General features: G+C 44.6%; 5 protein-coding genes across 5 annotated transcripts in view; 3 read left to right on the forward strand and 2 right to left on the reverse strand.

Annotated features, from left to right (window-relative positions):
* Window positions 1-21,056: 21,056 nt before the first annotated feature.
* On the forward strand, window positions 21,057-65,897 carry LOC146682323 (uncharacterized). The gene is made up of 13 exons (XM_085446919.1): window positions 21,057-21,061; window positions 31,676-32,451; window positions 34,024-34,629; window positions 35,599-36,144; window positions 36,940-37,752; window positions 38,842-39,928; window positions 40,124-41,905; window positions 42,020-42,957; window positions 43,213-44,071; window positions 47,141-47,829; window positions 55,678-55,747; window positions 57,332-57,466; window positions 65,783-65,897. The coding sequence occupies exons 1-13, from the start codon at window positions 21,057-21,059 to the stop codon at window positions 65,895-65,897; spliced, it is 8,421 nt and encodes a 2,806-aa protein (XP_085303045.1).
* Window positions 65,898-75,070: 9,173 nt separating this feature from the next.
* Window positions 75,071-77,547, reverse strand: LOC146682324 (uncharacterized). The gene is made up of 2 exons (XM_085446155.1): window positions 77,435-77,547; window positions 75,071-77,340 (listed from the first exon to the last, which is right to left on the reverse strand). Exons 1-2 carry the CDS (start codon window positions 77,545-77,547, stop codon window positions 75,312-75,314), a joined length of 2,142 nt encoding a protein of 713 aa, XP_085302281.1. The 3' UTR covers window positions 75,071-75,311.
* Window positions 77,548-83,226: 5,679 nt separating this feature from the next.
* LOC146682325 (uncharacterized) lies at window positions 83,227-87,635 on the forward strand. Its single transcript, XM_085445930.1, has 6 exons — window positions 83,227-83,339; window positions 83,434-83,516; window positions 83,958-84,801; window positions 84,949-85,072; window positions 85,316-85,947; window positions 86,497-87,635. Exons 1-6 carry the CDS (start codon window positions 83,227-83,229, stop codon window positions 87,392-87,394), a joined length of 2,694 nt encoding a protein of 897 aa, XP_085302056.1. The 3' UTR covers window positions 87,395-87,635.
* Window positions 87,636-99,895: 12,260 nt separating this feature from the next.
* LOC146682326 (uncharacterized) lies at window positions 99,896-122,055 on the reverse strand. Its single transcript, XM_085446920.1, has 3 exons — window positions 121,940-122,055; window positions 101,506-102,452; window positions 99,896-99,900 (listed from the first exon to the last, which is right to left on the reverse strand). Exons 1-3 carry the CDS (start codon window positions 122,053-122,055, stop codon window positions 99,896-99,898), a joined length of 1,068 nt encoding a protein of 355 aa, XP_085303046.1.
* A 19,315-nt stretch (window positions 122,056-141,370) lies between these two features.
* LOC146682327 (uncharacterized) overlaps window positions 141,371-144,179 on the forward strand; it is a 3,748-nt gene continuing 939 nt past the window's right edge. The window contains exons 1-5 of the mRNA XM_085446921.1: window positions 141,371-141,432; window positions 143,180-143,262; window positions 143,360-143,471; window positions 143,787-143,875; window positions 143,988-144,160. Of these exons, the coding sequence (XP_085303047.1) occupies window positions 141,371-141,432; window positions 143,180-143,262; window positions 143,360-143,471; window positions 143,787-143,875; window positions 143,988-144,160 (519 nt within the window). The remainder of the gene's footprint in view (window positions 141,433-143,179; window positions 143,263-143,359; window positions 143,472-143,786; window positions 143,876-143,987; window positions 144,161-144,179) is intronic.

Consider the following 144,179-nt stretch of genomic DNA (forward strand, 5'->3'; position numbering starts at 1 on the left):
AGCCAGCAGCGGGTGAGAGCGAGCAACCCTCTGAGGAGATAACAGTCTCGTCTGCTTCACAGCGTCTTTGAACGCTTCACGGCGGTGTTTGTTTCTTGCGTGTCGGTCTGTGTCACTCCCGGTGTGGCCCCGCTGTAACTCATTATAAAAAACCTTGACAGACACTCACATCTTTGCTCTTTGGTGCTTGCCACCTCTCCTCCATCCGTCCTTAAAGCCAAACCTCTGCTCCTGCTGGTGACAGCAAACATTAAAAGCAGCCAGTTTGATGATTTTCAGCCTTCCTTTTAAGTCGACAGAAGCACAAGCTGAAGAAAAGAAAACAGGCCTGAAGCTGTTGGCATGGCCACCGATGGGCAGAGCAAATGGAGGAGGCGGCAGGAAAGACCGTGTGAGAAACATCTTTTAAAAGCTGCAGGGCTAGCTCCTTTTTTCCTAACAAAGGGAAGGAGAAAGAAGGATAAGGAAAAATGGCTGTGCTGCGGAGGATAGAGACAGGTTTATCAAAGAACATAAAAGATGGTAAAAAAAAGTTGACTGAGTGGGAAGCAGGAACGACCTTTTCTGCTTTTCTAGGTGGAAACAAGCGGCAGCTTTCAAAGCTTGTAGGGTAAATAAGGAGGTCAGTTTGTGTGAATGAATGAAGCAACAGCTGACAGAGGAGGCGGTGCAGCCCTGCAGTCTGACACTAAACAGCCTCTCAGCAGGTCAGTGATGGCCAGTGATGGCTGATGTTGATCACTTCCTGTAGCTTTGTCTCGTGTCTTTGTCACGTGGATAACTGCGACCATCCTCTTACCAAGGACCTTCTATCCTGCCTTGATAGCTTCAGCCTTAAACAATACATAAACTTCCCTACCCACATTAAGGGCCACACTTTGGACCTAGTCTGCTGTTCTGGACTTGCCCCCTCCATCTGTACAGCTGACGAACTGCTAATTTCGGACCATCTACTTCTCTCCTTTAATGTTCACATGACCCTCTCTGTAATTAACAATCCCCGTATTATCTCTTTCCGGAATATCAAGAATATAAATCTTGATATCCTTTCCTCTGCTTTTTCTAGCTGCTTGTCTTCTAACAACTTAGCTATTCAAGAGGACCTGGTACTTTTTTATAATCATAGCCTTAGTAGTATTTTAAATTCCCTGGCTCCACAAAAAACCAGAACTGTACTTTTTTCTCGCTCTGCACCCTGGTACACCCCTGAACTCCGGCTACTGAAAGCTAAAGGCCGACAGCTTGAACGTCTCTATAAGAAAACTGGCCTTACTATTCATAAGGATATGTTTAATAACCACGTTCTGTTTTACCAGGAATGTATTAGTCAAACCAAATCTGCTTATTACTCTGCTATTGTCTGCTCAAGTGAGAACTCTACCAAGACCCTTTTCTCACTATTCAACTCTTTTAACAGGCCACCTGATTCTCTCCCTGCTCATCTCTATTCATCTAACTTCTGTGATGCTCTAATGCTATTCTTTATTGATAAAATTCACAAAATACACTTAGACCTGGACCCTAATGCTCAATGTAGCTTCTCTGTCCTAACTTCTCCCCCTTCTCACTTCCTCTCTGTTTTTCAACTTCCATCCTAAGCTGATATTGCTGATCTCATCCATAAATCAAAGCCTTCTACCTGCCAGCTCGATCCTATCCCCACTGTCCTTGTCAAAGCCTGTTTACCCTCTCTCCTTCCCCTCATATCTGCTATTATTCACTCTTCACTCACCACTGGAACTGTTCCTGCTTCCTTCAAAGTTGCTGCTATTACCCCAATTCTGAAAAAAACTGGTCTAGATCCCAACAACTTTAATAATTTTCGTCCTATCTCCAATCTACCATTTCTCTCAAAAATCCTTGAAAAAATAGTTGCTTCACAAGTCCATCTTCACCTAACTGATAATAACCTTTACGAACAGTTCCAGTCTGGCTTTCGTCCTCTACATAGCACTGAAACTGCTCTTATAAAAATAACAAACGACCTTCTTATAGCAGCTGATTCTGGTCTCCTCTCCATCCTTATCCTTCTTGATCTGAGTGCAGCTTTTGACACCATCTCTCATCCCATTCTCCTTAGCAGATTAGCTTCTATTGGTCTCTCTCACACTCCACTAGCCTGGTTTAAATCATACCTATCTGACCGCACTCAGTTCATTCAATTAAAATCCTTCACTTCTCAGCTTTCTCCTTTATCCACTGGGGTGCCCCAGGGATCTGTCCTCGGGCCCCTTCTTTTCATCATCTACCTTCTTCCACTCGGACACATTTTTCGTAAATATAATATTCAGTTCCACTGCTACGCCGATGACACCCAGCTCTATCTCTCTACCAAACCTGACTCTACTCTTCCTCCACCCTCCCTCATCCTCTGTCTAGCTCAACTTAATTTTTGGTTCTCCTCCAACTTTCTTAAACTCAACAGCAATAAATCGGAACTTCTTCTGGTTGGCACTAAACGACTGCTATCCAGAATTAACAATTTCTCTCTCACCATCAATAACTCGCTGGTCCCTATCTCTCCCTCTGTGAAAAGCTTGGGTGTCATTCTCGATAGCACATTATCCTTTAACTCGCATATCAATAATATTACACGTGCAGCATATTTCCAACTCCGTAACATTAATCGCCTCCGCCCCTTCCTCACACCTCACGCCACTGCCATTCTCATCCATAATCTTGTTATCTCTAGAATTGACTACTGCAACTCATTATTATTTGGCCTTACACAAAAATCTATCAACAAGCTCCAACGTGTCCAGAACTCTGCTGCCCGTATTATTACTAGGACTTCTTCTACCCACCACATCTCCCCAATCCTGAAGCAACTTCACTGGCTCCCGGTCAAATTTCGCATCCATTTTAAAATAATTCTGTATACATTCAAGGCTATTCACTCTCTCTCTCCACCGTACCTCTCTGACTTATTACAGATGAAGCTCCCATCCTGCTGCCTCAGATCTTCATCTTCTCTTTCTCTCTCTGTTCCCTCTGCTCGTCTGATCACAATGGGAGGGAGGGCCTTTAGTTGCTCTGCCCCTCGACTTTGGAATTCCCTACCCCCGGACCTCAGAAATATTAGTTCATTCTCTCTTTTTAAGTCCACCCTCAAAACTCATCTGTTTAAAATTGCCTATTCTTAAATTTCTGTATGTTTTAACTTTTATCTTCTATTTTTATCATTGTGTATATTTCCAGTTTTTATCTGTTGTACAGTGTCCTTGGGTGCTTTGAAAGGCGCTATTTAAATAAAATGTATTATTATTATTATTATTTACTGCACTGTTTCCAGGTAATGTATCTGCTGTGTGTTAACTGCGCACTCCTCCTCTCCTTTGTAACGATAGCAAGAAATTACACATGAATGTGAAACACCTTGGGCTAAAATTAAGAACTCCTGCAGTTTTTCAATAGAGTTCAAAAATGTGACGTCATGTCTGGGGCTAGCGCGCGGGCTATTTCAAGACAACAGTCACAGAGACAGTGTATGGAAGGTTACTTTTAAAATGTATTCCACTACAGATTACATGTCCCAAAATGTATTTTGTAACGTATCCTGATTACTTTGGATTACTTAATATATGATCATGCTTTTTACAGCTACATGAATGTGATTTATTACTATTACTGAAGGCTACTCTCCACACCAACACCAGCTAGATTCAAATCATAATATAAATGAGTAACAGTAGGTGGACATTAGGTAAGGCTGCACTTTTTGCAGCGATCTCGTATAGAAAACTTTTCAGCGCGTATATAAAACAGGTCAGCGGCTCCGAACCGTAGTAAAGGGACCTCTGGCTAATACGTCGGGTTCGTGTCGGCTCGTAGCTGAAAACTAGCTTTACTTTGTTGTCTGGGTCACTTTGCTAGCAGAGACAGAGAGAGGCGTTGAAAGGCTGCTCCAACAGAACTTATTGTTTCAGAGGAAAACATGAACTCAGCGTACAGTTGAGTCTTAACAGCTTACTCACAGCTGGGCTCGTCAGGCTCTCTTCTTGGCTGCAGTGGTTATTATTATATTTACATGCTTCCAGCTCCCGTTTCTGCTCAGTGACAGCTCCTACTTTTCCTTTTTCTCCCTCACTCACAGACACATCACGGGTCCATCCTCCCTGCAGCTCGGACTACACTGCCCATCAGGCTTTAGGGCAATGCCTGTAACACTCTGCCTGTTGCCTTCATATTAAATCATTTTTAGTGAATAATTTTTAAAAATATTTCTTCATGTCATTATGCGGGCCACCAGTAGAGGTGACATGGGCCGCGAAATTGAGACACAGACATTAGAGCCTCTGAATGTGTGTTTTGTTTGGGTTTCCACTGGGTGGCTGGTGACTTTTTTTGTTCAGAGAAATTTTCCTGAAGTGAATTCTGTGCACAGAACACACTTTTGTGCGTTAAAACAAACTCGTCAGCCAGGAGTGCCTCTTTTTAGAGACCAGGCTCTTTCAGCTCTGAACCGGCTCTTTAGGTTGTTTTGTTGCTTTAATTAATTTATTATTAACAATAATATAAAATTATGCACAAAAGGAATTACTAATGTAAAAAAAAAAAAGTGGATTTATTTATATATGTTTATATATAAATATATGCGGTGGCCCCTAGAGACAAAACACTCAAAAAACACATTTCTAGCGTTAACTGAACTTCCAAAGCAGAGCTACTAGATCACTTAAATTACACAATTGAAAGCATGTGTGTATTGTTTGTGTATTTATACACAGGCACTCATATATATTCAAATAATTTAAAAAAAATGTTCATTTACCTGTTACTACCACACACCAAATCCAGTCGTTGGTACTTCCTGGCTCAACGCTGCCCCCTAGCATCCTGGAGCGCTTCTGTTGTGTTTTGTACGTGTTTTGAAGTTTGTATGTGTTTTGTCTGTAGGGGCCACCGTAAATATACTTTTATTTATTTACGCCACATAAAATGTAATAAATAAATCATATAATACAAAAACCAACTATTCACATTTCAGCTTTTAACTATTTAAATTTACAGCTTTTTCCTTTTAAACAAATTTAAAGTGAAACAACACAAAACACTGCAAACACAACACAATTAAATATAAATCAGTCAGTGCGCCCCAGGGTGGCTGTGGCTACAATGTAGCTGCCATCACCAGTGTGTGAATGTCTGTGTGAATGGGTGGATGACTGGATATGTAAAGCGCTTTGGGGTCCTTAGGGACTAGTAAAGCGCTATATAAATACAGGCCATTTACCATTTACCATATAAATTAAAATATGAAAACAAAAAGAAGACGCATATTCTCTGTCATATGGACCTGCATGAATAAACTTTCTGAATCCTTTATCATCAGCAACTGAAAATTAGTGACGTGTGGATCGATCCTGAAATATCGATTCCTCCGATACCAATCATTTATGTTCTAGAATCGATTCTCACATTAAATATCGATATTTTAGTAATTTAGAGTAAATTTGTAGCTTATCATTAACAGGAACACAGTGGAAAGAAACTATAACATTCGGATTGTCTACATTCAAAGGAACTACTTCCTCTTCCGCCTTTCATAGTCATGGGCGAAATACGGCTGTATAAATGTCTCGCAGCCCCTGGCGTGCGCACTCACAACAATGGCTGAGCGTAATTGTGCGGATGTATTTTACCTCCACAAACAGCTGAGACATGGTTTGCGATACATGTGGCAAAAAAGTGCTCCAAGAGTGAGGTGGGAGGCCATACTAGGGAGACATTCAAAAGGGCTGTTGGGGGGTTAAATACATTTTACAGGCTTTATTTATCGGACAAAATACGTTAAATGTCATCGTTATTATTGGCCGGCCTGGAAACAGCGGGGGTGTCCAAATTCAGAGGCTGCTTCCACCTGAGGACCTGCCTTCGCGGTCTAAAGAAAGCCGGGTAGTACGTCACGAGCTCCCTCGGTGGAGTGAAACTCGGCCATCTGCTCCTTGCTATCTAAAATATAACCGGGCGCTGGCATAAACTCTCGACCGTCTCACACTTCTGTTTAGTTTTCTGTTTGACGTTTATTCAGCTGTGTGAAAACCCCGCAGGAACCCACCCGAGGGATCAATACAGATTAAATTTTTAATTTGAATCTCAGCCAAACCGATTTACTCACGAACAAATAAAACACCGAAAAAGCCAAACAATAACATTTTTAATTATCAAAGTGACTTATATATCATGTTTAACCCAAGTAGCGAAAGACCGCGGGGGTTTGAAGACGATGTGTTAGCTCAGATATTTGAAGTTCACACAGCTACATTCTCACCTGAAGATATGTTAAAGGTTTTTTTGCGACCCAGAAAGAGAAATAAGAGTGATATTAAAACTAAGTAGCTGCCGCCATTGTTGGAAACTGGAATTGGCTGTGTAAGTGTGCACTCCTGCTCATGTTAAAAAAAAAGTGTTCAAACCCCTAGACCCTGTTACAAGCACACTGAACAAAATATGCAGGGCTGTACCCTAACTTTGTTGGTTTATAGCTCCGGTGCTACAAAGGTTACTCGTTTTGTAGCGCAGACCAAAAAGTAGTAGCACAAGCATGAATTGTGATATTTTTTCACATTATCTAACATTATCTCTTTTAAATATCTAGGATTGTCTTATATACTTTTTTGTTGCTGTTTCTGAGCAGTAATGAAAAAATAAAAGTGCCTTAGCATAGTAAATCAGCCATGGAAAGTCCTTTTCCCACCTGCTCTTGTGTGACGCCTGATTACTGACTGATGCCTGATTGCTCTTCATGCATATGGTACAAACAAACGGCACATATTCCTTTTGGAGTGAAGGTCCTCCGACAAGACGCCCAGCCTAGTGTTTCTGGGTGGAACGCCCCACTGTCAAGTTTCAAAAGAAACACGCCAGTGGAAAGCAACGGAGATGCTGAAGGCCAGACAGTCCAGATCCCCAAGGATCCACAGAAGGGACCAGTGCCATCCAACTACTAGCTGATAACATCGAAGCTCCTGTCAAGCATCATAGTGGCTACGAGTTGTGTAAAGTGCTTTGAGTGCTCAGAAAGAGCAGAAAAGCCTATTTACCATAACAGGACACGTAGAGCCTTTGAAAAGGACAAAGAAGAATGAGGGGCGAACAACATTAGAGGCGAACTTCAAGGCAATTGGACAAGTCACCATCATCACCATGTTTTAACGTGGGAGTTTGTTGATCAGGTCCAGTAAAGGTTTTAATGTTGATCACAGGAACAGTCCTGTTACTTTGGATTGTAGAAACACGTTTTCTTTTACTTTGCCTCACCATGATAGTATACACAAAAACACGCACACACACACACTTTTTTTTCTCTCTCTCTTAAAATATTGTACAAGCAAGTAGCATCTACTGGGGTCAGTACAATTACACTGTAGTTCGACAAGTGAAAACTGGTGGCTGCTACCAACAATAAGTCCCCACACATTCTAAAATATTCAACTTTCTGTGTAATGCTGCCATCTGCTGTATTACATCAAGCTACAGCTGGCCAACATTTGACTTAATGTAACTCATCAAATTGTATTTTGTGGCTCTCAGAGATCAGGAGACTTCAGGTACCAGAGTCAGTAATGAGAGCTGCAGCCAAACAATTTCAACCCAAGATGGCGCCGGTGTCTATGGCTGGCCGTCTTTACTCTCGCCTGCATCTGCCCCTTTGCTCGTTACCCTCTCTACCCCGGCTTCTGGATTTTGGCATAGTACTCTTTATTTTCTTCATATTATGCTCATCAGATGGCTGTGCATTGTTAACATATGACCGGCAAACACTCCTAGACCTCCGTTTCTCCTATTAACAACGCTTCGATCGACACTGGACTTTGGGAGATGCCGCCCCATTACGACCAGACTCCCCCACTAGCTTTCCCTGCCTTACCCCCTTTCAGAAACGATACAGGAGACGCGATAAAAGGAGTGGCTTCCGTGTGCGTATGAAAGCTTACCTTGAAGCATGGGCTACGGTTTATGCATATGCCTATGGGGACTTGCTACGCTCTTTCCATCCAGTCTCCAGTGATCGCCCCGTCACTAAACTGCTTGGCCACCAGTGGATTTGCTCCGTCTCACAGTAAGCTTACTCAGCCCTTCCAGCGGCATGCCTCCCTGCTCCGACCTGGATCGCCTCGTACAGACGTAGTGTCAACCACAGCAACCTCAGTGCCCTGCGACATGCTACTCATGCGGATGCTGCGCCCTGGACACGGATGGCTCTTCAACGTCAGGTCGCTGGTAAATAAGACCTTTGTGTTAAATGACTTTTTCTCCGCCATGAGCCTTGATGCTCTCTTTTTGACAGAGACCTGGATTCGCCCTGGTGAGTCGCTTCCTTTTTCTGAGCTTCTCCCCCCGGACTGTGTCTTTTTTAGCTCTCCAAGGCTTACAGGTAGAGGCGGTGGCTTAGCCTCGGTCTCTAAATGTAAATACCAAGTCCAACAGCTACCCTCTCCTTCCTACCTCAGCTACGAGGCTCAACTTCTGGAGATGACCGCCTCGTGAACGTCTCTGTTTGTTGTGGTTTACCGGCCACCTAAATATAAAAGGGGTTAGGGTTAGGTTAACCCCCTATATAAAAACCCTAACCCTAAAGACTTTTATTCACGAATTTGCTGACCTTCTTGGTTCAGTTATTTTTAAATATGACTTTGTGCTTATTGTTGGTGATTTTAACATTCATATCTATTCATACCGGTGTCACTCCATACTCTCAAGCGACTTATTGACCAATCAAAGACCACCTCTCCTGCTTATGATATCCTTCCATCTCATATAGTCAAGGATTGTTTCAGTGTAACTGGACCCAGCATCCTATCTCTAATGAATATATCCCTACTTGCAGGCTCTGTTCCTTTAGCCTTCAAACACGCTTGTTGTCCAGCCCGTTCTTAAAAAAGGAACCTTGACCTTCATAACAATCTTGGGAACTACAGGCCGATCTCTAAGCTTCCATTCCTGTCCAAAATACTGGAGAGGATTGTTCTTTCACAACTCCCGCCGTATTTGGATGCGAATGCCATTTATGATAAATTTCAGTCTGCTTACAAACCCTGTTATAGTACTGAAATGGCCTTGAGTACTGACCTTACTTTGAGTTTCATTTTGTAAAAAGTGACAAAAAAATTAGCGTCCGCTGTTCACTGCGTGGGAAGAAAACTTCTTTTTACAGCGAAAAAAACCCTAAACCTCCGCGCAAGCACCAAGTGCGCTGCCACGGGAATGTGACATTCACAGAGAAACTCGCGGATTCTTCCACTGACCGCTGCGGCACACCTGCACCAGGGTAAACCTCCGCCTACCCCGCTCCTGCTTTACAGGTGAAAATAGAGCAACAGAACCGCTGAGTCTTTGACTTTATTTATTTTCTGCTGTGTTTTACTTGCATCTATTTGAAAGACTGAGTGTAAACACAAAAAATATTTTATTTTATGTGCTGGAATGCGCAGAAAATAGGTTTAAATGTTAAACATATTTCTTCCAGTCAGAGAATGTCTTGATGCATAAAATTAAAAGATTAAAACTAATAAAATAATTTTTAAAAAGAGACTTTTTCATTTGATTACATTTTATATGATGGATTATGTAGAAAACGTAGAATTGGGCTGAAAGATCTATCGCTTTATCACCTGTTCAGGTTGTAAATCATAGTTTTAAAAACTAACTACATAACTAAGTAACTAATTACTAATTACTAGGACTGAGTGCATAAAATGTGCAATTTTACTCATGGCCAGCAGAGGGCGGCTTCTGACTGCAAGTCTGATTGTATAGTATGTATTTATCAGATCAATTGATGGACTATGCATCTCTTTTAAATCTTGGGAATTAGACAAATTATCCACTCTAATGGACTGTTTTAAGGGATGACAAATAATTTTCTGCAGCTGAACCCAGACAAGACTGAGTGCTTAATTCTTGCTCCAGAGAGTATCAAGCCCCAAATTAGAATAGAATAGAATAGAATTCAACTTTATTGTCATTGCACATGCACAGGTACAGGGCAACGAAATGCAGTTTGCATCCATCCAGAAGTGCTTTAGTGATATAGATATATTACAATATATATTAGCAATAATATAGATATGTGAGTATATTACAGAAATGGGTCTATTATGGTATGTTATAATGTACACGGTATGAAGTATGTTGTGAATATTCTATAACTATAAGTATGTACAGGCTGTAGTGAGTACAAGCTATGTACAGGATATGAACAGGATATAAATATGAAAAACTATACAGAATATGAAATAAATAACTTTACAGAATCTGGGATATACAGCTATACAGAAATGGGAACTATGCAAGTTGTAAACAGTTGTAGGATTAAAGATTATCGAATGTACAGAATGATTGTTTACACAGAGCTATACAGTAGTGCAGTTAAGATAAGTGAGGGTGTAGATAGTTTCTACAGAGGCTATATAAAGTGCTAGTGGTTGTGAGTGGTGGTTCAGTCCATGTTATTATTGTGTTTGAGGGTACAGTTGTCCATTGTGGGTGTGTGTATGTTCAGTCCGTGAGTTTAACGTGGGTCAGATGTCAGGAGGCAGAGTTCAGGAGTCTGACAGCTGTGGGGAAGAAGCTGTTCCGGTACCTGGTGGTCTTAGTCCGGAGGCTCCTGTGGCGCCTCCCAGAGGGCAGGAGGGTGAAGAGTCCATGTGATGGGTGACTGGGGTCTTTGATGATTTTCCCAGCCCTTTTCAGACACCGCTTCCTGTAGATGTCTTTTATGGCAGGAAGTGGTGCTCCGGCGATGCGCTGGGCAGTTTTCACGACCCTCTGCAACGCCTTCCGGTCCGAGGCAGAGCAGTTCCCGTACCAGACTGTTATACAGTTGGTCAGGATGCTCTCGATGGTGCAGCGATAGAAGTTCACCAGGATGTCTGAGGACAGGTGGTTCTTCCTCAGAGTCCTCAAGAAGAAGAGGCGCCGGTGAGCCTTCTTGACCAGCTTGGAGCAGTTGGTCGTCCAGGTGAGATCCTCGGAGATGTGGACTCCCAGGAACTTGAAGCTGCTCACACGCTCCACAGCCGTCCCCTTAATGTGGATGGGTGGATGTGGGTCAGCATTCCTCCTGTAGTCCACGATGAGCTCCTTGGTCTTCTCGGTGTTAAGCAGCAGGTTGTTTGTGTCGCACCACTCAGCCAGACGATCCACCTCCTCCCTGTAGGCGGCCTCATCGTTGTCACTGATGAGGCCAATCACCGTGGTGTCATCTGCAAACTTAATGATGGTGTTGGAACCATCAGCAGGTCTGCAGTCGTGGGTGAAGAGGGAGTAGAGGAAAGGGCTCATCACACAGCCTTGTGGTACACCGGTGTTCATTGTGATGGTAGATGAGCAGCGGTTATCCAGCCGGACATGTTGGGGGCGGTTGGTCAGGAAGTCCAGTAACCATTTGCAGATGAGGGAACTGATACCCAGGTCTGTCAGTTTCCTGATGAGTTGTGAGGGGTGGATTGTATTGAATGCTGAACTGAAGTCTATAAACAGCATTCTGGCGTAGGTGTTGTTGTTGTCCAGGTGTGAGAGGACAGAGTGCAGTGCGATGGAGACTGCATCCTCTGTGCTCCTGTTCCGGCGGTATGCGAATTGGTGGGGGTCCAGGGTGGGGGGGAGACAGGATTTGAAGTGTGCTAGGACCAGTCGCTCTAAGCACTTAGTGATGATGGGGGTGAGTGCTACTGGGCGGTAATCATTGAGGCAAGATGGGTTGGAGTTTTTGGGTATCGGGACGATGGAGGTGGATTTGAAGCAGGCCGGTACCACAGCGTGGGCCAAGGACAGATTGAATATGTCTGTGAGCACAAATTAGTCAACATTTGGGTCTTTTGTCATCCTCGATAAAAGCCACTGCTCAGAATCTTGAGATGAGATCTCTGTCTTTTGATGCTCACATTAAATCTGTGACCTGCTTCGCTTTTTTCATCTAAGAAATATTGCCAAACTCAGGACTATTGTCTTCTGTGGGAATAAAGGAAAATATATCATTGCTAAACATGGCTTCCATCATGAGCATTTTATTAAAACCTCTATTACAAGTGTGGCTGTAGCGATTTGATATACACATTGGAATTTGTGCCTATAAAAGAGTTGATGCTCAGTCAATTTAAGGTCGTAAGCTTCATCTAGCGTGATGGTCCCGACGATACATGGTGTAAGTGACTTTGAGTAATAGAAAGTTAATGCATACATGCTTACAAATACAAATATTATAAAAGATAGTCCAGAAATGGAGTTTTGCCCTATGCATTTGTGCCTGCCTAGCAACCAGTGATGAAAGAGGAGTTAAGAAAATTGTAAGTCAACAGGAAACATCTGGAAGGCGAGAAGGTTGAAACAGACTGCCATATATGGTAAAATGTTTCGATAAAGGGGAAGGCGCTGGAGTGACGGCAGCCTTTCCAAGTAGCTCTGCAACACCGCACCTTTTTCTTAACTTTAACTTTTTTAGACTAGGCTTTTCAAACTTTATTTCACCTTCCTCTACTTATACCTCTTAGATATAGCGATATAAGATGGATAATGCACTTTTTAAAACTTCTGGAACCAGCTCCTTCATCTATTCGAGAGCGGAGCTGCTGGCACTAAGAACAAAGGGACAGACCGGCATGCGACACAACATCCCGGCCGAGCTAAAGAGGAGCTACAGAGGCTGCAAAGCTGGAGCGAGGAGAGCGGATCACCGGAGGCGATTCAAACCATCAATCCCGACAGTGATCATGGGCAACGTGAACTCGTTACAGAATAAGATTGATGAACTGTGCGCTCTGAACAACCACAGACTATACCGTGAGTGCAGCTTGTTTATCTTCACGGAGACGTGGCTAACCGAGCTAACGCCGCAGGCTAACGTAGACCTATGCGGTTTCACATCCGTGAGAGCCGATAGGGACACGCAGGCCAGCGGAAAAAGCAGAGGTGGGGGACTCATTGTCTACGTTAACAACAGATACTGTAACCCTGGACACGTCTCCGTTAAAGTTTCGGTATGCCGTCCGGACCTGGAGCTGCTAGCTGTTAGCTTGCGGCCATATTATCTACCTCGGGAGTTCAGTCATGTGATCTGTGTGTGTGTTTACATCCCTCCGAGGGCCGACACAACAGCTGCCTGTGAGAAAATACACACAGTCACAGCAAGACTTCAGACACAAAACCCCGAGGCTTTCATTATTATATCTGGAGACTTTAACCATGCCACACTGGACTCTACTCTGGCTGCTTTTCACCAGTTTGTGAATTGTCCCACAAGGAGCAACAGGACAATTGACCTACTGTATGCTAATGTGAGAGATGCATACAGAGCCACCCCCCTCCCCCCACTAGGGAAGTCAGACCACAACCTGGTTTACCTACAGCCACAATACACACCCCTCGTCCAAAGGCAGCCTGTCACAACGCGCTCCATCCGGAGATGGACCCCAGAAAAGGAGGATGCTCTGAGAGACTGCTATGACACCACAGACTGGGATGTGCTCCTGAGCCCACATGGTGAGGACATAGAGGGGGCGACACACTGTCTTACAGACTACCTCAACTTTTGTGTGGACACGGTCGCCCCTGCTAAGACGGTACGGTGTTATCCTAATAACAAACCGTGGGTAACACAGGAAGTCAAAGCTGTCCTCAACATGAAGAAGAAGGCTTTCAGGAGCAAAGTGAAGGAGGAGATGAAAGCAGCACCGCGGGAGGTGAAACGCTGCCTGAGGGAAGCAAAGGACACCCACAGGAGGAAGGTGGAGCAGAAGTTGGAGAGGAACAATATGAGGGAGGTCTGGAATGGTGTGAAAACCATCACAGGCCACAACACCAAGAAAAGCACAGTGGGGGGGACTGTGGAGAAGGCAAACGAACTCAACAACTTCTTCAACAGGTTTGACCAGCCCACAACCCCCCCACCCTCACCTTCACTACAGAGTCCTCTCCCCACTCTCCTGCCTCCCTCGCTTCCCCCCCTTCCTGACACCATGACACCCCCCTCCTCCAATCCCTCTCTCAGCAGCAAGACATCTCCCCCCCTCCCCTCCTCCCAAACATCTCCCAGTGTCACAGTGGATCAGGTCAGGAGGCAACTGAGGAAGCTTCGCCCCAGAAAGGCAGCAGGCCCAGACAAGGTGTGTCCTAGGATGCTTAAGGCGTGTGCTGCTGAACTTGGGGAGCCGCTACAACGAGTCTTCAACCTCAGTCTGCGACTGGGGAGAGTGCCCACCCTATGGAAGACATCCTGCATCGTCCTGGTCCCCAAAAAGAACCGGCCCAATGAGCTGAATGACTTCCGACCGGTGGCACTGACGTCACATCTTATGAAGACTCTAGAGCGGCTCTTCCTCAACCTCCTCCGACCACAGGTACAACATGCCCAGGACCCACTACAGTTTGCATACAAGGCGGGTGTCGGAGTGGAGGATGCCATCCTGTACCTCCTACACAGAGCCCACTCACACCTGGATGGGGGAAAAGGCACGGTCAGGATCCTGTTTCTTGACTTTTCCAGTGCCTTTAATACCATCCGGCCCTGTATGCTTCAGGAAAACTGAACAGGATGGAGGTGGACCCCTGCCTGGTGGCTTGGCTCTCCGACTACCTCACCGACAGACCACAGTACGTCAGGCTGAAGGACATCACGTCTGACACAGTGGTCAGCAGCACAGGAGCACCACAGGGAACTGTGCTGTCCCCTCTTCTCTTCACCCTGTACACCTCTGACTTCTGCTACAACTCTGAATTATGCCATATTCAGAAGTTTGCAGATGCAACGGCCATCATGGGGTGTATCTGGGATGATCAGGAAGAGGAGTACAGAAGTCTGGTGAGGAACTTTGTCGCATGGAGTCACACAAACCACCTGCAACTCAACACCTCAAAGACTAAGGAACTGGTTGTGGACTTTGGGAGGTCTAGAGCAGGTCCACTGCCGGTTCAGATAGAGGGGGAGGAGGTGGAGGTGGTCAACAAGTACAAGTACCTCGGGCTGTGGGTGGACAATAAACTGGACTCATGCAACACAGAGCACCTGTATAAAAAAGCCCAAAGCGGACTGTACTTCCTCAGGAGGCTGAGGTCTTTTAACATCTGCAGGAAGCTCCTGAGGATGTTTTACCAGTCGGTGGTTGCTGGAGTACTTTTCTATGCTGTGGTGTGCTGGGGGAGCAGCACAGCAAAGAAGGACTCATGCAGGCTGGAGAAACTGATCAGGAAGGCTAGCTCTGTGGTCGGCATGAAGCTGGACACTCTGGTGACAGTGGCAGAGAAAAGGACATTAAAGAAACTGATGGACATTATGGACAATGCCAGGCATCCTCTGCACACGGCCATTAACAACCAGAAGAGTCTGTTCAGTGACAGGTTGCTTCTCCCCAAGACAAGAACTAACAGACTTAAAAACTCCTTTGTCCCACACGCCATCAGACTGTTTAACTCCTCTCTGGAGGGGAGAGGGAGGGGAAACAGGAGGACAAAGGAGGGGGGAACAACTAAGCTGTAGTGCCTCTGCACCTCACTGTGCAATACCTTTTGTGCAATACTTTTGTAAATAGTCAACAGTGCAATAGACTCAATACTTGAAATGTGCAATTCACTTGTATTTTTATTTTTTTATTCCTATTTATTCTATTTATCCCCTTTGTATATTTTATTTATATTTGTCTCTGCATTTATATATGTGTGTGTGTGTGTGTGTATATATATATATATATATATATATATATATATATATATATATATATAACAATTCTGTAACTGTAACTTCTGTCGGTGCTGTGCTTTTTGGAAACCGAATTTCCCAGAGGACCCACCCGAGGGATTAATAAAGTTTTATCTTATCTTATCTTGTTTAACTGTTTTTAGCTTTTCAGTTGATCATTTACTGTAACTGATGCATATCATACTCTGTGCTGACGCATGAAGGGGTTGAACCCTGACATATTAAAACCATTTTGAATTGAGCTTTTGGGCAGGGATCTATGCTGATTGTGTTACAGTATACATGTCCCCACACGTGTGTTCAATAAAATCATCGTTTTTATTGAACTGAACTCTTCTGGGCCAGTGTTGGTTTGTTCTTATACTCAATATTTGGAAATCGGGACACTCCAAAGCTGAACTGGATATGCTTGTCCATGCCTTCATCTCCTCCCGGTTAGACTATTGTAATGCACTCTTTTCCTGTCTGTCTAAGGCAGGGGTGGGCAATCTCAGTCCACGAGGGCCGGTGTCCCTGCAGGTTTTAGATCTCACCTTGGGTCAACACACCTGAATCACATGATTAGTTCGTTACCAGGCCTCTGGAGAACTTCAGGACATGTTGAGGAGCTAATTTAGCCATTTAAATCAGCTGTGTTGGTTCGAGGACACATCTAAAACCTGCAGGGACACCGGCCCTCGTGGACTGAGATTGCCCACCCCTGGTCTAAGGCTTCCATAAATCACCTCAAATGCTGCAGCAAGGCTTTTTACCCACACAAATAAATTTCTCTCATTTCACTCCCATGTTAAAATCCCTGCACTGGCTTCGAGTCCTCACTTTTACATTTATGTCTTAACAAGGTGAGGCCCCGACCTATATCACCGAGCTTCTCCAACCCTAGATCCACTGATAGTGGTCTCCTGACTATTCCATGACCCGTCTGAAAACAAAGGGGGATCGCACTTTTCAAACCCTAGGTCCAATACTGTGGAACAGTTTACCTCCCCTGCTACGCACCATTGACTCGGTGACTTCTTTTAAAAAACAGCTTGTTTGTGTATATGGGGGTGGGAATGCAAGTTTGTGTCCGCGTGCACCTGTTCATCTGTGTCTATATGTCAGCTTGGGTCTTAGACTCCACCTCTCTGGGAACATCTCAGGCTCTCCGAGGTACGGAGGCCTATCTCCCCTCACCACACTCCCTGCTGGTGGCCGATGCCCTCAGACGTTTGTGTGTTGGCGGTTGTTGGTGTCTGGGGCTGGGCGCTCAAGTATGTACTGACTCACTCCTGGTGGCCGATTGGCGGGGCCTGGCACCTGTGGCCTGGCTGGGCCCCTTCCAGGGGGTGGGGTGCCCTCAGGCCCAGAGGCCTCCTTGGGTCCTCGTATTCTGGAGCCTATGGATGTCTGAAGCCTGTATCTCCTCCATACCTGCTTCATGCCCTGGGGTGGGGGACGGGGCTATGGCTCCCCACACTCCCTAGCAGATCGTTACATGGAGAAACCTTCTGAATACAAGCGTGCTGATCCACACAGGTGTGAACACAGGTGTACATACAGGTGCTCATCGACGCAAACTACACCTTTCTTGGCTGCTACCTCAAAGCAAATTGTGCGCTGTCGATCTTGTGTGCTGCACAATAACATGTAATATTTAGTATCTACTGTTATCTACTGCTAGCTAGTTAATTGTGATGGTGCTGTTTTTTTATTATGTTGCTCTTTTTTGTTTGTTTTCTCTTCTGGTTTTTTTTCTCCACACAGGTGACCCAGGCGTTTTGTTTGTTGTTCTTTTTTTCTTCCCCCCTTTCTCACCATCTCTTCTCCCCTCTGGTTTCAGCTTTTATGCTCCTTATATCTGGAACAAACTCCCAGAAAGCCTCAGATCAGCTGAAACACTCAGTTTATTTAGATCCAGGTTGAAGACTCACCTGTTCTCAGCTGCATTTGAATAAAGCACCAAATCCACACTTTTAAGCTTAAATTTCAAAACTTACATTTAACTACTGATCTTATCTATTGTTATGATTTTATCTGTTTTGATTTTATATACTGTTTTGTAGGGATGGGTACCGGTGTCCGGTGCCATGATGGCACCGGTTCTGACATAAACGGTAGTAACCAGACCGAAAAGCAGCGCACATTTCGGTGCTTTATTTCGGCGCTTTTTTTCCTGAGCTGTGATACACTTCTAGCCAATCATTTTACGTTTCCAAGGCTAGTAGGCGGGGCCAGGTACGTACGTTCTGTTAGAGCAGAGCTACAGATTAAAAATGCCCAAGGCGAAGCGGTCAAAAGTCTGGCTGTACTTCACAGCAAAATATGCAAACTCAGCAGCAACAAGTGCTTTAAGCTGATACTGTGATACTGTCAAAGGAGGTAACACCAAGAATCCGATGAAACACCTGGCGACGCATAGCGGTTTTTTTAAAAGCCGAGAAATGCGCCGTATTTGACAGCTTGCTGCGAGACCTCACACCGTGCACGTCGGGTGGGTTGCCAGTTATCGGACCCGGAGCAACATCCCCCAAAAACCTGAAGAGGAGAGTCCTGGCCCCTAGCCCTGCCAGTGTAGCAGAAATGATGAGGATGATGATGCAGCAGCAGCCGTTCTTCTCTGCGTGAGTAGCTTCATGTTGTTCGTGTGTAATTTACGTTGAGTAGGCTAACCACGTTATTACATTAATGCATGTAAGGTGAACTAGCAAACATCATCATAGCTACATGCGGCTGTCTTCTTGTTTGATGGCAGATACTCCCTTCACCCTGGACAAAAAGGCTAAAATGGCCAAAGAAAAAGTGGAAAACAGTTAAACATGAGAGGTTTTTGGACAAAGTTTGTGTTTTTTCCATTGTTTAAGCACTGCTTCCAGCCAAGAGTGATACCATATATGCCACATAGCTGCAGAAAAGGCACACGTTGTTATCTTTTTACAAAAAACCAGCTGAACATGAGAGGTTTTTGGACCAATTTTGTGTTCTCCATTCTTTAAGCACCGGTTTGAGCACCGTTTAAGCACCGGCACCGTTTCAAAAGTACCAATTTGGCACCGGTATCGGATAAAACCTAAACGATACCCATCCCTACTGTTTTGTTTGTTTGTTAATTAGTTTGTTTGTTTGCTTGTTTTAATCAATTTTAAATCATGCTTTTTATTTGTTTTTGTTTCTAATGTCTCTGTAAAGCACTTTGAATCACCTTGTTGTTGAATTGTGCTATACAAATAAACTTGCCTTGCCTAAAAAGTGCTATATAAATAAATTTACTACTTACTTTTTACTGGCTCGATATTTTTAATTTATTACAGCACAAGTGTGTAAGTGTATTTTAGTCAGGTCTCACCTGTCTCTGATAACTGAGGAATGACTTCCTGCATTAAGTGTTGCAATAACCTAGAAGAAAATAAAATAAAATAAGAAGCAAACTCCCAACTCTCAAGAACACTTTTAAAAGTGACTCATTCACCGGTGTTTCTAAATTATGAAGAAGGTGTCCTTTGGCATCATTGTGTAAGCACTCCAGGTTCAGACAATAATGAGATGGGTGTCTCACTCTCAAAACATCATGTATGCTTGTAAAAGACCCCACTGTTTCACACTAAAAAGCAGTGAGTAAGCATATTCCTCTTCCAGCAGTTTTCCAGCCTGTCTCTCATGCTCACTCACACGGTCATTTTCCCTCTCTCGGTCATCAGAGCGCAGAAGAAACAAGCCACCACTCCTGGGCTCTGGGTTGAATGTAATGCTGGCATCGTGAGATTCTGCTCCTACACTGATAGTGCAGTATCACTCTGACTTGTAGTGCAGGTAGATTGCACCATTTCTACTGGATTCAAATCAAATCCATGAAAGAAAAGTGCTGAAAATGTAAAAGTTTTCAGCCTTTTTTTCTTTGCCAAGAGTCAGAAACTGCTGCTTTTCAAAGTTACCTAAATTGGTGAAAATTTCTTCAATTTCATTAAATGAAGCAGTAAGATTTAGAATGTGTGTAAAAGAAAAGACAAAAAAAAAGAAAGAAAAAAAAAAGAAACCATTGTTGTTTTGATGTTGACACTGACTGCCCAGCAAGCACCACCAACCTGTAAATGTTGATTCTTGGTCTAAATATTATCAGCCAGTTGTGAGCTTTATTTAGTCCAAAACTAATCACGGAATATTTGTTTAGTCTGTCAGATTTTATTGTCCCAAAATGGTCATTTTATTGGGCCACATAGAGTCCTAACGTAGCCATGAAGATACAATCACATCCAGCACAAGAATAAACTTAGTCACACAGAGAAAATGTAGAAGCTCAAGTTAGAAAGAAAAAAAAGGCCAGAAATATGTATGCGTATAATAGCCTATTGACTGTCAAATCTCAAGTGATGACTGTTTCAGGAGGACAATAGGAGAGAGATGCAGGTAAATAAAAGGTTAGTGCACACACCTTAAACCATGACGATAACTACCATTACTCCACCTGCACATATTTGTCCTCAGGTTCATGTTGGCTGATTATAAAAAGAGGAGATGAAGTCAGAGAACATCACTTTCTTTCACTGCAGTGGACGACTTACAAGCAAAGAAATACTATGTAAGTAACCCTAATATTAAATATATATCTGACATCTACATGTGAATTTAAGATGAATTGATAGATTTATTTCTGGAAATGATCTTTTGGCAACATATGGTGTAATTTAGGCAGCAATTTGTTGTGTTGGGTTGTGTTTATCTTAAAGTTCTGAAGGTTTTTTTATGCTTCTGTTTTTGTTTTGTTTTTTGCTATTACCCTTGATAAATAATATATGACACATTCACACACACACACAGGTAGATAGATAGATAGATAGATAGATAGATAGATAGATAGATAGATAGATTTAATGGGTGAGTGATTATATTGGAGTTGATTAACACTATAAATATCAAGTGTTTTCTTATGCTCTGATTTACAGTCAGGAACAATGAGGTCATCATAGTCAGAGCCTTTCCTTCATGATTTCTTAATTTCTTCTTGTTGCTTTTGCTTCAAACTACATGTATACAAGCACCTCGTTGAGAGATGTGGACTATCACAAAGACAGTACTATAGAAAAAAAATCTATATTTTAAATTATGTAATTGAATAGGAACTTTTTTATATTATGGGTTTTAGATCTCAAACTTCTTTTCAAGATAACTTTAGAAAGCTTAATTAAGGCAATTGTAGGAATAATGCTTTCTTTAAATCATAATAACCACAGTGAATTTTTATTTTCAGAGACAGGAGCAGAAAATCAGCATCACCATGATCGCCAAGATGTTTGTCATCGTTCTTGTTGTTGTTGGTAGGAAAAAAATTAATTTGTCAGAGAATTTCCTATTCATAAAGATGTGGTTAATGTGATGAAATATGAAAATGATGTAAGATTCTCTACACAGCCTGCTGCAACGCAGCGACAACAACCACATCTGCAGCGACAACAACCACAGCTGTTCCAACAACAACTACAGCTGTTCCAACAACAACCACAGCTACAGGGACAACAACCACAGCTGCTCCAACAACAACCACAGTTGCTCCAACAACAACCACAGTTGCAGCGACAACAACTACAACTGCTCCAACAACAACCACAGCTGCTCCAACAACAACCACAGTTGCAGCGACAACAACTACAGCTGCTCCAACAACAACCACAACTGCAGCGACAACAACTACAGCTGCTCCAACAACAACCACAGTTGCAGCGACAACAACTACAACTGCTCCAACAACAACCACAGCTGCTCCAACAACAACCACAGCTCCTCCAACAACAACCACAGCTGCTCCAACAACAACCACAGCTGCTCCAACAACAACCACAGTTGCTCCAACAACAACCACAGTTGCAGCGACAACAACTACAACTGCTCCAACAACAACCACAGCTTCTCCAACAACAACCACAGTTGCAGCGACAACAACCACAGCCTCTCCAACAACAACCACAACTGCAGCGACAACAACTACAGCTGCTCCAACAACAACCACAGTTGCAGCGACAACAACCACAGCTGCTCCAACAACAACCACAACTGCAGCGACAACAACTACAGCTGCTCCAACAACAACCACAGTTGCAGCGACAACAACTACAACTGCTCCAACAACAACCACAGCTTCTCCAACAACAACCACAGTTGCAGCGACAACAACCACAGCTGCTCCAACAATAACCACAACTGCAGCGACAACAACTACAGCTGCTCCAACAACAACCACAGTTGCAGCGACAACAACCACAGCTGCTCCAACAACAACCACAACTGCAGCGACAACAACTACAGCTGCTCCAACAACAACCACAGTTGCAGCGACAACAACCACAGCTGCTCCAACAACAACCACAACTGCAGCGACAACAACTACAGCTGCTCCAACAACAACCACAGTTGCAGCGACAACAACTACAACTGCTCCAACAACAACTACAGCTGCTCCAACAACAACCACAGCTCCTCCAACAACAACCACAGCTGCTCCAACAACAACCACAGTTGCAGCGACAACAACCACAGTTGCAGCGACAACAACCACCGTTGCTCCAACAACAACCACAGTTGCTCCAACAACAACTACAACTGCTCCAACAACAACTACAGCTGCTCCAACAACAACCACAGCTCCTCCAACAACAACCACAGTTGCAGCGACAACAACTACAACTGCTCCAACAACAACCACAGTTGCTCCAACAACAACTACAGCTGCTCCAACAACAACCACAGCTCCTCCAACAACAACCACAGCTGCCGCGACAACAACCACAGCTCCTCCAACAACAACCACAACTGCAGCGACAACAACTACAGCTGCTCCAACAACAACCACAGTTGCAGCGACAACAACCACAGCTGCTCCAACAACAACCACAACTGCAGCGACAACAACTACAGCTGCTCCAACAACAACCACAGCTGCCGCGACAACAACTACAACTGCTCCAACAACAACCACAGCTGCTCCAACAACAACAACAGTTGCAGCGACAACAACCACAGCTGCTCCAACAACAACCACAGTTGCTCCAACAACAACCACAACTGCAGCGACAACAACCACAGCTGCTCCAACAACAACCACAACTGCAGCGACAACAACTACAGCTGCTCCAACAACAACCACAGTTGCAGCGACAACAACCACAGTTGCAGCGACAACAACCACAGCTGCTCCAACAACAACCACAGTTGCAGCGACAACAACCACAGCTGCTCCAACAACAACCACAACTGCAGCGACAACAACTACAGCTGCTCCAACAACAACCACAGTTGCAGCGACAACAACTACAACTGCTCCAACAACAACTACTGCTGCTCCAACAACAACCACAGTTGCAGCGACAACAACCACAGCTGCTCCAACAACAACCACAACTGCAGTGACAACAACTACAGCTGCTCCAACAACAACCACAGTTGCAGCGACAACAACCACAACTGCAGCGACAACAACTACAGCTGCTCCAACAACAACCACAGTTGCAGCGACAACAACCACAGTTGCAGCGACAACAACCACAGCTGCTCCAACAACAACCACAGTTGCAGCGACAACAACCACAGTTGCAGCGACAACAACTGCAACTGCTCCAACAACAACCACAGTTGCTCCAACAACAACTACAACTGCTCCAACAACAACTACAGCTGCTCCAACAACAACCACAGCTGCTCCAACAACAACCACAGCTGCCGCGACAACAACTACAACTGCTCCAACAACAACCACAGCTCCTCCAACAACAACCACAGCTCCTCCAACAACAACCACAGCTGCTCCAACAACAACCACAGCTGCAGCGACAACAACCACAGTTGCAGCGACAACAACCACAGCTGCTCCAACAACAACCACAACTGCAGCGACAACAACCACAGCTGCTCCAACAACAACCACAACTGCAGCGACAACAACTACCGCTGCTCCAACAACAACCACAGCTGCTCCAACAACAACCACAACTGCAGCGACAACAACTACCACAGTTGCAGCGACAACAACCACAGCTGCTCCAACAACAACCACAGTTGCAGCGACAACAACCACAGCTGCTCCAACAACAACCACAACTGCAGCGACAACAACTACAGTTGCAGAGACAACAACCACAGCTCCTCCAACAACAACCACAGCTCCTCCAACAACAACCACAGCTCCTCCAACAACAACCACAGCTGCTCCAACAACAACCACAGTTGCAGCGACAACAACCACAGCTCCTCCAACAACAACCACAACTGCAGCGACAACAACTACAGCTGCTCCAACAACAACCACAGTTGCAGCGACAACAACCACAGCTGCTCCAACAACAACCACAACTGCAGCGACAACAACTACAACTGCTCCAACAACAACCACAGTTGCTCCAACAACAACCACATCTGCTCCAACAACAACTACAGCTGCTCCAACAACAACCACAGCTCCTCCAACAACAACCACAGCTGCCGCGACAACAACCACAGCTCCTCCAACAACAACCACAACTGCAGCGACAACAACCACAGCTGCTCCAACAACAACCACAGCTCCTCCAACAACAACCACAGCTGCCGCGACAACAACTACAACTGCTCCAACAACAACCACAGCTGCTCCAACAACAACCACAGTTGCAGCGACAACAACTACAGCTGCTCCAACAACAACCACAACTGCAGCGACAACAACTACAGCTGCTCCAACAACAACCACAGTTGCAGCGACAACAACTACAACTGCTCCAACAACAACTACAGCTGCTCCAACAACAACCACAGCTCCTCCAACAACAACCACAGCTGCCGCGACAACAACTACAACTGCTCCAACAACAACCACAGCTGCTCCAACAACAACCACAGCTGCAGCGACAACAACCACAGCTGCTCCAACAACAACCACAGCTGCTCCAACAACAACCACAGTTGCAGCGACAACAACCACAGCTGCTCCAACAACAACCACAGCTGCTCCAACAACAACCACAGCTGCTCCAACAACAACCACAACTGCAGCGACAACAACTACAGCTGCTCCAACAACAACCACAGTTGCAGCGACAACAACCACAGCTGCTCCAACAACAACCACAACTGCAGCGACAACAACTACAGCTGCTCCAACAACAACCACAGTTGCAGCGACAACAACTACAACTGCTCCAACAACAACTACAGCTGCTCCAACAACAACCACAGCTCCTCCAACAACAACCACAGCTGCCGCGACAACAACTACAACTGCTCCAACAACAACCACAGCTGCTCCAACAACAACCACAGCTGCAGCGACAACAACCACAACTGCAGCGACAACAACCACAGCTGCTCCAACAACAACCACAGTTGCAGCGACAACAACTACAACTGCTCCAACAACAACTACAGCTGCTCCAACAACAACCACAGCTCCTCCAACAACAACCACAGCTGCCGCGACAACAACTACAACTGCTCCAACAACAACCACAGCTGCTCCAACAACAACCACAGCTGCAGCGACAACAACCACAGCTGCTCCAACAACAACTACAGTTGCTCCAACAACAACCACAACTGCAGCGACAACAACCACAGCTGCTCCAACAACAACCACAGCTGCTCCAACAACAACCACAACTGCAGCGACAACAACTACAGCTGCTCCAACAACAACCACAGTTGCAGCGACAACAACCACAGCTGCTCCAACAACAACCACAGTTGCAGCGACAACAACCACAGCTGCTCCAACAACAACCACAACTGCAGCGACAACAACTACAGCTGCTCCAACAACAACCACAGTTGCAGCGACAACAACTACAACTGCTCCAACAACAACTACAGCTGCTCCAACAACAACCACAGCTCCTCCAACAACAACCACAGCTGCTCCAACAACAACCACAGTTGCTCCAACAACAACCACAGTTGCAGCGACAACAACTACAACTGCTCCAACAACAACTACAGCTGCTCCAACAACAACCACAGCTCCTCCAACAACAACCACAGCTGCCGCGACAACAACTACAACTGCTCCAACAACAACCACAGTTGCTCCAACAACAACCACAGTTGCAGCGACAACAACCACAGCTGCACCAACAACAACCACAACTGCAGCGACAACAACTACAGCTGCTCCAACAACAACCACAGTTGCAGCGACAACAACTACAGCTGCTCCAACAACAACCACAGCTCCTCCAACAACAACCACAGCTGCTCCGACAACAACCACAGTTGCAGCGACAACAACCACAGTTGCAGCGACAACAACTACAACTGCTCCAACAACAACCACAGTTGCTCCAACAACAACCACAGTTGCTCCAACAACAACTACAACTGCTCCAACAACAACCACAGCTGCTCCAACAACAACCACAGCTGCTCCAACAACAACCACAGCTCCTCCAACAACAACCACAGCTGCCCCGACAACAACTACAACTGCTCCAACAACAACTACAGCTGCTCCAACAACAACCACAGCTCCTCCAACAACAACCACAGTTGCAGCGACAACAACCACAGTTGCAGCGACAACAACCACAGTTGCAGCGACAACAACCACAACTGCTCCAACAACAACCACAGTTGCTCCAACAACAACCACAGTTGCAGCGACAACAACTACAACTGCTCCAACAACAACTACAGCTGCTCCAACAACAACCACAGCTCCTCCAACAACAACCACAGCTGCCGCGACAACAACTACAACTGCTCCAACAACAACCACAGTTGCTCCAACAACAACCACAGTTGCAGCGACAACAACAACAACTGCTCCAACAACAACTACAGCTGCTCCAACAACAACCACAGTTGCAGCGACAACAACTACAGCTGCTCCAACAACAACCACAGTTGCAGCGACAACAACTACAACTGCTCCAACAACAACTACAGCTGCTCCAACAACAACCACAGCTCCTCCAACAACAACCACAGCTGCCGCGACAACAACTACAACTGCTCCAACAACAACCACAGCTGCTCCAACAACAACCACAGCTGCAGCGACAACAACCACAGCTGCTCCAACAACAACCACAGTTGCTCCAACAACAACCACAACTGCAGCGACAACAACCACAGCTGCTCCAACAACAACCACAGTTGCAGCGACAACAACCACAGTTGCAGCGACAACAACCACAGCTGCTCCAACAACAACCACAGTTGCAGCGACAACAACCACAGCTGCTCCAACAACAACCACAACTGCAGCGACAACAACCACAGCTGCTCCAACAACAACCACAGTTGCAGCGACAACAACTACAACTGCTCCAACAACAACTACAGCTGCTCCAACAACAACCACAGCTCCTCCAACAACAACCACAGCTGCCGCGACAACAACTACAACTGCTCCAACAACAACCACAGCTGCTCCAACAACAACCACAGCTGCAGCGACAACAACCACAGCTGCTCCAACAACAACTACAGTTGCTCCAACAACAACCACAACTGCAGCGACAACAACCACAGCTGCTCCAACAACAACCACAGCTGCTCCAACAACAACCACAACTGCAGCGACAACAACTACAGCTGCTCCAACAACAACCACAGTTGCAGCGACAACAACCACAGCTGCTCCAACAACAACCACAGTTGCAGCGACAACAACCACAGCTGCTCCAACAACAACCACAACTGCAGCGACAACAACTACAGCTGCTCCAACAACAACCACAGTTGCAGCGACAACAACTACAACTGCTCCAACAACAACCACAGCTCCTCCAACAACAACCACAGCTCCTCCAACAACAACCACAGCTGCTCCAACAACAACCACAGTTGCTCCAACAACAACCACAGTTGCAGCGACAACAACTACAACTGCTCCAACAACAACTACAGCTGCTCCAACAACAACCACAGCTCCTCCAACAACAACCACAGCTGCCGCGACAACAACTACAACTGCTCCAACAACAACCACAGTTGCTCCAACAACAACCACACTTGCAGCGACAACAACCACAGCTGCACCAACAACAACCACAACTGCAGCGACAACAACTACAGCTGCTCCAACAACAACCACAGTTGCAGCGACAACAACTACAGCTGCTCCAACAACAACCACAGCTCCTCCAACAACAACCACAGCTGCTCCGACAACAACCACAGTTGCAGCGACAACAACCACAGTTGCAGCGACAACAACTACAACTGCTCCAACAACAACCACAGTTGCTCCAACAACAACCACAGTTGCTCCAACAACAACTACAACTGCTCCAACAACAACCACAGCTGCTCCAACAACAACCACAGCTCCTCCAACAACAACCACAGCTGCCCCGACAACAACTACAACTGCTCCAACAACAACTACAGCTGCTCCAACAACAACCACAGCTCCTCCAACAACAACCACAGTTGCAGCGACAACAACCACAGTTGCAGCGACAACAACCACAGTTGCAGCGACAACAACCACAACTGCTCCAACAACAACCACAGTTGCTCCAACAACAACCACAGTTGCAGCGACAACAACTACAACTGCTCCAACAACAACTACAGCTGCTCCAACAACAACCACAGCTCCTCCAACAACAACCACAGCTGCCGCGACAACAACTACAACTGCTCCAACAACAACCACAGTTGCTCCAACAACAACCACAGTTGCAGCGACAACAACAACAACTGCTCCAACAACAACTACAGCTGCTCCAACAACAACCACAGCTCCTCCAACAACAACCACAGCTGCTCCAACAACAACTACAGCTGCTCCAACAACAACCACAGTTGCAGCGACAACAACTACAGCTGCTCCAACAACAACCACAGTTCCAGCGACAACAACCACAGCTCCTCCAACAACAACCACAACTGCAGCGACAACAACTACCGCTCCTCCAACAACAACCACAGTTGCAGCGACAACAACCACAGCTGCTCCAACAACAACCACAACTGCAGCGACAACAACTACAGCTGCTCCAACAACAACCACAGCTCCTCCAACAACAACCACAGCTGCTCCAACAACAACCACAGCTGCTCCAACAACAACCACAGCTGCTCCAACAACAACCACAGTTGCAGCGACAACAACCACAGTTGCAGCGACAACAACCACAGTTGCAGCGACAACAACCACAGTTGCAGCGACAACAACTACAACTGCTCCAACAACAACCACAGTTGCTCCAACAACAACCACAACTGCTCCAACAACAACTACAGCTGCTCCAACAACAACCACAGCTCCTCCAACAACAACCACAGCTGCCGCGACAACAACCACAGCTGCTCCAACAACAACCACAACTGCAGCGACAACAACTACAGCTGCTCCAACAACAACCACAGTTGCAGCGACAACAACTACAACTGCTCCAACAACAACCACAGTTGCAGCGACAACAACCACAGCTGCTCCAACAACAACCACAACTGCAGCGACAACAACCACAGTTGCTCCAACAACAACCACAGTTGCAGCGACAACAACTACAACTGCTCCAACAACAACCACAACTGCAGCGACAACAACTACAGCTGCTCCAACAACAACCACAGCTGCAGCGACAACAACTACAGCTGCTCCAACAACAACCTCAGCTCCTCCAACAACAACCACAGCTCCTCCAACAACAACCACAGCTCCTCCAACAACAACCACAGCTGCTCCAACAACAACCACTGCTCCAACAACAACCACAGTTGCAGCGACAACAACTACAGCTGCTCCAACAACAACCACAGCTCCTCCAACAACAACCATAGCTGCCGCGACAACAACTACAACTGCTCCAACAACAACCACAGTTGCTCCAACAACAACCACAGTTGCAGCGACAACAACCACAGCTGCTCCAACAACAACCACAACTGCAGCGACAACAACTACAGCTGCTCCAACAACAACCACAGTTGCAGCGACAACAACCACAGCTGCTCCAACAACAACCACAACTGCAGCGACAACAACTACAGCTGCTCCAACAACAACCACAGTTGCAGCGACAACAACTACAACTGCTCCAACAACAACTACAGCTGCTCCAACAAAAACCACAGCTCCTCCAACAACAACCACAGCTGCTCCAACAACAACCACAGTTGCAGCGACAACAACCACAGTTGCAGCGACAACAACTACAACTGCTCCAACAACAACCACAGTTGCTCCAACAACAACCACAGTTGCTCCAACAACAACCACTGTTGCTCCAACAACAACTACAACTGCTCCAACAACAACTACAGCTGCTCCAACAACAACCACAGCTCCTCCAACAACAACCACAGCTGCCGCGACAACAACTACAACTGCTCCAACAACAACTACAGCTGCTCCAACAACAACCACAGCTGCTCCAACAACAACCACAGTTGCAGCGACAACAACCACAGTTGCAGCGACAACAACCACAGTTGCAGCGACAACAACTACAACTGCTCCAACAACAACCACAGTTGCTCCAACAACAACCACAGTTGCAGCGACAACAACTACAACTGCTCCAACAACAACTACAGCTGCTCCAACAACAACCACAGCTCCTCCAACAACAACCACAGCTGCCGCGACAACAACTACAACTGCTCCAACAACAACCACAGTTGCTCCAACAACAACCACAGTTGCAGCGACAACAACTACAACTGCTCCAACAACAACTACAGCTGCTCCAACAACAACCACAGCTCCTCCAACAACAACCACAGCTGCTCCAACAACAACCACAGCTGCTCCAACAACAACCACAGTTGCTCCAACAACAACCACAGCTCCTCCAACAACAACTACAGCTGCTCCAACAACAACCACAACTCCTCCAACAACAACCACAGCTGCTCCAACAACAACCACAGTTGCAGCGACAACAACTACATCTGCCCCAACAACAACCACAACTGCTGCTCCAACAACCACAACGGCAGTTCCAACAACAACAACTACAGCTGCTCCAACAACAACCACAGTTGCAGCGACAACAACCACAGTTGCAGCGACAACAACCACAGTTGCAGCGACAACAACCACAGCTGCTCCAACAACAACCACAGTTGCAGCGACAACAACCATAGCTGCTCCAACAACAACCACAACTGCAGCGACAACAACCACAGCTGCTCCAACAACAACCACAACTGCAGCGACAACAACCACAGCTGCTCCAACAACAACCACAGCTCCTCCAACAACAACCACAACTGCAGCGACAACAACTACCACAGTTGCAGCGACAACAACCACAGCTGCTCCAACAACAACCACAGTTGCAGCGACAACAACCACAGCTGCTCCAACCACAACTGCAGCGACAACAACTACAGTTGCAGAGACAATAACTACAGCTGCTCCAACAACAACCACAGCTCCTCCAACAACAACCACAGCTCCTCCAACAACAACCACAGCTGCCGCGACAACAACTACAACTGCTCCAACAACAACCACAGTTGCTCCAAAAACAACCACAGCTGCCGGGACAACAACCACAGCTCCTCCAACAACAACCACAGTTGCAGCGACAACAACTACAACTGCTCCAACAACAACCACAGTTGCTCCAACAACAACCACAACCGCTCCAACAACAACTACAGCTTCTCCAACAACAACCACAGCTCCTCCAACAACAACCACAGCTGCCGCGACAACAACCACAGCTCCTCCAACAACAACCACAACTGCAGCGACAACAACTACAGCTGCTCCAACAACAACCACAGTTGCAGCGACAACAACCACAGCTGCTCCAACAACAACCACAGCTGCCGCGACAACAACTACAACTGCTCCAACAACAACCACAGCTGCTCCAACAACAACCACAGCTGCAGCGACAACAACCACAGCTGCTCCAACAACAACCACAGTTGCTCCAACAACAACCACATTTTCTCCAACAACAACCACAACTGCTCCAACAACAACCACAACTGCAGCGACAACAACTACAGCTGCTCCAACAACAACCACAGTTGCAGCGACAACAACCACAGCTGCTCCAACAACAACCACAGTTGCAGCGACAACAACCACAGCTGCTCCAACAACAACCACAGTTGCAGCGACAACAACCACAGCTGCTCCAACAACAACCACAGCTGCAGCGACAACAACCACAGCTCCTCCAACAACAACCACAGCTGCTCCAACAACAACCACAGTTGCTCCAACAACAACCACAGTTGCAGCGACAACAACTACAACCGCTCCAACAACAACTACAGCTTCTCCAACAACAACCACAGCTCCTCCAACAACAACCACAGCTGCCGCGACAACAACCACAGCTCCTCCAACAACAACCACAACTGCAGCGACAACAACCACAGCTGCTCCAACAACAACCACAGTTGCAGCGACAACAACCACAGTTGCAGCGACAACAACCACAGCTGCTCCAACAACAACCACAACTGCAGCGACAACAACCACAGCTGCTCCAACAACAACCACAGTTGCAGCGACAACAACTACAACTGCTCCAACAACAACTACAGCTGCTCCAACAACAACCACAGCTCCTCCAACAACAACCACAGCTCCTCCGACAACAACCACAGTTGCTCCAACAACAACCACAACTGCAGCGACAACAACCACAGCTGCTCCAACAACAACCACAGCTGCTCCAACAACAACCACAGTTGCAGCGACAACAACCACAGTTGCAGCGACAACAACCACAGCTGCTCCAACAACAACCACAGTTGCAGCGACAACAACCACAGTTGCAGCGACAACAACCACAGCTGCTCCAACAACAACCACAGTTGCAGCGACAACAACCACAGCTGCTCCAACAACAACCACAACTGCAGCGACAACAACTACAGCTGCTCCAACAACAACCACAGTTGCAGCGACAACAACTACAACTGCTCCAACAACAACTACAGCTGCTCCAACAACAACCACAGCTCCTCCAACAACAACCACAGCTCCTCCAACAACAACCACAGTTGCTCCAACAACAACCACAGTTGCAGCGACAACAACTACAACTGCTCCAACAACAACTACAGCTGCTCCAACAACAACCACAGCTCCTCCAACAACAACCACAGCTGCCGCGACAACAACTACAACTGCTCCAACAACAACCACAGTTGCGACAACAACCACAGCTGCTCCAACAACAACCACAGCTGCCGGGACAACAACCACAGCTCCTCCAACAACAACCACAGTTGCAGCGACAACAACTACAACTGCTCCAACAACAACCACAGTTGCTCCAACAACAACCACAACCGCTCCAACAACAACTACAGCTTCTCCAACAACAACCACAGCTCCTCCAACAACAACCACAGCTGCCGCTACAACAACCACAGCTCCTCCAACAACAACCACAACTGCAGCGACAACAACTACAGCTGCTCCAACAACAACCACAGCTCCTCCAACAACAACCACAGCTGCCGCGACAACAACTACAACTGCTCCAACAACAACCACAGCTGCTCCAACAACAACCACAGCTGCAGCGACAACAACCACAGCTGCTCCAACAACAACCACCGTTGCTCCAACAACAACCACAGTTGCTCCAACAACAACCACAACTGCAGCGACAACAACCACAGCTGCTCCAACAACAACCACAGTTGCAGCGACAACAACCACAGTTGCAGCGACAACAACCACAGCTGCTCCAACAACAACCACAGTTGCAGCGACAACAACTACAACTGCTCCAACAACAACTACAGCTGCTCCAACAACAACCACAGCTCCTCCAACAACAACCACAGCTCCTCCAACAACAACCACAGTTGCTCCAACAACAACCACAGTTGCAGCGACAACAACTACAACTGCGACAACAACTACAACTGCTCCAACAACAACTACAGCTGCTCCAACAACAACCACAGCTCCTCCAACAACAACCACAGCTGCCGCGACAACAACTACAACTGCTCCAACAACAACCACAGTTGCTCCAACAACAACCATAGTTGCAGCGACAACAACCACAGCTGCTCCAACAACAACCACAGCTGCCGGGACAACAACCACAGCTCCTCCAACAACAACCACAGTTGCAGCGACAACAACTACAACTGCTCCAACAACAACCACAGTTGCTCCAACAACAACCACAACCGCTCCAACAACAACCACAGCTCCTCCAACAACAACCACAGCTCCTCCAACAACAACCACAGCTGCCGCGACAACAACCACAGCTCCTCCAACAACAACCACAACTGCAGCGACAACAACTACAGCTGCTCCAACAACAACCACAGTTGCAGCGACAACAACCACAGCTGCTCCAACAACAACCACAGCTGCCGCGACAACAACTACAACTGCTCCAACAACAACCACAGCTGCTCCAACAACAACCACAGCTGCAGCGACAACAACCACAGTTGCTCCAACAACAACCACATTTTCTCCAACAACAACCACAACTGCAGCGACAACAACCACAGCTGCTCCAACAACAACCACAGCTGCTCCAACAACAACCACAACTGCAGCGACAACAACCACAGCTGCTCCAACAACAACCACAGTTGCAGCGACAACAACCACAGCTGCTCCAACAACAACCACAGTTGCAGCGACAACAACCACAGGTGCTCCAACAACAACCACAGTTGCAGCGACAACAACCACAGCTGCTCCAACAACAACCACAACTGCAGCGACAACAACCACAGCTCCTCCAACAACAACCACAGCTGCTCCAACAACAACCACAGTTGCTCCAACAACAACCACAGTTGCAGCGACAACAACTACAACCGCTCCAACAACAACTACAGCTTCTCCAACAACAACCACAGCTCCTCCAACAACAACCACAGCTGCCGCGACAACAACCACAGCTCCTCCAACAACAACCACAACTGCAGCGACAACAACCACAGCTGCTCCAACAACAACCACAGTTGCAGCGACAACAACCACAGTTGCAGCGACAACAACCACAGTTGCAGCGACAACAACCACAGCTGCTCCAACAACAACCACAACTGCAGCGACAACAACTACAGCTGCTCCAACAACAACCACAGTTGCAGCGACAACAACTACAACTGCTCCAACAACAACTACAGCTGCTCCAACAACAACCACAGCTCCTCCAACAACAACCACAGCTCCTCCAACAACAACCACAGTTGCTCCAACAACAACCACAGTTGCAGCGACAACAACTACAACTGCTCCAACAACAACTACAGCTGCTCCAACAACAACCACAGCTCCTCCAACAACAACCACAGCTGCCGCGACAACAACTACAACTGCTCCAACAACAACCACAGTTGCTCCAACAACAACCACAGTTGCAGCGACAACAACCACAGCTGCTCCAACAACAACCACAGCTGCCGGGACAACAACCACAGCTCCTCCAACAACAACCACAGTTGCAGCGACAACAACTACAACTGCTCCAACAACAACCACAGTTGCTCCAACAACAACCACAACCGCTCCAACAACAACTACAGCTCCTCCAACAACAACCACAGCTCCTCCAACAACAACCACAGCTGCCGCGACAACAACCACAGCTCCTCCAACAACAACCACAACTGCAGCGACAACAACTACAGCTGCTCCAACAACAACCACAGCTCCTCCAACAACAACCACAGCTTCTCCAACAACAACCACAGTTGCAGCGACAACAACCACAGCTGCTCCAACAACAACCACAACTGCAGCGACAACAACTACAGCTGCTCCAACAACAACCACAGCTCCTCCAACAACAACCACAGCTGCCGCGACAACAACTACAACTGCTCCAAAAACAACCACAGCTGCTCCAACAACAACCACAGCTGCAGCGACAACAACCACAGCTGCTCCAACAACAACCACAGTTGCTCCAACAACAACCACAGTTGCTCCAACAACAACCACAACTGCAGCGACAACAACCACAGCTGCTCCAACAACAACCACAGTTGCAGCGACAACAACCACAACTGCTCCAACAACAACCACAGCTTCTCCAACAACAACCACAGTTGCAGCGACAACAACCACAGCTGCTCCAACAACAACCACAACTGCAGCGACAACAACTACAGCTGCTCCAACAACAACCACAGTTGCAGCGACAACAACCACAGTTGCAGCGACAACAACCACAGCTGCTCCAACAACAACCACAGTTGCAGCGACAACAACCACAGCTGCTCCAACAACAACCACAGTTGCAGCGACAACAACCACAGCTGCTCCAACAACAACCACAGTTGCAGCGACAACAACCACAGTTGCAGCGACAACAACCACAGTTGCAGCGACAACAACCACAGCTGCTCCAACAACAACCACAGTTGCAGCGACAACAACCATAGCTGCTCCAACAACAACCACAACTGCAGCGACAACAACCACAGCTGCTCCAACAACAACCACAACTGCAGCGACAACAACCACAGCTGCTCCAACAACAACCACAGCTCCTCCAACAACAACCACAACTGCAGCGACAACAACTACCACAGTTGCAGCGACAACAACCACAGCTGCTCCAACAACAACCACAGTTGCAGCGACAACAACCACAGCTGCTCCAACCACAACTGCAGCGACAACAACTACAGTTGCAGAGACAATAACTACAGCTGCTCCAACAACAACCACAGCTCCTCCAACAACAACCACAGCTCCTCCAACAACAACCACAGCTGCCGCGACAACAACTACAACTGCTCCAACAACAACCACAGTTGCTCCAAAAACAACCACAGCTGCCGGGACAACAACCACAGCTCCTCCAACAACAACCACAGTTGCAGCGACAACAACTACAACTGCTCCAACAACAACCACAGTTGCTCCAACAACAACCACAACCGCTCCAACAACAACTACAGCTTCTCCAACAACAACCACAGCTCCTCCAACAACAACCACAGCTGCCGCGACAACAACCACAGCTCCTCCAACAACAACCACAACTGCAGCGACAACAACTACAGCTGCTCCAACAACAACCACAGTTGCAGCGACAACAACCACAGCTGCTCCAACAACAACCACAGCTGCCGCGACAACAACTACAACTGCTCCAACAACAACCACAGCTGCTCCAACAACAACCACAGCTGCAGCGACAACAACCACAGCTGCTCCAACAACAACCACAGTTGCTCCAACAACAACCACATTTTCTCCAACAACAACCACAACTGCTCCAACAACAACCACAACTGCAGCGACAACAACTACAGCTGCTCCAACAACAACCACAGTTGCAGCGACAACAACCACAGCTGCTCCAACAACAACCACAGTTGCAGCGACAACAACCACAGCTGCTCCAACAACAACCACAGTTGCAGCGACAACAACCACAGCTGCTCCAACAACAACCACAGCTGCAGCGACAACAACCACAGCTCCTCCAACAACAACCACAGCTGCTCCAACAACAACCACAGTTGCTCCAACAACAACCACAGTTGCAGCGACAACAACTACAACCGCTCCAACAACAACTACAGCTTCTCCAACAACAACCACAGCTCCTCCAACAACAACCACAGCTGCCGCGACAACAACCACAGCTCCTCCAACAACAACCACAACTGCAGCGACAACAACCACAGCTGCTCCAACAACAACCACAGTTGCAGCGACAACAACCACAGTTGCAGCGACAACAACCACAGCTGCTCCAACAACAACCACAACTGCAGCGACAACAACCACAGCTGCTCCAACAACAACCACAGTTGCAGCGACAACAACTACAACTGCTCCAACAACAACTACAGCTGCTCCAACAACAACCACAGCTCCTCCAACAACAACCACAGCTCCTCCGACAACAACCACAGTTGCTCCAACAACAACCACAACTGCAGCGACAACAACCACAGCTGCTCCAACAACAACCACAGCTGCTCCAACAACAACCACAGTTGCAGCGACAACAACCACAGTTGCAGCGACAACAACCACAGCTGCTCCAACAACAACCACAGTTGCAGCGACAACAACCACAGTTGCAGCGACAACAACCACAGCTGCTCCAACAACAACCACAGTTGCAGCGACAACAACCACAGCTGCTCCAACAACAACCACAACTGCAGCGACAACAACTACAGCTGCTCCAACAACAACCACAGTTGCAGCGACAACAACTACAACTGCTCCAACAACAACTACAGCTGCTCCAACAACAACCACAGCTCCTCCAACAACAACCACAGCTCCTCCAACAACAACCACAGTTGCTCCAACAACAACCACAGTTGCAGCGACAACAACTACAACTGCTCCAACAACAACTACAGCTGCTCCAACAACAACCACAGCTCCTCCAACAACAACCACAGCTGCCGCGACAACAACTACAACTGCTCCAACAACAACCACAGTTGCGACAACAACCACAGCTGCTCCAACAACAACCACAGCTGCCGGGACAACAACCACAGCTCCTCCAACAACAACCACAGTTGCAGCGACAACAACTACAACTGCTCCAACAACAACCACAGTTGCTCCAACAACAACCACAACCGCTCCAACAACAACTACAGCTTCTCCAACAACAACCACAGCTCCTCCAACAACAACCACAGCTGCCGCTACAACAACCACAGCTCCTCCAACAACAACCACAACTGCAGCGACAACAACTACAGCTGCTCCAACAACAACCACAGCTCCTCCAACAACAACCACAGCTGCCGCGACAACAACTACAACTGCTCCAACAACAACCACAGCTGCTCCAACAACAACCACAGCTGCAGCGACAACAACCACAGCTGCTCCAACAACAACCACCGTTGCTCCAACAACAACCACAGTTGCTCCAACAACAACCACAACTGCAGCGACAACAACCACAGCTGCTCCAACAACAACCACAGTTGCAGCGACAACAACCACAGTTGCAGCGACAACAACCACAGCTGCTCCAACAACAACCACAGTTGCAGCGACAACAACTACAACTGCTCCAACAACAACTACAGCTGCTCCAACAACAACCACAGCTCCTCCAACAACAACCACAGCTCCTCCAACAACAACCACAGTTGCTCCAACAACAACCACAGTTGCAGCGACAACAACTACAACTGCGACAACAACTACAACTGCTCCAACAACAACTACAGCTGCTCCAACAACAACCACAGCTCCTCCAACAACAACCACAGCTGCCGCGACAACAACTACAACTGCTCCAACAACAACCACAGTTGCTCCAACAACAACCATAGTTGCAGCGACAACAACCACAGCTGCTCCAACAACAACCACAGCTGCCGGGACAACAACCACAGCTCCTCCAACAACAACCACAGTTGCAGCGACAACAACTACAACTGCTCCAACAACAACCACAGTTGCTCCAACAACAACCACAACCGCTCCAACAACAACTACAGCTTCTCCAACAACAACCACAGCTCCTCCAACAACAACCACAGCTGCCGCGACAACAACCACAGCTCCTCCAACAACAACCACAACTGCAGCGACAACAACTACAGCTGCTCCAACAACAACCACAGTTGCAGCGACAACAACCACAGCTGCTCCAACAACAACCACAGCTGCCGCGACAACAACTACAACTGCTCCAACAACAACCACAGCTGCTCCAACAACAACCACAGCTGCAGCGACAACAACCACAGTTGCTCCAACAACAACCACATTTTCTCCAACAACAACCACAACTGCAGCGACAACAACCACAGCTGCTCCAACAACAACCACAGCTGCTCCAACAACAACCACAACTGCAGCGACAACAACCACAGCTGCTCCAACAACAACCACAGTTGCAGCGACAACAACCACAGCTGCTCCAACAACAACCACAGTTGCAGCGACAACAACCACAGGTGCTCCAACAACAACCACAGTTGCAGCGACAACAACCACAGCTGCTCCAACAACAACCACAACTGCAGCGACAACAACCACAGCTCCTCCAACAACAACCACAGCTGCTCCAACAACAACCACAGTTGCTCCAACAACAACCACAGTTGCAGCGACAACAACTACAACCGCTCCAACAACAACTACAGCTTCTCCAACAACAACCACAGCTCCTCCAACAACAACCACAGCTGCCGCGACAACAACCACAGCTCCTCCAACAACAACCACAACTGCAGCGACAACAACCACAGCTGCTCCAACAACAACCACAGTTGCAGCGACAACAACCACAGTTGCAGCGACAACAACCACAGTTGCAGCGACAACAACCACAGCTGCTCCAACAACAACCACAACTGCAGCGACAACAACTACAGCTGCTCCAACAACAACCACAGTTGCAGCGACAACAACTACAACTGCTCCAACAACAACTACAGCTGCTCCAACAACAACCACAGCTCCTCCAACAACAACCACAGCTCCTCCAACAACAACCACAGTTGCTCCAACAACAACCACAGTTGCAGCGACAACAACTACAACTGCTCCAACAACAACTACAGCTGCTCCAACAACAACCACAGCTCCTCCAACAACAACCACAGCTGCCGCGACAACAACTACAACTGCTCCAACAACAACCACAGTTGCTCCAACAACAACCACAGTTGCAGCGACAACAACCACAGCTGCTCCAACAACAACCACAGCTGCCGGGACAACAACCACAGCTCCTCCAACAACAACCACAGTTGCAGCGACAACAACTACAACTGCTCCAACAACAACCACAGTTGCTCCAACAACAACCACAACCGCTCCAACAACAACTACAGCTCCTCCAACAACAACCACAGCTCCTCCAACAACAACCACAGCTGCCGCGACAACAACCACAGCTCCTCCAACAACAACCACAACTGCAGCGACAACAACTACAGCTGCTCCAACAACAACCACAGCTCCTCCAACAACAACCACAGCTTCTCCAACAACAACCACAGTTGCAGCGACAACAACCACAGCTGCTCCAACAACAACCACAACTGCAGCGACAACAACTACAGCTGCTCCAACAACAACCACAGCTCCTCCAACAACAACCACAGCTGCCGCGACAACAACTACAACTGCTCCAAAAACAACCACAGCTGCTCCAACAACAACCACAGCTGCAGCGACAACAACCACAGCTGCTCCAACAACAACCACAGTTGCTCCAACAACAACCACAGTTGCTCCAACAACAACCACAACTGCAGCGACAACAACCACAGCTGCTCCAACAACAACCACAGTTGCAGCGACAACAACCACAACTGCTCCAACAACAACCACAGCTTCTCCAACAACAACCACAGTTGCAGCGACAACAACCACAGCTGCTCCAACAACAACCACAACTGCAGCGACAACAACTACAGCTGCTCCAACAACAACCACAGTTGCAGCGACAACAACCACAGTTGCAGCGACAACAACCACAGCTGCTCCAACAACAACCACAGTTGCAGCGACAACAACCACAGCTGCTCCAACAACAACCACAGTTGCAGCGACAACAACCACAGCTGCTCCAACAACAACCACAGTTGCAGCGACAACAACCACAGCTGCTCCAACAACAACCACAGTTGCAGCGACAACAACCACAACTGCTCCAACAACAACTACAGCTGCTCCAACAACAACTACAGCTGCCGCGACAACAACTACAACTGCTCCAACAACAACCACAGCTGCTCCAACAACAACCACAACTGCAGCGACAACAACCACAGCTGCTCCAACAACAACCACAGCTGCTCCAACAACAACCACAACTGCAGCGACAACAACTACAGCTGCTCCAACAACAACCACAGTTGCAGCGACAACAACCACAGTTGCAGCGACAACAACCACAGCTGCTCCAACAACAACCACAGTTGCAGCGACAACAACCACAGCTCCTCCAACAACAACCACAGCTCCTCCAACAACAACCACAGCTGCTCCAACAACAACCACAGTTGCAGCGACAACAACCACAGCTCCTCCAACAACAACCACAGCTCCTCCAACAACAACCACAGCTCCTCCAACAACAACCACAGCTGCTCCAACAACAACCACAACTGCAGCGACAACAACTACAGCTGCTCCAACAACAACCACAGTTGCAGCGACAACAACCACAGTTGCAGCGACAACAACCACAGCTGCTCCAACAACAACCACAGCTGCTCCAACAACAACCACAGTTGCAGCGACAACAACCACAGCTCCTCCAACAACAACCACAGCTCCTCCAACAACAACTACAGCTGCTCCAACAACAACCACAGCTCCTCCAACAACAACCACAGCTGCCGCGACAACAACTACAACTGCTCCAACAACAACCACAGTTGCTCCAACAACAACCACAGTTGCAGCGACAACAACCACAGCTGCACCAACAACAACCACAACTGCAGCGACAACAACCACAGCTGCTCCAACAACAACCACAACTGCAGCGACAACAACCACAGCTGCTCCAACAACAACCACAGTTGCAGCGACAACAACCACAGTTGCAGCGACAACAACCACAGCTGCTCCAACAACAACCACAGTTGCAGCGACAACAACCACAGCTCCTCCAACAACAACCACAGCTCCTCCAACAACAACTACAGCTGCTCCAACAACAACCACAGCTCCTCCAACAACAACCACAGTTGCAGCGACAACAACCACAGCTCCTCCAACAACAACCACAGCTCCTCCAACAACAACTACAGCTGCTCCAACAACAACCACAGCTCCTCCAACAACAACCACAGCTGCCGCGACAACAACCACAGCTGCACCAACAACAACCACAACTGCAGCGACAACAACTACAGCTGCTCCAACAACAACCACAGTTGCAGCGACAACAGCCACAGTTGCAGCGACAACAACAACAACTGCTCCAACAACAACTACAGCTGCTCCAACAACAACCACAGCTCCTCCAACAACAACCACAGCTGCTCCAACAACAACTACAGCTGCTCCAACAACAACCACAGTTGCAGCGACAACAACCACAGTTCCAGCGACAACAACCACAGCTCCTCCAACAACAACCACAACTGCAGCGACAACAACTACAGCTGCTCCAACAACAACCACAGTTGCAGCGACAACAACCACAGCTGCTCCAACAACAACCACAACTGCAGCGACAACAACTACCGCTCCTCCAACAACAACCACAGTTGCAGCGACAACAACCACAGCTGCTCCAACAACAACCACAGCTGCAGCGACAACAACCACAGCTGCTCCAACAACAACCACAGTTGCTCCAACAACAACCACAGTTGCAGCGACAACAACCACAACTGCTCCAACAACAACCACAACTGCAGCGACAACAACCACAGCTGCTCCAACAACAACCACAGTTGCAGCGACAACAACTACAACTGCTCCAACAACAACTACAGCTGCTCCAACAACAACCACAGCTCCTCCAACAACAACCACAGCTGCTCCAACAACAACCACAGTTGCAGCGACAACAACTACAACTGCTCCAACAACAACTACAGCTGCTCCAACAACAACCACAGCTCCTCCAACAACAACCACAGCTGCCGCGACAACAACTACAACTGCTCCAACAACAACTACAACTGCTCCAACAACAACCACAGTTGCTCCAACCACAACCACAGTTGCAGCGACAACAACCACAGCTGCTCCAACAACAACCACAGCTGCCGCGACAACAACTACAACTGCTCCAACAACAACCACAGCTGCTCCAACAACAACCACAGCTGCAGCGACAACAACCACAGCTGCTCCAACAACAACCACAGTTGCTCCAACAACAACAACCACATTTTCTCCAACAACAACCACAGTTGCAGCGACAACAACCACAGCTGCTCCAACAACAACCACAGCTGCTCCAACAACAACCACAACTGCAGCGACAACAACTACAGCTGCTCCAACAACAACCACAGTTGCAGCGACAACAACCACAGTTGCAGCGACAACAACCACAACTGCAGCGACAACAACCACAGCTGCTCCAACAACCACAGCTGCTCCAACAACAACCACAACTGCAGCGACAACAACTACAGCTGCTCCAACAACAACCACAGTTGCAGCGACAACAACCACAGCTGCTCCAACAACAACCACAACTGCAGCGACAACAACTACAGCTGCTCCAACAACAACCACAGCTCCTCCAACAACAACCACAGCTGCCGCGACAAAAACTACAACTGCTCCAACAACAACCACAGCTGCTCCAACAACAACCACAGCTGCAGCGACAACAACCACAGCTGCTCCAACGACAACCACAGTTGCTCCAACAACAACCACAGTTGCAGCGACAACAACCACAACTGCTCCAACAACAACCACAACTGCAGCGACAACAACTACAGCTGCTCCAACAACAACCACAGTTGCAGCGACAACAACTACAACTGCTCCAACAACAACTACAGCTGCTCCAACAACAACCACAGCTCCTCCAACAACAACCACAGCTGCTCCGACAACAACCACAGTTGCTCCAACAACAACCACAGTTGCAGCGACAACAACTACAACTGCTCCAACAACAACTACAGCTGCTCCAACAACAACCACAGCTCCTCCAACAACAACCACAGCTGCCGCGACAACAACTACAACTGCTCCAACAACAACTACAACTGCTCCAACAACAACCACAGTTGCTCCAACCACAACCACAGTTGCAGCGACAACAACCACAGCTGCTCCAACAACAACCACAACTGCAGCGACAACAACCACAGCTGCTCCAACAACAACCACAGTTGCAGCGACAACAACCACAGCTGCTCCAACAACAACCACAACTGCAGCGACAACAACCACAGCTGCTCCAACAACAACCACAGTTGCAGCGACAACAACTACAACTGCTCCAACAACAACTACAGCTGCTCCAACAACAACCACAGCTCCTCCAACAACAACCACAGCTGCTCCAACAACAACCACAGTTGCAGCGACAACAACCACAGTTGCAGCGACAACAACTACAACTGCTCCAACAACAACCACAGTTGCTCCAACAACAACCACAGTTGCTCCGACAACAACTACAGTTGCAGCGACAACAACTACAACTGCTCCAACAACAACCACAGCTCCTCCAACAACAACCACAGCTCCTCCAACAACAACCACAGCTGCTCCAACAACAACCACAGTTGCAGCGACAACAACCACAGTTGCTCCAACAACAACCACAGTTGCTCCAACAACAACTACAACTGCTCCAACAACAACTACAGCTGCTCCAACAACAACCACAGCTCCTCCAACAACAACCACAGCTGCCGCGACAACAACTACAACTGCTCCAACAATAACTACAGCTGCTCCAACAACAACCACAGCTCCTCCAACAACAACCACAGCTGCTCCAACAACAACCACAGTTGCAGCGACAACAACAACAGTTGCAGCGACAACAACTACAACTGCTCCAACAACAACCACAGTTGCTCCAACAACAACCACAGTTGCAGCGACAACAACTACAACTGCTCCAACAACAACTACAGCTGCTCCAACAACAACCACAGCTCCTCCAACAACAACCACAGCTGCCGCGACAACAACTACAACTGCTCCAACAACAACCACAGCTGCTCCAACAACAACCACAGTTGCAGCGACAACAACTACAACTGCTCCAACAACAACCACAGCTTCTCCAACAACAACCACAGTTGCAGCGACAACAACCACAGCTGCTCCAACAACAACCACAACTGCAGCGACAACAACTACAGCTGCTCCAACAACAACCACAGTTGCAGCGACAACAACCACAGCTGCCCCAACAACAACTACAGCTGCTCCAACAACAACCACAGCTGCCGCGACAACAACTACAACTGCTCCAACAACAACCACAGCTGCTCCAACAACAACCACAACTGCTGCTCCAACAACAACCACAATTGCAGCGACAACAACTACAACTGCCCCAACAACAACCACACCTGCTCCAACAACAACTACAACTGCAGCGACAACAACTACAGCTGCTCCAACAACAACCACAGTTGCTCCAACAACAACCACAGTTGCTCCAACAACAACCACAGTTGCAGCGACAACAACTACAACTGCTCCGACAACAACCACAGTTTCTCCAACAACAACCACAGTTGCAGCGACAACAACTACAACTGCTCCGACAACAACTACAGCTGCTCCAACAACAACCACAGCTCCTCCAACAACAACCACAGTTGCAGCGACAACAACTACAACTGCTCCAACAACAACCACAGCTTCTCCAACAACAACCACAGTTGCAGCGACAACAACCACAGCTGCTCCAACAACAACCACAACTGCAGCGACAACAACTACAGCTGCTCCAACAACAACCACAGTTGCAGCGACAACAACCACAGCTGCCCCAACAACAACTACAGCTGCCCCAACAACAACAACAACTGCCGCCCCAACAACAACCACAACTGCCGTCCCAACAACAACCACAACAGCTGCCCCAACAACAACAACAACTACAGCTGCACAAACAAAAACCACAACTGCTGCTCCAACAACCACAGCTGCTCCAACAACAACTACAGCTGCTCCAACAACAACCACAGCTGCTCCAACAACTACCACAACTGCACCCACAACAACCACAGCTGCTCCAACAACAACTACAGCTGCTCCAACAACAACCACAGCTGCTCCAACAACAACCACAGTTGCAGCGACAACAACTACAACTGCTCCAACAACAACCACAGCTGCTCCAACAACAACCACAGCTCCTCCAACAACAACCACAGCTGCCGCGACAACAACTACAAATGCTCCAACAACAACCACAGCTTCTCCAACAACAACCACAACTGCTCCAACAGCAACCACAGTTGCAGCGACAACAACCACAGCTGCTCCAACAACAACCACAACTGCTGCTCCAACAACAACCACAATTGAGGCCACAACAACCACAGCTTCGCCAACAACAACCACAACTGTCTCCCCAACAACTACCACAATTGCACCCACAACAAACACAGCTGCTCCAACACCAACCACAGCTTCCCCAACAACAACCACAACTGCTGCCCAAACAACAACCACTACAGCTGCCCCAACAACAACCACCACAGCCGCCCCAACAACAACCACCACAGCCGCTCCAACAACAACCACAACTGCTGCTCCAACAACCACAACTGCTGCTCCAACAACCACAACTGCAGCTCCAACAACAACAACTACAGCTGCCCCAACAACAACCACAACTGCTGCGCCAACAACTACAACGCCAGGCCCAACAACAACCACAACAGCCGCCCCAACAACAACAACAACTGTTGCCCCAACAACAACAACTACAGCTGCCCCAACAACAACCACAACAGCCATCCCAACAACAACAACTACAGCTGCCCCAACAACAACCACAACAGCCACCCCAACAACAACAAGTACAGCTGCCCCAACAACAACCACAACTGCTGCGCCAACAACAACAACTACAGCTGTGGTGACAACAACCTCAACCACAACTACAACAGATGCCCCAACAACAACCACAGCTGCTCCAACAGCAACCTCAACTACCCCAACAACAACCACAGCCAGTACAACTACATCTATACCTACCCCTACAACAACCTCAAGTATCCCAACAACAAGTACAACCACTACAAAAACCTCAGCAACTACCCCAACAACAAGCACAACTACCCCAACAACTACAACCACTACAACGACATCAGCAACGACCCCAACAACAACCTCAACTACCCCAACAACAAGTACAACCACTACAAAAACATCAGCAACTACCCCAACAACAAGCACAACTACCCCAACAACTACAACCACTACAACGACATCAGCAACTACCCCAACAACAACCACAACCACAGCAACTACAACAACATCAACAACTACCCCTACAACAACCTCAAGTATCCCAACCACAAGTACAACTACTACAAAAACCTCAGCAACTACCCCAACAACAAGCACAACTACCCCAACAACTACAACCACTACAACGACATCAGCAACGACCCCAACAACAACCTCAACTGCCCCAACAACAAGTACAACCACTACAACAACCTCAGCAACCACCCCAACAACAACCTCAACTACCCCAACAACAAGTACAACCACCAGAACAACCTCAGCAACCACCCCAACAACAACCCCAACAACAACCAGAACTACTGCAAGAACCACTTCCTCTGCCATGGTGAACAACATCAGCTTCCTTACATTAGTTCTGGTTCTGATGTCACATGTACTCAGCTCATATTTGTAACATTTTTAAGTTCACATCCTGAAAATGAAGTAATAAACCAAAGTACATGTGAAGTTTTGAAATTATTAAGTAACCAGGTTGTAAAGCATATTTGAATTCTTATTTATTGTAGTTTTAGGGGGGGGGTTCAGATCAGACATGTTTGATGTTTTCCTCCCTGAGATGTTGTTTGTATGTGTATCATCCAAGCGTGTGATCAGGGGACTAATATTAACAATATTGTGATGTCTACAATCTCAACACTGATCTTATCATTGCACTTTTCAAAACTATCATAAATAAAGTCTCTTTGGATTGATTAATGAGTGTCCCCTGACTGTTTTATGATGAGAATGGTTTCTCTTAATAATACTTTTTCTACAAACCTGTTCACAGTCACAGCGTAAAATGTAGCAGCAGAAAAATGTCACAGAGCATGTGTGAAACAGCACTGCAACAGTCAGTGTTGTTGGCTGTTTCAGGAGGACAAAAGCAGAGAGACACTTGCATTCAAGCTGTGTCTGCACACACCTTTAACCAGGACAATATCTACCATTACTTCACCTGCACATATTTATATGAATGCTGATGTTATCTCATGTCGCTGGCTTATAAAACATCACACTTGCTTTCACTGTGATGGACAGCTTACAAGTAACAAGTCCTTCTTAGTTGAGCCCTGGCTAGATGTTGAACAGGCACTATGCAAGGATCTAGAGATTTCAGACCTACCATTTATTAGCTCAAACATCAAAAGACATGAATGCTTTAAAAGTATCAACATCAGCTTTTCTCTAACAGCATGGTGGGAGTTTCTAAAAATAACGGAGTCTTCATTAATCCCATGCAAACGTACACCTATCTGGAATAACCCTGACATATTACAAAACAATAATATGATTAATTTCCCAGAATGGAGTTGTAAAGGAATTAAATACTTAGAACATATATTAGAGGGAACAGAATTTATTCCATTTGACAGACTAGTTGAACAATATGGGATCAACAAGACAAGGTTTTTAGAATATCAACAAATTAAATCCATAGTAAAAAAGAAATTTAACCTCAGTCAAGTTGAATTACAAACACCACTAAGTGCGGCACATTTTCTTACTCTTAAATCCCCCAAATTATTATCTAAAATATACAGAACACTTTCTAAATTAGATGAATCAATATCCCTTCCTACTGCAAAGTGGGAAGCAGATTTATCAGTCAACCTAGACCAAAACTTCTGGTCTCAGATTTGCTTAAAAACTTTTAAATTAATTAAAAATCCCAGTCTGCAATTAATACAATACAAAATACTTCATAGAGTGCACTATACAGGTCATCGGATGTTTAAGATGGGCTTTACATCTTCCAACAACTGCTCACACTGTCAAGGCAATACACCAGACAATTACATCCACGCTCTTTGGTTCTGTCCACCAGTGCAAAAGTTTTGGCGCGAGATATGTGAAGACTTATCAAAATGTCTGAAATGTAACATTCCAACCTCCCCCTTAGTATGTTTGTTGGGCAGCTTAGATAATGTCACTTCAGAAAAGAATATAGCCCATATGATCTTCACTGCCCTATGCATAGCCAAGAAAACAGTCCTCATGAACTGGAAAAATAAAAATAATCTTAATTCTAACCAATATAGAAATTATCTATTAGATTACATTAGTCTTGACACAGCCTCTGCCACCACATCAGATCAATTGCTCTGGGCCCCTTTTATCAGCTCCATCACCTAGTGGGGGTGGGGGGTCATAGTTTGGTCCCGCCTTCACTGTTGTGATTGGTGAGGGGGTAGGGACAGGCTTAGGGCGTCGGGGGGTTCCCCGGAGGCATCTTCCTTGGGGGGCTCAACCCGGGGTAGCGGTCACGTCCGGTTGAGGGCTCTGTTGGCTCTCAGGTGACTGTTTCCTCGCGGCTGCGTGCAGCGGGGCTAGGGGAGGGTCTGTGCTGACGGACGTGGGTTACTGACCTGGCAACCTGGCTGCCCCTGGGTGGGTCCGGGATGGGCGTGAGGTTCTGGGGGTGCTCCGTCTCTGGGCGGGGGCCCGGGCCGGGCCTCGGGGGCTCGGGTCCTGGTTGGTGTGTTGCCGGGGTTGTGGGCGGGTGGGTGCATGGGGGCCCGGCCCTGGAGCAGGGTGCCGCCGGTGCATCGAGCCGCCTGGGGGGCTCTTCAACTGGTGGGGGGGATGGTCACATCTGGCAGGAGCTTTCTTCTCTCAGGAACTCTCTGCAGGAGGGGGAGATACAGGAGAGGTGGAGGAAGATCTCAGCCTGGGCGTTTACCGTCTTATGTAGTCTGGAAGATGTGTGGTTGGTGGGGTGGGTGCAGTTTTCTCTGTGGTGGGGTTGGGTGGACTGTCCAGGGCTCTGTGGAGCCGGGGGGCGCTACTGCACTGGGCCCCGGTCTGATGGGCCTGGGCCCCCCTTCCCTGGCGGGTGGGAGTGGTGGGAGTGGGAGTGCCTACTGGGGTCAGCGGGGGAGCTGGCCCCAGGGAGGGGTTACCTGCCCCTCCCTTCCTTCCCTCCCCATCTCCAGCTGCCTCCCTCTTCCCGCTCCTCCACAACCACCCACACATGCAGGGCCTTGGAGTGGGGGTATGTCACCAGGGTGCGGAGGAGGCTACCCCCCCCCCCCCCCGTCCCCTTCTGGCTGCCTCTGCCTCAATTTTATCCCACAACTTAGACATTCACATTATTCACACTCTCATTACACATACATATAGGATCTTGGGGGTGGGCACAATCACGGAGTCCAAATCACCATCAGGGTGTGCACCTCACCCCTGACGTCGTTGCCCACCTCTCAATTTTAAATACACTTAGTCATTGAGGGCTAGCAGGAGGGACCATGCGCTTACCTGCTGCTCCTTGGCAGGTAGCTCCATGCCCTCCTGGGTTTTAATTGCACCTTAGAACACATATGCATCAACACTACAATGAGCGGGTGGAGGGAGGTTTGGAGTCTTCTCCCACCCCCATTCTCTGCGGCCTGCTGGAGCGGGGGGGCTAGTAGGAGGAGTTGGCCGTCCGACTGCGGTCTGGGGTGTGGGGCCTCCCTGCTGCTGCGGAGTCGGGGTGGTCTGCCTCTCCCCACCGCAGGGAAAAGGGTAACACCACCTGGGTCTGGGTGCAATTCCCCCCTCCAGGGGCAAGGGTACCTAGACCCGGTTTGTAGAGTACGCTTGGGGAGTGTGATTGTGTGTACAGCGTCTCTTTATGTCTGTCTCCACGTTGGTTGAGTGTGGAGTGAGTGCACATGAGAGCATGAGGGTGGGAATGGATGTTTGTGTCTGTGTGTGCCTGTATGTCTGTGTCTATATGTCAGGTTGGGTATCAGACGCCACCTCTCTGGGGACACCTCAGGCCCCCCAAGGTTTGGAGGCCTATCTCCACCCACCACCACTTCCCCTGCCGGTGGCGGACTCCCTCAGGTGTCGGTGTGTTGGTGGTTCTTTGTGTCTGGGGGTGGGCGTCCGGGTACACACCGGCTCACTCCTTGGCGGCCGCTTGTCGGGGCCTGGGGCCTGGGGCTCGCTCGGGCCCCCTTTGGAGGTGGGGTGCCCCCGGCCTCTCGGCCTAGGGCTCGGTCACTCAGGCGCAGCTGGGGGCCGGCGGAGCTCACGGGCGCGTCACTGCAACCCCCCCTGGCTTCTGCTCCGCGGCTGCTGAGTGAGCCCTCATCTGGGACTCTCCTCAGCTCTTACTGGGACAGTGGCGCGGCTGCCCCTCTGTTGGTCTTCCATGGTCTCTTGTGTTCTGGGGGCCTCTGGATGTCTGGAGTTTTGATCTCCTCCATACCCGCTTCACACCCTGGAGGACGGGGCTGTGGCCCCCCCACACTCCCTAGCAGATCATTACATGGAGAAACCTTTGGAATGCAAGCATGCTGATCCACACAGGTATGCACACATGGGTATTCACAGACGCGGACTAAAGCTTTCTTGGCTGCTGCCTCAAAGCACACTGTGCGCTGTCTATCTTGCGTGCTGCACAATATCGTTTATTACTTAGTAAATACTGATATCTATGACTAGCTAGTTTATTGTGATGGTGCTTTGCTTTCTCTATTATTATGTTGCTCTTTGTTGTTTGCTGTCTCCTCTGTTTGTTTGTTTGTTTGTTTGTTTGTTTTTTCTCCATACAGGTGACCCAGGAGTTTTTTTTTTTTTTTTTTTTTTGTCTCTCTTCCCCCCCCTTCTCACCGTCTCTTCTCCCCTTGGGTTTTCTTTCTTTCTCTCCCCCTCTCTCTCTCATTCATTCCCCCTGTCCTATTTATTAAAAAAAAAAAAAAAAAAAAAAAAAATGACAAAGGATGAACTGAAGCTCTGCCATCACGTAATGTCGCATACTGCTGTTTCTGATGTCATTTAAAAAAAAAAAAAAGTAACAAGTTCTATTAAATTATGATGTAACTTCATATGTCTAAGACTTTAGACTGCAGTGTATATGTGGTACCAAAAGCTCAGTTGATCAAACAGTTTCTCTTCACTACAGCTTCATGCAGCTCTCAGACACAGCTGCTCCAACCGCAGCTGCTCCAACTACAGCTACTGTAACTACAACCACCTCTGCTGCAAAATGAGCTTCATCTCAGTAGCTGTGTCGCCAATGTCACATGTACCTCATTAAGATTATTAATGTTGTCCAGCTCACATCCTGTAAGTGCAGCGATTAAAAACTGAAGGACGTGAAAATGTGAAATGTTTAAATGAACTGAGTTATGTTAGTTTCAGGGACTGGGTGTGTGCAGGGAGGTGAGGACCCAAATGCAAGACTCACAACACGTGTAGATAAACTCAAAACACAGCTTTATTAACAGAAAGGCAAAGGGCGATACAAAACTACACTGGGGAGAACTAAAACTAACTCACCAGGAGGCACAGGGAAATCACAGGGAAATACGCACAAAACTGAAGGATGACGCGACACGAAACAGAGGGAGATTATCACATAAATACACAGAAGGTAATAAGGGACATGGGAATACACAGGGAGCACAGATGAGGACAATTACGCATAAAAAGACAGGGAGGACACAGAACTGAAAATACTCAGAGATATATGAACACAGGTACACAGAGGAAGATAAGGAGCAAAGACATGGGGATATCTAACAACCAAAAGCCAAACATGACAACCTCGGGACCAGGACTAAACTAACAAGGTGGACTCAAATCATAATACAAAATGACAAAACACAAGAAACTGAGACCGCTGGGTCATAAGACCCAGGATTGTGACAGTAAGTGTGTGATCCTGACTGAGAGATCGATAGACAAGTTCATTCAGGTACATTTGACCTTCATCTGCGATGTCTTCTTGAGAAGATATGAACAAAAGTTCCCTTATAAATGTTTAATGTTATTTGGTTAGGAGTGGCATTAATGTGGCAGACCCTTACTCTGAATGGAGCTAGAAAGGTAGGCAGATGGTGGAGTAGCTTCAGGGAACTGAGCCAGTATGTTCCAGGTTAGAGTGCATACATATACTGCCAGTCTGGGTGTGTCTCCCCAACCAACTAGAGGTGGATGACATAGCTTGACAGGGAGGGGTCCAGATAAGAGGCACAACCCAGACTGGTTTTTCCAAATACAGGTGCAGTGGTTTCATTCAGACCAGAAGCTGCATGTTCTTAAACTCAGGTACACATATAGCTCTTAATGCAGTCCAGTAAACCTGAAATATAAAGTCACCCCCTTTGTGGCTGATAAATCCGTTTTTCTTTCTTTGGATTCACTTCAATGATTTTTTTGTTCAGCTGTCACACAGTTATCAATCAATCAATCAATCAATCTTTATTTATAAAGCACTTTTCATACAAAAAAAAAAAGTAGCACAAAGTGCTTTACATAGTTAAAAGCAGCCCACCCCACCCTCCAACTCACTCCCCACACTCTCATTAACATAAATGATGTGAATACACACATATCCCCCCCCCCCCCCCCCCCCCCCCCCACACACACACACACACGCGCACACTTAAAGAGTAAAAATTGGGCTGGGCTCGCATGAGCCAAGTGAGGAAACACTATAACAGGGAGCCGTCTGCACCGGGAGTTATGTAACGTCTCAACATGAAGGTTAGCATAGCTGTGCTGCTCCTCACATATAACGGCCCAACTCACTTTTCTCTGCTGTTTTTTTTCCAATAAGTGTGTGGATGTATTTCTCACACCTCAGTAAACTGGGATGCATCGTACTTATTTTCACATTATTTAATGTGAATGAAAGGATTCCAGCCATTCTTAGATTCTGTTTTCCTTTCTTTTTTGTTTTCATGCAGAGGAACTCAGAGTATGACTTGGCAGATATACTGTATTGTAAATGTGATGTATTATACATACATACTTCTAGAGAGAAACTCCCAAACTAGCAGGTGTGTCATTTCCTCTATTGTGCTCTCCTTTGTTAACTGTCAGTCCCTACAATGTGAGTGGAAATGCATCAAATGTTTGCCTTTATTCAACAGTCAGCTTTGCTCTCTGGAACCAGCCTGGGTTGATTTCATTATGAAGTCATCAGATAGGATGGTTTCATAAGGAAGGATTATGTAACCATGCAGAAATCAGCCAGATTTTTAAAAAGACACTCTTTTCTGAGTAAATAGATGCATTTTAATGTGGATACAGAGAAACATGTTCAACTCAGTGTCTTGTATGCAGTGTCTTACCGCTCCTCAGTCACATGACAGCCTGTCGTTGGCTCTGATGTGCAGTACAAACACACAGGCATTGCTCTGTATCATTGTTGTGCTGGTCTTCACATTCTGTGCTCCAGACAGCTCACTGTTCTCACACAAACCTTCAATATGCAGCAGGAGAGTAATCCTTTCACTCTGACCACAGTCAAAGGACATTTTGGTTTTCCCAGCTTTAAAACGAAACCTGAGTCCTCATCCATATCAGATCATAACTCATTTGAGAGCCTGCATAAATGATATCTGTCTCATTTAATCCTGACTCTCTTTGACATGATGAGCTCTGAAACCTGACGGAAACTCTTCCAATAAGCCATTCCTCTGCAGATGATCTGTCAGCTGTTTGACAACTTCTCCTTCAAGGATTTGATTTCCGTTTCCATTTCCTTGATTTGAAAGGAAGGTTGGAGATGGCTCTTTACCTTCTGCCATCTTGAAGGCCTCTGGTACATTACTGATAAATACAGGCAGTATAACAGTGTTTCCTGAAAACCCTCTCCTGTCTGATCATTTCCTGATAACATTTACATTTATAATAATTGATTACACAGCAGTGGAGAGTAGACTTGATCACAGTAGATGTCTTTCTGAAAGCGCTGTAACTAAGTTTAAGAATATAATCCACCCACTGTTATCATCTTCAATGCCCTGTGCCAACACAGAGCAGAGCAGCTACCTGAACGCTACTCCAACAGAGGTCGATCATCTTGTTAATAATTTTACTTCTTAATCTACTCATAGTCATCTCCAACACGTTCTCACTCCCAAAGCGTAACATTTTACGCTAGCTGGCAAATCGTCTGTATATTACACTTCCAGGCACCCGACACGTCCCTATATGATGAGATCAGAAAAATGAGGAAACATGAGAACCGTTTGGAATGAATCTACACGTGTATATTTGTTTTACTTAAATCGCTTTGGAAACACTATTTAACATTATTAAAGTGCTGGTTGAGGTTAGGGATAAGGTTATGGTTAGGGCTGGAATACATGGAAGGAACAAGTATTACCGTGGGAGCGTCATTCTACTGGATTTCATGCATAACCCGGCGTGTAGCATAAGAATGCAAACGGTCACTTTTCGCTTTCCTTAGGAACGCCGCGGGACGTGACAAATCAGTATATTATGCCTCGGGAGTGCGAACGGGCTGTAATCCCACAGATGTAACATTATCTACAGCTACTTTCAGTTACATTGATATTCATTTAGAGTCTTTTTCTCCAACTGATCTTTCTGAGTTAACTTCAATAACTACTTCCTCCAAACCATCAACGTGTCTTTTAGACCCCATTCCTACAATACTGCTCAAGACTTACGCTGCTGGGGGATTGTAAGACTACGAACATGAAATTATCCCTTTTTTATTTTCATTAATTGTTTTTTTTATGTACAAACAAAGACTAATTGTCTTTTGCCATGTGACAAATATGGCACTTTACTGGAAAGCTTTCTTTTTTAAATCATAGAACCAGCCAGTCCTAAGACATTTTTTGATATCTCTATCTGAAACTACAAATCCTGGTTAATTTCACGCATTCATCCCCAACACTACAGTGTGGGTCACATAACTGCCGTATTGACTGACTGAGGTTCAGTAAGGTTCAGTCAACATAAGTTACTTTTACATGAAATGTTTTGTAGGAAGTCTTTGCTAAATATTGCGCAGAGATGTTTAAGATAAGATAACAGATAAGATAACCTTTGTTAGTCCCACGCGTGGGAAATTTGTTTGTTTGATTCATTGCGTGCAGCAGCTGCTGACATCAGTGATCAGAACCAGGAACATGTTTAACAAAAGCATGTCGATTCTTTTTTATTCTCCTGGTAAACAAGCTGACTGACAGCACAGTCTATTACAGTCTGATGATGTATTTAAGCAGCAACACACCCAATGCAGAGAAATATTCTATACTTTAGGGTGGTGACTGTCTTCATTCACTCTTTTGTTTTGATTGTTCGAGTATCTCTTTATAGCTCCAAGAAATCAAAGTTGTTTGTTATGGTGATTTTCATAATGAAAACATTTATTATGAATGTGTTGTTTATTGTGAGGGTGATTCTGTAGGACTTCAGTGCTTCGTGGTTGCCTGCTTGGTCACTCTGAAGGTCATTGTCGTCACTCTCTATGGTCTCTATTGATTCTTGGTTGGTAAATTAAACCCTTTTAGGTATATCAAATTGAGTCCATCTGAGTTACAGTTGAAGTTAAAATCCTGCCATGAACACTGAAGGAGAGCCTGTCGCCGAAGTTTAAATATATTTTTAAAAACTGTGGCTAGGCCTCCACCCTTCCCTGAAAGTCGCGGTGAGCTGAAACAGTCGAGAGGAAGGAATTCAGAGAAGGAAGAGAGCTCACCAGAGCGAATCCAGGTTTCTGTCAGGAACAGAACAGGTGCAGGGTAAGGAAAAAGGATAAAGGATAAAAATTGTATTTATCAGCGATCTTGTGTTGAGCAATGCCAACAAATGCAATTTGACAGCTTTTGTGCTGAATTTAGTGTAACGTATGTTCTGAAGAAACTTAAGCTTTAACATTTGTATTTCATTTCTCTAATAATTGTGTTACGTGTGTGTCTATTGCAACTATGTTGGTTAGACAGAAGTTCTAACATGAGTCACTGAAGAGTACCACAATTTTTCAGGATGTAAGTAATTGCAAATTGCAGTTATTGTTGTTGAGTTTATGATTAATTTGAATGCTGAAATAAGTGATAGATCAGAGACTATAAACCTGTTTCTAAATACAGGTCAGGTCTTTTAGTGAGCTTTGAGCTCCACGAGAAAAGACCAGTGATTCCAATTGATGGCGAGCCTCCCAGTGTGATTTCCAGGATCCAGATCTACACAACAAGTCAGACGGCCAATGGTTTATCTGGTTTCTGGTAGGATTCCACCAGTCACCCCGACTGGCAACAGTGAACAGACAAAAAGACTATAAAAACACTAAGTGTGAAACGTCACTGGACCTTTTTGCTGACTGACAGATCCTTACAGATCATTCCCTCATCCGATCTGTGCTTTGACTTGACTGACCCTCTATAAACTCTGAGGAACCAACTGAACTATAAGGTTGCAACCTAACAAATACTTTCAAAGGGACAATTTCAATTATTAAGGACAATGCATTTTATATCTGTTTTTATTTTAAGGGCCCTAGTTGTTGTTTTTTTGCTGTGAAACTGTTACTGTTGAAAGTCACAGTGAACTGAAATTTCTGTGTATTCTGATTAATCGCATATAAAAATTAAAGTTAAAAATAAAATACCTGTACAACAAAATACACAATATAGAAATATATAAGAATATATGAAGAAATATAAGAAACAATAAGAGCAGCTGTACGAGTAATAAATGGTATGAAGAAACATAATGTGCAGGGTTGTGTAATCCACATGTGTAAGTGTCTTGTGCAGTGCAATGGTGCAGGAGTAAAAGTTCCTGAGCATATATGTGTGTATATATAAAAAACACCCAGCACGCCCCTGCGGGCGGTTTATCCTTCAAGCTCGGGTCCTCTACCAGAGGCCTGGGAGCTTGAGGGTCCTGCGCAGTATCTTAGCTGTTCCCAGGACTGCGCTCTTCTGGACAGAGATCTCCGATGGTGTTCCCGGGATCTGCTGGAGCCACTCGCCTAGCTTGGGAGTCACCGCACCTAGTGCTCCGATTACCACGGGGACCACCGTTACCTTCACCCTCCACATCCTCTCGAGCTCTTCTCTGAGCCCTTGGTATTTCTCCAGCTTCTCGTGTTCCTTCTTCCTGATATTGCTGTCATTCGGAACCGCTACATCGATCACTACGGCCGTCTTCTTCTGTTTGTCTACCACCACTATGTCCGGTTGGTTAGCCACCACCATTTTGTCCGTCTGTATCTGGAAGTCCCACAGGATCTTAGCTCGGTCATTCTCCACCACCCTTGGGGGCATCTCCCATTTTGACCTCGGGACTTCCAGGTTATACTCGGCACAGATGTTCCTGTACACTATGCCGGCCACTTGGTTATGGCGTTCCATGTATGCCTTGCCTGCTAGCATCTTGCACCCTGCTGTTATGTGCTGGATTGTCTCTGGGGCATCTTTACACAGCCTGCACCTGGGGTCTTGCCTGGTGTGATAGACCCCAGCCTCTATGGATCTTGTGCTCAGAGCTTGTTCTTGTGCTGCCATGATTAGTGCCTCTGTGCTGTCTTTCAGTCCAGCTTTGTCCAGCCACTGGTAGGATTTCTGGATATCAGCCACCTCCTCTATCTGCCGGTGGTACATACCGTTCAGGGGCCTGTCCTTCCATGATGGTTCCTCGTCTCCCTCCTCTTTCTTGGGTTTCTGCTGCCTGAGGTATTCACTGAGCACTCGGTCAGTTGGGGCCATCTTCCCAATGTATTCTTGGATGTTCGTTGTCTCATCCTGGACTGTGGTGCTGACACTCACCAGTCCCCGGCCCCCTTCCTTCCGCTTAGCGTACAGCCTCAGGGTGCTGGACTTGGGGTGAAACCCTCCATGCATGGTAAGGAGCTTTCTTGTCTTTATGTCAGTGGCTTCTATCTCCTCCTTTGGCCAGCCTATTACCCCAGCAGGGTACCTGATCACGGGCAGGGCGTACGTGTTGATGGCCCGGATCTTGTTCTTACCATTCAGCTGACTCCTCAGGACTTGCCTGACCCTCTGCAGGTACTTGGTGGTTGCAGCTTTTCTAGCGGCCTCTTCATGGTTCCCATTCGCCTGCGGGATCCCCAGGTACTTGTAACTGTCCTCTGTCTGCAATGTTGCCTTCTGGTAGTTCAATCCCCTCAGTTCTGAGGGGAACATAGGCCTGAACCCCCTCAGTCCCGATGTACGCTCAGTCATATGAGGTGTGGTTATTGAAGCTGCCTCTCGTTGCATAAACTTTCAGCCGCAACTCATAGTTTAGCCTGTTGTGCATTAACAGGCGCTCAGAACGAGAATTTATTGTTTTGTGCATTGAAGTCAACAAACAACTTCAATCATTTTTCTGGAGCCTTAGGAGGTGGCTGAGTCCTCATTGAGGAAAGCCACATATCTGTCAAACAGAAGGGACACATCACTGGCAGCTACGACACCATGAAACCTGTCCTGTCTGACCTTTAATCAGCTATTTCTGTCATTAGGTGTTTCTAAAGTATGATTGAGACATAATAGAATAATCCTTTATCCTTTGTTAATAGCTTAATACTGACGATCTGTCAACAACATGTTCTAAAAAAAAGTCCTCAGGTCTTAAACTGGTGGAGTCCTGTACTGCAGGCGTGTCTGGAAGATTTATCAGCAAAATGTTCTCTAATCAGGCAGCACGGTGGTTAGCACTGTTGCCGCACAGCAAGAAGGTCCTGAGTTCAGTTCCACCATCAGGCCGGGGTCTTTCTGTGTGGAGTTTGCATGTTCTCCCCGTGTTTGCGTGGGTTCTCTCCGGGTACTCCGGCTTCCTCCCACCATCCAAAGACATGCAGCTTGTGGGGATAGGTTAATTGGATAATCCAAATTGTCACTAGGTATGAATGTGAGTGTGAATGGTTGTCTGTCCCTGTGTGTTGGCCCTGCGACAGACTGGCGACCTGTCCAGGGTGTACCCCGCCTCTCGCCCTATGACAGTCTTCCTCTACTCACCCAAACCTGTCGTGGCAGATGGCCCTGCCCCTCCCTGAGCTCTCTGCATTTAATCATGAGTTATTTCTTCCCACTGTTGCCAAAGCACCAGGTCATAATGGGATGTGATTGTTGAGATTTTTTGCTATATACATAAAATTGAACTGAATTGAAATCTATCCACCATGGATTATATGATTGCATTAGCACAGTGGTTCCCAGACTTGTTTTGCTAGGTCCCCCTTTGTTTTGCAAGAAAGTCTTGGCGCCCCCCCCCCCAACTCCATTGCAGTTTATTTCACACCTCAAATCTTTTAAACATATAAAAGTAAACTGCAATAAATTACAATAAAATAAACGACCACTTTTACATAACAGAAGAACAAACCATTTTTATTGTGTAATTATTTTATGTGTATTTTCTTTTTTAATTGTGTGACAATATTCAACATTGCTATCGATACATTTTTCAACATGTTCAAAATAAAGATTCAATCAATCAAAATCTCTTTACTCATGGTTAACATATGTATCATAGTCTCTCTTACTCAGTGGGTGAGATGTTAGCCCGTCCAGTTTCAGAACAAAGGCAGAGCCGCCTGCTGGGAAACAGTCAACGATGTTGAGGAATGGTGATGGCGAGAGCTTTGCTTCCTCAGACATACAGGGACTGACAAGGCCCGAGCAGCTGATGCCTCTAATCTGAGGCTGCAAGCCTGGGATTCAGGAAGTCACTTATACATTGCAAATGACTGCAGCAGTGTGAGGCCGCAGGTTATATAAATACAGGCCATTTACCATTTATTTATTTAAAAAGTTGGTGAAAGCGGAATCAGAGTTGTCATCACTTGTTTCATATTACTGTGTGCAATCCTGTATGTTTTTTGTTTATTTGTTGTTTTGCATTTCATTGTATTACTTTGTTATAATCTTATGTATTTGTTGACTAGACTACGTTGTTGTACATTGTCTGATGGTGTGCTAAATTCCTTATGTATCATCTTTGTCTGACCTGCCAGGGACTACAGATGAAAAGTGGCCTTCTGGCTAAATCTGGCATATTTACATTGATATATGCGCTGTCCATTTGAAATAAATAAATTCAAATATGTGAGATGTGTGGGGTGAACGGCTGGAGGATTAGGGCAAAGGAACAATAAACATAAAGAAGACTTTGGTGACATCTAGTGGCAGCAGTGAGAGACTACACCCTGAGCAAACTGATCTCTTCAGAACAGTCTTGATTTCCTGTATAGATACAGTCCACACTTTGAATTTGTGGTGCTCAAAGCTCAGTGGTGTTTCTACAATACAGGATTTTATAAAGGGAGACGGTGAGCTGGGAGCCATAACTGTGTACCTCAGTCAAATCCTCTCACACATGCAACTAAAGCTAAAACATCGTATACATGACACCAATGTCTCATCATCCTGAACAATGATGTCCTCTGCTGATGTCACAGTGAGCAAGTTTGTTTGTTTGTTTGTTTATTTGTTTTTTAAATTGAGTGTTAATGGTACACAGATGTCTGGAATCAAGAAAAAGCAGAAACTTTATACAACATTTTGGTCATGGTTGGCTGTTTTAAACTATGTGTTTATTTGTGTCCTAATAAGAACAGAAGTATTGAACATGTCACCAGTTTTCTAAGGAAATGTATTTCTAAAGGTGTGTGAGGGAATTATGCCATCACGGACTGCAGACAGCAGACATGGAAGCATGCACGGGATTCCAGAGCAGTACTGGGGCGGCCAGCGTACACTGCCACTTACCTTTAACGAAAAGCTTTGGGCACAGTCTCCCATTCATCGCCGATTACAAGAGCAGTTGGGCAAGACAAAGGTACAGTGTTTCGGGGATTAAATCGTGGGTTTGCGCGTGCTTGAGGGGTTATGTGGATTGCATTATTTTTCTTTGGGTTTTTCCCTTATTACTAGACACTGTAAGTTGCCTGAAAACAGTCATAAATACAGATATGATTATTATGAAAAATATGTCTGGAAATGAGTAGAGAAAATAATTTTTTGTGAGGAAAGTTGCCTTGATGGATAAAAATTATGTGTAGTGGGAGGGGCAATGGAGTATAAAGGGAGGCTATCGGGGTCTACCTGGGTGACTGTCAGATGGTGATGGTGAAGATGACATGTAGACTTGTTCAGCCACTTGAGCTTTTCAAATAGGCTTTTTTTGTTTTTGATTAAGCTACTTGTTTATTCTTTTTGTAAATGGTCCTTTGTGCACTTCAGTTCAGCATTCAACACAATCATTCATGAGCACCTGATTGGAAAACTGAGCTTACTGGGCCCAGAAATTCTTTTTGTGGTAATATGTTAAATATGCATTTCTTTTGTCCTGTCAACTTATTGAGTTATTAACTGATATGCAAATTAGTTGAGTGTTGTTGGATTAGGAACAGATGATTTGATCTCTCAAGTGAACCAGATGTAGCCGAGTCGGAAACCGAGTGGAAACATAAACAAAAAACAAAAAACAAAAGTTTCCTGTTGGAATGTATGAGTGAAGCTTGCACTGAGAGAAACATATCTGTGTGAGAAGAATTGCTTAGTAAAATACATGACAGCATGGTACGGGATGATTAAATAAAGTGGGTGGGTCTGTGGCTAAAATGCAGTAGTGCAGACCTGGAGAAGAAAGTTATAATTTAGTGATGATACATTGTCATCAAGTGTTTAGGAAGTGCTTAATGGGCAATATTAGTGTTGTGCGAACACTGCGGCTGATAACAAAACCTGCAGGTGAAACAGTGGAACTTTTTGTTTTAGTGATTAATTGTTGGTTAATTCTGCCAGTTAGGTTTGGGTTGTTTTCCTGTTTTCAACAGAGGGAGTTTTTCTATACATGGACATGTCCACAACTGGGCCCATTATTTTTGTAATAGTGCACTTATAGAAAACCTGTCAGGTGTCGCCCTTATGGTGATGATGTTTTGTGTTTTGATGAGTTAATAATCAGCTCTCTTTGTATGCTGTCCTCACTAAAGTTTGTTGCAGGCAACGTAATTTCAGCTATACAGCTAGCTTAACAATCTTTATTCCCAGCACTTCATCCTCCAAGAAACAGGCCGCTTGTTGCGTTTGGCAGGATTTAATGGTGAAAATAAATTCTCTCTCTCTCTTTTTTGTAAAACTGTACAAAGAAAAGGAATACAAAATACACAATGAAGACATGTTCCATTACACTGGGAGAATAACATTGCTCTAGTGAAAAACACACGACCACAGATGAAGCATCTGCTGAAAAAATATAAGCATCTACCTGCCTCCATATGATTTAACTAGTGATGGCCAGATGAAGCTTTCTGAAGCTTGTATTGAAAAACGGTTCATTACTCGAAGCTTTTCAAGACAGTCCTCTCTGGTGACATCTGGTGGCCAGAAATATGAAGAGCAGCTTGAATCCACAAAATAAAACCAACTGCTTCATTATGATTGCTCACTCTACAGAGTGGAATTTTGTCTGATATTGGACGACCGCTGTGTTGCTTTAAACATGTATTTTTGGGGGTGAAAAAAATGTTGTTTATTTCTTTAATACATAATTTTGACCAGTAAACTCTTCTTGTTTAAACATGCACCATGGTGTGGTCTTTCTTTGCTTGTGACTTCTTGATGTTGGTAAATACAATAATTGAAAAGTACCACGTTACATATAATATACATATAATAATGTACAACACATTATGGAGTATGTTTCTGCTGTGAGGTCCTGCCTCCTTGTACTTATGCAATTAATTGCCGGACAGGCATATTTATAAATAATATTATATTAGGGACATTTTCCCAGACATATTTTTGACCTGGGGGTAGAATTGATTGTGAACTGGAAAAGGAAAATGCTCATGAACTTGCAAATTAAAAACATGATGCATTTAAGGTAACCCTTTTTCATTTTTATTTAAGAAGAGAATTTGTTCCACTGTGCGATGGCTGAACCTGTTCCTTTTCGTGGAGATCATTTCTCCTGCATTAAGGAAAATCCCTTCACATGGCACAGAGGAGGCTGCAGTGCAGAGAAACTGGTAGAGATGCAGTTATACAGTCTATGGGCCCCACAAACTATCAGCTAAAGAGAATAAATAAATTAAATTGCTGCACATTTTGCAGACTAACGTTTTAAGATTAATTACAAAATAAGATATATATTTTTATAACATTAAATGTAAAGAGTCAAATGGAAGTTTTTCTAAAGTTATTTAATGATATTTATACTATGAAAATCAGATTTTTGACATTTTAAGTTTTTCCCGTTTTCAGATAAAACAAACAGCCAGAACACAAAGCTGGAAAACCCACCCGATCGACAAAATCAACTCAAAATCCTCCCACACAACAGAACCTCCTCTATTCCTCACTGGCTCCAAATCTCTCTGTAGAATTATCAGTGGTTCGTTATCTGTCACCATCAAAACACTCCACAAATCACTTCCTTATAAACCAGGGAATCAGACACCGAAGCGGTTAGGTTCTAAATGAAGCTTCGGACGTCACTGATCACGTGACTCTGGCCAAACGAATCAAGCTTCGACACAGTGCTTCTGAAGCAGTGTGTCGATTTTTGTGACACACGCACCGGAGCATCAGCTTCAAGCGGGCCATCACTAGATTTAACTCAAAACAGTGTCAAAACTTACTAATACACATTAAATGTATAGGAACTTACGGATGAAGTCGATATTGTGGACTTTAACACCAGGATTGCAGAGATTGCCATCAGATTACAAATGCTACCACTGTAGCAGCTAAAGAGCACACCACTTCCTGTAGACCACTTCCTCTACAAAAAAGACATTCTGCTTAGTTACCACTAGGTGGTAGTAACACTTCTTAAAAAACTATAATATGTCCGTTCCATGACACCTGGCATATTAAAGATATGACACTTTATGCCACTTGCAAAGAAAAGCGTCTGGACTTCTTTAAGTTACTTGAAGACGTTTCACCTCTCATCCGAGAAGCTTCTTCAGTTCTAAGGTCAAATGGTGGAGAGTCCCAGATATAAACCTAGTGGGAGTATTCCACTAAGTCCATCTCTGCTGGGAACAACCTTGACAATAATTCCCATAGGCCACTGATTCCTCTTGGTTTGATCGTCCTTGAGCAGAACAATATCTCCTTCTTTGAGATTAGGTTTCTGAGATTGCCATTTGTGCCGACTCTGTAATGTGCTCAAATATTCACGGTGCCACCTAGCCCAGAAGGTATCTGCCAAGGCCTGAACTCTTTTCCACTGATTCTTGAGAAGATCCCCTCTTGAAAACTCACTTACAGTAGGAGAGGGAACACCCCCTTTCTGGGTCAGCAATATGGAAGGTGTTAGAATGAAAGGCGCCTCAGGATCAGTAGAAACTGGTATTAACGGCCTTGCATTGACAATGGCACTCACTTCAGCTATGAAAGTGGTTAAGACCTCATGAGTGAGTTTTACATGTCCAACCTGACGAAGCATAGAATCTAAAATCCGTCTTGCCACTCCAATCATGTGCTCCCAAGCGCCGCCCATATGAGAGGAGTGAGGTGGGTTGAAAACCCAAGTGCATTTTTGTTGAAGAAGGTAATCCTCTACGCTCTTATTGCCAGGATCCATCTTCAGCTCTTTGAACGCTCCAGTGAAATTGGTCCCACAGTCCGAGCGAAGCTGTTTGGCATGACCCCTGATGGAGAAAAACCTTCGGAGCGCATTTATAAAGCTTGAGGACGTCCTTGTTTCAATAACCTCAATATGTATGGCTCGTTTGGACATACACGTGAAAAGGACAGCCCACCTTTTGTCTTGAGCTTGACCACCTCTGGTACGGCGTATCACCACTTCCCATGGTCCAAAAACATCAAGGCCAACATAGGAAAATGGAGGGTCAGCTTGAAGGCGCTCTGTGGGTAGGTCTGACATTTGTTGCTGCTCGGTTCTTCCTCTTAGTTTCCTGCATGTAACACACTTGTGAATAATACTGCTGATGAGACGTTTCCCTCCAACAATCCACAGACCACTGTTGCGAATTGCACCTTCAGTGAAATGCCTGCCCTGGTGCTTTACAGCCTGATGATGATGACAAACAAGCAAGCTTGCTACATGGCTGCGGCTTGGTATTATTAGCGGATGGACTTCACCACTTTCAAGTTGTCCTCGACCAATGCGTCCACCTATTCTTAACATACCTTCACTGTCGAGAATGGGTTGGAGTTTGTACAGAGTGCTGGTTTTCAGAAGGTCATGTTTCATTTTGATGCATTTCAGTTCTTCTGAATACATTTCTTCTTGCACACATTTTATGATGATCTGTTCTGCTCTGACAATGTCAACGACTGACAGGCCACTTTTGCACATATGCCATCCAACACACCTTTGGTTCTTTGAGGAGTGAGAGAAACACTGAGCGATATGACACAGACGTGCCACAGTCTTACTGAGTGTGGTCCAGGTAGAAAAACGCTGGAAGCGTTTTGAGCCAAGCTTGTCTCTACTAACTTGTGTGGCGAGCGAGATTACCTCAGGACGTACCTCAGCATCAGCATCTGGGTTCACAAGGTCAAATGTTGATCCTTTATCGCCACTGGCAGCTACCTTTGATTGTTTCGTTAGGAATGCTGGTCCTGTTAGCCACATGGTGTCGGCAAGCTCGGCGGCTGGAACAGAACGTTACCCATGATCAGCCGGATTTAGTTCTGAAGGAATGTAGTTCCACTGATCAGGTCGTGTTGACTGCCGGATGCGCTGCACTCTATTGTTCACATACACATAGAACCTCCTTGTCTCGTTGTGTATGTATCCCAATACAACTCTGCTGTCAGTGTAGAATTTCACTGTCTTGAGATCTAGATCAAGCTCCCTTATTACTAGATCGGCTCTCTCAACGGCCATGACAGCAGCACACAATTCCAGTCTTGGGATTGTGAGGCCTGGGTTGGGAGCGAGCTTGGATTTCCCGAAAACAAAGCCCACCTCTTGGAGACCTTGTTCATTCGTTGTCTTAAGATAAGCAACTGCAGATATTGCTTTGACAGAGGCATCACAGAAGATCAATAATTCGGCATGCTGTGCTTTGGAAACAGAAAGAGGTATATGTTCGTGGAACATCCAGGTTTTTTAGTGCTGACAATGATTCATTCCATCTTCTCCAACTTTCTTTTTTAGCCTCGGGGAGTTCTGCGTCCCAGTCCGCATTCTCGGTTGTTAGCTCTCTTAGAATCAGCCTCCCTGTCACTGCAACAGGAGCTATGAACCCCAAAGGATCAAACAGACTGTTTACTGTTGACAGGACACCACGGTGTGTAAATGGCTTTTGATTCTCAGGAATATTGAATCCAAAGGTGTCAGTCATTGTGTTACAGCTGACTCCTAGACTGCGTTGGACTGGTAAGTCATCCACAAAGAGGTTAAGGTCTTTTACATTGTCTGCTCTTTGATCTGCAGGAAATGCGTTCAATACTTCTGCTCGATTTGGAGCTATTTTGTGCAGAGTGATGTTAGATGCTGCCAACATCTGCTGTGTTCGACGCAGAACATCAATGGCCTCTGCTGTTGTAGCAAAAGCCCGGAGGCCGTCATCTACATAGAAGTCTCTTTCTACGAAGTGCCTCGCATCACTGCCATATTCAACTTCTTGGTGCTCTGCTGCTTTCCTCAGATCAAAGATTGCCACTGCAGGTGATGGACTGTTTCCGAAAACATGAACACGCATGCGATCCACCACATCCTTACTCAGATCGTTATCCTGGTACCACAGGAACCTAAGGTAATCCCTGCAGTCCTCACGAACAACGAAACAGTAAAACATCTGCTGAATATCTGCAGTTATGGCTACAGGCTCTTTTCTGAATCTGAGGAGGACACCGATGAGACTGTTGTTAAGATCTGGTCCAGACAGCAGCACCTCGTTTAGTGAGATTCCGTCATACTGAGCACTGGAATCAAATACCACTCTAATCTTGTTTGGTTTTTTGGGATGGTAAACACCAAACGTGGGCAAATATCAGCATTCTGCCCCCTCCTGCAGTGGTGGTGCAAGTTCAGCCTGTCCCTTGTCTAACATATTTTGCATGAAGTCTGTGAAATGCATTTTCATTTAAGGCGTCTTATCTAAAGTCTTCCGCAGTGACATCAGACGGTGATGAGCGTAGCATCTGTTATTTGGCAGATGTTTACGTGGGTGCCGAAAAGGAAGAGGGGCAACCCATGATTTTTGTCCATGATCTGTAGGAAGACTGAATCCTCAATGGAGTGTGCTAGCTGGTTGTCATCTTTTGTGGCATTGAAGACTGTTTCTCCAAGATTTGTCACTGTCGATGCATTTTGGATGTCTCTATTGGGTCGGGTTCTCTTTTTCTCATCTTTGCCATTAGGATTTTCTTTCACCTTTATCTTATTCTCACACGTGGCAAAGTGACTTGGTCTGCCATTTTCCAGGATGCAGGTTTTCATAGCACTCACTGTAGTCGTGTTGTGTGCACCTCCTATGCACACCTCTCCAACTATGACCCACCCTAGGTCTAAGCGTTGTGCATGTGGGGCGTTTAGTGGACCATTATACTGGTCTCGAACCTTATGCGCTCTGATAATGTCTCTTCCCAATAGAAGAAGAATGTCTGCATCTGGGTCAAGCAGTGGAATCTTATCTGTCACTCTTTTAAGATGATGGTGGTGACATGCAGCTTCGGGTGTGGGTATCTCTGACCTGTTGTTTGGGATATCATTGCGGGATATAAGTGCAGGCAAGGGCATGGTAACTTTCCCATCCAACGATTCTATCATAAAACTGTGGGCTCTTCTCCCAGATGCTTCTATGACGCCTGCACAGGTTTTCAGTGTGTATGGCACGGTTGCTCCCTTGAGACCAAACATGTCAAAAAACTCAGATCTGGCCAGTGAAACATTACTTTGGTCATCTAAAATGACATACATCTTCTGCCATAGCTCTTGGTGGCCATTTGGGTACACATTCACCAGCCAGATCTTTGAGCAGGACTTCCCTTGAAACCCATCCCCACATACCTGGGTACATCTGGATGTGACACTCTGTACCTCTGTGTCTGACCTCTCCCCGCCATTCTCTGTCGAGGAAGTAGGAACTGCATCTGAGCGCGAAGCTGGTCCAGGGTGCAGAGCGGGAATGTGTTTATCGCTATCACATTCCTCGCATTTTACGATGGCCTCACAAGATTTGGCTTGATGAGTCGTAGAGGCGCAGCAGCGAAAACATATGTTGTTTTCTTTTAAGAACCTTTTCCTCTCTTCCAAGAGCAGTTTTTGAAAACCTCTGCATTTTTGAAGAGAATGAGGCTTGTGGTGCATGGGGCATAGCTTCTCTGGATTTCCTATTTTGGGCTCTGAAGCCATAGATCGTTCGTCTTGTGCACGGAGACAGGTCTCACTTGATTTGACCTTTCTTCTCTGTAAGAATTTGTGAAAAGATCTGGATAGTTAAAACTGGGACCATTTCTCTCTTCAGCCTCTCTGCAGATGAATTCTTTGAAGTAGGAAAAAGGAGGAAAGGCAGCATGATGATCTCTTTTGTATTTGCACCCCTGTGACAGCCACTTGTCTTGGAGATATAAAGGGAGCTTTTCCACAATTGGCTGCACACCTCTTGATGTATCAAGATACTACAGCAAATACTACAGCGGTGGTTAAAAAGGCCCAGCAGCGTCTCCACTTTCTGAGAGTGCTCAGGAGGAACAACCTGGAGGAGAGGCTGCTGGTGACATTTTACAGAGCCACCATAGAGAGCATCCTAACGTACGGCATAACAACATGGTATGCAGGGTGCTCAGCTGCAGACAGGAAAGTACTGCAGAGGGTCATCAACACAGCCCAGAAGATCACTGGCTGCTCTCTGCCCAGCCTGGAGGTCACTGCAAACTCTCGGTACCTCAGCAGAGCTGGCAATATCATCAAGGACCACTCTCACCCCAGCAACCAACTGTTTGAACTATTACCGTCAGGCCGACGGTACAGGTCACATAAAACCAGGACAAACAGATTCAGGGATAGCTTCTTTCCCAGAGCTATCACCGTAGTAAATAAGCACAAAAACAATTGAACCTATTCCATACCGTCACTGTCATTATATTAATGCTGCTATTCATACTGTCATTATATTAATGCTGCTATCCTGTATATATTGTACATACTATTGTTTGAGTCCTTACGATTGTTTTTTTGTACTTTTTATATTTTACATTTATATTTATTATTGAAACTTGCACCAAGGGAGTGGCACTCCAATTTCGTTGTACTCTGTACAATGACAATAAAGGCTATTCTATTCTATTCTATTCTATTCTAAGATAGGCTAGACCTGGCAGGTAACCCACTTACTTCTACTAAAGTAAGTGGTTATAATTATTTTCACATTGCAATAATGAAGGACTTAGAGTGCTGAGGGGTAAATGCAAACACTCTTACACACATAAATAATAATTAGACTTATCATTCATAACCTGATACATTTTATGATTTTCCTTTACAAAACTTTGGTTGTTTTGATCAGCAGTTTCATTTAAATATACCATATAGCCGACAATCACAATGATATTTGACACATGAAATGAAGTTTATAGGATTTACAGAGAGTCTGCAATAGTTACTTAAACAAAATTAAGCGGGCGCATATATTTGGGCACCCTTGTCATTTTATTGATTTGAATACCTTTAGCACTAATTATTGGAACACAAAATTTGTTTGGTAAGCTTATTGACCCTTGACCTACATACACAGGTGAATCCAATCATGATAAAGGATATTTAAGGTGGCCAATTGCAAGTTTTTCTCCTCTTTGCATCTTCTCTGAAGTGTGGCAAAATGGGAGCCTCAAAGCAACAAAACAACCCTCAAATGACCTGAAAACAAAGATTGTTCAACATCATATAGGGGAAGGATACAAAAAGCTAGTGATGGGCAGATGAAGCTTTCTGAAGCTTGTATTGAAAAACGGTTCATTACTTGAAGCTTTTCAACACAGTCCTCTCTGGTGACATCTGGTGGCCAAAAATATGAAGAGCAGCTTGAATCCACAAAATAAAACCAACTGCTTCGTAATGATTGCCCACTCTACAGAGTGGAGTTCTGTCTGATATTGGGCCACCGCTGTGTTGCTTTAAACGTGTATTTTTTGGGGTGACAAAAATGTGTTTTATTTCTTTTATAAATAATTTTGACCAGGAAACTTTCCTTGTTTAAACATGCACCATGGTTTGGTCTTTCTTTGCTTGTGACTTCTTGATGTTGGTATATTCAATAATTGAAAAACACCACGTTACATATAATATACATATAATAATGCACATTATGGAGTATGCTTCTGCTGTGAGGTCCTGCCTCCATGCACTTATGCAATGGCTTCCCCCACACCCTCTAGCAGACCATTACATGAAGGAACCTTTTAAAAACAAGCGCGTCCATGCTCACAGGTGTACACACGGGTGCTCACACACACAAACTACACCCTTTTTGAGTCCTACCTCAAAGCACACTGTGTTCTGTCGATCCTACGTGCTGCACAATAATGTTTAATATTTAGTATTTACTGTTATATTCCCATAGATCATCGTGATGATGTTTATTATGTTGCTCTTTTTCTTCTGCTTGTTTTCTTTTTTCTTTGTCAACAGGTGATCCAGGTGATTGATATTTGTATTTGTTGTCTGCTTATTTTGTTGGTTTTTGTTTTTTGCCCTTTATCCCCATCCCTCTTCCCCACTGTTTTTTTTCCCTCTTTCTTTTCCCCAGTCAAGTCTGTCCCGTATCAAGTACAGCTGACTCTGACATTATGGTCATGAACTGTTTATCTTCTACAGACATTTCTGCACGCTCATTACACCGGTTCTCCACAAAATCTTGATTATACTGTTTAATCAGCATTTCTTCTAAACTACTTATAGAAGTTGGTTATGGCAGATGCAAAAATGCAAATTTTCTCCTCTGCTCAGGATCAGCAGAGCCTTGATTCCAGGGCTGAGGTTGAATCAGAAGCTCCTTCTGGAACATCTACTAAGTTCATACCTGCTGCTACAGCTCAAAAGGCTCCAAGAATAAAGAAAGCCCCTTTAGTTCATTCACCTTTGCCAATGCCCCTAGAGACACATGCACCTGCTAAGGTTAAACCAGAAGGGGAAAGCCCAAGGCCAATCTCTTCTCAGGTTGATGTCCACAGTGCCCTAACAGATATCATGAGAAAGCAAAATGAGATTACTGAGATGCTTGTAAAATAACAGAGGTTGTCACTGCTTCCAGCAATAGAAATTCCTGTTTTTGGTTGTGATCCTTTGCTTTTTAGATCCTTTCTTAAGGCGTTTGAGCAAGGAATAGAAACTAAGTCTGATAACATGCAGGATAGACTTTATTATTTAGAACAGTTTACTACAGGACAGCCCAGAATTTTAGTGAGAAGCTGCATGCACATGTTATGTGCATGCAGCTTATACTGAGGCAAAAAAGCAGCTTGAGTGGAACTTTGGTAACAGAGCAAAGATAACATCTGCATTTATAGACAAGGCTCTTAACTGGTCAGTTTTAAAGTCACTCCATTATGCAACATACACCTTTTTTCAATACACACAAAGTAAACACATGAACAACAAAGACTTGAAATCATAGAACATTGACCTTTCCTTTTGTTTGTTTTTTAAGAAGATGTATATGGACTACTGAAGAAAATTAATGGTATTGCTTTTTGTGATGGCCACACAGACAGATATAATTCATGTTACACAGAAATGTTGTGGCCATTTTTGTTGAATGTTTATAAAACGCAATTTGTATCCATTTTTGTTTTTTCTTTAAAGTTGTAAGAATATGCTGACCTAGTCTTGTTATGTAAATTTGTAATTCATTTTCTTGGAAATGTTTTTGGAAAGTGATTGGTTTATTAGCTTATGGACCCTCCCATTAATCAGGGGACTAAGAGCACCCTGGAGGGGTGTGGTAAAGATGTTTTTTTGTTTGCTAAATGTCTGATAGGAAGACGGGAGGGTTAGAAAATGATTTTTTGAACATTTTTGAAGTTGTTAAAGCAAATTAAATTAACTTTCATTTAATTGTAAGTTTTAAGAAGTTATTTGGTTGATTTTTGTTTGTAATTTTCCACGCAATATACACCGCATATGATTTTTAAACAATGGAGTCAGAAGTGCGTTCTAAAACACCACCCACGGCCTTTTCTTGGACTTTTTGGGTGTTTGGAACATAAAAGGCCGTGACACCAGGCGATCATAGACTAAGGCAGCCAACACATCAGTGACAAGAAGCGATAACAAAAGGGCACAGAAAAACAGCACAGAAAAATTATGTAGCTATTTTTGAATATTTCTAACATTTTGAGTTATTTTCCAGTGTAAGAAAATCAGCACTGCTAAGTGTTAGTCATTGTTAAACTTCAAAACTGACTAGGTTACTTTTAAAAATACAATACTGTCAAACGTGTTCATTTAACACTCAACAGTGTTATATTTAACACTCAGAGGAGTGGACTCATATAGACACTCTCTAGTGTCAGTTTAACACTGGAGATTTTGCTGTGTACCAAGGTCCAATTCACAATGGGTTCAACATGTGAACATGAAATGTGTTGTGGAGTTTTGAGTCCGTCTGACAGAGTTCTGGCTCCACCACTCACAGACTACGTGGTGCTGAAGTTTTAAATCAGAGTAATGCTTTCTTGTTCTTTCCAGTCTGCCTACATTAGGCTACCTGAATGCAGATTTCACTTCAAGGTTGTGTGGTAAAAGTGTCATGGCTGACTGGTAGTTTCAGCTGCAGAGAGAAACTGTGATGTTTTATGAGCCAGCGACATGTGATAACATCAGCCTCCAGATAAATATGTGCAGGTGGAGTAATGGTAGATATTGTCCTGGTTAAAGGTGTGTGCAGACACAGCTTGAATGCAAGTGTCTCTCTGCTTTTGTCCTCCTGAAACAGCCAACAACACTGACTGTTGCAGTGCTGTTTCACACATGCTCTGTGACATTTTTCAGAAGTGACCTGCTACACTTTACCGCTGTGACTGTGAACAGGTTCAGTCCTCTAATTAGAATTCTCGTACCTGCAGTAAGATTCGTATTGGTCTTCTTTGAGGTCTCGTTTATTTAAGGGGAAAAGTTGTGTCAGTTACCTGTTGCATTAAAGTGTGATGACAACAGGTCCTGACCAAATGTCCATATGTGGCGCAGTGGGAGTGAGACGCAAAGTTTCTGCTTACATCACATTCTTCTGCACCTCTGTGGTTGTAAAAGCAGCTGTATGTGAGTGTCAACTGTTAGTTGTGTTAGATTACCACTGTCAAGTTTAATAATCAAATTGGATATTTGAGTTGATTGTTTACATTACAAGGAGATATCAGACCCCATAAAACCACAGTCATATACTCTGGATTATCAGAATCACTCATTTTTATCCTTATCTACTCTTTTTTGTCTCTGTGTGTTTATATATCACTGCAGCATGTCACTCAATTTTCTCCCACAGTTTGTGTTTACCTGTTTTGTCTTTTTCTGGGTGGTGTTATTTTTTTTCTCCTTAGCTTTCCTCATGTTGTGCATTTTCCATTGTTATACCTCTCTGACCTGTCTTCCCCATGTGATGTTTTCGTGCAATGTATGTATGGTCAGAGGGTATGATGGCGCCGCCATTGCGTGCAAATGGTCGGCAGCCTTAACATGAAATTTCCCACTCGTGGGACTAATAAAGGCATCTCATCTCGTCTCATCTCATCTTCCAAATACTGCAGGGTCTTTAATTTACAACAGGAAACTATTGTGATTTGCAGCAATATAAACAAAGCTGAATATAACTCAGTATTAACACTGACTATTGTAGAGAAATGATTATTATGAGAAATTATTCTCATCTTTAAAAAGTCAGGAGACACTTATTAATCAGTGCAAAAAGACTTTATTTATGATAAGCTCAGTGTTGAGATTGTAGACATCACTATATTTTTAATATCAGTCCTCTGATCACACAAGTTTGGAACACACAAACATCAGGAAAACATTTAACAACTTCTCTCTGATAGATATAAATAAATAAAACCATAATAAATAAGAATAAATATATGATTAAACATTTGGTTACTTAAACATTTCAAATGGTCACAGGTACTTCAGTTTGTTGCTTCATTTGGAGGATGTGAACTTAAGAAATGTTAAAAACATGATCTGAGTACATGTGACGACAGAGCCAGAACTACTGTAAGGAAGCTGATGTTGTTGAGAATAGCAGAGGAGGTGGTTGTTGCTGTCGCTGCAGTTATGGTTGTTGAAGCAGCTGTAGTTGTTGTCGCGGCAGTTTTGGTTGTTGTTGGAACAGTTGTGGTTGTTGTTGCTGGTGTTGTTGTTGTTGTCGCTGCGGTTGTGGTTGTTGTTGAAGCAGCTGTAGTTGTTGTCGCGGCAGTTGTGATTGTTGTTGGAACAGCTGTGGTTGTTGTCGCTGCAGTTGTGATTGTTGTTGGAACAGCTGTGGTTGTTGTCGCTGCAGTTGTGATTGTTGTTGGAACAGCTGTAGTTGTTGCCGCTGCAGCTGTGGTTGTTGTCGCTGCAGTTGTGGTTGTTGTTGGAACAGCTGTGGTTGTTGTCACTGCAGTTGTGATTGTTGTTGGAACAGCTGTGGTTGTTGTTGGGGCAGATGTGGTTGTTGTTGGAGCAGCTGTGGTTGTTGTTGGAACAGCTGTAGTTGTTGTCGCTGCAGATGTGGTTGTTGTCGCTGCAACTGTGGTTGTTGTTGGAGCAGCTGTAGTTGTTGTTGGAGCAGCTGTGGTTGTTGTCCCTGCAGCTGTGGTTGTTGTTGGAGCAGCTGTGGTTGTTGTTGGTGCAGCTGTGGTTGTTGTTGGAGCAGCTGTGGTTGTTGTCGCTGCAGTTGTGGTTGTTGTTGTCGCAACTGTAGTTGTTGTCGGTGCAGCTGTGGTTGTTGTTGGAGCAGCTGTGGTTGTTGTCGCTGCAGTTGTGGTTGTCGTTGGAACAGCTGTGATTGTTGTTGGAGCAGATGTGGTTGTTGTTGGAACAGCTGTGGTTGTTGTTGTTGCAGCTGTAGTTGTTGTTGCTGCAACTGTAGTTGTTGTTGCTGCAACTGTAGTTGTTGTTGGAGCAGCTGTGGTTGTTGTTGTCGCAGCTGTAGTTGTTGTCGGTGCAGCTGTAGTTGTTGTCGGTGCAGCTGTAGTTGTTGTTGCTGCAACTGTAGTTGTTGTCGGTGCAACTGAAGTTGTTGTTGGAGCAGCTGTGGTTGTTGTTGTCGCAGCTGTAGTTGTTGTCGGTGCAGCTGTAGTTGTTGTTGCTGCAACTGTAGTTGTTGTTGGAGCAGCTGTGGTTGTTGTCCCTGCAGCTGTGGTTGTTGTTGGAGCAGCTGTGGTTGTTGTTGGTGCAGCTGTGGTTGTTGTTGGTGCAGCTGTGGTTGTTGTTGGAGCAACTGTAGTTGTTGTTGCTGCAACTGTGGTTGTTGTTGGAGCAGCTGTGGTTGTTGTCCCTGCAGCTGTGGTTGTTGTTGGAGCGGCTGTGGTTGTTGTTGGTGCAGCTGTGGTTGTTGTTGGAGCAGCTGTGGTTGTTGTCGCTGCAGTTGTGGTTGTTGTTGGAACAGCTGTGGTTGTTGTTGGAGCAGCTGTGGTTGTTGTCGCTGCAGTTGTGGTTGTTGTTGGAACAGCTGTAGTTGTTGTCGCTGCAACTGTAGTTGTTGTTGGAGCAGCTGTGGTTGTTGTTGTCGCAGCTGTAGTTGTTGTCGGTGCAGCTGTAGTTGTTGTTGCTGCAACTGTAGTTGTTGTTGTCGCAACTGTAGTTGTTGTCGGTGCAGCTGTGGTTGTTGTTGTCGCAACTGTAGTTGTTGTCGGTGCAGCTGTGGTTGTTGTTGGAGCAGCTGTGGTTGTTGTCGCTGCAGTTGTGGTTGTCGTTGGAACAGCTGTGATTGTTGTTGGTGCAGCTGTGGTTGTTGTTGTCGCAGCTGTAGTTGTTGTTGGTGCAGCTGTGGTTGTTGTTGTCGCAGCTGTAGTTGTTGTCGGTGCAGCTGTGGTTGTTGTTGGAACAGCTGTGGTTGTTGTCCCTGTAGCTGTGGTTGTTGTTGGAACAGCTGTGGTTGTTGTCGCTGCAGATGTGGTTGTTGTCGCAGCAGTTGTGGTTGTTGTCGCTGCAGATGTGGTTGTTGTCGCTGCGTTGCAGCAGGCTGTGTAGAGAATCTTACATCATTTTCATATTTCATCACATTAACCACATCTTTATGAATAGGAAATTCTTTGACAAATTAATTTTTTTCCTACCAATAACAAGAAGAACGATGACAAACATCTTGGCGATCATGGTGATGCTGTTTTTCTGCTCCTGTCTCTGAAAATAAAAATTCACTGTGGTTATTATGATTTAAAGAAAGCATTATTCCTACAATTGCCTTAATTAAGCTTTCTAAAGTTATCTTGAAAAGAAGTTTGAGATCTAAAACTCATAATATAAAAAAGTTCCTATTCAATTACATAATTTAAAATATAGATTTTTTTTCTATAGTACTGTCTTTGTGATAGTCCACATCTCTCAACGAGGTGCTTGTACACATGTAGTTTGAAGCAAAAGTAACAAGAAGAAATTAAGAAATCATGAAGGAAAGGCTCTGACTATGATGACCTCATTGTTCCTGACTGTAAATCAGAGCAAAAGTCACCACTTCATGTTTATAGTGTTAATCAACTCCAATATTGACATATAATCACTAACCCATTAAATCTATCTATCTATCTATCTATCTATCTATCTATCTATCTATCTATCTATCTATCTATCTATCTATCTATCTATCTATCTATCTATCTATCTACCTGTGTGTGTGTGTGTGAATGTGTCATATATTATTTATCAAGGGTAATAGCAAAAAACAAAACAAAAACAGAAGCATAAAAAAACCTTCAGAACTTTAAGATAAACACAACCCAACACAACAAATTGCTGCCTAAATTACACCATATGTTGCCAAAAGATCATTTCCAGAAATAAATCTATCAATTCATCTTAAATTCACATGTAGATGTCAGATATATATTTAATATTAGGGTTACTTACATAGTATTTCTTTGCTTGTAAGTCGTCCACTGCAGTGAAAGAAAGTGATGTTCTCTGACTTCATCTCCTCTTTTTATAATCAGCCAACATGAACCTGAGGACAAATATGTGCAGGTGGAGTAATGGTAGTTATCGTCATGGTTTAAGGTGTGTGCACTAAACTTTTATTTACCTGCATCTCTCTCCTATTGTCCTCCTGAAACAGTCATCACTTTAATTTTAGCACTTACACACACACACACACACACACACACACACATATTTGTGACATGTTTTGACGTGAGCTTCGACATTTTCTCTGTGTGACTATGACTACATTTATGTGATTGTATCTTTATGGCTACATTAGGACTCTATGTGGTCCATAAAAGATGACCATTTTGGATAATAAAATCTGACAGAAGAAAACAAATATTCGGTGATTAGTTTTGGATTAACTAAATCTCACAACTGGCTGACTAGATTTAGACGGAGAATCAACATTTACAGGTTGGTGGTGCTCGGTGGGCAGTCAGCGTCCACATCAAAATAACTCTGATTTCTCTCTTTTTAGTAGAACCATATTTTAAAATTATTCTTTGATTATTCGTCTTCTTGATTCAAAAACTAAACTACTAGACATGAACACGAACATGGAGGAGGTTGAGCAGAGGCATATGACGGTAGACAGCAGGGAGAACACGTGGATGAAACACGGTAGATTCACAGACAGACCAGCGACTACAACATAAGAAGACATGACTTAAATACACACAGAAGAACACAAGGAGATTACACACAGGTGGGGAACACAGCTGGAAGTAATTGACGAGATGAGACAAGGGAGGCGCTCACATAAAACACGGACCTTCACAATAAAACAGGAAACAGGAAATAACAACACAAAGACGCAGACTAGACACTGAACTAAACATGCAGAAAAATGAGGGCATCGAAACTGAACCTAAGAACTGACCCCTCAACCAGAATGACCTGAAACATAGAATTGTAATAATAATCAACAAAGCACAACAAGAGAATCAGAAAATAATCCATAATACAAAATCAAACCAAAACATCTCAAAATACTGTGTCAAAACTGACCCAGAACCATGACAATTAGTATCCACTCCAGCATCCATTCAGTCTTTATATATGGATTTAATAACGGCTGTTCTAGTGTGTGAGGTGTGTTCACAATGTCACACAGACAATACAAGGCTCAACATGACGACCTGTCCTGAAGATTAAAGTCACGTAAGGTAGAGTTCATTTGAAAAGTAAAATAAATTAAAGCTGCCAGCAGTGATGATGGGGAACTTGCACATCAGCGCACGTTGAAGTGTGCTGCAGTTGAAGTAGGCTGGTGGTCACTTCCTGTCCCGGGAAGACATCGTCTGATATGTCATGTAGTTGTGTGTCCTTTGAAATCCACAACAGAAATCTCACGTACATCGCCTGTTGCTTATTTAATGCTACCAGCAAAGAATCAAGACTTTTCATGAAAACTGAAAAGCTCTGAGCATTAACATCAAGAAGTCACCAAAGATCATGCTACTCCAATTCAGTCTCTAGCAGTTCATTAGAATACAAGGTTTGACTATAGTGAAAACACCACCAAAATTACACTTGACCCAAACATTGACTTGTTGTTGGGTTTACGGCAGCGAGGTCAAACTCATTTTACATCTCCAAACACACTCACCTCATTTTGAGTCTATGTGGGCCAGACCAGTGAAACTCTCCTTTCTGTTAGTGCACAGAAGTTTGACAACACATTTTATCCCTGAGATATCTTAAATAACAAATGAAACAACAACCAGCAGCGAGCAGCAGGGACAATATCCCCGCCTATCCTGGGTAACGCACCTGCCCCCAAGATCCTACGTGTATGTTGCTATGTCAAGAGATGTAATGGCTATAGCGTAATTAAAAAGGAGCAACAAATGGCCGCACAGCACAGCCAGCTAAGATAAAATCAGATAGAAAAGATAGATCTTTATTGTCACTGTTACAACAACAATGAAAGGCAGTTTGGCATCTCTCCATTAGCAGTATGTAGATTCTTTACATTAAAATTACTTTAGAATAAAAGATAAAAGACACACAGCTATATACATTTGTATACAAGTTATATATGCTGTAAGGTGCCATATAAAGGCACCCCCCCCCCAAGACCCTGCCTGTGTGAATAATGTGTTGTCACAGGAAGCCTCGAGAGGAGAAGGCATGGGATGGCCAGGAGGTAGAGGACTACCCTCAGAAAGAGAGCGCTAGTAAGCACCCCTATTTCCTAAATCCTACCACAGGGAGAGTGGAGCACTCCCTGGCTACCTGTTGGACTTCCCAAGACTACACACAGATCCCAGGCTGGTGTAAGTTTGAGATAAGTCACTGCAAACATCCACCCAAACTGTATCAACTGCACCCCATCCTCCCTCACCCCCTTGTGGCCCAACGGGCACTCAGGAGCCCCAGAGACAGACCGGATGTGGGTCAAGACGTGTTATTATTTGTGTTGTAGATGCCTCAGTTGAAGATCTAGGGACTTTTTCCAGTTCATAATGTACATACGTGTGTGTTGTGATATTAGTTTTGTTGTGTTGTTGCCTAACAGAATCTCCATTTTCCTACATCATGTTGTATCACAACATAGAAATGCATCATCACAGAACTGAAGGTCACACAGGACAGGTTTTCGTGTGACGTGTTGTCTCCTGTTTGACGGATATGTGGCATTCCTCAGTGAAGGCTCAACCATCTCAAGTACATGCTGGGAAATGCTTTAAGCTGTTTTTGGACCTCAGTACAGAAACAATGAATGTTAATTCTCAACATCTGTTAACGCACAGGAGACTAAACTATGAGGTGTGGCTGCAAGTTTATGCAACTAGAAGCAGCTTCAATAACCACACCTCTTATGACTGATTGTGCGACAGAGAAAGGCCGGGATCAAACCTGCTCAGCTATATTTTATAAACTGCTGTGTGTGCTGCTGTTCATATGCATATCTCCAAAGAACTAAAAGAAAATCCATGTGTTGGAATAACTTCAGAATAAATTAATGAACAAATCTGCATCAATTAATTTCCAGAGTTGCACCAGATCAGCAAGATTCATAAAACAAGTTCAACAAAGCAGAAATATGTTGTGTATATATATATATATATAAATCCCTGACCTGTGTTACAGTATAAGACACTTACTGGGCATCTGTGGTACTATTATTTTAACTGCATTGCTAATATGTGGTTTATTGCAGCTGCACTTTTTTTACTCTTTATCATGCTGCTGTTACAGAAAAAAATAAACCCTCGTGCGATCAATGAAGGATGTGTATATCTAAAGTCTTTACAAATAAACTATTTACATAAAGTGACTGATTCACACTGGTGTTGTTTTAGGCTCAAAGAAATAAAAGTTTACACCTTTAAAGACTGTAAGCATCCTTTACTCTCACTTTTTGATACCTGTGTATATTTGAAGATTTGAAGGTGCAAAAGATGAACCCAGTCAGGTCTGAAAAGTGAACATAATGCTGAAATGCATTAAACCTGCATTTTTAATCATGGCCAGCGGTACTCGGTGGCTATATTCAATTTATTACAGCACAAGTGTGTAAGTGTCTTTTAGTCGGGTCTCACCTTGTGTCTCTGATAACTGAGGAATGACTTCCTGCATTAAGTGTTGCAAGAAGAAAATGAAAGCAAGCTCCCAACTCGCAAGAATGCCTTTAAAACTGACTTCTTATTTCCATTGATGAAAACTTCTTCATTTCAAGTAAATGAACCAGTAATATTTAGAATGTGTGTAAAAGAAAAGACAAAAAAGAGAGAAATCAGAGTTATTTTGATGTGGACGCTGACTGCCCACCGAGCACCACCAACCTGTAAATGTTGATTCTCCGTCTAAATCTAGTCAGCCAGTTGTGAGATTTAGTTAATCCAAAACTAATCACCGAATATTTGTTTTCTTCTGTCAGATTTTATTATCCAAAATGGTCATCTTTTATGGACCACATAGAGTCCTAATGTAGCCATAAAGATACAATCACATAAATGTAGTCATAGTCACACAGAGAAAATGTCGAAGCTCACGTCAAAACATGTCACAAATATGTGTGTGTGTGTCTGTGTGTGTGTAAGTGCTAAAATTAAAGTGATGACTGTTTCAGGAGGACAATAGGAGAGAGATGCAGGTAAATAAAAGTTTAGTGCACACACCTTAAACCATGACGATAACTACCATTACTCCACCTGCACATATTTGTCCTCAGGTTCATGTTGGCTGATTATAAAAAGAGGAGATGAAGTCAGAGAACATCACTTTCTTTCACTGCAGTGGACGACTTACAAGCAAAGAAATACTATGTAAGTAACCCTAATATTAAATATATATCTGACATCTACATGTGAATTTAAGATGAATTGATAGATTTATTTCTGGAAATGATCTTTTGGCAACATATGGTGTAATTTAGGCAGCAATTTGTTGTGTTGGGTTGTGTTTATCTTAAAGTTCTGAAGGTTTTTTTATGCTTCTGTTTTTGTTTTGTTTTTTGCTATTACCCTTGATAAATAATATATGACACATTCACACACACACACACAGGTAGATAGATAGATAGATAGATAGATAGATAGATAGATAGATAGATAGATAGATAGATAGATAGATAGATAGATAGATAGATTTAATGGGTTAGTGATTATATGTCAATATTGGAGTTGATTAACACTATAAACATGAAGTGGTGACTTTTGCTCTGATTTACAGTCAGGAACAATGAGGTCATCATAGTCAGAGCCTTTCCTTCATGATTTCTTAATTTCTTCTTGTTGCTTTTGCGTGTACAAGCACCTCGTTGAGAGATGTGGACTATCACAAAGACAGTACTATAGAAAAAAAATCTATATTTTAAATTATGTAATTGAATAGGAACTTTTTTATATTATGGGTTTTAGATCTCAAACTTCTTTTCAAGATAACTTTAGAAAGCTTAATTAAGGCAATTGTAGGAATAATGCTTTCTTTAAATCATAATAACCACAGTGAATTTTTGTTTTCAGAGACAGGAGCAGAAAAACAGCATCACCATGATCGCCAAGATGTTTGTCATCGTTCTTCTTGTTGTTGGTAGGAAAAAAATTAATTTGTCAAAGAATTTCCTATTCATAAAGATGTGGTTAATGTGATGAAGTATGAAAATGATGTAAGATTCTCTACACAGCCTGCTGCAACGCAGCGACAACAACCACATCTGCAGCGACAACAACCACATCTGCAGCGACAACAACCACAGCTGCTCCAACAACAACCACAACTGCTCCAACAACAACCACAACTGCAGCGACAACAACCACATCTGCAGCGACAACAACCACATCTGCAGCGACAACAACCACAGCTGTTCCAACAACAACCACAGCTACAGGGACAACAACCACAGCTGCTCCAACAACAACCACAGCTGCAGCGACAACAACTACAGCTGCTCCAACAACAACCACAGCTGCACCGACAACAACTACAGCTGTTCCAACAACAACCACAGCTGCAGCTAAAACAACTACAGCTGCACCGACAACAACTACAGCTGCGACAACAACAACCACAGCTGCTCCAACAACAACTACAGTTGCAGCGACAACAACTACAGCTGTTCCAACAACAACCACAGCTGCTCCAACAACAACCACATCTGCTCCAACAACAATCACAGCTGCCCCAACAACAACCACAGCTGTTCCAACGACAACCACAACTGCAGCGACAACAACCACAGCTGCTCCAACAACAACCACAGCTGCACCGACAACAACTACAGCTGCGACAACAACAACCATAACTGCAGCGACAACAACCACAGCTGCACCAACAACAACCACAGCTGCTCCAACAACAACCACAGTTGCAGCGACAACAACGACATCTGCAGTGACAACAACCACAGCTGTTCCAACAACAACCACAACTGCAGCGACAACAACCACAGCTGCTCCAACAACCACAGCTGTTCCAACAACAATCACAACTGCAGTGACAACAACCACAGCTGTTCCAACAACAACCACAACTGCAGCGACAACAACCACAGCTGCTCCAACAACCACAGCTGTTCCAACAACAATCACAACTGCAGCGACAACAACCACAGCTGCTCCAACAACAATCACAACTGCAGCGGCAACAACTACAGCTGTTCCAACAACAATCACAACTGCAGCGACAACAACCACAGCTGCTCCAACAACAATCACAACTGCAGCAACAACAACCACAGCTGCGACAACAACAATCACAACTGCAGCGACAACAACTACAGCTGTTCCAACAACAATCACAACTGCAGCGACAACAACCACAGCTGCTCCAACAACAATCACAACTGCAGCAACAACAACCACAGCTGCTCCAACAACAATCACAACTGCAGCGACAACAACCACAGCTGCTCCAACAACAATCACAACTGCAGCAACAACAACCACAGCTGCTCCAACAACAATCACAACTGCAGCAACAACAACCACAGCTGCTCCAACAACAATCACAACTGCAGCAACAACAACCACAGCTGCTCCAACAACAATCACAAGTGCTGCGACAACAACTACAGCTGCTCCAACAACAATCACAACTGCAGCGACAACAACTACAGCTGCTCCAACAACAATCACAACTGCAGCGACAACAACCACAGCTGCTCCAACAACAATCACAACTGCAGCAACAACAACCACAGCTGCTCCAACAACAACCACAGCTGCACCAACAACAACCACAGCTGCTCCAACAACAACCACAGCTGCAGGGACAACAACCACAGCTGCTCCAACAACAACCACAGTTGTAGCGACAACAACCACATCTGCAGTGACAACAACCACAGCTGTTCCAACAACAACCACAACTGCAGCGACAACAACCACAGCTGCTCCAACAACCACAGCTGTTCCAACAACCACAGCTGCTCCAACAACCAGAGCTGTTCCAACAACAACCACAGCTACAGGGACAACAACCAGAGCTGCTCCAACAACAACCAGAGCTGCAGCGACAACAACTACAGCTGCTCCAACAACAACCACAGCTGCAGCGACAACAACTACAGCTGTTCCAACAACAACCACAGCTGCAGCGAAAACAACCACAGCTGCTCCAACAACAACCACAACTGCACCGACAACAACTACAGCTGCGACAACAACAACCACAGCTGCTCCAACAACAACTACAGTTGCAGCGACAACAACTACAGCTGCACCGACAACAACTACAGCTGCGACAACAACAACCACAGCTGCTCCAACAACAACTACAGTTGGAGCGACAACAACTACAGCTGTTCCAACAACAACCACAGCTGCTCCAACAACAACCACATCTGCTCCAACAACAATCACAGCTGCCCCAACAACAACCACAGCTGCTCCAACAACAACCACAGCTGCACCGACAACAACTACAGCTGCGACAACAACAACCACAACTGCAGCGACAACAACCACAGCTGCGACAACAACAACCACAGCTGCACCAACAACAACCACAGCTGCTCCAACAACAACCACAGCTGCAGGGACAACAACCACAGCTGCTCCAACAACAACCACAGTTGTAGCGACAACAACCACATCTGCAGTGACAACAACCACAGCTGTTCCAACAACAACCACAACTGCAGCGACAACAACCACAGCTGTTCCAACAACCACAGCTGCTCCAACAACCACAGCTGTTCCAACAACAACCACAGCTACAGGGACAACAACCACAGCTGCTCCAACAACAACCACAGCTGCTCCAACAACAACTACAGTTGCAGCGACAACAACTACAGCTGTTCCAACAACAACCACAGCTGTTCCAACAACAACCACAGCTACAGGGACAACAACCACAGCTGCTCCAACAACAACCACAGCTGCTCCAACAACAACTACAGTTGCAGCGACAACAACTACAGCTGTTCCAACAACAACCACAGCTGCTCCAACAACAACCACATCTGCTCCAACAACAACCACAGCTGCTCCAACAACAATCACAACTGCAGCGACAACAACCACAGCTGCTCCAACAACAATCACAACTGCAGCAACAACAACCACAGCTGCTCCAACAACAACCACAGCTGCACCGACAACAACCACATCTGCTCCAACAACAATCACAGCTGCCCCAACAACAACCACAACTGCACCGACAACAACTACAGCTGCGACAACAACAACCACAACTGCAGCGACAACAACCACAGCTGCGACAACAACAACCACAGCTGCACCGACAACAACTACAGCTGCGACAACAACAACCACAACTGCAGCGACAACAACCACAGCTGCTCCAACAACAACCACAGCTGCACCAACAACAACCACAGCTGCTCCAACAACAACCACAGCTGCAGGGACAACAACCACAGCTGCTCCAACAACAACCACAGTTGTAGCGACAACAACCACATCTGCAGTGACAACAACTACAGCTGCGACAACAACAACCACAACTGCAGCGACAACAACCACAGCTGCTCCAACAACAACCACAGCTGCACCAACAACAACCACAGCTGCTCCAACAACAACCACAGCTGCAGGGACAACAACCACAGCTGCTCCAACAACAACCACAGTTGTAGCGACAACAACCACATCTGCAGTGACAACAACCACAGCTGTTCCAACAACAACCACAGCTGCAGCGACAACAACTACAGCTGCTCCAACAACAACCACAGCTGCACCGACAACAACTACAGCTGTTCCAACAACAATCACAACTGCAGCAACAACAACCACAGCTGCTCCAACAACAATCACAACTGCAGCAACAACAACCACAGCTGCTCCAACAACAATCACAACTGCAGCGACAACAACTACAGCTGTTCCGACAATAACCACAACTGCCGCGACAACAACTGCAGCTGCTTCAACAACAACCACAACCGCAGCAACAACAACAACAACACCAGCAACAACAACCACAACTGTTCCAACAACAACCAAAACTGCCGCGACAACAACTACAGCTGCTTCAACAACCATAACTGCAGCGACAGCAACAACCACCTCCTCTGCTATTCTCAACAACATCAGCTTCCTTACAGTAGTTCTGGCTCTGTCGTCACATGTACTCAGATCATGTTTTTAACATTTCTTAAGTTCACATCCTCCAAATGAAGCAACAAACTGAAGTACCTGTGACCATTTGAAATGTTTAAGTAACCAAATGTTTAATCATATATTTATTCTTATTTATTATGGTTTTATTTATTTATATCTATCAGAGAGAAGTTGTTAAATGTTTTCCTGATGTTTGTGTGTTCCAAACTTGTGTGATCAGAGGACTGATATTAAAAATATAGTGATGTCTACAATCTCAACACTGAGCTTATCATAAATAAAGTCTTTTTGCACTGATTAATAAGTGTCTCCTGACTTTTTAAAGATGAGAATAATTTCTCATAATAATCATTTCTCTACAATAGTCAGTGTTAATACTGAGTTATATTCAGCTTTGTTTATATTTCTGCAAATCACAATAGTTATTTCATCATGTTTCCTGTTGTAAATTAAAGACCCTGCAGTATTTGGAAGATGAGATGAGACGAGATGAGATGCCTTTATTAGTCCCACGAGTGGGAAATTTCATGTTAAGGCTGCCGACCATTTGCACGCAATGGCGGCGCCATCATACCCTCTGACCATACATACATTGCACGAAAACATCACATGGGGAAGACAGGTCAGAGAGGTATAACAATGGAAAATGCACAACATGAGGAAAGCTAAGGAGAAAAAAAATAACACCACCCAGAAAAAGACAAAACAGGTAAACACAAACTGTGGGAGAAAATTGAGTGACATGCTGCAGTGATATATAAACACACAGAGACAAAAAAGAGTAGATAAGGATAAAAATGAGTGATTCTGATAATCCAGAGTATATGACTGTGGTTTTATGGGGTCTGATATCTCCTTGTAATGTAAACAATCAACTCAAATATCCAATTTGATTATTAAACTTGACAGTGGTAATCTAACACAACTAACAGTTGACACTCACATACAGCTGCTTTTACAACCACAGAGGTGCAGAAGAATGTGATGTAAGCAGAAACTTTGCGTCTCACTCCCACTGCGCCACATATGGACATTTGGTCAGGACCTGTTGTCATCACACTTTAATGCAACAGGTAACTGACACAACTTTTCCCCTTAAATAAACGAGACCTCAAAGAAGACCAATACGAATCTTACTGCAGGTACGAGAATTCTAATTAGAGGACTGAACCTGTTCACAGTCACAGCGGTAAAGTGTAGCAGGTCACTTCTGAAAAATGTCACAGAGCATGTGTGAAACAGCACTGCAACAGTCAGTGTTGTTGGCTGTTTCAGGAGGACAAAAGCAGAGAGACACTTGCATTCAAGCTGTGTCTGCACACACCTTTAACCAGGACAATATCTACCATTACTCCACCTGCACATATTTATCTGGATGCTGATGTTATCACATGTCGCTGGCTCATAAAACATCACAGTTTCTCTCTGCAGCTGAAACTACCAGTCAGCCATGACACTTTTACCACACAACCTTGAAGTGAAATCTGCATTCAGGTAGCCTAATGTAGGCAGACTGGAAAGAACAAGAAAGCATTACTCTGATTTAAAACTTCAGCACCACGTAGTCTGTGAGTGGTGGAGCCAGAACTCTGTCAGACGGACTCAAAACTCCACAACACATTTCATGTTCACATGTTGAACCCATTGTGAATTGGACCTTGGTAACATTCAGCTTATCATTTTACTCTAATAATTAACTGTCCAAAACCCCAGATAGGTGATAGTTTAAGATTTTGTTACAATTCTTCCTGTGCTTTGAGACAACACCTGTTTAGCCATACTGCCATACCACAATCATTTTTATTCAGCAGCGAGCAGTGTCTATCAGCCATGCATCCATTTCATTTATCAGTCCACTTCCATTAGCTCATCATTTCTGTCGGCAGCAAATGATTTTAAACATTTGTTCAATTTTGGACCTTTTTGAGTGGTCTGTATTTGAGTTTTACACTACTGCGAAAGAAAGCATATAGAAAACTTTAATGTTTAACTTTCATCATCGATTGAGCCAATATGACAAATTGTACGAGAAAAGCAAAAATACAGTCAAATCCAAATATAGCAAAATGCTGGAGTTTCCAAATATCCTCTAATTATAATTCAGAAAATAACTTTCACTAGTGTTTCTTCCCATCAAAAAGAATCCGGATCTGTAATTTCGGACCGATATATTTGGTGATAGCAATATGAAAAAATCACACCGTCTTGTAAATCTAACATGTGAGCACACACACCAATAAAAGCTTCACATTGGAAAACACAATTGTGTCAGTTCATAAATATGTTTATAGTAATATTTCAAAATATTGCAAAAACGACTTTATTTGAACTATTTATTTTGTGTTTGAAGAATTTTACAGTGGTACTCCAGAATTTCTTTTCTTGTTTATGACTGACTTTCTTCACCAGTTTGATAGGTAAGCTTCAGTCAACATAAGTTACTTTTACAGGAAATGTTTTGCAGGAAGTCTTTGCTAAATATTGCACAGAGGTGATTCATGTGTGCAGCAGCTGCTGGCGTCAGTGATCAGAACCAGGAGCTTTTTTTAATCTCCTGGTAAATACCAACAAGCTGACTGACAGCACAGTCTATTACAGTTTATTGCATGTCTGATGATGCATTTAAGCAGCAACACACCCAATGCACAGAAATGTTCTTCACTTTTGTGAGTGAGTTTAAACCTTCCAGGAAGATGTTGTTGGAAATTTAAAAGCACAATAATTTATTCAAGAATGAACCTAAACTGGCATTAAATACACACAGTCTTTGGCCATAAACTATAGTCGGCATGCATCCAGGACAGTATTGAAGTTCCACCCTTCTTTCTTCTAGCTCTCATAAAATACATAAATATTTATTAATGTTTAATGAAGATGTTTTATGTTCAGGTGACTCATTTGTTAAGTAAAAGCACAATGATGATTAGTATCCACTCCAGCCTCCATTCAGTCGTTATATATGGATTTAATAAAGGCTGTTCTAGTTTGTGAGGCGTGTCATCAATGTCACACAGAAACAACAAGCCTCAACATGACATCCTGACATAAAAAGAAAAGTCATGTACCATATACCATATATACACATATATAAATACAGAGTATTATTAAATCTCGTTCTTTTAATTCTTCTGGTGGCCAAGAAAGACTCAAAGTGGTCAAACTCAAAAAATGATCTTTATTTTACATTCCCGGGAACGGAGACCTGAACACACGAACACACAAGCTCAGGTCTGAAGCACAAACAGGAAGCCTAGTTATTTATATACTTCCTCTAGACGTCACACACACTTTGAGTTTCGATCAAAGACTCTGCTTAGTTTCACTTTCTGGCTGCAGCTCCTATTTTCTCTGCAAAAGCACGCAGTTTCCTGTTAGTACTTTTGGCACAGACTGTACTCAGAGTTGGGCCTCTCTTATACATATAATCAGCAAATAAGCATTCAGATTGTATATTTAAATCCCAACAGTTTCCCCTTTCGTGTTTCCCAAGAAACCAGAAACATAATTCCTAATTTCTCCCATTAAGTTTACTTTCATGTGAGAATAATAGCTAAAATATAACAAAAGAAATCATATCAAAAATGAAACCTTTCAATTGCCCAACCCTTTCAATGTTCCCTTATTACTATGGCGTAGTTACTTGTATCCACAACAAATAAATCAAACAAATAAATCACGCCCTTATACAGCACCTCGCGTTTACGCTGGGCTGTGAGCTATCATTGCTTCTCTTCCTACCATCCGCTTTTGACCCCAGAGTCACAATTTAACCGCACTTCTGACTTCCCTCAATGCTCACTATAAAATCCAATCATGTATAATTAACTTTATCCTATTAAAAGGCCTCTATAGAGTTAAAATGTAAAATTTACTCCTGGTTTTCACCCCCTCTAGGGGTAACATATATCCGGTCTTAACACTATTCTTGGGCAATTTACATAACATAGAAATCCTGCAAACTATTCCTAAAGTCCCTCTCATTACTCTTCATTACTTTTACGCGCACATTCAACCTGTGTCTAACAAGCTTTTAGTCTCTTAAACAACACATTTGCTGGTACTGTGGTTCTCTGTGCTGTGCTTCTTTTCGGGGTCCCCCTTCCTCTGGTTGGTTCCTGGATTCTCGCCATGGTTTTGCTCTGGTTCTGGAATCTCCTGTAAAGAATAAACAAACACTTTCCCTGCTACGCCTCCATAACCTATTATGTTCATCAATTGTTCTCTTAATTCTTCAAACTTAGTTCAACCTATCATGTTCGGGACTCTCTAATCAAAAGGATCAGCCTCATTATGTGTATAAGCATGTTGGCATTCATCCATCGGCACTCAGGGTCCTCCCTACAATATATCAGTTCAGTCAGTCACGCTGAACGACGTTTTTGACCTTCACTTTACCGAGTGACAACTCCTATGAGCACGATTGCAATGTGTGTATAAAAAATCATTTATACATAAATAATCTTCAATGTTATTCATTTGGTTAAGCGACACTTTTGACACAATTTTAAGAAGCTCTCTTCTTCTCTTATCTGATCATAAACATCCTGTACAAAAATAAAAAAAAAATGTTATTTTGCAGGCGCACATTCAGTTGCAAGCTCACCCACATTTTTCTGTCTCAGTCTTCATATCCTTCCTGTCGACCTATTCAGAGCAGGCCTATTTCCACACCTTCTGCATTACTTCTTGCTAAGCAAAGACAGAGCAAACTGTTTTTCATCTTTACCCCAGAAACTAATCTATGTCATGTCTGTGACTGTAAGTGTGCATGATAACCGCTTATTCTAGAAATCAAAAAGAAATCAAACATTTTTACTCCAAAAATCTTCCTTTCTACAAAGCATATGTTTTATTCAAGCTGTCCCACAGTTTCCCTTTAAGATTGGTATTCAACTTATTATGAACAGGATTCAGTTCATTTTAATACTTTAGCTTAAAAATGAAAATAACAATTTCTGCCTCTTTCATGGTCCGGGTGTGTGCCAGTGTGTCTCCCTCCGAGCCGGCGTCTCCACCCCGGGGAGGGGCCTCAGTGTTTTTGCTGATCGCTTACACCTGTGGGTAATTTAGCCGGGGACTCATAAGGCCAGCGTACTCAATCTCTCTTCGCCAGATTCTCTGCTAACATCAGTCAGTGCAGGCCACCACCATCATTCCCTATGTATTTTGTGAATCACTTTGCCTCACTGTATGTTTGTCTTTTGTGCGCCTCTCTCTTAGCTACACCCAACTGTCAACCCCTGTCGAAGAGCACCTACTTGGATGCTGGACCATCTAGCAGTCCCACAGGCTATTACCCAAATTACCTACCTGCCTCTCTGCCTCCACGCCAGGAGTTTTTTTGATTTCACACCCGGACTACTCACCCCTCTACGTCATCTCCGACCTCCTTTGGCAAGTACGCAGTACGAAGGAGGATTCTGAATCAGCAACATATTCATATGTCTCCTTATCCGTATCTGAACATCTGCACTCTGTTACAGTGACCCCGACCTTTTCCTGGATCAAATGTGACTTGCTTTCCAGTCCAATCCCTGGAATAGCTGTCCTCTCTGACCCGGACCAGATCATTACTTAGTTTCAGTGGTGGAACGTCGTACTTGTCTACTCTCACCTTTTCTTTATGAATATTTGTGGAAACATTAAACTTTATTCTTAAAATCTACTTACGAGCTGTTCGGCGTCCTGCGTTTGAGTCCTGTCACTCGTCCAAAACGGTCTCGGCCGTAACAGCCTGTTTTACCGTATCTAAATTATCAAAACACCCCAAAAGTCATAAAATGATTATAAAGCCCCTTATTTCAAATTAAATCCAAAATAATCTAAAAAACCCTCAGCAATTCTCCTCTCTGAGTACCCGTCCTCTGGACCTCCAAACCTGTGTTCAGAAATAAAATCAGTTCAATCATCATGTTAAATCTTTTAAACTCCTGACTCCATTCAGAGCTGCCTAGAAACAAAACCTTCATTTTAAAACTCAATTTCCCCCCTTGTAATGCAATCTGTGTTATAACAAAACTTAAGACACAACAGTTATCAGTCATGTTCTTCATACACAATTTCCCTATTTTGATTTCATTTTGCTCCTCTTAATGTAATGGTACATTTTGATTTTACTTTATCAGGGATAAATAGAATAAATAGGAATAAGAACACAAGGGAATGGCACAGTTCACGTATTGAAGTCTATTGTACTGTTGGATATTAACAAAGTATTGCACAGTGAAAAGGCACTACAGCTTAGTCGTGTGGCATTCTTCAGTGAAGACTCAACCACCTCGAGTCTACCGTGAGGAAAATGCTTAAGCTGCTAATTCCAAGCAGCTGTTAATGCGTAGACTAAACTCTGAGGTGTGGCTGAAAGTTTATGTAACTAGAAGCAGCTTCAGTGTCACGCTTCAGTAACCGCTCCTCATATTACTGAAGATTAAACCTGCTCAGCTAGTTTTTCTGAAATGCTGTTTTTACTGCTGTTCCATATGTTAGAATAACTTCAAACTTCAGTGCAAGGTACAGCATCATATACATATATAAGATGCTGTACCTGCAATTAAAAAAATGTAATCTAAACTGGTGGATAAGTTGGTAACAGAAAAAAAAAGATTACATTACTGAAGAACTCAAAGACAAAAGATCCTCTTTTGGCAGTTGCCACTCAAATTATAAATGAAGCTATTTAGAGGGCGTAATTCTCTTTGTCCTTAAAAATGTAGTTGTTCCTCCAGTATATAAAGCTGGAAACAAACATTTAGTGATTTTACCTGGGCTTTTCTGAGGTTATTGAAAAAGTAAAGCAAGCAGCTGAAAGAACATACAGAAAGACAAACCCTGTCTGGATTTAGAGCATTCGACCGAAACTGCATGTTGTTACTTTATCCTTAAAACCAAAGAACTCATAATGGACTTCAGGAGGCACAGACAGGTCCACTCCACTCTTGGACCCACAACACCATCAGCCTGGTAACGAAGGCCCAGCAGCAGCTGCACTTCCTCCGTGTCCTGAGGAAGAATAACCTGGACCAGAAGCTGCTGCTAGCCTTTACCGCTCCTCAGTGGAGAGCATACTCTCCTTCTGCCTGGTATTTGGTGTTCAGGAACCACGACTGAGAACAGGAAGGCTGCACAGAGGGTCATTAACCAAAAGTATCACCTGGACACACCTGGAGGCATTCGCCAGATCCTCCTGTATCAGGTAAACCAGGGCTATCACAGGTGAGCCTGCCGACTACCCGTTTGACCCGCTGCCTTCTGGTTAGTCAGGCAGGCCCCAAACCTCCAGACTCACTAACAGCTTCTTCCTCTGGGCCATTCAGACTGTCAACAAACACTACTGCCATCCCTGCCCACGACCTCACTAATCTGATCCATGGTCTGAGTGACCCTCATCATTCAGGACACTCACATGCAGATCAAGTCTTTTGCACTACTTCAAAGCACTTTTTCTTTTAATGTGTAATTCTGTATATATTCCTCTTGACTATTTCTTCTGTTTGCTCTTTATTCCTGATGTCTGTACTATTTATATTTTTTTCCTCCTGCACCCCATTCATGCTGTAAATGTACAGTGACAGTAAAGGAGTATTCTATTCTATTCTATTCTATTCTATTCTAATAACACCAGAAGAATAACCTGAGGTATGTTTGAGTGAATTATGTATTACTCACTGTGCACTATCTGCTGTGTAGAACACTCTGCCTAGACAGTGAGCTTAGACACAAGCTGTAAACAAATATGAATAATGGGCATCCATAGAAAGGGTATCCATGCAATCAACGCCAGTCTCACAAGTGTGCACTGCCAAATGTGCCAAACATCTATGTAACACCCGGTTTTTGAGTTTATTATATTATTTACAGTTTCTAGTCTTTGGGTTTTTGTTACAGTCATGTCTTATGGTTTGTCTCTGTGTAATCCTTAGTTGCTATATCCCTGTGTCCAGTCAGTGTCTCTGTCTGCCCTGGTCCCACGTCTCTGTTGTAGTGCCTGCATGTGAGTCTGTGTCTTTGTTCAGTCTGTGTTATGTGTTTCCTGTTTTACTTTGAAGGTCTCTATCTTATCTCAGTGTGTTCAGTTTACGCTTCCTTGTCTCGTCAGTTCTGATTTGCCCCAGCTGTGTTTCCCTCCTGTTGTCCATTCCCTGATTGCTCCATCTATGTATTTATGCCCTGTGTTTCAGTTTGTCATGGTTGTGATCTACTCTTATCTACCCTTGCTTATGCTGTGTGCTTTGATTTTTCCCCTGCCTGCGTTAATGTTTGTACTTTGGAGGTTTGTTACTTTGAGTTCAGCATTAAAGCTGTTTTTTGAGTTCACGTCTGTCTCCGGAGTCTGCACTCTGGGTCCTTTTCCTGCCTGCACACAGCTGTCACATAACACATCCACTATGTAAGTCTATGTGCTGCAGTCATTGCCGAGGGCGTGTTTATTACCGGCCACCATAACACCGTGTCTTTGTGTGACACAGAAAAGGTGAACGATGGTCTCTACATGCATAGTTCCCACCATGAAGCATGGAGGAGGTGTGATAGTGTGGGGAGGCTTTGTGGTGACACTATCAAGGATTTATTCAAAATTGACGGCACACTGAACCAGCATGGCTACCACAGCATCCTGCAGCCACATGCCATCCTGTCATTTATTTTTCTTTTTTTCTTTTTTTTTTGCCCGTTTGGATCTTTAGCCGTCAGAATTGTTGTCTGAAGGCAGAAAGATGCCAAGCGGATTTATTTTACCAAGTGGATCATCATGGCCTTGCCATATTGGTCCATTTGATTGACCTTTATTATAATTATGTATTTATTTTATTTTCGTTTTTTAAAGACGGGACAGACATGACTGGGGGATAGGACAGGGAGAAAGAATGAAAGAAAGAGAGGGAGAGAAAGAAAAAGAGAGGAGGGGAGAAGAGACGGTGAGAAAGGGGGAAGAAAGAAAGAAAAACACCTGGATCACCTGTGTGGAGAAAAAAACCCAGAAGAGAAAACAAACAACAAAGAGCAACATAATAAAAACAACACCATCACAATAAACTAGCTAGCAGTAGATAACAGTAGATAACAGTAGATACTAAATATTACATGTTATTGTTTTTTTGTTTTATTTTTTTAATTTCACCTGTTGAGAAAGAAAAAAGAAAACAAGCAGAAGAAAACGAGAGCAACATAATAAACAACATCACAATGATATATGGGAATATGACAGTAAATACTAAATATTAAACATTATTGTGGAACACGTGAGATCAACAGAACACAGTGAGCTTTGAGGTAGGAGCCAAAAAGGGTGTAGTTTGTGTGTGTGATCACCCGTGTGTACACCTGTGAGCATGGACGCGCTTGTTTTTTTTTAAAAGGTTCCTTCATGTAATGATCTGCTAGAGGGTGTGGGGGGGGGCCACAGCCCCGTCCTCCAGGGCATGAAGCAGGTATGGAGGAGATCAAAACTCCAGCCATCCAGAGGCCCCCAGAACACAAGAGACCAAGGAAGACCAACAGAGGGGCAGCCGCGCCACTGTCCCAGAAAGAGCTGAGGAGAGTCCCAGATGAGGGCTCACTCAGCAGCCGCGGAGCAGAAGCCAGGGGGAGTTGCAGTGACGCGCCCGTGAGCTCCGCCGGCTGCCAGCCATGCCAGAGTGGCGGGGAAACCTAATAGACCAATCCCACCTGCTCCGCTACATCCTATTCCAGTAATAGGTGAGCCGTTTGAAAAAGTAATATTGGATTGTGTTGGTCCCCTGCCAAAAACTAAATCCGGACACCAATACATACTTACAATAATGTGTTCCGCAACAAGGTTCCCAGAGGCAATTCCACTACACACACTGAAAGCAAAAACGATAATAAAAGCACTAATTAAGTTTTGCTCTACTTTCGGGCTTCCAAAGGTTATTCAAACAGACCGAGGAACAAATTTTACTTCAAAAGTGTTTGTGCAGGTTGTGGATGAGTTGCAGATAAAACATGTAAAATCCAGTCCATATCACCCAGAAAGTCAGGGTGCTCTGGAGAAATTCCATTAAACCCTCAAAGCTATGCTGCGCAAGTTCTGTGCGGAGTCTGGTAGAGAATGGGATGAGGGTCTGCCGTTATTGTTGTTTGCCGTCAGGGAGGCCACTCGGGAATTCTTGGGATTCAGTCCTACGGATCTGGTGTTTGGACATGTGGTCCGTGGTCCTTTCCAGCTTCTGAAGGAGTGGTTGTCAGAAACGTCTGAAACTCAACATAATGTCCTTGATTATGTTAGTGGACTTCAGGAAAAACTCCACCTTGCATGCCAATTAGCTCGGGAAAATCTGACTCATACGCAGGCTAAAATGAAAGCTGGTTATCATACAAAGGCTGTTTACAGAAGTTTCCAGCCGGGCTAGAAAGTGTTGGTGTTGCTGCCTGTGGTAGGGTCCAGTTTGCTAGCCCAGTTCGCTGGCCCATATGTGGTGGAACAGAAACTCAGCGAGAACAATTATGTGATCCAGACCCCAGACCGTCGGAGAAAGTCTAGGGTTTGTCACATTAATATGTTGAAATCGTGTCACTCAAGGAGCCCTTTGGGTGCGCCATCTCCAGTGTGCGCCGCTAGTGTTGTTTCTCCTTATGAACCCTCTGATGACGGACTGCTCCAGAAAAGTGAAGCGCTGGGTAGCGGTTGAAAAATTCGGAGATCTTAAATGATTTAGAGACATATTTAGCCCACCTATCTGAGCCCGCTCGAGCTGACATCACTGATCTGATAGAGGATAATTTATCACTTTTTTCTGATCATCCTCATCAAACTGCAGTCCTGTACCACGACATTGACGTGGAAGGACATTAAGCAGCATGCCTATCGAGTGAACCCAGTGAAAAGAGTAATAATGCAGAAGGAAGTCAGCTATCTCTTAGAACACGGTTTAGCCAGCGCGTGGAGTTTGCCGTGTGTGCTGGTACCAAAATCTGACAACACTCCTCGGCTTTGTAATGATTACAGGAAAGTTAACGTTGTTACCAAACATGATTCATTTCCTCTTCCTTGAATGGAGGATTGTATTGATAGAGTGGGATCGGCATCTTTTGTAACCAAACTTGATCTGTTAAAAGGTTACTGGCAAGTACCTTTAACTCCCAGAGCATCTGAAATATCTGCTTTTGTCACGCCAGATCATTTTCTCCAGTAGACGGTTATGCCGTTTAGGTTGCGTAACGCACCCGCTACGTTCCAGCGCCTTATGGGCAGTACTGGCCGGCGTGAATAACTGTGATGCCTACTTGGATGATGTTGTCATTTACTCATCCACCTGGTCTGACCACTTACAAACACTCTCTCTCGTTTTCAGCCGTTTTCAGGAAGCCTCGCTTACTCTGAACCTGGCCAAATGTGAATTTGGCAGAGCCACCATCACATACCTGGGAAAACAGTTGGGTCAGGGACAGGTAAGGCCGGTGACTGTGGAGATACAGGCTATTGTCGAGTTTCCGGTCCCACAAACGAGAAGGGCGCTACGCCGATTTCTAGGAATGTGTGGTTATTACAGAGGTCCATGAAAGAACTTCGCCACTGTTGTCGTTCCTCTCATCGATTTGATCAGCCAAGTGAAGCCTTTTGTGTGGACGCCTGTTTGTCAGACTGCTTTCGAGTCTGCGAAAGCATTGCTGTGCAGTTCCCCTGTTCTTACGGGACCTAATTTCAGGTGCCCTTTCAAGCTCGAGGTTGACGCTAGTGCGGCTGGTGCAGGAGCTGTCCTTATGCAGGAAGCCCATCGTGGGGTGGATCGCCCAATTTGCTATTTTTCCAAAATGTTCAACAAACATCAGATGAACTACAGCACTATTGAAAAGGAAGCCCTTGCCTTGTTGTTAGCCCTGCAGCATTTCGAGGTGTATATTGGATCCAGCTCTATACCCATTCAAGTATTCACTGACCACAAACCATTGGTGTTTCTCTCCCGGATGCAAAACTCAAATGAGAGACTTATGCGTTGGTCACTACTTTTGTCAGGATCCTGGGTCATTCGACCCAGCGTTCGTAGTTTTTCCTGTGTTCCTGTTTCATGTTAAGTTCATTTGTTATTCTTGGAGGTATTTTATTGGAGGTCCTAAGATGTTTAGTTTACTGGGCTTCCCCTCCTTGTGTTTCATTCCATGTTTTCCCAGCCCGTCATGTCTGTGCTCCCCCCTCGTGCTTCTCTGTGCTTTATTCTCCCCTTTGGTCTGTGTCTCTGTGTATTTCCTGTTTTACTTTGAAGTTCCATGTCTTATGTGAATGTGTCCTACTTTGCTTCCTTGTCTTGTCAGTTCTGATTTCCCCCAGCTGTGCTCTCCTTCTGTGTCTCGTTATTTCCCAGTGTATTTAAACCCTGTGTTTCTCTGAGTCTGTGTCGCGTCGTCCCTCAAGCTGTGTGTTCCCTCATGTGCCTCTCCGTAAAGTATAGTTTATATTTTCCCAGTATACTTTAGTTTTGTATCTTTTCCTGGTGTCTTCGAATAAAATCTACATTCTGAGTTCATCCCTCGAGTCTGAGTGCCTGCATTTTGGGTCCAACTCCTGCCTGCCACACAGCGCTTCCTGACAACGTTTGCAGGATTTTAACCTGCAAATCAAGAAAGGAACGGAAAATGTCATCGCTGACGCCTTGTAAAGAGCAATTTCTTAGTTTGGGAATTAAACAATAGGAGGGTTGTTTAATTCAGGTAATATATCTGTTTATACTAATTCAGCTGTGCCAGGGCCCTGCTCCAATTGGTGCGTGGATACACCGCCCCGTCGTGACTGGTTCCAGCTGGAGGACCCAGGTAGGGGTGAGCTGCAGTTTCTTTTGATCACCAGTTTTCTCCTGTTTTGAATTAGTTAAGCAGGTCAGACTCTGTCTTTATTTTTTGACTTGTTTTAGTAAGGTCAGGGGTGTAATATTTGCAGAGTTCATATTTGGTGGAAGTCTGCCACACAATAAATAAGATTTAGAATATGCTTTGTAACTTCTATAGAATTATTTTTGATGTTTGATATAGAATAAAGGGCCATGATCCAACTGATGTTTACCCAGTATTTTAATCTCCTCTTCAAATCACTCGGATCAAATCACTTTTTTATTGTCACATCACATGTGCAGGCACACTGGCACAGCACATGCGAGTGAAATTCCTGTGTGCGAGCCCCACAAGCAACAGAGATGTGCAAACACAAAAACACAAACGAGCAAAATACAAGAATGGCCAACCTGAAACTAATAAATATGTGTACAATATATAATAGTGTATGCATTTCTGGATGTGTATACTAAATCTCTTTACCAGCAAACACTGTGAAAAACTATGGTGAAATACAAGCACAGATATTCTGCCAGCAAAATAAAACCACAACCCAAAAAAAGTATAAACACAAGTAAAATACTCAAGTTCACCAGTAAATGGCAACAAAACAGCAACGGGGATTAGATTAAATGCTCAGTTTTGAACATTATAATCACACAAATTGAGAACAATTAAACACATTTCACTGAGAACGAGCTACATGCTAATTTAAACATTTCATAAATTCTCATAAATAATTTTCTGTTATATTTATATTATTTAGAGGAAATGAACTGAAGAGAAAAATGTTAACAGTATGAGCTGAGTACATGTGACATCACAGGAATAATAACGGACAGGAAGCTGATGTTGATGAGGATGGCAGAGGAGGTGGTGGTTGTTGTTGCTGCAGTTGTGGTTGTTGTCGCTGCAGTTGTGGTTGTTGTTGCTGCAGTTGTGGTTGTTGTTGCTGCAGTTGCTGTTGTCGGGGCAGTTGTGGTTGTTGTTGGAAGAGCTGTGGTTGTTGTCGCTGCACTTGTGGTTGTTGCTGGAACAGCTGTGATTGTTGTCGCTGCAGTTGTGGTTGTTGTTGGGGCAGCTGTGGTTGTTGTTGCTGCAGTTGTGGTTGTTGTTGGGGCAGTTGTGGTTGTTGTTGCTGCAGTTGTGGTTGTTGTCGGGGCAGTTGTGGTTGTTGTTGGAACAGCTGTGGTTGTTGTCGCTGCAGTTGTGGTTGTTGTTGGGGCAGTTGTGGTTGTTGTTGCTGCAGTTGTTGTTGTTGCTGCAGTTGTTGTTGTTGTTGGAGCAGCTGTGGTTGTTGTCGCTGCAGTTGTGGTTGTTGTTGGAACAGCTGTGGTTGTTGTCGCTGCAGTTGTGGTTGTTGTTGGAACAGCTGTGGTTGTTGTCGCTGCAGTTGTGGTTGTTGGGGCAGTTGTGGTTGTTGTTGGAGCAGCTGTGGTTGTTGTCGCTGCAGTTGTGGTTGTTGTTGGAACAGCTGTGGTTGTTGTCGCTGCAGTTGTGGTTGTTGTTGGAACAGCTGTGGTTGTTGTCGCTGCAGTTGTGGTTGTTGTTGCTGCAGTTGTTGTTGTTGGGGCAGTTGTGGTTGTTGTCGCTGCAGTTGTTGTTGTCGGGGCAGTTGTGGTTGTTGTTGGAACAGCTGTGGTGGTTGTCGCTGCAGTTGTGGTTGTTGTTGCTGCAGTTGTTGTTGTTGTTGGGGCAGTTGTGGTTGTTGTTGCTGCAGTTGTTGTTGTCGGGGCAGTTGTGGTTGTTGTTGGAACAGCTGTGGTTGTTGTCGGGGCAGTTGTGGTTGTTGTTGCTGCAGTTGTGGTTGTTGTTGGAACAGCTGTAGTTGTTGTCGCTGCAGTTGTGGTTGTTGTTGGAACAGCTGTGGTTGTTGTCGCTGCAGTTGTGGTTGTTGTTGGAACAGCTGTGGTTGTTGTCGCTGCAGTTGTGGTTGTTGTTGGAACAGCTGTGGTTGTTGTCGCTGCAGTTGTGGTTGTTGTTGGAACAGCTGTGGTTGTTGTCGGAACAGCTGTGGTTGTTGTTGCTGCAGTTGTTGTTGTCGGGGCAGTTGTGGTTGTTGTTGGAACAGCTGTGGTGGTTGTCGCTGCAGTTGTGGTTGTTGTTGGAACAGCTGTGGTTGTTGTCGCTGCAGTTGTGGTTGTTGTTGCTGCAGTTGTTGTTGTTGGGGCAGTTGTGGTTGTTGTTGGAACAGCTGTGGTTGTTGTCGCTGCAGTTGTGGTTGTTGTTGGAACAGCTGTGGTTGTTGTCGCTGCAGTTGTGGTTGTTGTTGGAACAGCTGTGGTTGTTGTCGCTGCAGTTGTGGTTGTTGTTGGAACAGCTGTGGTTGTTGTCGCTGCAGTTGTGGTTGTTGTTGGAACAGCTGTGGTTGTTGTCGGAACAGCTGTGGTTGTTGTCGCAGCAGTTGTAGTTGTTGTCGCAGCAGTTGTAGTTGTTGCTGCAGTTGTTGTTGTTGGGGCAGTTGTGGTTGTTGTCGCTGCAGTTGTGGTTGTTGTTGGAGCAGCTGTGGTTGTTGTCGCTGCAGTTGTGGTTGTTGTTGGAACAGCTGTGGTTGTTGTCGCTGCAGTTGTGGTTGTTGTTGGAACAGCTGTGGTTGTTGTCGGAACAGCTGTGGTTGTTGTCGCAGCAGTTGTAGTTGTTGTCGCAGCAGTTGTAGTTGTTGTCGCTGCAGTTGTGGTTGTTGTTGGAACAGCTGTGGTTGTTGTCGCTGCAGTTGTGGTTGTTGTTGGAACAGCTGTGGTTGTTGTCGCTGCAGTTGTTGTTGTCGCTGCAGTTGTGGTTGTTGTTGGAACAGCTGTGGTTGTTGTCGCTGCAGTTGTGGTTGTTGTTGGAACAGCTGTGGTTGTTGTCGCTGCAGTTGTGGTTGTTGTTGGAACAGCTGTGGTTGTTGTCGCTGCAGTTGTGGTTGTTGTTGGAACAGCTGTGGTTGTTGTCGCTGCAGTTGTTGTTGTCGCTGCAGTTGTGGTTGTTGTTGGAACAGCTGTGGTTGTTGTCGCTGCAGTTGTGGTTGTTGTTGGAACAGCTGTGGTTGTTGTCGCTGCAGTTGTGGTTGTTGTTGCTGCAGTTGTTGTTGTTGGGGCAGTTGTGGTTGTTGTTGGAGCAGCTGTGGTTGTTGTCGCTGCAGTTGTGGTTGTTGTTGGAACAGCTGTGGTTGTTGTTGGAGCAGCTGTGGTTGTTGTCGCTGCAGTTGTGGTTGTTGTTGGAACAGCTGTGGTTGTTGTCGCTGCAGTTGTGGTTGTTGTTGGAACAGCTGTGGTTGTTGTCGCAGCAGTTGTGGTTGTTGTTGGAGCAGCTGTGGTTGTTGTCGCTGCAGTTGTGGTTGTTGTTGGAACAGCTGTGGTTGTTGTCGCTGCAGTTGTGGTTGTTGTTGGAACAGCTGTGGTTGTTGTCGCTGCAGTTGTTGTTGTCGGGGCAGTTGTGGTTGTTGTTGGAACAGCTGTGGTTGTTGTCGCTGCAGTTGTGGTTGTTGTTGGAACAGCTGTGGTTGTTGTTGGGGCAGTTGTGGTTGTTGTTGGAGCAGCTGTGGTTGTTGTCGCTGCAGTTGTGGTTGTTGTTGGAACAGCTGTGGTTGTTGTCGCTGCAGTTGTGGTTGTTGTTGGAACAGCTGTGGTTGTTGTCGGAACAGCTGTGGTTGTTGTCGCAGCAGTTGTGGTTGTTGTCGCTGCAGTTGTTGTTGTTGGGGCAGTTGTGGTTGTTGTTGGAGCAGCTGTGGTTGTTGTCGCTGGATTTGTGGTTGTTGTTGGGGCAGCTGTGGTTGTTGTCGCTGCATTTGTGGTTGTTGTTGGAACAGCTGTGGTTGTTGTCGCTGCAGTTGTGGTTGTTGTTGGAACAGCTGTGGTTGTTGTCGCTGCATTTGTGGTTGTTGTTGGAACAGCTGTGGTTGTTGTCGCTGCAGTTGTGGTTGGGGCAGCTGTGGTTGTTTTTGGAGCATCTGCAGTTGTTGTTGCTGCGGTTGAGGTTGTTGTCCATGCATTGCAGCAGGCTGTGTAGAAATCTTTTCTCAGTTTCATATTTGTTCACCCTTTTAACGAGTATAAAATTCTTTGAATAATAAAGCTTCTCTTACCAACAAAAAGAAGAACGATGATACAAATCTTTGCGATCATAGTGAAGTTGTTTCTCTGCTCTCTGAAAATTTTGTCCATCATGGTTATTATCAGCTGAAGAAAAGATCAAATGCCTAGCATGCCTATGGTCGGTTTAATTCAAAGTATGAGGTTGGCATGAAAGAATGTTTTTGTTGAGTTAAAATCTTTGCATTTTACTGTTTTCATTCATGGCTGCAACATTATATAACTTTATATTTGAAATTACCAATCTGTGATCTCTTTATTCTTAAAAATCTTACCTTGAAGTTGTCAATGTGCTTCTCTTACACTTTATCACTTCTTGTAATTTTTCATGTGTTGCTAATTATTTCATATTTACCATCAAGGTGCTTGTTTATACTGAGCTTGAAACAGAAGTATAGAACTAACATAGTTCTTTATTACTATTCATTACTATGAAAACAGAACAGAACCATTTAAAAAACGAAAACGTTACTTTTTTTAATGAAAATGCTCCCTAAATTAAACAACATAAAGCAACCAGATCACAGTAAAAATAACAATTAACCGTAAAAAACACATGTTGTATATTTAAAATGTATTAATATACAACATGTCAGATATATATTTAATATTAGGATTACTTACATAGTATCTCTCTGCTTGAATGTCATCCACTGCAGTGAAAGAAAGCGATGTTCTTTGACTTCATCTCCTCTTTTTATAAACAGCCAACATGAACCTGAGGGCAAATATGTGCAGGTGGAGTAATGGTAGTTATCGTCATGGTTTAAGGTGTGTGCACTAACCTTTTATTTACCTGCATCTCTCTCCTATTGTCCTCCTGAAGCAGCCATCACTTCAAATTTGTAGTCAAAAAGGATCTGACAGACTAACTCAAACAAATTTTCTGTGATTAGTTTTGGTTTTCATAAAGCTCACAACTGACTGAGTAGGTTTAGACAAAGAAACAACTTTTCCAGGTCTCTACTTCTTTGTTGACAGTCAGTGTGCACATAAAAAACTTCAATTCATTTTATTTTTAACATTTTCTTTTAAACAAATTCTGTGATTGTTAGAGTCAATGTTCAAACTTGATTTGTTCTGCTTCAGTAACTGAATGAAGTTGTTACTAGTTTAAGTAGATGAATGAATTTTAAAGGCCTTCCTGAGAACAAGGTGTTCATCTTTTATTTCATTTGATTTTCTTGTATCTTACTACATCACTTAATTCCTGAAAACATTTCTCTGTTATTCTTAAAATACATAAACATCCACTACATAATTATTTGTAAGAAAAAATGTTCTTTAATGATTCGTCAAACAGGAGTCAGCGCATTACTGAATGTCTGGGATTTGCCCATCATACCTAAACATAACTTGTGTGACCTTTTAATAAGCTGCTTCTTGTGGTAGGAACGCATTTCTAAAGCGTGACAATACGTTAGTGGAACAGTAATGATCTGTGTGTTTGTTTTCTCACGTCAGTGGATGGCTGCTGTTTCCTGTTGCGACACCAACCCTGAAATATCCACCAGACACACACATATGCATAAAAATCCTCAGATGTTTAATTGGAGGAGTCAACATTCCCTGATATAACAGCAAATGTCTTGTGTGAAATGATACAAGTTGGAATTTGATCATTAAATTGATTTGGAGTCTTTACACTGTATGTGTGCCTGTAGTTCATCAGCCTTTTTTCTTAGAGGGACAGAAGGTTGAACAGCAGTATAGGCAGCTGTTGGAGTGATTTTGATAAAAGTTGTCATCGTTGTGCTTAAAATTGTAAACCTTGTCCTGAACTGCATGTTCAGATATTTTTCTGTTCATCCCCTACATGTAGGATGGTGGGAGAGGCTATAGCTGGTTTCCTTATTTTGTAAGGAATGTCTGTGAAGGTTCTCAGTCATCCGGGTCATCGTAGTCTAAGGAGCTTGGAGCAACTTAAAGAAGTCCAGACGCCTTTCTTTCCAAGCTCCTTAGACTTTTGTAAGGATAGTCACTTCCTACCCTTTATGGGCTCACCTGTGCTTGTATATGGTGGACTATTTAAGGGGTTAAGCCCTATGGGGCTTTGGAGTTGATGTCACGCCGCAGTGCATTGTGGGAGTGCGGCACCAGTTTAGCAGGCTACGAATCGCCTGGATCGGTACAAGATTTGGCTTTTTTTAAGCCTCCATGTTGTGAATTCGCCGTCATTCAAACAAAGGTAAGTCAGCTCGAGTACTGCGAGTAAAATGCGTTTGATTCCCCCTGAACATTCAGATTAGTGCAGCATAAATTCATTCATGAGGGGAAATTACAGTGAGAACATGTGGAGGCTGTTAGAGGGAAAACATAGTGAGTTCAGTGCATTTATGTGACATTGTCCTGAAGGATTTAGTCATTCTCTATGGTTAAAGAAATTGCACTAATTAATTCATATTTGTTATAAATAATCCTAATTATACATCTTGCTTCCGTGTTTGTGTCCTGTGTAAGTAAAAATATATTATATTTTGGTTTTATACATCGATTAATGACCTGCAGAATCTCCTTATCATATTAAGTGATTCATAAAAGTCGAACTTTATGCTTTCTCCCTCTTGAAAGCGATGACATCCTTGCATTACATACTTTAGGTTCATTTTTTGCTGGCAGATTAAAAAAAACAAACGGGCAGATTTAGAATACAACATGCAGCGTTGTATAGATGGACACATAAAAAGATAAAAAAATCACATGTAAACACTTTGTTACATTTATGATAAATGGATTTGAAAGTAGATAAACACATTTGTGTCGGCCTTGGCTCATAGTTCTTGTCTTTAAATGAACTTTGTCTGTGTGTGTTACTGCACTCTCAAAGACTGAATGAACCAGCATTGCAGCCATGGGTCACTGTGAGCATCACAGGGAAGGTTGAAGCCGCCCGCTGCACCTGTAAGGCCGGAGTCACAGAGACCTGCAGCCACGTCGCTGCTCTTCTGTTTAATGTAGAAGCAACAGTGAGGATCTGTGGCACAAGGACTGTTACAGATGAACCTGCATACTGGGTTTTGCCTGGTAATATGACCAAGATACAGCCAGAGGTTGGCCATAAGATAGACTTCTCCTCTTCAGCTGCCCAAAAAAAGGCTCTCGATTAAAACATAAACAGACCATCTGTAGTGACGGGGAAAAGAAAAGATTCCACCTGCTACTGTGGAGGAGTTGGATCAACTGATGGGAAAATATTTCTCCAAGCATAGTTCTGTTCTGAATAACCCATAATGTTTTAATTTAGGGGGGCATGTAAATAATTTGCATTTACTGAATATGTACTAATATGAACCACAGTTCAAAAGTTGAATAAAGAAATAAATGTTTGCCTATTTTAATTAAAACCACTTTGTAGAACATCAGTTACAATTGTCATGGAAAACAGGGACCCAGGCGCAGTTCTTCTTCACAGAAACGCAGTGCGTTTATTTACAGTGAAATAGACAGGCAAGTCCAACGTCCCTTGCTCCCAGTGCGTTCCGTGTTGTAACTCCCTAGTGTGTGTGCTCCCCAACTCACTCCTCCACTCGCCTCTCCTGGAGGAAGGAGGAAAAATCCACTATTAGCCACACGCTAGCCAAATACCAAGCTCACACTGCTCGCACAGACTGCACCAGTTCGGAGTAATAATCCCGCGTCGACTGTCGCCGCGAGTCCAGGTTAAATACCTCTTTCTAGAGCATTTTCCCTGGTTTTACTACCACACTGGGGCACATGTTCACCAAAATGCAGCAAACCTTCACCATCTTATCCAGAAGGGTCACCTCTTCACCTTCACATGGAAGAACTAATCTGATTGGCATGGTGGTGTGTAGCATGTGGTTTGAAGCAGGGATTTCGTAGTGCCCCATGTGTAGCGTTGGAACCCAGTCAGGATTTGTTTCATCCATTTCATAGGCTGGTTTGCTGCAATAATGAAAAACAATTAGCAACTAATATGCTATAAAGAGTGATATGAACTTATTTAGAACTTAACTGAATGAAAACGTCTGGAGCACCAACAGATATCTGTGGATGGTAGAGAACTGGATATCAGCTCGTCTCACAGCTGCTATCCAGGCTAGATGTTATCAGATGTTATCAGATGTATCAGATGTTACCAAACGCCTTCGTTTGGTAACATCTGATACACGAGCTCCCTCACGTTGCTTCCAGGTGGGGAAAGAATAAAAACAGAGCCCATTTTCCAGCTTATTCCCTTCCCGATCGTGCAATCTAACGACCAACACAGCAAGGACGAACCATTGCTGATGCTTTCGGTCCTTTAGCCCTTTGTTTGGCCTGCTGAAATGGCGCCTCAGCGGCCACACCCCCTCCCGTGACATCACATTCCAAAGCCCTATACGGGGTGAGGGGAGATGACCCTTTTTTATGACTAGGGATGTTGTTAAAACACTCTTTAACCAGGTAGAAAGTCAGGTATACAAACACACATACATACACAAACAACTCAAAGCATTTTCCACATTCTCGAGGTGGTGGAGTCTTCCCTGAGGAATGCCACATATCCATCAAACAAGAGACAACACGTCAATACTGAGTATTGAGGATGCACCGTAGGCAACTACGTCACAACAAATCTTATCCTGACTCACAAACATCACAACACACGTATGTACCATGTGTTCTAAAACAAGCCTCAAATCTTCAGCTGAAGCATCGACAACATGAATAAAAACACTCTTGTACCGGGTGGAGTCCTGTACTGATGTGTCCAAAAGTTTCCTCTTACAAGATGCTGCTGTCATACTCTCATCTTTTAAGATGTCAAAGTTTAATTGCATGATTGAGTCTTATTGAAAGGTTTGTGTTGCACAGGCCTATTGCTGGAATGCCAAGACAATTCTACCACAACAGCAAAAGCAAGACGCAAGTCACCAGAGCTCTTTGTGTTGCTCGTGCATGAGGGAGAGAACTGTGACGAGCGCCGTTCCTTCCGCTCGAACCCCAGTCACTCTCCGTTAGCTCCCCCGTAGCACTGCTCTTTATTGAGGTTGCATGAATATGCATAGGTTCAGGTTAACATATGACATCATACACAAGAGTACCTTGTCTGTGTGTAGTGTAGGTATGTGTGTGCGTGTGTGTGTGAGGTCAAGATGTGACCCTGTGAAGTATCCCCAAAGCTGGTGCTAGGAGCCCAGCGGTCCACCTAAACAAAGGGCTCCTATACTAAAACAGATACAGAGTAGGTGTCCCCCTATACCAGGGGTCCGCAATCGCAGTCCACGAGGGCCGGTGTCCTGCAGGTTTTAGATGTGTCCTTGATCCATCACAGCTGATTTAAATGGATAAATGACCTGCTCAACATGTCTTGAAGTTCTCCAGAGGCCTGGTAATGAACCAATCATGTGATGGAGGTGCGTTGACCCAGGGTGAGATCTAAAACCTGCAGGGACACCGGCCCTTGTGAACTGGGATTGGGGACCCCTGCCTTGTACCATAAATCAGTAAGAGAAGGTACGACCTCTCTCATGACATTAGGATTTGTGTGTATATGCCAGAACACTCTGGAAGGCGCACAGAGTCTTTGCAGACTGCTAAGGATCAGACATCCTATTAATATCAATCAATTATATATATTTCTAAGCATAAATGACAATCCAACAATATAAACCTAACACTTGGGTTGCACCTTATTAGCCCCAGCAATAAGTTTCACCTAAATCCTCCTGTAGCCCTAAAGTCAACAAGAAGCCAGCCATGGTAGCATTTTTGTACTAATGAACTCTTCCTAGAGATTTGATTGTATCAGTGTGATCCTTGGTGAGTTCAATCTAAAGACCTTGTTGATCATAGATTGGAAAACTTTTAATCTTTTTGAAAAGGGCCTTCTATTTTTTACCACATGAAGCAAAACTGACTTACAATAAAAATTCAATAAAGATTCACATCATCCAATTTACATGCTTGATAAATGAGACTGTCTCTGGACATCTGTTTGTCAGTATTAGCCCATTACATGAAATAAGCAGTAGGTGATAAACATCATCAGATTTATATCAAGAACACACGTCACAAACTACAACAGCCTTTATCTTTCTATAAACACTGAATGGAGGCTGGAGTGGATACTAATCATCATTGTGCTTTTACTTAACAGACTATGAGTCACCTGAACATAAAACATGTTCAATAAATAATAATAATCAATAATTATGTAGTTTTATGTAAGCTAGAAGAAAGAAGGGTGGAACTTCAATACTGTCCTGGATGCATGCCGACTATAGTTTATGGCCAAAGACTGTGTGTATTTAATGCCAGTTTAGGTTCATTCTTGAATAAATTATTGTGCTTTTGAGTTTCTAAAAACTTTTTCCTGGAAGGTTTAACTCGCTCAGATCTGTTATTTGAATTGTTTTTCTCATTGTATGTCATGCTGTTCATTATCGTGGTGTGTGAATTAATTCAGATTCCTAAAATGATTTTTTATGCATTCATGAATCTCATGTTTTTGTGTGAGTGCTTTGATAAAGTAGAAGATGCATCTTAAATGGTTTAAATTGCAAAGAAAGACTCTGAGAATATTAAGTGAAGACAATAACCTGCAGTGTGACCAGGAAGGCAGTGCAGAAGAGCTGTCTTCTTAATTGTCTTCTCAATGCCTAATTTGTAATTATTTTTCTGACAGTAAACAGCACATTAATAAAAGGTGTTTACATCATGGAAAGCACCGTGATAAACAACTTTAATTCCTTGGTGTTATAAACAGGAAATAATGAAGTCAGAACAAAAGAGCCCAGTGAATGAAGAGTCACCACCCAAAACTGAAGAACATTTCTGTGCATTGGGTGTGTTGCTGTTTAAATGCATCATCAGACATGCAATGGACTGTAATAAACTGTGCTGTCAGTCAGCTTGTTGGTATTTAGCAGGAGAATAAAGGAAGAACCCACATGTTTTTGTTAAACATGCTCCTGGTTCTGATCACTGACGCCAGCAGCTGCTGCACACATGAATCACCTCTGTGCAATATTTAGCAAAGACTTCCTGCAAAACATTTCCTGTAAACGTAACTTATGTTGACTGAACCTTACCTGTCAAACTGGTGATGGTGCAGTTTGTTGACCCACACTGCAGTGAAAGGCAATAATAAACAAAGAGCATTATTACTGCTGTTATTACTGCCCAGGTCCATCAGTGTTTCCACTCACCATCCGTCAGATGCTTCTACAACTTGGTTCAACTTTACCTGGGGTAAACATGTAATTGATTGGACATGATTTGGAAAGACACACAACTGTCTGTACGAGGTTTCATAGTTCCCAGTGCATGTCACAGCACAAACTAAGCTTTAAATTATCGTTAGACCCCTGAGTCAGAATAGTAGCAAAGCACAGATCTGGGGAAGGATACAAAAACATTTCTGCAGCATTGACGCAGCACAGTGCTTCCATCATCTGTAAAGGTGACCTGCAGGTTACCATCTGTATGTGAGTAAGACCCTGACACTCTGACAGAACCCCAACATTGCTCAGTGGAGAGAGGAGAACTTTCTAGAACCGCGGTCGGTAACCTTTTTGGCTGAGAGAGCCATGAACGCCACGTATTTTAAAATGTAATGCCGTGAGAGCCATACAATATGTTTAAAATGAAATAAAAGTAAATTTATGCATTTTCTGTAGCACGAACGCTTTTAAAGGACAGTAAGTCTCTGAATTCCTTTCAATAATGGTGTTTTGCTGTTGCTAACCAGTGATAAATAAAGCACTTCTTACCATTAATGCAATTTCTGGAGCTACATGGTTTTGCTGATGGCTTTGTAGTCTGGTTGATATGTGGTGAGGTTAAGCTTCATGCAGGCATTGAGACTTCACTCCGTTAAACGGGATCGTAGGTCGGTCTTAATGTTCTTTAGATGTGAGAAAGACTGTTCACATTGTCAGTACAGCACTTCTCACACGCTGAGTGTGTGGTTTGTGACGTGAAGCACGTACCAAGTTTTGACAATCAGCAGGTCCGTGGGATTTTTCATTTTCCCTCATTTGTGTTAGTTCGCCAACTCTGCTTGCTGTCGAGCAAGTTTTTTCAAATCTTCATTCAGTGACTTGATCTTATTCACCCACATGTCTGAGGCCTTCAGGTCAGCAGCTTGTAGCTCAAAGTCTCTGACAGAAACACTGGGGATGCAACTCAAGTCGGCGCTGTCCACTCATGGGGATGGGTGATGAACTTAAAAGGATGAGTGCGTTCACGAAATTCAGCTAGCTGAATGCAGATTTCACTTCAAGGTTGTGTAGTAAAACTGTCATGGCTGATTTTTAGTTTCAGCTGCAGAGAGTTTAAGTACAACGTGGACAGCTGCTAGCAGGAAGAAAAAACATTATTCTTGGTCCACATCTCGTCAGTAAAACTCAACTCAATCTATCTACTATTTTAATATTACTCTACCAGTTATTTTTTAATAGAGCTGTACCAGTCTGGACAGTTACTCAGGGTGTTTTGTAAATTCTAAGCATTGTTCTGATGGTCAGATGAGGAATTTATTGACAGTGGGGGTCTGTCTGTCATAAAATGAGGAGTAAGAGCTGCCTCAGTCAGATAAACAGGAAGTCACAGTTACTAGTATGGGGGAGGGCAACACCCCCAGACTGAACAATAGAATTAGTGAAAAACTATTGAAGAGGGGTGACACAGGGCAGCCCCCCCACGTACTCTATATATGTGTGTGTAAGAGGAAAGATCCTCAGATCCACTTGATGCTTGCTGTGACTGCATGTAGTAGGATCTCCCAATGCGCACTGGTAATAAAGCTCTGATGAAAAATACTCCAGCCTCATCCGACACTTCTTCTCCAGCTGTGATATCAAACGGATCGGTGAGGTCAAGAAGAAGTGAACCTCAACACCATCATGCCCTGAGGTGCTGTAGCCACTGAAACAGCTGGCTGTGTTTGGAGGTCAAAGAGACTGTGGTCAGAGTGAAAGGATTACTCTCCTGCTGCATATTGAAGGTTTGTGTGAGAACAGTGAGCTGTCTGGAGCACAGAATGTGAAGACCAGCATTGATAAACAACAATGCCTGTGTGTGTCATGGTCCCCGTGTCTGCCCGGCCGGCTCCACGAGGCCACATGTGTTTTGTGTACATTCTCCTCTCTCCTCCCCGCCAGGGCGGAGCTCACTGCAGGCTCCCGCCCCTGGCACACACACCTGCATCTCGCCAGGCTCTGATTATGGGTTGGACTCTTAAGGCCGGGATGCAGACAGCCTCACCGCTGGATGATTGTGCTAGACACGTCAGTAAACCTCAGCCTGGTATCCTTAAGCATTGTGGACCTGCTGTGTAACCCTCTTTTCTCCTGTGCACAGTATCAGAATCAGAATCAGAATGGGGTTTATTGCCAAATGTTGAGCAGGTTTACAACATTAGGAAATTGCTGCGGTGCTTCAGTGCAAACATAGTGTCATAAATGGCACTTAAATAGACATGGAAAAAAATAAAAGTAGGGATAAGAATTAAAAGTGCTACGTGGAAAGATATATACATGAGTGCAGGTGGTGATCAGTGCCAAACATGAAATGATGCAGTGAACACAGCGTAGGGTCATGTGTTAGTGGTGGGAACAGTCATATGGTTATTGTTCATGTGTCCAACAGCAGAGGGGAAGAAACTGCTCTTGTGGCGAGAGGTTCTGGTGCGAATGGACCGGAGCCTCCTGCCTGAGGGGAGCAGGTCAAACAGACTGTGTCCAGGGTGAGAAGGGTCAGCTGAGATCCGAGCTGCACGCCCCAGTATCCTGGAGGTGTACAGGTCCTGCAGAGATGGGAGTCTGCAGCCAATCACCTTCTCAGCAGAGCGCACAACACGCTGCAGTCTCTGTTTGTCCCTGATAGTGGCTCCAGCGTACCACACGGTGATGGAGGAGGTGAGGATGGACTCGATGATTGCAGTGTAGAATTGCATCATCGTCCGTGTTGGCAGGTTGAATTTCTTCAGCTGCCTCAGGAAGTACATCCTCTGCTGGGCTTTCTTGATGACGGAGGTGATGGTGGGCTCCCACTTCAGGTCCTGGGTGATGGTGGTACCCAGGAAGCGGAATGAGTCCACAGAGGTGATGGGGGTGTCAGTCAGGATGATGGGGGGGAGTGGGGCTGTGTGCTTCCTGAAGTCCACAATAATCTCCACTGTCTTCTGGGCATTCAGCACCAGGTTGTTGTGGCTGCACCAGGACGCCAGACGTTCAACCTCCCTCCTGTAGGCAGACTCATCCCCGTCCGAGATGAGCCCAATGACGGTGGTGTCATCTGCAAACTTGATTAGCTTGACAGACTGGTGGGTGGAGGTGCAGCAGTTGGTGTACAGGGAGAAGAGCAGAGGAGAAAGAACACAGCCCTGAGGGGAGCCGGTGCTGATGGTCCGGGAGTCCGAGACATTCTTTCCCAGCCTCACGTGCTGCTTCCTGTCCGTCAGGAAGTCAGTGATCCACCGGCAGATGGGATCAGGCACATTCATCTGGGAAAGCTTGCCTCGGAGATGGTCTGGAAGGATGGTGTTGAAGGCAGAGCTGAAGTCCACAAACAGGATCCTGGCGTAGGTTCCTGGGGAGTCCAGATGCTGCAGGATGAAGTGTAGGGCCATGTTGATGGCGTCGTCTGCAGACCTGTTGGCTCTATATGCAAACTGCAGGGGGTCCAGGAGGGGGGCCGTGAGGGTCCTGAGATGGGAGAGAACTAGGCGCTCAAATGACTTCATGACCACAGATGTCAGAGCCACGGGTCTGTAGTCATTTAGTCCAGTGATCCTAGGTTTCTTGGGGACAGGGATTATGGTGGAGGACTTGAAGCAGGCAGGCACATGACATGCCTGCAGTGAGGAGTTGAAAATGCCAGAAAACACTGGGGCCAGCTCGTTTGCACAGTGTCTGAGGGTGGCAGGAGACACACCGTCTGGGCCGGGAGCTTTTCAAGCATTAAGACTTTTAAACTGCTTCCTCACACCTGCTTCATGAATATGAAGAGTTGTGGTGGGAGGAGGTGGTGTGAAATCCTCTTTTGTGTGGGGTGAGGAGGGGGTGTTGTAGGTGAACAGTTTGAAGGTGGTGATGGCTCTATGGAGGGGGGAGAGGTGGGGGAATTAGTGTCCAAAGTGTCTCTATTGTTGGGGCCGTTGGAGGTGTGAAGGCTGCCTGATGGCTCGTCTAAACGGCAGTAGAAGTCGTTAAGGGTGTTGGCTAAGAGCAAGTCATCAGTGGAGTGGGGGGTTTTAGGCTTGTAGTTGGTGATATTCCTAAAACCTTTCCACACAGAGGCCGAGTCATTCTCTGAGATCTGCTGCTGCATCTTCTCAGAGTGCTGATGTTTAGCAATGTCCACTTCTTTAGTGAACCTGTACTTGGCCTCTCTGTAGCAGTCCCTGTCTCCGCTTCTGAACGCCTTACTCTTTTCCAGCCACAGCTTTTTGAGTTTAGGAGTAAACCAGGGTTTGTCATTGTTATAACTCACCCTGGTGCGTGATGGCACAATGCTGTCCTCACAGAAGTGGATATAGGAGGTGACAGTGTCCGTAAACTCGTCCAAGCTGTTAGAAGCAGCCTTCATTGTGTCCCAGTCTGTAGACTCCAAACACGTGCGAAGCTCCTCCACAGCCTCGTTGCTCCACAGTTTTTTGGTCCTCACGACAGGTTTGGAGAGCTTCAGCCTCTGTCTGTACGCGGGGATCAGGTGGATCATGACGTGGTCAGAAAGTCCGAGTGAAGCGCGGGGCACCGCGCGATAGGCCCCGCTGATCGTGCTGTAGCAGTGGTCTAATGTCCTCTCCTCTCTGGTCGGGCATTTAATATACTGCTTATATTTTGGAAGCTCATGGCTCAGATTGGCTTTGTTAAAGTCCCCAAGAACAATGATGAGAGAGTCCGGGAATGTCCGCTCCGTGTGGAGAATCTGCTCCGCGAGTGCACACTGAGCTGCCTGCGCATCTGCGTCTGGCGGGATGTAAACAGCGGCCAGGATGAATGAAGCAAACTCCCGCGGAGAATAAAACGGTTTGCAGTGAATAAAAAGGTATTCCAGAGAGGAAGAGCAGTGCTGAGCAATCACTGTTACGTCTGTGCACCAGCCACTATTGATGTAGAAGCAGAGACCTCCACCTTTGGACTTACCGGAGAGAGCGGCCTGCCGGTCCGCGCGCAGCAGATGGAAGCCCTCCAGTTTGAGCGCGCAGTCTGGGATGTTCTCACTGAGCCACGACTCCGTAAAACATAAGACACAGGAGGAGGCAAAGTCTCTGTTCATGCTTCTCATCAGGGCCAGTTCGTCAATCTTATTCCTGAGTGAGCGTACATTAGAAAGGAAGATCCCAGGAAGAGCAGTTCGCAGTCCGCGTCTCCTCAAACGCACGAGTGCGCCGGCTCGCTTCCCTCTCTTTCGGCGTCTCGCTTTCCTGGTCAGAGTCAGCAGTAAATCTGCCGCAGATGCGACAAATATTGGAAATAAATCCACAGGCGTTGTAGTCCTGTAGTGAAGGAGCTCTTCTCTGGTGTACGAGTATCCAGAGGAGTGCCCAGACACAGAAGAAATGCACAAAAACAAAACAAAAGTAACGCACTGAAGCACCAGGGCGACCATCCGCGGCGCCATCTTGGTAGGCCCGTGACCAACCCCGGACCCGTGACCAACCTGTTGTTTGAACCGTCGTAAAGAAGAAGAGCTAGCATGTATGTGACTCCTATCCCGGACTTCCCTTTCGGACCCAGGACCCCCGCTCCCCTCACTGTATATATCTGCACCTGGTGACTGTGTAAATAAACGTTGTTTTCCCCTGAACTCTGCTCTGCGCCTGAGTCCTACCACACCGCATGACAGTGTGTTTGTACTGCACATCAGAGCCAACGACAGGCTGTCATGTCACTGAGGACAGGTGATGCTGTTACAGTTACTTCTAAATCACATCTATTTACTCAAAAAAGCTTCATTTAAAAATAAAATAAATTATGGTTGCACAGTCCTTCCTTATGAAACTATAATGAAATCAACCCAGGCTGGTTCCAGACGGCAAAGCTGACTGTTCAATTAAGGCCAAACATTTGATGCATTTCCTCTCACATTAAAGTGACTCACAGTTAACAGAAGAGAGCACAACAGAAAAACGACACACCTGCTAGTTTGGGAGTTTCTCTATAACAATACATTTTTTGCCAAGTCATTCATTGAGTTCATCTTCATGAAAATAACAGCCATTTAATAATCTTGCTGTAACTGAACTTGGTCCCTGGTAATTTTCCATAATTGAACATAAAGGATATTTAACACTTCATGAACTTGAGTAATTTACGTTTTGGCAGCTGCAAATTCTTTAAATGCTTTTGTCGTGCACCAAGTGAGAGCCTCATTGTGACTAAACTGAAAGCAACATTTCAAGGATGTGTTTCACAAACCAGACTAAACAAAGTCAGAGTCCAGTGCTCATATTTGTCATAGAAACTCTCATTCTTTGGTTCCAGGAAAGTTGATCAGTGTTTGTCCAATCAATTTATTCTCAGTTAAGCAAGTGAATTAGGCCTAATGGAAGGTGAAATCACTGCCGATACCATGATTCACCTTGGCAACAGGTAAATAAAGAGGAGAAAGCCTGTCATCTCACATTTGCAATAAGATTTCATTTTACCACTGGACTTTGTTATTGGTTTTCATTGGATGGATCCCAGCTCTGCACTCCTCCAATTAGTATGAATGTCTGAATTTTAAACTGCTCAAATAGATGACAGACACCAGAGGTCCACCTGAATTTAAAATTCATACAAGGACATGTCTGATAATATTATAAACACAGGAAATGACTTCAGTCTGTTCAATAAACACCAGAGATGTACCTGTCTTCACTGTAAAGCGACATGTTTTTATGTATTATTTTTTATGATGTTTTCTTTTCAGTTGATGAAAGAGGGTTTTTTTTTCAGTCTTATTTTTTCTTCCGGCCACTAAAGTTCATTAATAGATACCAAAAAGTTGTGATTTACAATTCCCACAAATGACAAGTGGGAAAATTATGTTTGCTGATAAAGTGTTTGAGAGCTGCCTGATGGGTCTGAATGTGGTGTGTGATGTAGTTTTGAAGCAAAAGAAAAGTGACTGACAGCTCATTGTCATGTGACTTTGGTCGTCTCTGCTTCATCGGTGTCACCTCGCGGAGTGTTACTGCTCTGCCTGCAGGATTTCAGGCATGTGTGAGGAGCAGCGTAGCTATGCTAACCCTCATGTTGAGACGTTACATACCTGTGTGACAGCTGAACAAAAAAATCATTGAAGTCAATACAAAGAAAGAAAAACAGGGATTTATCAGCCACAAAGGGGGTGACTTTATAATTTAGGTAGTGCTGTCAGTGTTAACACATCAATTCAGCATTAACGCGCTTACACGCATTAACATGGTCATCACGATTAACGCGATTTTAAACACACTCGACCCATCTGGAGCGCAGAATGAACAAACTTTGGACAAACTGCCTGAAATGCATTGATAGAAACATTTCAGGGATTTTGTTCAATGGAAAAAGCAAGTATATATGAAGATCAAATGTCAGTTGTTGTTTTGAATGTACTTTTTTTTTTTTTTTTAGGAACATTTTTATGCAGCAAAAGGGGGAAAAAAACAGAAACAAAAAAAAATATTATAAGGTCATCGGAAGACAATATATGCATGTATATACATCCACACATTTACACATACATACATCAACACTATGGTGTTGCAAGTTCTATGCATTAAAGAGTGCTGTCACAGTTTGTAAACCCCTGCCATTTTCTCCAACATCTCCTTCCCAAGTCGCCCTGATGTCGCAGGTGAAAGTCATACATTCCATCAATCGGATGTTTTCTACTATAGAGGTAAAAAGGGAGGATCTTTACAAAGCCAGCGTTTTGTTATAGCTTTTTTCGCAGATGCCAAAAGAATTCTCAGGAGATAAACATCATCTGTAACTAAATCTTCTGCAAAATATCCCAAATTCAATGATGCGAATGTACAACTCATATTGAATCCCAGTGCTTTTGTAATTATTTTTACAACTTCCAACCAGAAGGGTCGTGTCACGGCTGGGGCAGCAGTTGTGTGGTGTTTGGAGAGGAAGGACCCAAGTTGCAGACAACGGCGATGATGCGAGTGAGGTTTACTGATGACGGGTCACAGTGACACAGAGCGGTGATGAAAATTACAAAGTAAACTGCACTGGGAAAGCTAGTAAGCTGACCTGAAACATAACAGAAACACGAGGCGAGGAGCGGAGAAACACAAAATAACATAGACAAGCCCACAAGGAACACAGGCAGGCACACACTATAAATACACACAAGATAATGAGGGAATGACACACCAGAGGGGAACACAGCTGAAACTAATGGGCATAATGAGACACAGACCTTCAAAGTAAAACAGAAAATTCACAGACTGTTTTACAAACACAAACTCAAAGACACGAACTGAACACCGGGAGAGGACACAGGAAGGGATAACAGAAACACAAAACACAAACACGAAAAACAAAAACAGAAGAAACTAGAAAACAATAACAATAAACTCAAAACACTGGGTCAGCGACCCAGGACCATGACAGGTCGTATGGACGGGCAGGACCAGAATATGTGTCCATGATCTGCCATGTCTGTGAAGGTTCTCAGTCATCCAGGTCATCGTAGTCAAAGGAGCTTGCAAAGAAAAGCATCTGGACTTCTTTAAGTTGCTTGAAGACGTTTCACCTCTCATCCGAGAAGCTTCTTCAGTTCTAAGGTCAAATGGTGGAGAGTCCCAGATATAAACCTTGTGGGAGTTTCCCCCCACAGAGGGACAAAAGGACCCCTGATGATCCTCTAATCGCCTGAGCCAAGGTGTGAAACTGGGTGTGGGTCACAATCAGCCAGAGTTTCGGGTGAGCTCATTGTGAAACCTGGCCCCACCCTATCATGTGATTTCCTGAGGTCAGATGGTCCAGGATGTGAGTGGGCGTTAAGGCGTCTGGGAAGGATCTCAAAACTGGATTATAGATGGCAGAGAGTTGGTGTCGTAAACCCCGCCTCTGTTCAAAGATGGTCGCTCACAGTGGACATAGATGCTTCTTTCACTCAATCTGCCATGACTTCCCCACATTTTCTCCAGCTCAGCGAAGATGTAGCACTGAATTTAGACTTTTGTTTAGGTGTTATGAAAAAAAGTATAATGTTCTTCCAACAAGTTCCACCACATGTTGGAATTAATTGTGGTGAACTGTGTTTCCCAAGTCCTTGACCACCTGTCTTCTTAATCTCAGTGTCCATTTCTCTTTCCTATTTCTGCTTTATGTAAATTGTTAAGTCCTTTTTAAGCTTAATCATACATTTGTACAGTTTATTTATCAGGGCTCTGTTACTCCTGGAGTCATAAGTATCAATGAAGATGTTAACAATCGAGAAGTCCCCAGGGACACAGCAGTTTATTCTTTTACCAATATAGTCACGGACTTGCAACTATCGGAAGAAGTCTTGTTTCTCGAGGTCATAAGTCTTGCATAAGGTATCGAAAGCCATAATTTTAGATTTTACAATAACTGTACACACAGCAGTAATTCCATGCCATGCCCATTGTCTAAATCTCCTGTCATGGGAGGCAGGTAAAAAATCAGGGTCGTATGCTGGCCACCTCAGAAGTTTTATCTTTGAAGTTACCTTTCAGTTCAGCTCACAGTGTAGCCATGTCAGCCATCAGAACACTACTCACAGCATCCCAAAGCCAGTCCAGGCCTCGGTTGCCATCTTGTCCCGATGCAAGGCTTGCCTCATTAGCCGTGGCTTCTTTCTCCATTTCACAATCACGGATGTTTCGTAGTCTGTATCCTCCTTTCTTAGATTTATCCCCACTCATTATTGTGTCAAAGTATAGCAGTTTAACCTTAATACAACTCTTGAGTCTGGGGAAATAAACAGTAGGTGCCAAAGATCACTTTTTATTCGGCCATGTGGCAGAGGTGTGGTCCCTGGCTCAGCTGCAAGGGAGGGGTGGTGCAGTGAGCTCAAGGGGGCAGTGCCGGGGAGACAGGTGAGGCCGTAGGTGGTGGCAATTGAACTAATGACTCTTTTTCCTTTATAGTGAAGCGAGAGACCAGGATGGATGGGTGCAAGTTGGCAATAAAAGCTGAAACTGTAAGCGAAACCATTGTGTGTGTTGGGTCCGTATTACACACTCCCCATGTGTCTAAAAAGTATGGTTTCATTTGTGTTGTCTTCCCAACACTGTTGACATTACACCATGACACACATTGCAGGAACTGTTGCTGCAAAAAAGCTGAACTGAATATGTGCACCACTACTGACTGACTTTTATACAGAAAGGACTATCATGAGGATCTTAATAAGAGAATATATAAATAAAAGATAAAAAGATACCGGTGAGTAGCGGCAGCAAGTCGCGCCAGCGTTCACGCAACCGGAAGGTGTAAGCGCAACTAATAATCAGTGCTAAAAGACTTTATTTATGGCATTTTTGAAAAGTGGAATTACAAGCTCAGTGCTTAGACTGAAATTATCGTAAGACAGTAATATTAATATTTGTCCTGGATGATATATACATAAACATCATTTCTAGGAGAAAAAAACTAATTCTCAATTCTCAAATTTAAGATTTTCAGACACAATACATAAGAAATCAAATATGCTTATTTCAATATTTTAAATATTCACATCTATATCCTTCTATTTTTATAACATAATTTGCAGAAAGTGAACTAAAGGAAAATGTTAACAATATGAGATTAGTACATGTGACATAAGAGCCACAACTACTCACAGGAAGCTGATGTTGTTGAAGATGGCAGAGGAGGTGGTTCTTGTTGCTGCTGTGGTTGTTTTGTTGTTGCTGCGGTTGTTGCAGTTGTTGTTGCGGCAGAAGTACTGGAAGAGCATATCGGAGAAGAATGCAACACATACAGGAAACGTTCAGTAGCTAGTGTATCTAAGAGCAGACCACAGCAACCTCCCTAAACAGGGCCCAGTAATCATCACAGTGGCACAGAAGTCGTCCAGACGCTTTTCTTTCCAAGCTCCGTACACAGCAAATTCAAAAGTGTTAAATGTTTTGGTGTTAATAGTCTTCTTGCAAAAGTAGAGTTAATTTTACTCTAAGTAGAGTCACATTCTTTTAATGTAACTCTGAGGTGTAAAATGATAGTAGTTAAAATCGAGTGTTAAAAATGAGTGTTTCTCTGTCAAATCTGGAGGTGTTACAATGGAAACATTAACTCTTGACCTCTTAACTCTGAACTCCTACAGGGGCTATGACACCAACAGAGTAAATTCACAGACTCCGCCCCCAGCACGGCTCCAATCGAAGCTGAAGTGAAGCCGTTTCAGAACATTTTGCTCTACATATTTGAGTTGTTTGCCATACTTGGTAAGTCATTTTTTCAAAGATTGTTTCAATTATTATTATGAGCTTTTACTTCTGTGGCTCTTTGGAGCTGAGACGAAGCTGTGTGAAAGGCATTAGCCATGTTGCTCGCTGATAGCATAATATTCTGTTTTAGCTAGCTGAAAGGTATTGTTTGCGGGCAAATACCACAGCCTTGAAAAAAAGCTTGCATGTGAATTTTCAGTCAAACTTTTGGTCAAATACGCCTAAAACAATGTCTAGAATGTGAAATGTTGGTATAATGGTGCTACTTGAAGCCTGAAAACGATCGCCCATAAAAAAAAACGAGCAAACAGCAGTAGCTGACGTCCTGACTGGATTCTACGTTAGCATAGATCCCTCCAGAGTTTTGTGCACACGGTTTAGGTAAAAATTAAAAAGGTTGAGGTTTTACATTTAGTTCAGTATTACCTGTTGCCTGTGTCCTTGTCTTTGGGGAAAATACTTTACACAAGTAATGGCTCAAAGAGGATTCCTTTTTTTTTTACTGTGCTGCAATTGATTACTGGATTATTTGTGCCATTAATTAGTGTCAACTAATTTTTATTCAATCTCCACACAGGATATGCTTGTGAAGATGGAATATGGGGGAGAGCAGAAGTGCGTTGAAGTTCCACAAAGGGATGAATGAAGGACATGCATATTGTATTGAAGAAATAAGTGATGAGATGCTGTTATTTGCATTTACCATGTCAGACCTTTTGATAAACAAAATTCTAATGAAAGTGAGAACATGTGCACTGTTACGTCTTTCAGAAAATGTTTTGAAATTGTGGTGCACAGTTCAGAATAAATGTTCTTCAAAAACCATTGCATCTGTTTAGTAAATGTTTATTTCCAAAAGAAATTTCTAGAAGTTCAGAACAGTAAAATTCCCGCTTTTTAGAATGAATTAGAAGATAACTCTTACGTAGTTAAACTAAAATGCTCTTTGAGAGTTAATATATAAACTCTTAACACCAAGTGTTAAATTATCAACTCCAGACAGATTTGGTGTTTAACACTAAATCAGAGTTAACGTACCAACTCTCCAAAAAGAGTTAAATTAACACTCTCTGGTGTGGACCCATATAGACACTTTAATAGTGTTGAAATCAAATCCGACAGTGTTAATTTGGACATGCTGGATTTGCTGTGTAGACTAGCAGCTAAGATGAACAGGCACATGGGTCAATACATGAGTGGGGCACAGAAAGGAATCAGCAAGAATACCAGAGGTGCAAAACACCAGCTACTGGTAGAATGAGCAGTCAGCTGAGACTGCAAGACTAGGCTAACAAACCTGTGCACTACCTGGATTCATTACAAGAAGGCCTATGACTCAATGCCCCACACCTGGTACAAGATCAAAAGAACTCTAAGAGCCTTCATTAGGAACTTAACCCTTTAGAGCCGATCGGAGCGGGAACGCTCTGTTATGCGTAACTATTTTTAAATCCCAGTAGCACTGCAACCACGTAAGCTAGCGCAAAAATTTTTTTTGCATATGAAACCGGAGGAGTTGTACTTACATCTGATGCCATCAGCTTGTCCTAGGTCACGGTTTCCTTCCACATAAAGCTTTGCAAAAACTGCATAAAAAGTGCTTGCAGGAACAAAAACATAATATTCCAGAAACACGCTTTACCGATCTGATCAGCTGTTCAAAACACTTCCTACATTGGAATAGACGTCAGCGCGAACTTTTGCATTTCCGCCATTACCTGCCCGAAACCGGAAGTGACGTCATTTTCGCGGAAATGTAGTCTTTTTTACTATCAGGGCCTCAGGGCCTATACTGCTCTTTTTAAAAGTTATCTTTGACTTTATGACTTTCTGTGTCGTTTCTGGGATGCTTAGGACTCATATTGCACTGCTGGAAATATTTTATTTTGATGCATATGCTGCTTTTTTGCAAATTTGCAGTATAATATTTATTTTCGTTTTTCCTGCAGTGTATAAAAATTGGTGTATTTCAAAAATAAAACTATGAAGACACTCAAAATAAATTTCCTGTGGTGGGAAACTATTTTGTGCAACTTTTTTGTATTTACAGTTTTGAGGGATAAGACTCTTAATTTTCTCTAACTACAAATATATGTTAAAAAATCAAAAACGATTTTCAATTTTTTTGTAGTTTATTGCACTTTTTTGCAATTTATGTAATTACTATGCACTTAATGAATACATATTATTAAAATCTGGGCTATAATGGTTGTATTGATGTATAGCAACTTGAAATGCTCCCAAAAATGGCTCCACAGCATGTAAAAATATAATATAAGCTCTGGCGGACTTGGTTCTATGGTAGGTCTTAAAGGGTTAATGGGGATGTGGCATACAAAACTAGAGGCCAACTTCAACCCCATAGCACAGGTCACCGTCAAGTGCAGAATCTACCAAGTCCCCACTACTGCTCAGAGATCATTGACAGGACTGACTATCGATATCAACGAAGAGAGGGAAGGTAGTCTGAACTGAGGAGATCGAACTACCAGAAAGCCACATTTCAGACATTGAAGACAGATACAAGTACCTGGGGATCCCACAGGAAAACACAGCTGCGTCTGGCCAAACGTCTGGTGAACGGTGCTTCTGGACCATCTGCACGTCTCCGCACAACGAGTTGTTAATGAACGCAAACACACCTCCCCCGACAGCCTTACCGGAGGCTGCAGTCCGGTCTCCTCAGTATATGGAGTGAGTCTGCAGCTAAACAGCGCACTCTGGGACTTTGACTGAGAGCCTGGTCTTGGTGAAAATAAGAGTGAAGCATTATCTAATTTCCTGTGTTGTGATCTTGGCTCGTAATTCGTCCAGTTTGTTTTCCAGGTTCCTCACATTGGCCAACAGGAGGCTGGGTAATGGTGGTCGGCTAGCCCAAGCTTTTAACCTAGCATGGAGCCCCCCCTTCTTGCCTCGCTTACGTCGCCATCTTCGAAGCACTCTCCTGGGGTCAGCTGACTCACTAGGGCCTAGTGAGAGTGGGGGAGTGGTGTTGTGGTGGTGGTGGAGGTGGCTACCGGGCCGAACAATGACTTGAAGCTTCGACGGAAGGTGAAGTCCAGAAGATTATGTGAGTTGCTGATGTCCAGTAGTGCCTGTCTCAGGTATGTTGACAGTACACAAAGCACAAAAAGAACAAAAAACAAACAACAACAACAAACAAAAAGTCAGTATCTGAGAGCGGAGCAACCAAACACGTCTGCCTCGAGGGGCATCATGACTACACTATAAATAAATAAATCCACTGTCTTTGTTCTGCACATCCTGCGTGTGGGTCCAGTTTTTCCTACAGACTACAGGATACAAGCAGAAGTATTAAACATTCATTCAGCAATTACGTGGCCCAGCCCAAATGACTCTGCTTAATAAAAAAGTAAAAATGAGAATCCTCGTGTCTGCAGGTGGGAACGTTAACAGACACAGTTATTACTCTACAGGCAGCTGATCTAACAGAAGCTCATGAATGGGAACAAAATAAAAAGTTAATTAGTTAGTTTTAAATCACAGGCCACACACAGCTAGACCAGTGAAACTAAGTTTACTTTCAAGATTATGGTCAAAGGAGCTTGCAAAGAAAAGCATCTGGACTTCTTTAAGTTACTTGAAGACGTTTCACCTCTCATCCCAGAAGCTTCTTCAGTTCTTTTTTTTTTTTTTTTTTTTTTGGCCTGTCCCGTTTGGCTCTTTTGCATCAGAATTGTTGTCTAAAGGCAAAGAAAGATGCCCAACGGATTTACTTTACCAAACTGACCATCCCAGCCTTGCCGTAATGGTCCATTTGATTCACCTTTTATTGTTTATTTTATTTTCACTTGCTGAATACGGGACAGACTTGACTGGGGGAAAGAAGGGGAGAAAGAAAGAGGGAAAGAGAAACAGCTGAGAAGAGGGACGGGGGAGAAGGGCAAAAGACAAAAACCAACAGAACGGGCAGAGAAAAAAAAATGCATATATCAATCACCTGGATCACCTGCTGAGAAAGAAAAAAGAAAGCAAGCAGAAGAGAACAAGAGTAATAGAATAAACAACATCACAATGATATATGTGAATATGACAGTAAATACTAAATGTTAAACATTATTGTGCAGCACATAAGATCAACAGAACACAGTGTGCTTTGAGGTAGGAGCCAAAAAGGGTGTAGTTTGTGGGTGTGATCACCCGTGTGTACACCTGTGAGCATGGACGCGCTTGTTTTTTGTTTTTTAAAAGGTTCCTCCATGTAATGATCTGCTAGAGGGTGTGGGGGGGCCACAGCCCCGTCCTCCAGGGCATGAAGCAGGTGTGGAGGAGATCAAAACTCCAGACATCCAGAGGCCCCCAGAGCACAAGAGACCAAGTAAGACCACCAGAGGGGCAGCTGCGCCACTGTCCCGGAAAGAGCTGAGGAGAGTCCCAGATGAGGGCTCACTCAGCAGCCGCGGAGCAGAAGCCAGGGGGAGTTGCAGTGACGCGCCCGTGAGCTCCGCCGGCAGCCAGCCGTGCCTGAGTGACCGAGCCCCAGGCCGAGAGGCCGGGGGCACCCCACCTCCGAAGTGGCCCGAGCGAGCCCCAGGCTCCAGGCCCCGATAAGCGGCCGCCAAGGAGTGAGCCGGTGTGTACCTGGACGCCCATCCCCGGACACAAAGAACCACCAACGCACCGATGTCTGAGGGAGTCCGCCACTGGCAGGGGAAGTGGTGGTAGGGGGAGATAGGCCTCCAAACCTTGGAGGGCCTGAGGTGTCCCCAGAGAGGTGGCGCCTGACACCCAACCTGACATATAGACACAGACATACAGGCACACACAGACACAAACATCCATTCCCACCCTCATGCTCTCATATGCACTTACTCCACACTCAACCAACGTGGAGACAGACATAAAGAGACGCTGTACACACGATCACACTCCCCAAGCGTACTCTACAAACCGGGTCTAGGTGCCCCCGCCCCTGGAGGGAGGAACTGCACCCAGACCCAGGTGGTGTTTCCCTTTTCCCTGCGGTGGGGGGAGGCAGACCGCCCCGACTCCGCAGCAGCAGGAAGGCTCCACACTCCAGACCGCAGTCGGACGGCCAACTCCTCCTCCTAGCCCCCCTGCTCCAGCAGGTCGCAGAGAATGGGGGTGAGAGAAGACTCCAAACCTCCCTCCACCCGCTCATTGTAATGTTGATGCATGTGTGTTCTAAGGTGCATTTAAAACCCAGGAGGGCATGGAGCTACCTGCCAGAGAGCAGCAGGTAAGCGCATGGTCCCTCCTGCTAGCCCTCAATGTCTACGTGTATTTAAAATTGAGAGGTGGGCACCGACGCCAGGGGTGGGGTGTACACCCTGATGGTACTTTGGATTCCGTGTATCGTGCCCACCCCCAAGATCCTATATGTATGTGTAATGAGAGCTTCTTCAGTTCTAAGGTCAAATGGTGGAGAGTCCCAGATATGAACCTAGTGGGAGTTTCCCAAGAAAGGACACACGCATGTAAAGGAAGCACTCAAAACGTGCGGCTATCCTAAATGGGCGTTCTTAAAGTCAGCAAAGAGGCACAGAAAAGAAGACCAGACACCAGCGAGGGAGGATAAGAAGGACAGACGCAACAACATTGTCATCCCCTATGTAGCCGGTGTATCAGAGAAACTCAGGAGAGTTTTCTCCAAGCATGACATCCCGGTGCATTTCAGACCCAGCAACACACTCAGACAAAAACTGGTTCACCCGAAAGACAAAAGCCCTTTATCAGTCAGCAAAACCTTTGAAAATAAAGTTAAAAGTGCAAAATTGAAATTCCTCCAGTGGGCCAGGCCGGCCTACTTGTCTAGCTGGTTCTGACCCCTGGGCTGCATGTTTGATACCCATGGCCTACATGGACAACAAATATGCCATCAGACCCAAAAGCTCATCATGGGATTCTGTTTGATGATTTCAGGTCTGTTTGATTCTGTTCATGTGTGCCTGGTGTTCCAAAGATCATAAATTTAGAAGTGAATTCCTTAATTATCAAATGTTTGATCTTTTTTTGACAAGGAGGTTGCAAAGAGTTAAGGTGGGTGGCAAGCTTCTGACACGTAAGTGTTGCAGAATAGGGTTGCCTCGAGGAGTTCTTCTCTCCCTTTCACTTTGTACTGATAAAACAAAAGAAACTCTAAAGACGTGTGGATGACTGATTGAAATGAGAACATGCTAAGTTTCATGTGAGAAACAAGCTCAGATACTTTATTTTCCTTGCAGATTCAAGCTGCTTGCAGTTCCTTTCAAGATTATGAGTTGTACATTTTGGGAAAAGGAAGATGCTTCAATTATCCTCGGATATTTATTTTTATGAAGGGGAGTACATATAGTAACGAAAAGCTGACATAGATACGCAGCAAAATTGAGCCATGTCTAAAAAGGAGGGATGGTACCAATAAAAACAGAACATTTACAAGTTAAAAAAATATATTAATTTAAGCCCCAAGCAAATATCTTATAGACCTAAGTGTATAGATACCTGAGCTGTTCCATGCACCCATTCCTTGTAAAAAAACAAAACAAAAAAAAAAACGTATTACAAAATAAAAGTATTGGTGGCTAACAGTAGCAGCATCCAGGAGGAGAGCTGGTAAAGCCCGGAGAATGGATGTTTTTCAAAGTGATAAAAAGAAAATAAAGTGTGGTAATTTACCTCTGGGGCAAAGGGCAAGACAGCCAAATGAAGTACCAATGAGATTTGAAATCAGATCACTGGATTCCAGAGTGCAAACCATTACACACCAACCCTACTGTGGAAAGCCCTCAGCATTCAATAATATTTATACAGGGCCAAGTCACAACAAGGCAGTTATATCTGTGCAGGAAATCAAGACTTTTCTGAAGAGACTGGATTGCCAAGGTTGTAGACTCTCACTGCTGCCACTAGATGTCACCAAAGTCTTTACGTGGCTCATCACAGTGTGGTGTCAAATTTTTCAGAAGGAATTTCAGAAGAAAGTTCTGTTATTTAAAAAGATTTCATTTGCGTTAGCAGTTGAAATTACAAGTGTATACAGCGCTGTGGACCTCTGTGTGAACCAGCAGCCTGCTCCACAAAAAGGATAAACCTCAAATGGGCTCTACAACTTTATATAGTGAGACAAAAACAAAGATTACCATGGCTGTCTTGCTCCCACACTGACGTGGCTGTCTTGCTGTCTCCTTGCGAATTCTCCTCGTACATTCGTGACCTCGTCTGGTATCTGCTCCCTCCTCTGTAAGAGACAGAAAAGAAAAACAACCCCTGCCTAGCCTTGATAATCTAATGTTATTATCCATTGTTCTTCTGCTGATTCTAAGTTCTAATCTGCTGCTTCCTGTGACAGAGATGTGTTTCTGAAGCTTGATGAGATGTTGACGGAACAACAACTTTGTGTTTGTTTTCCCACATCAGCTGATGGCTTCTGTTTAGGGTTGGTTTGTTTAAAGACCAACCCTAAAAAATCCACCAGACAACACAACACACACATATGTATGATCTAAAAAAAAGCCAACAGAAAAAACAGCACTCTGTTACCAGGTAAAGTACTGTAATCAGCTGATTCTGTTATGATTTGCGCAGGTTTACTGGTTTTCCCTGATTTAGTTTAAGCGGCACTGGGCAGAGATTATTCCCTTTGAGGCGGTCTGGCTTTCCCACGCCTCAGCTGTCACACCTGCCCTCCCATCTGGTGATCAACCCAGCGGTAATTAAACATTAACATGAGTGCTCAGTCTTCACCAGGTAGTGAACTCACTCAAGGTGTTAAGTCAGGTCAAGAACATTTTTGTGTCAAGTCAGGTTTATTTGTTTAGCATGTTTCATCAAGTGTCGGCCGAAATGCTGAACAGAGGGACAATGTAATCCAGGGGTCCCCAATCCCAGTCCCCAATCCCAGTGTCCCTGCACGTTTTAGATGTGTCCTTGATCCATCACAGCTGATTTAAATGTATGGATGGATCTGCTCAACATGTCTTGAAGGTCTCCGGAGGCCTGGTAATGAACTAATCATGTGATGGAGGTGCGTTGACCCAGGGTGAGATCTAAAACCTGCAGGGACACCGGCCCTCGTGGACTGGGATTGGGGACCCCTGATGTAATCAAAGAAAATAAATAATTAAGATAACTGAAGTAAAAAAGATTACAAAACATCCACATATACGCACAAGCAAACTGTTATATACAAATGTCTATACAAGTGTATATATGTAGAGGTACACATGCACATACATATACGTGCATATATATATATATATATACAGAGACACATGCGCTGTCAAAAAGATCTGAAAGACTTTAAAAGGTCAATCTTGAAGTTCGATTTGAAGATTTTGAAAGAGGAAGAGAATTTTATAAAAGACGGAAGACTGTTCCAGAGTCTCGGAGCGGCGATGGAGAAAGCTTGTCACCTCTTGATTTTAACTAGAAGCCTGGAACCAGGAAAAGCATCTGACTGGAGGAACATAGAGTTTGAGTGGGTAGGCGCAGGCTAAGGTGATCTGAAATGTAACCTGGAGCCAAACCATAGAGGGCTTTAAAAACCAATAATAAAACCTTGAAATCACTCTATATTTAATTTGCAGCCAATGTAAAGATGCGAGTATCTGAGTAATATTCTCTCTCTGTCTCACGGTCATTTTTGTGTCCTGTCTTGTTCCCTATTGGTTCCTTTTTCCTCCTTTTTCCTGTGATATGGATTTCCCCTCCCAGTCTAAATACTCACCTGGATCCACATCGCAGGACAAGTGACAGCTTGGTCTTGTTCGACTGTGCACAGATCATAACACTCAAAGGAAACATGCTCACTGTGACATCAGCAGATGCCATCGTTCAGGACTGAGTTACTAATATGACTAATGTGTGTGTCATGTATATGATGCTGTTGCGTTAGTTTCATATGTGAGGGGATTTTACTGCAGTGTGCAGTTATGGCTCACAGTCTCACTTTATATAAAATCTGCTGTTTCAGATTCCTTCATGTATACAGTGGACTGTATTTTCTGAGTTTGTAGTCTCTCACTGCTGCCACTAGATGTCACCTAAGTCTTTTTGTTTCACTAGCTGGGCCCACGTCCTCATTTTAGCTTGGGCAGCATTTTTTAGTAGAGAACAGCGGATGGCTTAACCAAGAATTGAGCTATGGTTTGGGGAAGGCCTCATTGGTGACTGGCAGCGGCTCCTGGTCCTGACAAATCCCCATGTACTAATGAGAAAAAAGGGTAGAGAGGGTGGAGCACAAAAACTAGAACGAACAGCTTGTACAACTGGGAGGGGGGGTCACATAGGACCTGGAAGGGTCCTGTTTGGAGGAGTGGTCTCGCTCCTGAAATTCAGATAGTTAATCTCCAATTATTGTTCCTTTATCTTTGCCTTCATCCTACAGTCGCCTACGCTGCCCCACACATCTCACATATGGAGCTAAAGGCTGAAATCCATCTGCAACTTAACATAAATACACATTTTTCAGTGTGCCCATCATAGTCTCAAATTGTTCCTCCCTCAGTGTTACATGAATGTGGTGGCTGCTACACAGGCTCCGTCGGTTCAGTGGAAAGTCAGAGATGCTAGCATTATGGGTCTAATCTCTTCTTGGGTTACGAGTTAGTTTGAACGTGTAACTGCTGAACAGCCATAAATCATGTTGGCTGAATATGTTACATGTTTATGATGGTGCCCCTTAAACTGAACACACGTCCAGCTGTAGATGATATTGCATTGGTGTTCTACTTTATTCAACTTGTTTTATGAATCTTGTTGATCTGATGCTCAGATATATGAGGTGTGGTGATTGAAGCTGCCTCTCGTTGCATAAACTTTCAGCCGCACCTAGTTTATAGTTTAGCCTGTTGTGCATTAACAGGCACTCAGAACGAGAATTTATTGTTTTGTGCTGCAGGCGTGTCCAGGAGATTTATCAGCAAAATTTCCTGTAATCACTGGTGGGAGATACTATTGCTTTTAAGATGGTAATGCTTCATTACAAGTAAGAGTCCCGAGTTGCACTTTGTTTTATGGTACAGAATATGGTGTCATTATTAACCTCATCTATGTGTTTTCAAATCCAAAATACACAGTTATTACAAGACGTTATGACAAGACAATCTTTTTTTTTTTTTTTTTTGTGTCCCGTTTGGATCTTTACCATCAGAATTGTTGTCTTAAGGCCAAGAAAGATGCCAAGCGGATTTATTTTACCAAGTGGATCATCATGGCCTTGCCATATTGGTCCATTTGATTGACCTTTATTATAATTATGGATTTATTTTATTTTCAGTTGCAAACGGGACAGACATGACTGTGTGATAGGACAGGGGGAAAGAATGAAAGAAAGAGAGGGAGAGAAAGAAAACAACAAAGAGCAACATAATAAAAAGAACAGCACCATCACAATAAACTAGCTAGCAGTAGATATCAGTAGATACTAAATAATAAACGATATTGTGCAGCACGCAAGATAGACAGCGCACAATGTGCTTTGAGGCAGCAGCCAAGAAAGCTGTAGTCCGCGTCTGTGAATACCCGTGTGTACACCTGTGTGGATCAGCATGCTTGCATTCCAAAGGTTTCTCCATGTAACGATCTGCTAGAGGGTGTGGGGGAGCCACAGCCCCGTCCCCAGGGTATGAAGCAGGTATGGAGGAGATCAAAACTCCAGACATCCGGAGGCCCCAGAACACAAGAGACCAAGGAAGACCAACACAGGGGCAGCCGCGCCACTGTCCCAGAAAGAGCTGAGGAGAGTCCCAGATGAGGGCTCACTCAGCAGCCGCGGAGCAGAAGCCAGGGGGAGTTGCAGTGACGCGCCCGTGAGCTCCGCCGGCAGCCAGCTGTGCCTGAGTGACCGAGCACCACGCCAAGAGGCCGGGGGCACCCCACCTCTGAAGTGGCCCGAGCGAGCCCCAGGCTCCAGGCCCCGATAAGCGGCCGCCAAGGAGTGAGCCGGTGTGTACCCGGACGCCCACCCCCAGACACAAGACAATAAATCTAGTGGTCCTTATTTTAACATAGTTTTATTTCATGACAGGGTGATTTGTTGCTCACTGAATATATATATATATATATATATATATATATATATATATATATATATATATATATATATATATATATATATATATATATATATATATACACATATATATATATATATATACATATATATATATATACATATATATATATACACATACATATATATATATATATATATATATATATACATATATATATATATATATACATATATACATATATATATATATACATATATACATATATATATATATATATATATATACATATATATATATGTATATATATACATATACATATATATATATATATATATATATATATATATATATATATATATATATATATATATATATATATATATATATATATATATATATATATAAACACCCAGCACTCCCCTGCGGGCGGTTTATCCTTCAAGCTCGGGTCCTCTACCAGAGGCCTGGGAGCTTGAGGGTCCTGCGCAGTATCTTAGCTGTTCCCAGGACTGCGCTCTTCTGGACAGAGATCTCCGATGTTGTTCCCGGGATCTGCTGGAGCCACTCGCCTAGCTTGGGAGTCACCGCACCTAGTGCTCCGATTACCACGGGGACCACCGTTACCTTCACCCTCCACATCCTCTCGAGCTCTTCTCTGAGCCCTTGGTATTTCTCCAGCTTCTCGTGTTCCTTCTTCCTGATATTGCTGTCATTGGGAACCGCTACATCGATCACTACGGCCGTCTTCTTCTGTTTGTCTACCACCACTATGTCCGGTTGGTTAGCCACCACCATTTTGTCCGTCTGTATCTGGAAGTCCCACAGGATCTTAGCTCGGTCATTCTCCACCACCCTTGGGGGCATCTCCCATTTTGACCTCGGGACTTCCAGGTTATACTCGGCACAGATGTTCCTGTACACTATGCCGGCCACTTGGTTATGGCGTTCCATGTATGCCTTGCCTGCTAGCATCTTGCACCCTGCTGTTATGTGCTGGATTGTCTCTGGGGCATCTTTACACAGCCTGCACCTGGGGTCTTGCCTGGTGTGATAGACCCCAGCCTCTATGGATCTTGTACTCAGAGCTTGTTCTTGTGCTGCCATGATTAGTGCCTCTGTGCTGTCTTTCAGTCCAGCTTTGTCCAGCCACTGGTAGGATTTCTGGATATCAGCCACCTCCTCTATCTGCCGGTGGTACATACCGTGCAGGGGCCTGTCCTTCCATGATGGTTCCTCGTCTCCCTCCTCTTTCTTGGGTTTCTGCTGCCTGAGGTATTCACTGAGCACTCGGTCTGTTAGGTGACGGCTGTGTGCGGACAGGGATAGGACCCAAGATGCAGACTCCAGAGAGAAACTTAAACCAAAACAGCTTTAATGCTGAACGCAAACATAACATAACTGGAAAAAGGTCAAAAATAAACTAACACCAGCGGATTGACAAAACACACAGCAAAATAAACGGTAGATCGCGACACAGACACAGAGAAACACAGGGCTTAAATACACAGAAGGAGCAATCAGGGAATGAATAACAGGAGGGAAACACAGCTGGGGCAAATCAGAACTGACGAGACAAAAGGAAGCGTAAACTGAACACACTGAGATAAGACAGAGACCTTCAAAGTAAAACAGGAAACACATAACACAGACTCACATGCAGGCACTACAGAGGGAACAGAGACGTGGGACCAGGGCAGACACAAACACTGACTGAACACGGGGATATAGGAACTAAGGATACATAGAGACACGAACTAGACAAGGGGATACAGGTGATAGGGGAGACAGAGCAACTAAAGAAGACAGAGACATAAACCATAAGACAGAACTCAAAGAAACCAAAGACTAAAAAGTATAAATAATATAATAAACTCAAACACCCTGGGTCAACGCCCCAGGCATCCTAACAGGTCAGTTGGAGCCATCTTCCCAATGTATTCTTGGATGTTCGTTGTCTCATCCTGGACTGTGGTGCTGACACTCACCAGTCCCCGGCCCCCTTCCTTCCGCTTAGCGTACAGCCTCAGGGTGCTGGACTTGGGGTGAAACCCTCCATGCATGGTAAGGAGCTTTCTTGTCTTTATGTCAGTGGCTTCTATCTCCTCCTTTGGCCAGCCTATTACCCCAGCAGGGTACCTGATCACGGGCAGGGCGTACGTGTTGATGGCCCGGATCTTGTTCTTACCATTCAGCTGACTCATCAGGACTTGCCTGACCCTCTGCAGGTACTTGGTGGCTGCAGCTTTTCTAGCGGCCTCTTCATGGTTCCCATTCGCCTGCGGGATCCCCAGGTACTTGTAACTGTCCTCTATGTCTGCAATGTTGCCTTCTGGTAGTTCAATCCCCTCAGTTCTGACTACCTTCCCTCTCTTTGTTACCATCCGACTACACTTCTCCAGTCCGAACGACATTCCAATGTCATTGCTGTATAGCCTGGTAGTGTGGATCAGTGAATCGATGTCTCGTTCACTCTTGGCATACAGCTTGATGTCATCCATGTACAGGAGGTGGCTGACAACTGCTCCGTTCCGTAGTCGGTATCCATAGCCAGTCTTGTTAATGATCTCACTGAGGGGGTTCAGGCCTATGCAGAACAGCAGTGGGGACAGAGCATCTCCTTGGTAGATCCCGCACTTGTTGGTGACTTGTGCTACGGGCTTGGAGTTGGCCTCTAGTGTTGTACGCCACATCCCCATTGAGTTCCTGATGAAGGCTCTTAGGGTCCCATTGATCTTGTACAATTCTAAGCATTCCAGTATCCAGCTGTGGGGCATTGAGTCATAGGCCTTCTTGTAATCAATCCAGGCAGTGCACAGGTTGGTCAGTCTGGTCTTGCAGTCTCGGCTGACTGTTCTGTCTACCAGTAGCTGGTGTTTTGCGCCTCTGGTATTCTTGCCAATTCCTTTCTGTGTCCCGCTCATGTATTGACCCATGTGCCTGTTCATCTTAGCCGATATGATGCCTGACAGGAGCTTCCATGTAGTACTGAGGCAGGTTATTGGTCGGTAGTTGGAGGGGACCGGTCCCTTCTTGGGGTCCTTGGGGATCAGGACCGTCCGACCTTCGGTTAGCCATTCCGGGTGTCTCTCGTTAACTAGCAGCTGGTTCATTTGTGCTGCCAGACGCTCGTGGAGTGCAGTCAGCTTCTTCAGCCAGTAGGCGTGAACCATGTCGGGCCCTGGTGCTGTCCAACTCTTCATACTGGAGACCCTTTCTTGGATATCTGCCACTGTGATGGTTACTGGACCCTGTTCAGGGAGGTCGCTGTGGTCTGGCCTCAAATCCACTAGCCACTGAGCATTGCCGTTATGGGTTGCGTCCTTCTCCCATATGCTCTTCCAGTATTGCTCCGTCTCCAGCCTTGGTGGTGCTGTTCTCTTATTATTATTGTTCCCCTGCCACTGAGAGTACACCTTTGCTGGTTCTGTGGAGAACAGCTGGTTTATTCTCCTGCCTTCTATCTCTCTGGTGTACCTCCTCAAGCGGCTTGCCAAGGCTATGAGTCTTTGCTTGGCAGTTTCCAAGGCCTCAGGTATGGACAGCTTGCTGTATTTCTTATGTACCTTCTTTGTCGCACCTTTCTGCAACTCCGTTAGTTGGCTAACCTCCCCCTGTGCTACTATGATCTTGCCCTCTAGCCTCCTTCTCCATGGAGGGTACTGCCCCTTGTGGCTGTTCAATATATATAAACACCCAGCACGCCCCTGCGGGCGGTTTATCCTTCAAGCTCGGGTCCTCTACCAGAGGCCTGGGAGCTTGAGGGTCCTGCGCAGTATCTTAGCTGTTCCCAGGACTGCGCTCTTCTGGACAGAGATCTCCGATGTTGTTCCCGGGATCTGCTGGAGCCACTCGCCTAGCTTGGGAGTCACCGCACCTAGTGCTCCGATTACCACGGGGACCACCGTTACCTTCACCCTCCACATCCTCTCGAGCTCTTCTCTGAGCCCTTGGTATTTCTCCAGCTTCTCGTGTTCCTTCTTCCTGATATTGCTGTCATTCGGAACCGCTACATCAATCACTACGGCCGTCTGCTTCTGTTTGTCTACCACCACTATGGTTAGCCACCACCATTTTGTCCGTCTGTATCTGGAAGTCCCACAGGATCTTAGCTCGGTCATTCTCCACCACCCTTGGGGGCATCTCCCATTTTGACCTCGGGACTTCCAGGTTATACTCGGCACAGATGTTCCTGTACACTATGCCGGCCACTTGGTTATGGCGTTCCATGTATGCCTTGCCTGCTAGCATCTTGCACCCTGCTGTTATGTGCTGGATTGTCTCTGGGGCATCTTTACACAGCCTGCACCTGGGGTCTTGCCTGGTGTGATAGACCCCAGCCTCTATGGATCTTGTGCTCAGAGCTTGTTCTTGTGCTGCCATGATTAGTGCCTCTGTGCTGTCTTTCAGTCCAGCTTTGTCCAGCCACTGGTAGGATTTCTGGATATCAGCCACCTCCTCTATCTGCCGGTGGTACATACCGTGCAGGGGCCTGTCCTTCCATGATGGTTCCTCGTCTCCCTCCTCTTTCTTGGGTTTCTGCTGCCTGAGGTATTCACTGAGCACTCGGTCAGTTGGAGCCATCTTCCCAATGTATTCTTGGATGTTCGTTGTCTCATCCTGGACTGTGGTGCTGACACTCACCAGTCCCTGGCCCCCTTCCTTCCGCTTAGCGTACAGCCTCAGGGTGCTGGACTTGGGGTGAAACCCTCCATGCATGGTAAGGAGCTTTCCTGTCTTTATGTCAGTGGCTTCTATCTCCTCCTTTGGCCAGCCTATTACCCCAGCAGGGTACCTGATCACGGGCAGGGCGTACGTGTTGATGGCCCGGATCTTGTTCTTACCATTCAGCTGACTCCTCAGGACTTGCCTGACCCTCTGCAGGTACTTGGTGGTTGCAGCTTTTCTAGCGGCCTCTTCATGGTTCCCATTCGCCTGCGGGATCCCCAAGTACTTGTAACTGTCCTCTATGTCTGCAATGTTGCCTTCTGGTAGTTCAATCGCCTCAGTTCTGACTACCTTCCCTCTCTTTGTTACCATCCGACTACACTTCTCCAGCCCAAATGACATTCCAATGTCATTGCTGTATAGCCTGGTAGTGTGGATCAGTGAATCGATATATATATATATATATACATACATACACACACACACACACACACACACACACACACACACACACACACACATATACACATATGTATATATATATACGGTCCTAAGCCAATCGGTGCGAGCCATCCACCCTGGATGCACCAACCACGGAGGAGCACCTGCACACTCAAATTTACGATATGATATGATCACAGTCGTAACACCCCCTTTCCCAAGAATTAACATTACCCCCAAAATGTTTAATTCAAGGAGAAAGTGCTCTAGACAGAGTATCAGCCAACACATTCTCTTTCCCTTTCTTGTAATTGATCTCCAAGTTAAAATCTTGCAGTAACAAGGACCAGCACATAAGTCTTTGATTGGAGTTGCGCATTTGGGAAAGAAACACTAGTGGGTTGTGATCGGTAAACACCTGCACAGGCAGCACACTTGACCCGACATAGACCTCAAAATGCTCAAAAATGGCCTCTTTTTCAGTGGTGTTATAATGGGTCTGGTGTCTGTTAAACTTTTTTGAAAAGTAGCAGACGGGATGATCTACGCCGTGACCATCTTCCTGTAACAGAACAGCGCCTGCGCCACACGAGCTGGCATCAACTTCTATGGTAAATGGTAAATGGCCTGTATTTATATAGCGCTTTACTCGTCCCTAAGGACCCCAAAGCGCTTTACATATCCAGTCATCCACACATTCACACACTGGTGATGGCAGCTACATTGTAGCCACAGCCACCCTGGGGCGCACTGACAGAGGCGAGGCTGCCGGACACTGGTGCCACCGGGCCCTCTGACCTCCACCAGTAGGCAACGGGTGAAGTGTCTTGCCCAAGGACACAACGACCGAGACTGTCCGTGCCGGAGCTCGAACCGGCAACCTTCCGATTACAAGGCGAACTCCCAACTCTTGAACCACGATCGCCCCCAGTTTCTAGTTTAAAAGGGTGCTCAAAAGTCGGCGCAGCTAGCACTGGTGCACTGCACAACAATGCTTTGGCAGACTCGAATGCCACCTGACACGCTGGAGACCAAATAAAAGACTTTAAGGGGCTAACAAGATCAGTTAGGGGACTAACCACATCAGAAAAATTTCTGCAAAACCCTCGATAAAAACCAGCCATTCCTAAAAAACGACGCAGAGCTCTTTTTGTCTGCGGGACAGGAAAATCAACAATGGCCTGTACTTTCGCAGCAACAGGGCGCACTTGCCCCTGTCCGACCTGTTTCCCTAAATAAATAATAATGGCTTTACCAAACTCACACTTAGAGAGGTTTAATGTGAGAGAAGATTCACAAAAACTTCTGAACACCTCAGAGAGCGTTTCCAGATGTTCTGACCATGTTGGAGAATAAATGACAATGTCATCCAAGTATGCCTCACAGTTTCTCACTCCAAACAATACCTTCTGCATCAGACGTTGAAATGTTGCAGGTGCGTTTCGCAACCCGAAGGGCATTACAGTGTATTGGAGGAAATGATCTGGAGTTACAAACGCGGAGACTTCAGAAGCTCTGGGGGTTAACGGGACTTGCCAATACCCTTTTAACAGGTCTAATTTATGATGTATGTGTCAGGGTCCTGGGTCTGAGCGACCCAGGATCCCTGAGCAGTTATGAATTATATTATTAGTATTATTATATGTATTTTGGTGTTGCTTCCCTTCTCTGTGCTTGTGTGTGTGTATATATATATATGTGTGTGTGGCTGAGCACCTGTTTATAGGCGGCGTCAGGCCTGGAGGGTGTGGTCCTGCAAGGGGACTGGCCACACCCGAAGCCACACACCTGCTGCTGATCAGGCCTCGTCGGGGGAGCTACTTAAGAGAGTCTTGGAGCTCCCACCGACGCGGGATCATTCCATGAGACTCCACGTTAGTCTTCTGCTTAGTTAAAGTCTGAGTGTATGCCTACTGGAATTAAGTGTCTTGACGGCTGCCTCTGTCATTTTCCCCTCAGGAGGAGCGTGGAACATCGGAGGGCAGCAGGCACGGGGTGTGTGTGGACACACGAGAGTGGAGAACACGGAGCACGGACTTTTTGGGAAGACACGACACGGGAGTCACGGGAGAGCACGGGGATTTACTGTTATTGTTTCCATCACTGTAAATAAACGCACTGTTTATACACAGAGTACCGCGCCTGGGTCCTCCTTCCCCACTCCTTCCACGCGCCTGGGTCCTCCTTCCCCACTCCTTCCACGGTGTGCCATGCCGCACCGTGACAGTATGTAGCTGAGCTACGATCAATGCAGTCCTCCGTTCTGGGGAGAGGGAAAGAATCAGGTTTTGTGACTGGATTAACCTTTCTGAAATCGGTACAGAAACGTGGGGTGTCATCTGGTTTAGGCACGAAAATACAGGGCGAACTCCACGCACTGTTACTGGGCTCAGCTAACCCATGTTTAACCAGGTATTCAACTTCCTGTTGCATTAAAATCCGCTTGGTTGGATTTAGTCTATAAGCATGTTGTTTTATTGGCTTATCAACTTCCACAACGATATCATGAAACAGCACAGACGTCTGCTGAGGATGGTCAGAGAAAAGCAGCAAATTAGCTTCAATCAGATCAAGGATATCTTCACGGGCGGAATCTGACAGATGCGACAGAAACGATTCTAAGTTTTCTAACACTTCTGAGTTTCGCAAACGGGCCACAGGCATACAACTGCTCTTGTCAATCAAGTCATCATCTTGCAAAACATACAATGGTGGTGCCGAACACACAGAGACAGGCGCAATGGGAGAGGTTTTTTCAGCTGCCGCATCCTCTCTGGAAACATATGTAGCTGTTGCTGTTCTGTGAGTTTATTGTGCAAGTGGTGTGATATGCCCATGTAGAAAGGACGGCACTGCAACGCTGGACTTGCCTTTACTCTGGGCTCCCTCTTTATTCTGGCAACTGGTACAAACAAAACAGCACACAGTCTTCATTAACAGTGTGCAAAGCAACTGCAACATTCAGTTCACCAGCTTGGGAGTTTTTTTCCTTTTTCTTTCCAAACATAACACTTAACAAATGACTACCCAGATAGCAAGGAGACATTGAACAGATGTTGATTTTCCATCTGAACCATCAGAATCGTCAGGATTGAAATGTCAACACAAAACCAACATTGAAATACTGATGAAACCTGACACTGACATTGAATTAACATTGATTCACTGTTGTTCTGTCATCGTTGATTGTTGATCTATTTATAGTTGACAAGGTGACAACAATCACGTTGAAAAATCATCAATTTATGGTTGAGCGGGAAATCAAAGCTGCTACCACTTGGACTATTCCGCAGCACCCCTATCACATTGGTACATCCCTCCAGGTAACCATTGTCTTGTACAGTAGAGCGGGACATTAGATTTACTCTCAGCGGAATTGACCGGAGAAGGCATCAGTTCATGCACTGCACTGGCCTGCACCACGATTAGTATAAGGTAAGAATGAATGACTTTTGTTCTATTCGTTATTTCCACGGTCGCATTTGAATAACAGTAAAAAAAAACAAACAAACTTGTTAATGTAAAGTTTCGGATAAAATGTGGGAGCCCGAAATTGTGTCTACTTTCATCTTACAATCCGGCAACAAATAATTTGCACTGCAAACAAAGTCTATCAACAAAGAAAACATTTTCGTTTCATACTTTTCCGTTATATTCCCTTACAAAGCTAGCTTTAACGCTTCGAGGGTTCCTTTGTTCTTGCCGTCGCCTCGACGCTTGACGCAGACTTTCACTCTGTTGCTTTTTAGCATAGTACTACAAAAAATTGTAAATATGATTGATAAACGTAAAGGTAACTGTATAAATGTGTTCAATGACTTTGTTACTTTTAATGATTGGAGAGCACCCGCTTCGATTCGCACTCAATTCAAACTTTACGTTGCACGCTCACCTACCTTTACGTTGCACGCTCACCTACCTTTACGTTGCACGCTCACCTACCTTGCTTTTGCACCTTTTGTCCACACGTAAACTGCGTTTTTGTTAACTGAAAACTGAGATTTTTAAAGACGCCTGCCAGGGCGGATATTTTCGAAAACTCCGTTTAGCATTTATGTGTGGACGAGGAAGACGGAGAAAACGCAGCGTCAAAGGTGTGCGCCTATTTTGACGCCACACTGTGCGCCAAGTTTTTGCCTCGGTGCCATGAATTCCTACAATGGCAGACTTAGAGAAAATACTGTTAATTTTATTATCTTCAGTGTTTAAATGCTTACATATACACACGCAGTTGTATGTAAAAAAAAAAAAGAGTTTGTTTTGTCGGGTTTGCTTGTAATTGTTGCCTATATACATTTTAAGCTATTATTTATTATTTAGTTCAATCAATAGATCAAGTTTTGTAGTGACTATGAAATATATTGTAATTATCTGTTTCCTGTTTATCCTAGACAGGACAAAAAAGGACTCCAAATTTTAAAAAAAAGATAAAAATGAAAGACTGGTGCATTGTGCAGTTTAGCACTGGTGGTACAGAAATAGTCCCTAGATCATGGATAAATGGAGAGAAATTGTCATGGCCTCCATATCCTCCGTGAGACACATTCAGGATCCACGACGCAGTAAAGAGGAGAGTTCATCCTGGTGCAACATGGCTCACCTATGCACCAGTCCGACTTCTAATAAGCCATGGTGGGTATCATCTGGATTGGTGTTGTATAAATGTAACAATAACAAGTTTTTCGTGTCCTAATTTATGTCTGGCCATACATTGTGTTTGTACTTCCAGACACATTTCACGAAGCAGAACGCAGTCTTCAGAAATATCTAAGTGAACACTGTGACACGTCTGACCTTCAGTCCGAAGCTGAAACTCAGACCAGTCATAAAAGAAAGCACAAGTAAAACTGTTTTTATTTCACAAACACATCTTTGATTGCTAAGAATTTATGATCTTGTCTTTTATACATATCTGTGGTGCTTGCATACTGCAATATCACCACATAATATAGTCCAAAAAGTGGAAGCTTGTAAACTTTTTATAAATGCAAAGCCGTGTACACTTGTGCACTTCAAAAATTCCTTGTATACTGTACCTTCTTGCACATCTCCGTTTCCTGTGTGTGTTGTTATAAATCAAACTGTAACTTCAGGAAAAAATATTCCAAAAGCACATTTGTAATTACTTATGACCGTTTTCAACTTTTTTTCTTTAGACCAAATCCCCTGTACACATATAGTGACTCAGAGGATGAGCAGCCCACAAAAAAATGGTTTCCCCAGGCCCCTCGAGTGAAAATACCAGGTAATAAAATACTGTCTAGTGTCTTTGTACATATCTGTGTGTGACACAAGGAGACTTTTGACAAGTTGTCTGTATTCTTAAATACTTAAAAAAAATTATCTTTTTCTGTCAGACCTGACGAGAGCTGTTAACGAACTCCGTGAGGAGGTCAGAGCCATCCGCAATACCGGCTGCAATGAATCGGTAGATGCTGGGGTACTGCCTCTGGATTTGCCCTTGCACAACATTGAGGAGCTAAACAATGCAGAGCCAGCTCTTCAATCACAAGAGGCAAATAAGGCAATGGTAAGTATATAAAGGTTAT

Source organism: Copadichromis virginalis, linkage group LG22, assembly GCF_057382275.1.
Source record: "Copadichromis virginalis isolate Kocher_CV1m ecotype Utaka linkage group LG22, C_Virginalis_male_GT1.1, whole genome shotgun sequence".
Classification (NCBI taxonomy): domain Eukaryota; kingdom Metazoa; phylum Chordata; class Actinopteri; order Cichliformes; family Cichlidae; genus Copadichromis; species Copadichromis virginalis.

Bases quoted from the DNA above. Each gene is read 5' to 3' on its own strand.
- LOC146682323 (XM_085446919.1), top strand. The intron at 32,452-34,023 runs GCTGCTCCAACA...ACAACCACAGCT, and splicing joins TTGCAGCGACAACAACCACA to GCAGCGACAACAACCACAGT. The intron at 34,630-35,598 runs GCTGCTCCAACA...ACAACCACAGTT, and splicing joins TTGCAGCGACAACAACCACA to GCAGCGACAACAACCACAAC.
- LOC146682324 (XM_085446155.1), bottom strand. From the start codon at position 77,547: ATGCTTTCTTTAAATCATAATAACCACAGTGAATTTTTATTTTCAGAG. The intron at 77,341-77,434 runs GTAGGAAAAAAA...TTCTCTACACAG, and splicing joins CATCGTTCTTCTTGTTATTG to CCTGCTGCAACGCAGCGACA.
- LOC146682325 (XM_085445930.1), top strand. From the start codon at position 83,227: ATGCTTTCTTTAAATCATAATAACCACAGTGAATTTTTGTTTTCAGAG. The intron at 83,340-83,433 runs GTAGGAAAAAAA...TTCTCTACACAG, and splicing joins CATCGTTCTTCTTGTTGTTG to CCTGCTGCAACGCAGCGACA. The intron at 85,073-85,315 runs ATCTGCAGTGAC...GACAACAACTAC, and splicing joins GTTGTAGCGACAACAACCAC to AGCTGTTCCAACAACAACCA.
- LOC146682326 (XM_085446920.1), bottom strand. From the start codon at position 122,055: ATGCTCTTCCAGTACTTCTGCCGCAACAACAACTGCAACAACCGCAGC. The intron at 102,453-121,939 runs GTGAGTAGTTGT...CCACAACTGCAG, and splicing joins TTCAACAACATCAGCTTCCT to CGACAACAACCACAGCTGTT.